The sequence below is a fragment of the Equus przewalskii genome, chromosome 9, assembly GCF_037783145.1.
Source record: "Equus przewalskii isolate Varuska chromosome 9, EquPr2, whole genome shotgun sequence".
NCBI lineage: Eukaryota > Metazoa > Chordata > Mammalia > Perissodactyla > Equidae > Equus > Equus przewalskii.
The window spans coordinates 79,525,729-79,647,624 of record NC_091839.1 but is presented as its reverse complement, the minus strand read 5'-3'; the positions used below and the strand labels follow the sequence as shown (position 1 = coordinate 79,647,624).

The window sequence follows — 121,896 nt, the reverse complement described above, 5'->3', positions numbered from 1 at the left end:
CAAAATTGATTCTCTCAGCGTGAAGACATCAGCTCTGTTTGCCAACAGTGACAGCAGGATGGATGCTCTGACCGCCACCATTCCACGGCGTGGACCCTCTAAGGATGGAGCTGGAAAAAGGCAGATATACCCCCAATCCTTCATACTGCACTTTCCCTTCTGACCACGCCTGCAGGCAAGGCCACCCCCAAGTTTTCATCTGAGCGTGAAGATCTCACCAGGGGCCTCCAGTTGGGTACGTGGCTCTCTGAGATGTCGTGAGGTGATGCTATTGTAAAGGCTGGAGGCCCGTGGGTCCTTCTGGTTGATCCTCGCTGTCTCATTGCCAGTCTACTGTCGTATGCTGCTTCTGTCTTTATTTAGAAAGAGAGAGCATGATTCGAATGGACAAACAAATAGACTAGCATGAGCTTGATTCTCTTCTACAGCTGCTGTTGCTGCTGCATTGGTGAAGAGATTCTATTTACATGGTATCTCAACAGTTTTTAAGTTGCTTTTAAATTCTTCATCTGATCTTATCTTAACTAAAATTCTTTGAGAGAGTTCATGTCAGGGAATCTTTGGACTCCAGACAGCACTGGTCAGAAAAGAATTTGTTGCTTGATTTTGGAGCGGTTTATAAAACTGAAGGAAAAAAATACGAAGAACAAAGTCTTGGGAAGAACCAGGAAGGTTCTGAAGAAATAGGTAATAGGAACTAGTGGATGGTAGTTTTTGGGTTCTGCTGCTGGGAATGACTGACTGTTCCACCCAGATGGAGTCCTTGGGTCGCCTCTCAGGACTCGCATTCTGGGGAGAGAAGATCTAATTGTCACAGCAGGCAGTTACAAGACTGTGAGGTGGGTCCTATTGTTATCCATTTTAGAGATAAGAAAGCTGGGGCATAACGAGGTTCCAGAGTTAGTAAGTGGTACAGTCAGAATTAAACCCAAGACTAGTCTAGAACCTACGTTCAAAATCATGCTGTAATGAAACAACACAAGATCAGTATGGAGTTTTATTGCTCACACCCTCTTCTCCCTCCTTTCCTCTGGTATTTCTTTTAGCAAAGATTCCATGAGCGACTCGAGGTTTCTCTAGCAGAGTGGTGGGAAACAGGGTGGTCACGACTTGCCCTCGCAGTGTTGACAGGCTCGTGGGGAGAACAGGTGAAAAAGTCATCCCAGCGCTCTGTGCTTAACCCCGTGTCAGTGCTGCAGTCTGTGTCACGGCCACCACAGGAGCAGAGAGGAGGGGCACGTGGCCCAGCCCAGGGGAACCGAGGTCAGAGGAACTGAAACACCTGGCAAAGGGGGATGGGCAGAGACTGGGGAGGATGGAAAAGATCATGTCTCCCAGTCCTTCACGTATCAAAAGACAAGTGCAAAACACAGCCAGGTCTCCCGGAAAACCAAAACCAAAGACCATTCTCATGGGCCCCTTCGAGTTCCACCTCTGACTCCCTCTGATCTTCTGTTCTTCTGCTCTCTTTGTGCCTAGCTTTCTCTTATTCTGCACATCTCCTTTGCTCCCTCTACCCTGACTCTGGCTTGCACTAACTGTGGCCTGCCATGGCCCTGACCCTTGACCTCACCCCATATGCTCTATTGACCCAAACACCATTAGGGCAGATACAGCGTGGGGGCCCTCTCAACCTCCATTTCACCCTCCTTGGTGGGGAGATTAGAAAGCCACATTTTCCAGACTTCCTTGCAATCAGGCTCTAGACATCAGTGAGATGCATCTGCATGAAGGTAGATATGATGGACTGGCTATTTTCTCTGCCTCTGTAGACAGTTTCTGCTAGCCTGTGGGGTCAGGCAGATGCGAGATTTTCCTGAGGCAGCATTCCTGCATCTACAGCTTCCTGGAGAGCACAGTCAGAGGGAAGTTATGGCCTGAGCCCTGGACTTCAGCAATGCATTCTTGAACTCATTGCTCCCTGAGGTGCCTTCGATACAGGAGCTCAGTTGATGAGTCAGCTCTGTATTATTCTGGGCATCATTTATGAATGCTTGAATTCTGGTCTTTCGGGTCTCCCGATGATTTTATAAGCACCCAATTCCCTGTGTTAATTTCCTTCCTGCTTAAGATTCCTGCTCTGAACTCTGACAGATACAAACAGTCCCTAACTTAGTTCGGAGAGAGAAGACAGGAAAGAGAGGACCTAGCCAGGCCATTGGCTCCCTGGCTTAGTTAGTCGTGCTGGGGGTGAGACTGGGACAGCCACAGTGAGGAGGGAAACAGGAGTGTCGAAGGGGATCAGGTCAAGGAGGCTCGAACTGGCTGACTGGCCCACCACAGAGCCCGAGATGGACCAGATTGTCGAGTTCAGGTCAGGAAGCGACAGGAGATGGGTCTGGAGAGGTCGGCTCAAGCCCCACCTTGCAGGGCATCTTAGGCCTCATTAAGAAATTTAGATGAATCCTAAGAATGGTAGGAAGCTAATGAAAGGTGTAAAACAACTGGAAGCCATTTAAGGGTCTAGACTTTAGAAACAATCTTCTTGGCTGCAGTACGGAAAATGGGCTTCAGGGAGCAAGAATGCAGCAGAAAGACCTGTCAGAGGCTGCTGCAGCCGTCCACGTGGGAGGCCGTGGGGTGGCCTGGACTGAGAGAGTGGCAGTGGGGGTTGGGAGAGGGGAATGGGTCTGAGAGATTTTTAGTGAGCCTGGTCATCTGGAAAGAACTCTATTTCCCAAACCTATTTACAGGGTCAGACCTAAATTTTGTGGTGCCTGAAGTTTACAAGAATTTGGGGGCTCCTAGTTTAAAAAATAAGAACACAAAGTTAGGTATGAAAGTGAATATTTAATTAGATAAATTACAAAATGTTAAAAAGTCGCCAAGTATTACAAACATTGCATAACCCAGGGATTGCTTGATACACCCCTCTAAGAATATTCCCCACCCCCTTCACTCACAATGCTTTTTTGTGACGTTACTTTCTAGAGAGAATAGAAAGAACCAGTCTGTCCTGTAGCACGGCCCTCGTCCACCACCCACGTGCTCTTGGTGCTGGGAGATATAGCACCTCTTGCCCTGTCCTTTCCATCAGCGTGTCACATGAGGGGTCACGAGGGCTATGTGCAACCTGAGCTGGCACGGTGGGACCAGAAAAATTCCTGGAGGTCCTCCTTTCCCAGGGGAGCTAACTAGAGCTTAACAACACACAGACGTGCCTGTGAGCCATCGAAAACGAAACCCACACCAAACAGGTCTCCAACTTCACTGCCCCTAAGCCAGATCCCTAATATTCCATGGCCACTCCTATGTCACCGGACACAAGGAAAACATGACAAGGAGACGTCAGTGTCAGAGTGCAAAGAATTAGTGGTCTTAACTGATTGTAGTTAAATATTTTGCTTTTGCCAATTTTACAAAAATAGACTATCATCTGAATGCATTGCTGGGCCCCTCCCAGGGCCTTGGAAGGGTCAATGTGAGTGAGGGGTCCTGAAGCTTAAACTTCGTCAGCTTTGTGATGGGTCTGCCTCTGCACACATGAAAAAGGACTCAGCTAGGTGAGTCCAGAAGCCAACTCCAACCTGGAGACTCTGCAGTCAAGAATAGTTCCCAAGGTCTTGCTCTGAGCTGGTCCAGCCGCCCCTGGGCACATACCTCCCAGTGTATGTCCAGCAACCTTGAACACTGGATGTGGCAGCCAGAACCACTGCCACCATTGTTGTGGGAACGGGGCTTGTAAATCCTGCTACTTCATGACGCCAGCTTCTGATGCAAAATGCAGGGTGTGATCTCTTGGCATAGCCTGGCCCTGAGGGCAAAGGAAGCTAGAAAAGGGGCTCTTCCAGCTTCTATGTGGAAGACAGTTGATTTTCTATGCCGTGCCCTCCACCATGTAATAAAGGAGGAGCAGAGCCCCCGAGCCAGTAAAGGCTGCTGTTGTCACAGAAGATGCAGCAACTTTTTCTGTCATCCTGGTACAAAAGGACAGACAACCCAAAGGAAAGGCTCAGTCATTGAACAACTTCTAGTGGATGCCTTCATCCAAAGAGGATAGTAAGAGTACAGAGGGAGACTAAAAAATGAGAAATAATTTATTTGGAAAAGTAACTGATCGAATGGAGAAGGTGCTCATTTTATATAGGTAAGCAGTACAAAAGCAGACATAGGCCAATCTAACAGATAAGATGGCGTTGTTTAAAGGAAGATTACAATTTGCACAGCCCCACCAGTTGCCCAAATGCTTCTTTGTGCAAATTAGAAAAAGCTGCCCTTTCTGTGTGACATTTTTACTATCGCTCTCTGGAAAATTTGTTTTATAAATAAACAAAGAAACGTCTGCTGTCTGTGAACGGGAATGGCCCACCTATCGCTGTGCAACATACGGACTGCACAACAGGACATGGCAGCCCGGAATTGGAAGAACTTTTCTTCAGATTTATACTATTAGATATACATTATAAAAACATCAGGAAAACATTTTTTCAGAAAATACTTTTTACCACTCAATGATTTACCACTCGAACGTATTAGTTATTTTCAATTTTTCCAAGTTCCCACCTAGTTCTTACCGATATGCACATGTATTTTTTAAATTATTGTAATGGTAATTAGCGTGCAATTTTCTACTCTGATTTTTCCACTTAAAATAATAGAAATAATATTTTCTCACAATGCTATATTGTCTTTCTTTTAATGACTGATTACACAATTTTGTATCAAGTGAGCATATCACAATGAATTCAACCACAGTTGGAAATTTGAGGAAATTTAATCAATATGCTATGATTGGTAATAGTCTACGCATAAGAGCAAAGTTACACTAAAACTTTTAGAGAAAGGAGCTATTTAGATAACATATACACGTAAAATAATGAACAATCTTCCAAAAAATCACACCAGGATGAGTATCTTATTGGAATATGGCTAATAAAGAGCTGAATTTGTATCTGGATATTTTTTGTCTGAGGATTGTATTTCCCCATTTGCATTTATACTGTCAGGAACCATTTCAGGATTACAAACTCCGGAGGTGCATTCCACATAAACACAGGGCAGCGGGATGCACTGCGGGGGAACAGCGGGATGCAGGGGGCGGCGTGTGGGTTTTGGAAAGAAATGGACTTGGACTGCTGTGTTTTGAAATGTTATGTTCTACAGGAATTCCTGCACAAGAATGCTCATCACAGCTTTATTTTTAACAGCCAAAGCCAAACTGCCCAGGTGCCCATCAACAGGAAAGTAGATAAATAAACTGTGGCATGTTCACCCATGGCATACTATTCAGCAATACACAGAATGAACTACTGATACACACAAAGGCATGCATGAATCTCAAAATTATGCTTGATGAAAGAAGCTTTCCACCAAAGAACATACTCCATGATTCCATCATGTGAAGAGCTGGACCAGGAAAGCTAACCCAGAATACAGCCAGAGCATTGGTTGCTTCAGAGGTTGAGATGGGAATCTACTAAGAAGAGACATGAAGGAACTTTCTGGGAGGATGGTCACGTTCTGTAAGTTGGTAGGAGTTTGGATTGTACATACGTATGTGCTTTTCTGAATTCGTATGATGGCACCCTTAGGAGTTGTGCACTTCGTTGTATGTAAAATGTCTCAAAGAAGAAAAGAACCTAAACAAATATTGAACTCTAGTTAATGATACACATACTGAAGTATTTCAACTTACTGTGAAACGCATAAAACCCAAGATGGATCAATGGCTGGGTAGAGGGTTGACATAGAGAGAGAGATAGGTGGCAGAGCGAGCACAGGAGCACGTTGACTATGGAATCTAGGTTCTCCTGGATGATTGAAGACGTTCATGATAAAACATTGCAAAGTGTGTTTTAATCTGGGACACATTTCATCAACTTCTCAGTTTCAATTTCTGCAAAATGGAGGTAATAGTATTTACTTCACAAAGTTGTTATAAAGTTTAAGAAACATTGCCCCCAAAACAGACCTGGTACATAGTAGATGTCCATGTGCCCTGTGACATTGCGTGCCTTCTCTTTCATCCTCTTACCTGTCTTGTCAATTTATAAGCCACAATATGTATTTTTGGATTTGATAGTGGTGCCTGCCTTTGGGCATGTGGTACAGAGTGGTATGTAGTGAAATTGTTGGGGTTATGGGAATGAACTGTCTGTCTGCTGTCTGCTAGTTGTATGTTCCCTGAGTGAAGGAATATCTTTCAATGATGGTAGTGGCTTAAACTCCATGGAGGAGGGGCAGTCTGTGGTGATTCTTGCCCTAAAGAGACTAACAGAATGGAAAAGGGAAGGATAAATCCTCATTAGGCAATCCTCATATGGATTTTGATATGAAAAAACTAAATCACTCTTCAGCTCATCAAAAGCTCCGTTTGTGAGCACTCATTAATTTAACAAATATTCAGGGTCTACTGCATGTCTAGGAGCTGGGGATACAGAGATGGGCGAACCTAGATGGATGGAGATACCTGTCTTCTGGGAGTGTACATTCTAGGAATGCTAAAGTCCAGTGGATTTACAGGAATCAGCCAGGTATTTAGAATTTACTCTGTGCCAGGCAGTTGGAAGACCATTATGGACCAAACAGACGTGGGCCACACTCTCATGGAGCTTACTGTCTAGCACAATAGGCAGCTTTAATCAAATCACTGCTTAGTGTGACTATTCTAAGTAGATTATAAGTGTGCAAAATATTGTGAAGGAGGGGGACCAGGTTCTTAAGGAAATTTAGGCAGGAGAATATTGCCCTGTAGCCTGAGTGAAAAGAATTTACCCCCTAAACTTTTCTCTGAGTTATGAGAGTAAGGTGAGCACAGAACAGAGATTGGCATAGCCAGTGGCCCACGTTCAACAACAGAATGAGGAACAGAATGAGGTGCACCAGGAGGCTATGTGGTCAGTCTCATTGTTTGCTTTGTCCTGCCAGTTTCCCATCGCTCTATGCCTGAGGAGTCTCTGTATGGTCAGGCTACAGAGAGCAAAGGGAGAATTATTAAATTGCTTTTAGCCATTGTAAGGAATCCTGGAGTTAGGTTTATCTTCTTCCTAGTCAAAGACTACAGCAAACTCCCCAACTGTTGCATGGTGCCAAGATGCTGCTGGAGACACAGGGCCTGGGATCAACTACACAAAGCAATTATACCACCGACCCACTGCAAGAATGTGTTCTCCAACTGAGGTATTGGCTCTGAGCAGAAAGAAATAGAATCCAAGAGAATATGGAGAGCTGATGAGAAGTATGTGTGTCACACAAAAACGGCTGGTCCTGCAATCGTCACACATCCTGGGAACAAAAAAACCCTGAAGCATTACAGCCCCGCAGATTCCTCAGTGGGGACACGCTGGTCTGCGGGGTTCTGAACGCCTCAACTCTGAGTCAGCACGCAGCTGGGCAATGCTTAGAGAATTTCCACTCCCCAGCAGTGTCTGCAGACATACAACAGGTGCATAATAAACACCTGCTGAATTATTACAGTTTTGTTCCCATTTGCTACCTGATTCCCTGGAGGATAAGAAAAACATAGAAATACCTACTGATGAGCAAAGGAAATGTACAAATGATGAGTTAGTTCAGAGCCGTGTTATGATCCAGCCAAAATGCCAAAGGTGAGTCCTGTGTGGTTCAGCTTTGCCTGTATGAGCACAGATTTGCTTCTCTGTCCAGAGGGATGTCTAGGATGAAAAGCCATATTTCAGGGCATCTTCTTAAGGCCAAGAAGGGATGAAAGTGAAGAAAGCCAAGAAAATCAGGGAAGGACAAACCTGGGAAGTCAGGACAGAGGAGATTCTGGCCTTACACCGCCTGGCTCCAGTCTGCGCTTCGCCGCTGACCAGCTGTGAGACTAGGCAACTTGCTCAGCCCCACGTCCCCTCCTGTGACGTGAGCATGTGCCTGACAAGTTTTCTCAAAAGAATCTTTGGAGTTCACACCCTTTGCACAATTTCTGGCACATAACAAATGCTCCTGAAATTTTAGTTTCCACTCCTAATGGTTTTCTAAAATGATCCCATTTCCTAAGATTTTTGAATAAATATCATTTGCTGAATACATAACTAAAGATAAAGTGTCATAACTCTGTAAGACCTTTTGTATAAATATACTCACAAATCAGAAAAAAGAACTTCCCCCACGTACCCTGAATTTAGTTCAGATTACCTGAACCCCACACCCACACAATGGGCCCGTTAGTCTGGCCTCCCCAGGCTGGAAACACCTCCTCTTACCATCAGGCTGTCACACAACCTGACAGAAGGTCCTCTCTTCAAGACAACTAGGCATAAATAAATTGGATTACTTTGCTATAATTATATAAATAAATATAAATAAACAAATAAGTATGTATACACCCACAGGGCATCCAAAGCCCCAGGAATCTCTGCATCCCGAGTTTGCAGGTGCGTGGCCTCAGGCCCGGATCCATCGGACAGGCCTCGGAGACAGAGAGCCACAAGGCATTCACCTCCAGTAAAATCTGGTGGAAACAACAGAGATGTTTTATGCTCTGTTTGAGGTGGTAAGTGTCATGACTCTTGGAATAAGAGCCTTGCTGAGCACTTGACACAGTTTTCCTTCTGGTACATCTTTGCGTAAACTGTTCCTCTGGCTGCAAGATTGCCGTCCGTGGGGACTCTGGGCCCTCCCTGTCAGTGTGTGTTTGAGTCGGTGTGTTTTCCTTCTCTGCCTCTTTTGAAAGGTGCAAGAATTCAAGAGCTGCCCCCAGCTAGTGGCCCAACCCTGTGTCAGAGCTGCCGGTCCCAAGCCCATAACCCGGAGCACGCTTCCAGCTCCGCATCTGAGGCAACAGCAGTCCTCGGAGGCACGGCCCTCCCACCGGCTGTGATAGGCTGCTTGGAATAGCAACAGCCTGTGTCACCGAAAAGGGCAAAGCCTTCGGAAATAGAAACAAAGTTGGTCACAAATCACGCTGGCTTTGCCCGAAGTTTTTTTTCACCCTTCTTTAACATGCGACCATGGGGAAAGTGACCACTCCTGCCCATGGAGGCGGCCGGGGTGGCTCGGTGCCCAGGGAACGGCTGTAACTTCTGCGTGACCATGGTACCTGTTGAAAACACGGAGGGCCCCAGTCTGCTGAACCTGAAGGGGAGAGCGGCGGAGACGGATGGCAGCGACAGAGCCAGCGGCCGGCATCCTCCCTGGGCGAGAGGTAAAACGAGTCAGCCGGGCTCTGGTGACCGGCCAGGGGAGTGAGCAGTTCTCTCTCGAGTCTCACTCGGGTGTGTGTGTGAGTGTGTGTGTGTGTGTGTGTACACATGAACCTGCTAGGTGCGTGGAGAAAAGGGGACAGGATCTGGTGGGAGGAGTGACAAGGAGCTATAATGTGAAGATTGAAGTCCCACTGCTGACAAGCTGGGTGGCACTGATCGTGTTGACAATATAATGTATAAATCTTTTTCGTTTTGGGAAGATTGACTGGCAAGATAGTCACATGTGTAAACACATACCTGCACACCCCCATATGCAGACTTTTTCTTTTATTGTCACAAATGGACAATCTGTAAAAAGTGGACATTATAGCCACTATTTTTTAAATCAGCATTTTAGGTAGGTTTCATGAAATTAACACTTATATAATCAATGACCACAACCTTCTTTTGAAGTTCCCAGTATCTGTTTGGAATGAATTTGAGCATTATTCGAAGGCTAAAACCTCAGCTTCATCGCTCCTGCCTTCTTTGAAACCGGCCTTTCAAACGGAGGTTTGTTCAATACTTTGCCTCTGGAGGTGAAATTTGGAACACTTTTAATTCATTTCTTCTCCAAACCAAACGCTGTTCTTCACCTCCACATTGACAGTTCCCACAAACACCCTACACACTGTCAGCTGCCTCTGCCTATTCATTTAGTCTGTTCTCAATAGCATAGAAATGAACCAGAGCATGAAATGAAATCGAACATAAATAATCCTCTCCTTCTTGCTGCTTTCCTCCACTCCACTCCCCGAGTCATATAACATGACCCCAGGCCATATACTGGAATGTAGGGGCCGGCCAGTTGGTGCAGTGGTTAAGTTCGCATGTTCCATATACATATACACTCCAGCACTACAGAAGGCATTTCCCTCTCCCGTTGGGATGGATCCAGTATAGACTCGTGTTGGCCTCGTGGGTTCATCTGATCTTGGGCCTGAATCCACGACCCCTCTCTTGGGGGCATGGGGGCGCCCCCTCGGGAAGTGAGGAGTGGTCACTCATCCCTGCTCAGCCTTCTCTTGCTTTCCCACTTCTGGTCAAGACTGAGCATGTGGGTCATCCTTCAGCATGGCCTCGGCCCCTCTTTCGCACAGCTGCCCCTTCTCTAAGAGAGCTCTCTGGCCTTTAAGTCCAAGAGTAGGGGAGGGAAATTTGTATTTGGGGGGCAAGGGAGAGGAGGCAAAGTTCTTCCTCTGAATTCCTGCAAGATTGAACTGTGGGGTCAGCTGAGGTGGTGATGTCAACAAAAGTGTTCACTAAATAGAGGCAGTGACAATGTCACAAAGAAGCAGGAAAGACAGTGTCCTGGAAGGGTCTCCATGGTAACAATTAAAAATTCGCTATTTAATTTCAATATGGCCTTGAAAGCACAGTGTACTCTTTGTAGGTTAAATTACATGAGTTCATAGTTATCCCGAAGGAGAGTCACATGTACTTAAGTTTGTAAAGGTTGACTGTATGCACATAATTCAATTTAAAGTGCAACTGTTTCTGTAAAGAAATGATAAATGAATAAATACCATATCTTTTAGATGAGACAAATACCAAATAAATACCATATCTTTATTATATTGAAGAGGATGCCAAAATGTTTCCATAAAATCTTAAATGAATACAGTTTTGATTTGTGCTATATAGGGTAGATCTTTAGATGAACACAAACCTTTTGTGTGTGTGTGTGTGTGAGGAAGACTGGCCCTGAGCTAACATCTGTGCCAGTCTTCCTCTACTTAACGTGGGATGCTGCCTCAGCGTGGCTGGACGAGTGGCGCTAAGTCCATATCCAGAATCTGAACCTGCAAACCCCAAGCCGCCGAAATGGAGTGCACACACTTAACCTCTACACCACTGGGCTGGCCCCAAATACAAACTTTTTAGTATAACTTTTGTAAATTTTCCTAAATTGTCTTAAGCATCTCATGGTACCTAAAGGCAGTTATATGTATCTCTATGTATATAATGAATGCATAGTGCAGACTCACTTTATAGTTTTAACAAGTTACTTAACCTCTGCTATCAGGATTCTGTTTTATGAAGATGTTGAGGTTTAATGAAATAATATTCGTCAAATACTCCTTTCAACTTCTTTACATTTTAAACTTCTATAGTTTCATCCAGGAAATTCAGGGTATTTAAAATATGCTCAATAATTACCATAGTATTCCTGCACTTGAAGGTAGCAAGTTTTTCTATATATTTCCATATAAGAATTTTCTACATTCCTAGGTGGGAATTAAAGCATAAAAAAGAAAGATTTCTACAACCCAGGGTAAGGGAATTCAATCCCGTGAGATTTACTGGGGGGTGCTGTGTTGCACCCCCCATGTTATGATGCACAATGAAAAGTCGCGACAGGTCTTCCTCCAAAAACCCCTCTTACACTGGGCAGAATGCTTTGTTCCAATGTCTAGAGGCTAACGAGCGTAAATTCATTTTCAGGAAGCCATGACTCAAAGTGAGTGCATTTTTAGTAAATTTTTCAGTGTTCATGGACATGTTATACTTGACGTTACAGGTCAGAGTTGAGCTCAGTTTGAAAGCCTAGTACCTAGAGCTGATGACAGATACAGGTGAAGTGAGAAACACGGATGCTGGAGCATCTCACACGAGGAGAACAGGAGGCCAGAGGACGTGTGGTCGGCTCCACGGCTCCACTTGGCGCAGTGGCTGGTGCAAGCGACCCTGGTGGCCCCAGGCCGAGGGGCCCACGCCTCCTCTTCACGTCAGGCGCTGGGGCTCCCCAGCTTCTCCCTTCATGATTCCAATGACTGGCTGGGGGAGGGTTTCCGTAAGCCCACCTCACCCCACCAGCACTGGGTTTTCCTCGGATCCGCCCGCCCTAAAGGTCGGAAACCAAGGACAATATTCACTGTATGAGGGCAGGTTCTCAGCACTGCAGATGCAGCTGCTGAATGCTCTGGGACCCCCAGGTCACTAGGACTGCACTCAGTGACCCAGCGGAAAGGGCCACACTTCGTCCCTAAGACCCTTCTAAATCTGAGATACCACGGTCTGAGGCTAAAGACACGCCACTTCTGCAAACCAGACAAATCCCTGCGGCAGTGGTTCTCAAATGTGTTTGAAGCTGTGAACTTCGTCCAAGTGGACGCCGAGCGGGTGGTCAGTCCAGGTCCCCACGGCCCGCCCTAGTAGAAAGAGGGGAGTTGGAGTGTAAGAGAACTGTGGCCTGGCCGCCCCCTGCTCCCTCCTGGCCCCGTAGCCCTGAGCAGGCCCCTGGATCCTGGCGTCTCACGGAGCAAGCCCGCAGGTCCGCCCCTACTCTGATGAGGCAGGCCGCGGGGTTTTTTTTTTGTTGGGGTCTATCCCCCCGAGGAGAAATCTACTTGTAAGAGAGACTGAGGAAACTTTGGGAACAAACTTACCCCTGGGACAGAGAAAGTCAGGCCGACCAGCTTGAGCTGATAACAGAGCTTTGCTTGTGAGACGAGTGATTCCAACACAGACCAGTCACTGTGGGAAGCCCCAGACCTTGGCCTTGCCCATTTTTCCAGGCTTTTCATATACTAAAAACGTCACAAAAATTTCGTGCTTTTAAAAACATGTGTATTTAACAAATTGATGACTGATAACAACCAAAACTGGTTGTGCGTGGCTTGATGCTTCCAAGGAAATGACAGGGGTTACAGACATGTGAATTTATGCGGGACTGTAGACTCCTCTGTGTAGAAATAAGACCAGATGTAAAGATAAGTACCTGCGCTCTTACTTGCATCGGCTTATCTCTGTGACGCACATTTTACCTCCCTGGGAAATGGCATCTGAAGTCTGCACTTGAGGCTTCTGGTGACTGCCAGCCTGGGCAATGGCTTCTGCCGGATCTGGGAAAGGAGAGGCTCTGAACGACACGCCGGCCCTCAGCAGAGCCGTTGTTCCCCTTTAAGGCCTTGTTCTCACCTAGCGGGGCATAGAAGTTGTCACTTGCTGCAGCAGACAGGGACAAGCCAGGCCGAGGAGCAGTGGACCCGGAGGGACTGAAATGAGCCGGCAGCCACCAGCGCGCCCGAACTGGTTCTGCAGCCGGTGTCAACTCTGATAAGTCACTGCCCCCGTCTCAGTGGTTACATATTTTAAACGTCGCCCTCCTCCCTGGTAAGATGGCCAGCTGAGATCCCAGGAGCACGCCTGGTGGCAGCTCGCAGGACCGGAGGCGAGCCCCTCAGGTGCACCCCGTGTGAATTCTCACGGGGTGCTCTGTGGTGGTCTAGGTCTTAGGACGCTGGTGAGAACAGCACTCCAAGACGGCGAGGCCACCCTGGAGTCGCTGAGGAAGCTCCCACGGACACGTGTGTATCGGAGGTGAGCCGGCCGATGCTACAATGCAATTTCAGTGGCTGCAGCTGTGTGGGATTCTGTTTCTCCTGCATGAGTACTTAGTTCTCGAATCGGGTTTGGTAGGTGGCGTTTTCTCAGGAGGACGGCCTGAAGTTCTACTTAGCCTGCGGGCTTAGAAAGTTCCCAGAGCCCGGAGCAGCCCTCCGCTTGGGCTCTGAGAGTGAAGCTGCTGTTTACTCAGCTTGTACGAGCGAGAACTGGTTTTATAAGATTCTTAAGTTGGACGCAACAGGGCTTTCCTAGTTCAGTTTTTTCTCATGAACAGCCTTCCCGAAAGGATGAGCTACTGAGCAAAATAAGGCATGGAAAACCATGTCAAAGGACCCCAAGTGGTGGTAGCGAGAAAGGGGGACAGCTGGGATGGACGTCTTCCCAAGGGGCTATTTGACCAAATACCAAATAAGGATGATTTCTCATCCCATCTTCCCTCCAAAAGTACCCAGCCTCAGTTAAAGACACAGCACCTGAAATCCCCCAAATACTTCCCAGCTGAAACTTTGAGTCAAATATATTACCTTTATAGTAAATCATAAGTTTAGATGGGTTTTTTCTGTTCGATTTTGTTTTGTTTTGGCTCATGGGTATCATTTTCCTCCCTATGTCACGGCACACTCATTTATGCATTTGCTAAATGGCTATGCCCCAGTGGTAGACTAATTTAGGCAGAAGTAATAATAAGACTAAAATAATTTATCACATTATTCTAATTTTAGCAGCTTTCATTCTTTTTGAACAATGACCCACTTTATACTGTTCTGCCAAAGTAACAGGGAGAAAAATGTAGTCTTTTGACTTATGGGGTATTTTTTTTCCTTAAGTAATACAAGTGTAATTTACCTTTAAACTATTAAATTGTGCTTCCCTTGGAAGTAATTTTTTCTCAGAAACACTCAAGACTCAGGTTGGCCTGGTCTGTCAGGCTCTGGGGCTGTTAGCTAATTCCATATTATTGAATCCCAAATGTTTTGCTCCCGTGTGCACCTGTTTCCACACTGTATGGAGGCTGGAGTCGGGAGCCACAGGCAATGCTAATTTAGCCAGCTGCCTGCAATAGCATCTCAACCTCAGATGTGCGAGGCTTTTTAAGAACAGGGAAGAAGAGCTGTAATTAGAATCAGTCTGTAGGGTGAGAGAGCATCCCTAAGCTAAGGAAATGTTTCATTTCCACCAGGAGACAAAACTGTAGCGGTCCCAAGGCAAAGTCACAGGGAGAGCTTTTCCAGATGGAAGCCCAATTATGTAGGTATTAACAAAAACAAGGGAATTCAAGAGTTTATGAAAAGGCATAATTGTATTGCTAGAAACAAGGTATCGTTTTACTTCCTTCAACATCAATGACACTGTTTCCAAGTTTTACTTCCGTGTTATGAACATTCTACCCCATTGATTTAGACTAAACCAATCCTCGTTGAGGGATTTTTGTGAGCCAAGCGCTTCTATGACCATCATCCTTTCTTATCTTTACAACGGATAAAGAAACTGAGGCTCAGAGAACACCAGCTAACATTTACCAAGTGCTTCTTGTCACGTACCAGACACTCCTCTATCAAATTTATTCTCGTAACAACTTTATGAAGTAGATAACAATTTTATCTTTATCTTAGCAATGAGGACACAGGGACAGGTTAAGGGGCATGTCAAAGTCTAGATGGTAACTAGCAGCACTCTGATTCCTGACTGTCCTTCACCATGAAGCCCAGGTACCTCCTGGAGAGAAGTGAAGTGACTTGGTCCAGGGAGCATGGCTAATAGGTGGCAGCACGGAATCTGAACCTCAGTACGTAAATCCAGTCCAGGGTTTCACCCACTTGACCAATGATACCATCCAGCGCTGACGTCTCCACTTCCTGCTCTGTTCTGTGATCTGATCTGTGATTGGGTACCTGTTACACTCATTTCAGAACTTTCTTGCATTCTATTTCAGCTAGTTCCTTAGATTTCCATGTACTATGTCTTTTTCTATAAGATTATAGGTTCCTGGATAAAATAGACGTTCCTGTACCTATCAGAGCTTTGAGCCAATGGGAGTGCTTGGAAGGTACTGTGCAATTCATAAGAGGAAGGGACAATACCTTTTCTCCCTATTTCTGTCATGGGTTCACATGCGTGTGGCACGGTTTCCACCGTCTTGTGCCATCCAGTGGAGACGTAACGTAGGAAATGTCTCAACACAGTGCTTACAATGGCCACTCTGCTGATGGCACTGTCCACCCAGATGCACCTGTCTTCTATCTGTGCCCTAAACAGTGCTGACACATACTCCATGCTTAATTGTTAAATGAGTGAGTGAGTGAAGACGTGTTTATTGAACTGAACTGAAGACTGTTTTTATTCGGCAGTACTTATTGAGCACCTGCCGTGTGAGAGGCGCAGTGCTGGATACATCAGGGTAAAAAAAGATTTCTAAGATATTTTCCACATCTATAGATTTTACCAACTCATCAGAAAGATGAGAATATAAATAACTGCAAGCCAACCATTTAGTACATTTTGAGTATCTACTTAGAATCAGACCTGATGCTAGTCCCTGTGTCCAATGGGGAACGAGATATCCATGTTGTGCAAATGCCCATTACCAGCTAGTGGAAAGAGACAGGCATCAGAAAACCTACAAAGGAGGAGGCGGCCAGAGGCACAGTACTAAGGTGGAGCACGGGGGCAGCTCAGCCAGTTGAAGGATCCTGGAAAACGGTATGACTAAGCTGAGTCAAGATAGTATAACTGAGGCCACTGTGTTTACCGAGAGCATTCTAGAGAGAACATAGCTTGTATAAGAGTTTGAACAGAGAATGGCACATTCCGGGAACTGCAAAATATTCTTGTATGAGTTCAAAGTGGGGGAAAGAGGATGACAAAGGGATCTGAAGCTATAAACAGGGACCATGTCGTGAAACCTTTGGGTGCGTGGTATCATGAGAGGAGGAATTCTTAGGAAGAGACCTTGTCAGTTTAAAGAAATTGAGAAAGCTTCCGAAAGTGATGGTAGTGGTGATAGAATTGGGAGTCTTGGAAAACCCCACGAGCACGTCTTTAAATCCTCCAGCTTCACGGGGTCACCATTCTTTTAATATTTAAATAAAAATAGCTCCAACCCCCATAAGTTTAAACCCACACTCCTCCTGGCTGCCCACCCTCTGCCCGTCTTCAAACACACAGCATGCCTGAGAGTCTTGTAGTTCTTCTCATCACTTTTTGCACCAACTTCTTGTTTCCACTGGATTCTTGTCCTTCCTGCAACTGGGCTTTTCTCTTATCCCTGCTCCAATCTATGTGTACATTACAGCCCTTTTCCTTCCTATACTCAAACCCCATTCACACCAGCTCTTTGTAGATTTTTACTGTTGATTTGAAGAGGGCTTTGGTACACTTAAGTATTAGGTGGGCTCGTTTAAAATTCTCCTGTCAAGTCTACCGTAGGGAGTTTCTTGTAAATCAACTTTTCTGAAAAAAGCCACTGGCCTCTTGTCCTGGTGTTCCCTTGTGTTCTCTCCCCGTCCCCATTCTCCAAACTTGGAAACCAGTCTTCACCTTTTCTTCCATTTCTCCTATTTCTGGGCTCTCTTAGCCATTCTTTCTTTCTTTCTTTTTTAAATTATTTATTGAAGTCATATTAGCTTATAACATTGTGTAAATTTCAGATTTACGTTATTGTACATCAATTTCTGTGTAGACTGCTTCGTGTTCACCACCAGCAGTCTAGTTTCCATCTGTCACCACACACAGGCGCCCCTTTACCCCTTTTGCCCATTCCCCTCTGGTACCCTCTAATCTGTTCTCCTTATCTATGTGTCTGTTTATCTTCCACAGATGAGTGAAATCATATGGTGTTTGTCTTTCTCTGTCTGACTTATTTCGCTTAACATAATACCCTCAAAGTCCATCCATGACGTTGCAAATGGCACGATTTTGTCTTTTTTTATGCCTGGTGGTAATCCCTTGTACAGATTTACTACATCTTCTCATTCATTGATGGGCACTGGAGTTGCTTCCACGTCTTCTACTCATTCTTTCTTGGTCTCTCTTTCTCTCTCTCACACACACACGCACATGTACACACACACATCAGCATTCTCCCTTCTTGGTCTTTTCTCCCTCTCTCCCCCTCTCTCCCAGAGTCCACCCGTATGTCGTCAACATCCCCCATGGGCTTCTCCCTTAACACCCAGGTAACCATCCAGGTATTTATTTTTAGTAAATAAAATTATTCTTCCCAAGAGATTTACATCCACAGGCTTTACAATATTATTTATTTTCTTACCATTTTACTTCCCTAATTAAAGAATTTTAAAAGCACTAAGGGTGAGTCTTGACCATTTTTGAGTACATGAACTCCTTTTTAAATAGAAAACAAGTTCAAATCTTCACATAGAAGTCTTTGCAGTTTTATGTTTATTGATTAGAAGACAGAGAATGACAGAAAGCTACTGTGCATTCACTAGCGCTTTGAAATTTTAAAGAATTTTTTTCATCACATCTGCATATGTTTGAAATCTTGAAGTACAGATATGCACGTTATTATTTTTTCCAACATTCAATAATCATTGATGGGATGAGGACCCTTTCTAAAAACTTTGTGAATTTTCAAATGTCCACAGCTCACGCAGGTCGAGAAGCCCCATCCTGGAGACATTGGGGCTGTCCAGGGAAGACGGCTGCTGGCTTGTTCTCAAGATTCCTTCCTTCTTAACTATCTATTGAAAACCCCATGAAAACATAGAAAAAGATGCAAAATTACAATAGCATTAAAGCCAGATATATTCAGTGAGTTACGACTTAACCCTAAGTAAAATGCAACATGGGCCTAATGTACAAAATAGGGCCATAAAAGTTTAACTTCCCGCAGATTCTCACTGTGCATTCCTAATTGAGAGAACTGTCACCAACCCGGGAAGGAAGACGTCTCCACAGAGCCCTGGAGCTGCTCTTGCAGAGCGTCGGAAGGTCTTCTCCACATCCTGCTTCTTCCCATCCCATCCCGTCATCAGCACGTCTCTTTCTCCATCTTTTAGAGGCTAGTTTCCAGGATTTCAGCAACTCTGGGCGAGTTAGAAAAGACAGGGGCTTGTATTCTTGAATATGAAATCAGTGTTAAGAAGGGGAAAATCCTAGAGGAGCCACTAGAATGGTGCATTCTAGAAGTTGTAGTTTTGTATGTACTGTTTTGTTGGTTTTTTGTTGGTCTTTTTGTTTGTTTGTTTGTTTTTTGCTGAGGAAGATTTGCCCTGAGCTAACATCTATGCCAATCTTCCTCTATTTTGTATGTGGGTCACTGCCACAGCACGGCTGATGAGTGGTGTAGATCTGCGCCCAGGATTCGAACCCATGAGTGAGGATCACTAAAGTAGAGCACACAGAACTTTAACCACTCAGCCACAGGGCCAGCCCCTGTATGTACTGTTTTTGACAAGCAAAGAACTACAGACTGCTTTAACTAATGCAGGAATAATATCCCTTCTTCATAGTCAGGGGACCAAAAAGAATCCTTTTCTCAGTCCAATGGAGCCTCACCAGAAAAGTCACTCCCAGCCGTCAGGAAGTTGGTTCGCAGCTACACATCAGTTGCTCCCCCAGGTCTAACCAAGAGGAGTTTCCAGCTGCAACCGGGTAACTGGAACAAGGTGCGTGAGACACCGAAAACCCGATAGCTAGTCCACCTCCCTTCTGATTTTCTGCCTTTCATATCAGGAGATCTAAAAGATTCAGACACCTTCCTCTCAGTCTCTCTTGCAGCCAGATTTGACCATGGAACCCTGGTTCTGGTCAGAGAGACATCGGGGTGCATCTTTGGAGGGGAGGAGAAATGTCCTCAGCTCAATTGGGGCCCCTGGCTGGGTCAGAAAATTCAACCAGCAAAATAGATTAACAGCAGAAAAGCACCCAAATTTATTTAAGTTTTAGATGACATGAGATGCTTCAACAGGCAATGAAGACCCAAAGAAAGGGTTAAAGCTGAGTATTTTTTTGCTGGATTTGATGGAGAGTGAAGAGGCAAGTAGAATATGACAGGTCAAGGAGGACGAGGCGAGTGTGGTAAGCCAGGACACACTTAGCAAGGCTTGTTTGTTCAGATTCCTCTTGGCGTCCCTGTCCCTTCCTATTCAGAGATAAGGTGGTTCTTTTCCTCAGGGTACAGAGCGGACGCCTCCCACATGAGGGTCTCATGACCTGCTTCAGGGCAGAAGGGCAGGGCGAGGTCAGAGGGACCTCCTGCTTCTGCCATTTTCTCGAACTCCTTCAGCTTAAATTATTCGATATGCCAAGGTGTCATATTTTGGGGTAGCATATCCTGAACCCCATCATCTTCCTAGGTGCTTCTGGAAAGTTCGCTCCTGAGAAAAGGAGAGGCTTTGCCCTTAGCCTTCTCTGAATATAGTCTCTTGCCTTTGAATCTGACTGTGAAAGAATCTTCTGCCTGGAGCTGTGGCAGCCACTTTGCACGCAGGATGACAGGTCAGGGCCAAAAGCCAGCCCTCTGAGGAGGCAGAAGCAGAAGCATGGATAGAATGTGAATCCTCAGAGACTCTCAGCTCAACCTCTTGCTAAGTAAACAATAAATGCCACGATGTTTTAAGCCTTTATTTTTTAGGTTTTTGGTTTCTTCCATTCAAAAATATTGTAACTGATTTGGGGGCTGGGTTAAGAGAATGCAGCAAATCTGGTTATTGGCAAGTACATTTTATTTTATTTTTTTATTTTACTGTTTTTTTGGTGAGGAACATTGGCCCTGACCTAACATCTGTGTCAGTCTTCCTCTATTTTGTATGTGGGATGCCGCCACAGCATGGTTTGGTGAGCGGTGTGTAGGTCTGCACCCAGGATCCAAACCCATGAACCCCGGGCTGCCGAAGTGGAGCACACAAACTTTACCACTATGCCACCAGGCTGGCCCCAGCAATTATGTTTTAAATACAAGGGCAAAGCATGCATTTTAAGATTTCTTTTTACAGGAAACATATATAAATTTTGGAAAGCGTCCAATTTCTGTCTATAATTTTTTTTAAGTGGAGTCTGCTAAAAAAGAGCTGTAGGACAACATCCAATGGCAAGAGAAAACGGAGGTGAAGATGGAGCTACCTGAGAACAAAGATGCAAAGAGATCACGTACGACTTGAAAGGAGGATGAGGAGGCTGGAACACAAGAGCAGAAGCTTATCTGACATCTGTGATGCACAGGATGAATATGAGAAGGTATTCTAGGATGCACATAAAAAGGACAAGAAGATGGGCATGAGAGAGGAAATCAATATAAATAACTGATATGTAAATAATTACTCCGAAACAAATGAGAGGGAAAACCCAAAATACTAGAAGAAATCTTCTCTGAGTAGAAGAAGAACTCAACGAGCGGCAGAAAAATGTAGAAGAAACAGACCCCTGGATTTATCCCGGTGAAAGTTGCACCTTGAAGAAGGGAAGAGAAGAAAGAAAAGACTGAAGGGCATGCATGCCACCAGCAGAAAGAAGAGCTGCCAACAGAACTGGGGGCAGGTGGCACTGACATGGGACATCAACAGTGTCCCTGCTTCACACCCCCGTGGCTGGCAGAATAGCTTCAGCCTTCAAAGCGTGTCTGTGAAAGTACTGCTGAGTCAAACCTGCGGTTGGAAAGATAAAAAGAAAGACAGCAAAATTCCTATCTTTTTGTCCCAGAAAGGTCAAGTGCTAGCAGGTATAGAGGGAGGCCAAGGTTCCTGCTTCTGGCTCCTCTGTATGTCAAAGGGAGGACCGGGGTCGGGACGGGGCTAGCGGTTAGACGAAGGATGGTGCGCCGTATTTCCCACCGCGGAGGCACCATGTGTGGTCCAGGGCCTGGAGGCAGCATCGGGGACCTCTGGCCGCCGTCGGAGACACCACACCTCAGTTCCCCATGGGACGTGCCCTCTCTGAGGTTGTGAGGGGCTTTCTGCTGAAGCCAGCGCTCTGCCTTCTGGGGCATCCAGTAACCTGCTGAGCTCTCTGCCAGGCACGGGTGGGCCCCCCTGACACGGACAGCCCTGCTCCCAACACTCCCCGTATAGGGCAGGAGGCAGGCGTAACTAAACGCAATCAAGGATGCTATAAGGCCAGGGACCAAAGGCAAGAGAGAGGAGAGAGATCAATGCGAACCAAAGAGAGGGAGGCTGGGAAGGTTTTGGAGAGGAGGGGACGTTAGAGCTGATCTTTGAAGATGAGTAGGGTCTGCCTCGGCTGTGGAGGAAGGAGGACCTGCCGTGAGGGGGACAGCATGAAGAACAGCACAAGCCTGGGAAAGCGTGCAGCATTTTCCAGAAACAGCGAGGGGTCCAGAATGGTGCCTGGAGACCACAGTGGGATCTGACTGCAGTGGGTCAGCTGAAAGGGGACTGCTAACTGCAGGGTTGAGGACTAGAGGCCAAGGCCACACACACAGCTGGCGTCTAGAGCCGTGAAACACCATGTGGCCTCCGCAACGGTGCTGTATTAACAGGCTTATAATGGTGCTGAGAGCTTTGAAGAAATGCTGAGTGTGCTAAGCATTCTGTGAATACGAAGTTCCGTATGCTAACCATTACGGTATACTGGGGGTCAACCTCAGTCTGCTGACGGAGCTGTGGGAGGGGACGACCAAGGATCAGTGTTCAAGAGTGCTGTCATCATTCATTCATTCATTCATTCACTCAAAACAAACATTCACTGAGCATTTCCCTGGTGCTCGAGATGAGAGGTGAGAGTACAGAGACGGCATAAGGAAAGCAGGTTCTCGCTTTGGAGGAGCTCCTAGTCTAAGAGGGGAAGACAAACAAGTGCATAAATGAGGCCCTTACGATGTGTCAGACGCTCTGAAAGGACACACTGTGCGCACAGTGGGGGCACAGCTGGCTGAGGGGGGGCATGAGGGCAGCACGAGGCGGAGCAGGGTGGGCTTCACAGGGGAGGCGGCACTTGAGATGACTCCTGAAGAATGGATGGGGATTTAAGGTGTCCGAGGAGAAGGGGCAGAGAAAGGGGAGACCACAAGGGCAAGGCCATTTGCAAGTTTTTCTCGTGCAAAGCATAAAGTCAGGGCCTTTTAAATTTGAGAGGCATTCCCAGTCGGTCAAGCTAGACAATCACCTGGCTGCCGGCCAAGAAAGAAGACCTGTGTGTGCCCACATTTCAGACTGGTAGGGTTTGGTCGGCCGGGGAGGGTTTTCTGCGTGTCCCTTAGGTAAACACGCTGTAACAGGCATACGGAGAAGAAAGGAGAAGGCAGGCAGAAAGGCAAATATTGTGAGAAGCGAGTGTCTCGTGTGGGGGCCTGTTCCAGCTGTGGTGTCATCTGAGTCTCCGCGAGCGCGGACAATGCAGCCATTGTTGTGGTGGCCATGCAGACTCTCGCGCTATGGGGCTGCCTGTCCTTTGTGCCCTCCCTGAGGGTCTCAGTGCTCATTTGCATAAGGCCCCTTGGTTGTGATCCCTAGGACCAGTTTTATTTTATTGCCTTATTAAAGAAGCATCTTTGCATCAAAAGGAACACTGCTGGTCTGGTAGCAAAGCAGCCAGACACAGAGGCAGCAACCCGGCAGCCTGTGGGTACCAGCTGTAAGTCTCCAGAACGCCACCACTGTGTGTTGTCCACGAAAGGCTGAGAGTTCCCTTTGATGCTTTTGGGGAAAACGGATGTAAAGGAAGGGCCCCTATGAAGCAAGGGCCTGAGTGAAATGGCTGGAGATGCTGACCCTCATCACGAATGTTAAGTGCAGACTGTTGGACCTCAGGGCTGCGTGTTTTTAGAAAAGAAACTAATTGCGATTCCTTACCTGCCCTCTCCTTCCGCACGGGCTGCTTTTCCTCAGTCCACCCAGCTGCCCCGGGCTCTCCCATCCACAAACCCCACCTTCCTGCCGTGTCTTCTCTCTTTCCTCCTGTTCCCTGCCAGATTTCTTGGCAAAGTTGTACTTCCTAGTATCTGTAGGATGACATCTTGCTTCTATCATCATCAACCAGAAAGCAGACACAGGAAAAGCCCGCTGTTTATCTCTCTCTCTGTTGTTTTATACCGTAAAATAGCGCCAGGAACATTTCCTGTGGTGGAAGTCCCAGGGTCACAGGGCTGCGACCTTGGGAGCCTTAGGGACTAGCCTTCCACACCGGATTAGAATTCAGCATCCCGGGTGGGCAGCTTGAGGATCACGTGGGCCTTCAGCCGTCATAGTCGCAGCTGTGAGATGAGCAGGGAAGTGAGTTTTGGGCAGTATCCTCAAGGCATATAATGGGGACGATATGCCCTTCAAGTAGAATTTAGATAAACAGTGAGGACCTTGGCTTAATTCTATAGCATGTAACCCACATCGCTATGCCCCCACGTGGGAATAGGGTCATGGAATATTCTAGTGAACTTTTTAAGCTTTTAAAAGCAAATTCCCTAGATAGATAGGTAGGTAGGTAGGTAGATAGATATAATATAATATATAAATTTTTTTAATTGCAATTTAAAAAAAAAATTTTACCAATTCTTATGGAAAAAAATTTATTACGTCTCTGAAGAATTATACTCAGTGCTAGATGCTGAGTCTCGAGAGGGACATTGACAAACTGGCATGGTCTGCAGACCCTTTGCACACATCCCAATTTGTCAGTGTCCTATGAACCCAGGCTAAAAGGACTAGGCACATGAGTCTCGAGAGGGACATTGACAAACTGGCATGGTCTGCAGACCCTTTGCACACATCCCAATTTGTCAGTGTCCTATGAATCCAGGCTGAAAGGACTAGGCACATGAAACTAAGTCCAGAAAGCAGGAGAAGGAGCCAGATCATTCTTCTGTCACGAGGGACTGCCCTAGACTGCGAGGAGCTGGCTTCATGGCTTCCCTCGCCCGTCTCCCCGCTCTTCCTCAACTCACCACCTCAGACTCTCTCTGAAGTAGGATGATGGAGCTGCAAAGGAAGGGACTCTTGTATCTCACGGGGTCTTTCCTTTTGTGAGGAAGCTCTGTTTCCCATCTAACGAAAAGGAAAACACGGAAGGTGAAGGAGAAGGCCGAGGTGGCGAGGACAACCTCCTGCTACGCAAGCAGTTCTGGCATCTATGCCCCACATCCTCCACTCAGTGTCCTACGCTGCCCTCTGTCACTCGAAACCCCTTTCTGGGGGCCTCACTCAATCTGCCTCCCAAGTGTTTCTTTCTCCAAAGTCACTTAGTTCTCCAGCCTGAATATCGAGACCAATTGTCAAAACGCACAATCAACACGTCAGACATAGAAAAAATGAACAATGACAAGTGCAGACAAGCAATACAATATTCTTATCCAAATGTGAGAATTTGACCTAATTCTCCTTGTGGTGGAGGAATTTGTTGTTACTGATTTTAAGATGACCTGGGAAAAAGAATATGTGGAAACTGAGGACATGAGAGAAACTGTAAGAGAACGCTTTAGAGTCATTTTGCCGTAAAAATTAAAACAGTGCATAATAAATAACAAAACATAGAGATATCACCAAAATGTTAAGTTTCCTGAGGGGCAAAGACCACACCTGTTTTGTTTCATTGCTGTATATATAGCCCTCGGTACCCAGGAAGATGCCTGTGTGGAACGGGGCTAAATATTTGTTTTCTGATCAGCTGGATAAATTGCCCACTTAATTTCAATGTAATGGTTTGTGTTTGCAGTGTTCATCAATTAGTTTGGTTTTGTTGCTGATTATTGCATTTTTATTGGCTCCTCCATCTAAATACTCAATCCTCCTTTTATTTATTTTTTGGACTTTCCTGCTTTTCATATGCCACCAGGATCCCAGAGGTTTAAATACCTTGGATATTTATGGTGGGAAGGGATTTAGATCAGCTTTGTTTGACCTGCTCATTTCACTAGAGCTGAATAGCATTTTAAAGCAGACCCCCGACCAGTTAAACAGCCTTAGCTCCGCCTGGGATAATCGCATGCGCAAGCGCATGCTTCTAGTCCATTTCACACACATCTCAGCTCTGCTGCTCTTCTTACTGCTGGGGTTCCCAGGCCCGTCCTGGTCCCGCTGCTCATTCTCCACTCTCTCTCCCTCGGTGACCTCATCCACGCCCGTGGCCTTCAAGACCGAGCATATGCTACTGAAGCCCAAATACACATCTCCAGCCCTGACCTGCCTCTTAGGCTCCAAATCTGCACACCCAGGCCCCTCCTGGACGTTGTTATCTGAATGTCTTACAGGCAAAACAAATAAGACATTTCGTAAGTCTTCAGTGGAACCTCTGATTTCCATTCCTCCTTTACCCCCACCATGGTCGGTCCTCCTCCAGTCTCCCTAGGGTCAGTATGGTGCGCTGTGTGGCACAGAGGCCTGGATCAGGGCATTGAATGCTCTAAAATCACCCAACCAATGGCTCAGACCATGGAATCACCGTGGGTTCTGACCTACCTCCTTACCCTCCGACTCCAATTCATGAGCTGGCGTAGCCGTTTTACCTCCGAATTAACTTGTGAATCCCTCTGCTTGTCTTCAGTTGCACTCGTCACGCCTGCATCTAAGGTAGCATCGTTGCTTGTCGAGACTAAGGCAGCCAACTCCTCCCGACCACCAGACGGGGCTCCACATGGCGGCAAATCTCATGGTGGCAGGACCCTCTCCCGCTCACGTGACATGACCCACGACTTGGAATACCAGAGCAAATTGTCATTGTGACCTGTCAGGCCCTGCGGGAAGCGTCCCCTCTGTCCCCACCCACACGCACTGGATGCCCTGTCTCACTCACCTCTCCAGGCTCATGCTGCCCGACACGGGGTGCGTTGGCGTCCCCTGCTGGAGCGCTCCTGTCCTCAGGCAGGCCTTGGAAACGGCTCTTCCCTCGGCTACCTCCTGTTCTGTTTTGTTTTTGTTTTGATAAATTACAAACATATAACATACACTTGTGTAGCTGTCACCAAAAATTATCTCCCCAGGTTACGTGGTGGGAGCCTGCAGCACTTCTGGAGGCCCCTGCCCTCTGGGCTTTGCCCACAGGGCACTGCAGTGGGACCAGAGGAGCTGCTATCAGGATTATTGGGATTTCTTTCTTTTTCCTTTTCTTTCTTTCTTTCTTTTGGTTTTGGTGAGGAAGATTGGCCCTGAGCTAACATCTGTGGCAATCTTCCTCTATTTTGCACATGGGATGCTGCCACAGCATGGCTTGATGAGTGGTGTGTATGTCCACACCCGGGATCTGAACATGTGAACTTGGGCTGCCAAAGTAGAGTACCCAAACTTAACCACTACACCACTGGGATCCAGTGCCAGGCAGCACCCAAACAGTACTGCTGCTTGTTCTGTCTTCAGCATCTGTCATCTGCCCATCTTCATGGCTGTCTGCTCAAAACTAAAAACAACATTAACATCAGAAATAGAAGGAAATGACTTTCTAGATTTCTCCGCCCCTCTCCTCCCAAAAATAAAAAGGACTTTTCCTTCCATATCTAATCATGTTGGGTTAGTACAGTATCTTACTATAACCATGTGTGTTTTTAGACTCCGTGCTATGAAAAACTCACTTGTACGAGGTCTGGTCTCCATTCAGACACAAGGTGTTTAAAGTCACAGCTCAGAACTGACCCCGTCTCTCCTCTCTGCTCGCAGGTTGTGGCCTGTTCACCCTCCTGTCGGCTGTCACTGCTGCCGTCAGTGGCCTCCTCATGGGCTATGAACTTGGGCTCATCTCCGGGGCTCTTCTCCAGATACGGACCTTGTTGGCGCTGACCTGCCACGAGCAGGAAATGGTGGTGAGCTCCCTGCTTATCGGAGCCTTGCTGGCCTCGCTCACTGGAGGGGTCCTGATTGACAGGTTTGGCAGAAGGGCTGCCATCATCCTGTCGTCCTGCCTCCTCGGGCTCGGAAGCCTGGTCCTGATCCTCAGTCTGTCGTACCCCGTTCTTCTCGTGGGCCGCATTGCTATAGGGGTGTCCATCTCCCTCTCTTCCATCGCCACTTGTGTGTACATCGCGGAGATTGCCCCGCAGCACAGAAGAGGCCTTCTTGTGTCACTGAACGAGCTGATGGTTGTCATTGGCATTCTGTTTGCCTACGTTTCCAATTACGCCTTCGCCAGCGTTTCCCAGGGCTGGAAGTACATGTTCGGCCTCGTCATTCCCTTGGGATTTCTACAGGCGATCGCCATGTACTTTCTTCCTCCGAGTCCCCGGTTTCTGGTGATGAGAGGACACGAGGAAGCTGCTAGCCACGTTCTCAGGAGGTTGAGAGCCATCTCAGATACAACGGAGGAACTCACGGTGATCAAGTCTTCCCTGAAAGATGAATATCAGTACAGTTTTTGGGATCTGTTTCGTTCCAAGGACAACATGAGGACCCGAATAATGATAGGCCTAACACTGGTGTTTTTTGTACAAATCACCGGCCAGCCAAATATATTATTCTATGCATCGACTGTTTTGAAGTCCGTTGGCTTCCAAAGCAACGAGGCGGCTAGCCTCGCCTCCACTGGGGTCGGGGTTGTCAAGGTCATCGGTACCATCCCGCCCACTCTTTTTGTGGACCACGTGGGGAGCAAAACCTTCCTCTGTGTCGGGTCCTCTGTGATGGCAGCTTCATTGGTGACCATGGGCATCGTGAATCTCCACATCCACATGAACGTCACCAGTATCTGCAGAAGCCATAGCCCTGTCAACCAGTCCGTGGAGGAGTCTGTGTTTTATGGACCAGGGAACCTGTCAGCCAGCAATGACATTGTTAGAGAGCCCTTTAAGGAGATCATGTCCCCCAGCAGAAGCTCACCAATGCCCACGAGAAATGACATGGACAAGAGAAGGGAGATGACCTCCGCATCCTTACCAAACGCTGGACTGAGCCAGACTGAACGCCAGCTAGTCACAGACCCAGAGGACGTCCCAGCTTTTTTGAAATGGCTGTCCTTAGCCAGCTTGCTTGTTTATGTTGCTGCTTTTTCAATTGGTCTAGGACCAAGTAAGTATTTTATTCTTTATTCCTTCCCCCTTCCCCTTATGAATGTTAATGTATTTCTTTTGATCAGTCAGAGCATCCTACTGCTATGGAGTCTCGTATACAGAACGACTAGAAGCAAGACAGAGATGACGTTGGTCACCTGACATCTCTGCTAATGTGGAAAGTATGCTTGGCTTGTATCTGCTTTGTGACACGTGCCGGGCTCGTATTCCCCCGAAGGATTAGAGTCTCTTATCTGTCGTATGAGGATACTTTAACACCAGTTGATTGGCAATGAATCAGACCTTGAAACACATTTATTGCCCAAGAGAACATATTATTTTATGAAAGCAAAGTTTACTGGGATAACATTTTTATCCATATCACTCCTGAGTTTCTTCCTAAGTGGAAGGAAAAAATTCAAATGTTTAAATTTTCTTCAAGACACAATAGTGATGGGTTCCAGCAATAATAAAGAAGAAGGGAATTATGAGTTGGGAAGAAGGAGGCATTATTTCTTTAAGTCTACGTAAATAGTGGAATAACCTCCCTGGGCACCTTATTAAGCAGGAGGAGGGGAGTCAAGTTACCCCCATGGGACACAATACGGTTTACCGGGAGAGAGCTACGACGTGGTTTGTTTGATGTAGCTCGTCTACTCCCACGACACAGTTTAAACACTTCTCTTGAGCAAAGGCTCTATAATCGGTTGTTTGTTGTGGTTCTCTAGACTTCTAGCCTCACACTGAAGGTCAAAACCTCTCTTTAGGGAAGTTGTGAGGGGTCTTTTGTACATCTCACTAGGAAATGAAGTGTTTAGAACGTAGGGTTGATCTGGGGCCGTCCCGGGGGTGTAGTGGTTAAGTTTGCACGCTCTACTTCAGTGGCTGGAGTTCACGGGTTCCCATCCTGGGTGTGGACCTATACTGCTCATCAAGCCGTGCTGTGGCAGCATCCCACACAGAAGAACTAGAAGGACTTATGATTAGGATATACAACTATGCACTGGGCCTTTGGGGAGGGGAAAAAATAAAAGAGGAAGATTGGCAACAAGTGTTAGCTCAGGGCCAATCTTCCTCAAAAGAAAAAATTTCAGGTTAATCTCTCTCTACCACCCTCAACTCCCACCGCTCTCCCCTCTCTCTCTCCCCCTCTCAGTCTCTCCCTCCCTCTGTCTTTCTTCCTTCCTCTCTCCCTCTCTCTTACAGAGTTGGTACTGAAACTTTTGTTTACAAAGATCAAGGACCAAACAAACTTGCCTAAACAAAGGGAAGTGTTGGAGGTTAAGAGCAAGAAGAAGACGTAGGTTAAGTTGATGAAGGAAACTCCTGGACAAATGTAGGTTTCTGGTGCTAGGAACTGGACAGTATTTCTGGGAAGAAAGTCACTTTGGGGCTTGCTCAAGTGATCCACCATTAACTCGTTAACTATTCATCCAGGTGGTATGTGGTGAGTGACTAATTTTTTCATGACCGAGAACTATGCTAAACACTGAGGAAACGGTCGTGAACAGGACAGACACTGTCCCTGTCTTGAAGGAGCTTATACTTCAGTCGAGAGAGCTGTATTCCTCGTGTCTGCTTCTTTCTGGTCAGCAACCAGCAGGTTTGGCCTGCTTAATTTCAGTTAACTAATGACTGGACTTACACGTGGCTGATAATGGCCTTTCCTCTGACTCTGCTTCCTCTTATTTTCATCTGCTGCCGCTTCCAAGTGAGATCATTCTCCAGATAATGATTTGTTCAAATTCCAGAGTAAGAGAGGGAATCTGACTGACTTTGCTCTTTGCTGTGCCAACTCACAGGTATTGATTCTAGTCTAATCAGCTGGGCCAAGATTTGGCCAAAACATGGATGACCAGAAGCTGGCCCTTCCTCTGGCACCATGAGTAGACAGATTTCGCCATAAGGGACTGTGCATGGGCAGACAGAGTGAACACTACAGCACCTCAACCTCTGACCTCTCTGACTTGTTTCTGGACCCTGACTCTGCTTTTTAAGACATCACAGTGATAAAGACTATCGTTAATGAACAGTTATGTGGAAGCAGGTTTCTACCAGTATTTCAGGATTCAGTTATCTTGGGTGTACACCTGTGAAATACTTGTCTCAGTCAGTCTGGGCTGCCGTAACAAATGACCTAAGACTGGGTGGCTTAGACAACCAACGTTTATTTCCCACAGTTCGGGGGGTGGGAAGTCCAAGATCAAGGCACTGGCAGATTCACTTCTGGGTGAGGGCCTGCTTCCTGGCTTGTAGATGGCCACCTTCTTGCTGTGTCCTCACATGGCAGAGGGAAAGAGAAAAGGAGAGAGAGAGAGTACTAGCTAGCTCTTTCAAGTCTCTTCTTAGAAGGGCACTAATCTCATCATGGGGGCTTCACCCCAATGACCTAATTACCTCCCAAAGGGCCCATCCCCAAGTACCATCACCTTGGGAATTAGGGTTTCAACATACAAATTTTAGGAGAGAGACAAACATGCACTCCATGCAATGCTTATGTGGTTACTCTGACAAGGCTGATGAAATCGGAGCGAGTGTCTTACATTTTATTTTCAGAAACTCTTTGAAGTCTATCAGGAGGGCGAGCTATGAGAGCCATCTTGTCCCAGGAACAACGTAACCTTGTTGGTGAACTTTTCTGTCTTAGTTTTTTTCCTGCAATAAGTTGTGCTCATCTGATAAACTGCACGTGGTGTTTATTGTCCCATTGATCTCCTTTGCCAGCACCTTTTTTCTGTGTATTCATCATAAAACTAAAAATATTTCCTTTTTACATCAATTTTCTTGAGCCAGTCTTTCAAAATATCAGGGCTCAACTAAGAATCTAAGAAAAGCTTAGCAAAAGGAAGAGGATGCCCTCTTTGTTTTAATTCAGAGAGCGTTTCAGTTTGACAGAGAGGATGACACGGCACATGTTATAAAACGAGAGACACTGGGCTTAAACTTCTGGAAACAGCCTGTTCGTGGTCAGAGCCTCCCAGGCTCATGCTGCCCTTCTCTCTTTAGTCTCTGTGTAACTTTGAAAAACACTGCAAACCCTCAGTCCTTCCACATCGTTGGAGACGTTGTTGTATTAGAGTGAGACTCCCCTTTTCAGGAAACTCCATCTGATTCTGGAAAAAATTATTGGAGGCTGTTTGTTATTTACCCGTTAGGATTCCTTAAATAGTATTCTATACTAATTCTTTCAAAATATAACTTAAGCTTTAGATTCAACTAATATTTATTGGCACCTATTATGTCAAATACTGTGCTAGGAAGTCGTTGCATATTTTGGAGTACTTCATCTTACCGTCCTGACAAGCCTGTGAAGAAAGGGTGCTCACCAAACTTCACAATGACAACACTGACTCTCAGAGAAGTCAGTGACTTGCTCAAATACGTGAAAACCTCTTTGTCTTCTGGACTTCAGCGTTCATCCCTCATCCAAAACAATAGGCAGTCCTGTGTTGGTGTTGATACTCAGTGTTGATTTTTGGTTCAGTCCTCTCCATGAGGATACATTAGAAGTCAGAATGAATGAGAATAGTGTGCCATTGTCCACTGCATGAGCCTATCAACTGGGCCATGCTGCATTCTATTCAAGACGCAGACAGTCTCTCTTTTTCTGAAGCTCTGCTGGGTACATGAACACGTACATGTATAAGGCTGAGCTACAGGAGAAAAGAGGACAATGATAATAATGTACAGGTTTTTGGTGTGCATTTACTTGAATAACTGACCTTGATTATGTTCAATGTATATATTGGCTAGAATTGAAGCCCAGCTATAACAAAGACCAAAATAACCATGGCTTCCACAAGAAAGATGTGTCTTTCTCTCTTAACACCTGGAGCTGGGCTGCTCTAGGTGTAGTCCAGAGGCTGCCAGGGGCAGGCCTAGAGGTAGCGGCCAGTGCTTTGACACTCCTTCTCAGTCTGTCATAATGGCATTTAAAAAATATTAAGATGCATTTTAAAATTTCATCACCCTTTTCCGATAGCTAATGGTCCTTTGGGAATAGGTGAAATGCACAAAGTGCAGTCAATTAAAGGAGGCTGCGCACAGAGAGGCCTGGGTTACAAGACAGTGTGAGCAATCTGTCCGGGAAGCACAGCCACTGTGAGGGATACAGGATAAAGACTTTCTTACCGGGATTAGACCTCACGCGATTGTGGGAGACGCTGAGAAAGTGAAAGTCTGTAGGGAGATGGTCAGAGGAAGAGGAGAAAGTCACTACTCACAGCCACAAAGGGAAGCTGGTGAAGAAGTCTGTGGAAGGCTGTTGCCTCTGCTCTGGTTGTGGCCTGAAATCTCTGCAGGTCAGCAGGGCAGGCTGGAGGACAGCTGGACTCAAGCAGGGGGACGCAAAGACTACAGCCCCTCTGGGACAAACTGGAATCGTGCAAAGAAACTGGAGCCCACGTCTGTCTCTCATCACACAGACTCTGATGACACAGGCCACCTGCAGAAAAACTGGTGACCTTCTCTACAGGTCCCTGACAGTGTTCCTGGCCTGCTATTGGGAGAAGTCGGAGGACCTCTGGCCGCGCCAACAAGGAGAACCAGCAGACCACAAGATGTCCAAGCTGCAGTGATGTCTAGGGCCCTGCACCAGCCCCCAAGCATAGGGCTGAGGTGCCACTTTGGGCTTCCAAGGCTCGCGCAAATGTCTCTTCCTCCTGACCCTCACCCGGAAGTAGAGGAAGGCAGTGCTGGTAAAGGTCGTTCCAGCTTCGCTAAATCGACACAGGACACAACCACCAGAGGCATAAACTCTGGGCTGAGAGAGAATAGATGTGAATACAGAGAGAGTATTTCAGAAGGTCAAGGGCCCTGTATTCTGTCAATCGCTGTGATAGACATTCCTTTCTTTTAATGACAACATTAATTGTTAAAATACGTGACTAGCTTCCATTCCATCCAATTCCAAAAAAGAGGTGAGGTCATTTCATTAATGTCTCTTGGGTTTTGTTTCTTTAGCCATAAAAGCAGAAACCACTCTCTCGCTAATGCATTATAAAAGCTTTCATATTTATCTTCTCAGGAACGTTAATTATCTCCCTTGAGCTGACGACTCCCACTTATCTCCAGTTCTACGGTCTCAAGCAATTTCTAGTTCCTTTTATCCCATCGAGTACTAGACTTTTCCACGCTGATGCTTCACTGTCAGCCAAACACAAGGAGCCCAATGTTGAATTCTTTCCCCGACCCCTTGGAACGTCCCTTTCTTTTTCCTGGGGCAGGCATGCTGCCAGTCTCTCAGCTCTGATGCTCTGTGGCCTTCTTCCAACCCAGTCAACGACCAAATGCCCTTGGATTTTCCCTCACAAATGGCTTGTGTGTCTCTCCTTTCCTCCTCATTTCCGCCCTCTTAGTCTACCCCTCATGCTCTCATTCCTGGATTACTGGAGACCCTTCCTGTACTTCTCTTCCGTTCCAGGCCCTTCTCACGCCCATCCATCCTCCATACCAATATTCCTTAAATACCGTGCTCCTCATGTCACCAATGCTCACAAATCTTCCATGGCATCCTAGCTGCCACCACATCAGAGAGGTCAGATGCCTTTCAAGATGAAAAGGAGACTAGAAATTATCTAGTCCAATACTTTCCTTTTATAGACAAGAAACAAAAAGCTCTGAGAGATTGTGTTCACACAATTCAAGCCTAGAGCCACAGACAGCAGAAGCCTCATTCCATGCTCTTCCCGCCACCATACCACCCACCTGTGAGGGAAAAACTGTGATGTTCAAGGCCCTCCATCATCTCACCCAACTCTATCAGGGCATCTGCACAACTCTGGGGGGCACCATTTACATTGTAGTCTGTGGAGTTGTGTTCCAGGGCCACCATTCATAGAGAAGTGCATAGAGACCCTGCGTGGAATACCAATGAACGATGCCCTTTGGTGCTGTGCAAGGAGGTGACACTTGACCCCTCTGGGCTTCTTTATCTCCCTCTGCTCCACCCCAAGCCAAGAGTCACAAAGCCCTAGTTGTGGTCTCTTCCTGCCCCTCTACTCACCCACATTCTTCCTGTGTTTAGAGCTCAATGGAAGTCTTACCTCCTCCGTGACTTCACTCCATGTCTTAGAGATCTCTGTGTGTACGAGCTGCTAGTGTATTTCTGGCATAGGGTAGTTCAGTTCTGGCCTATAAAGAGCTGAATTTAAAATCGGAAAACCTGGGTTCTAATCCCAGCTCTTCTACCTACTGGCTGTGTGATCTTCAAGTCACTGATCCTCTCTGAAGCTGGGTCTAATCTGTGAATTGGGCATCATCACACCTGTCCTATCTCGGTGTAGGTGAGCAGGTGAGCTCCTGCATATTTCGGATGCTACAGAGTGGGATATACGTGGAAGTCACAGTGAGATAACACAACCTAGTCCTTAAGGATTCAGCATATTGCTTCCGTACGTTCGTTTTGGCTGATTAACCAGAATACGGTTACTAGATCGTAAGCTCTTTGAGGAAAGAAACAACATCTCGTATTTTTTCCTTGACTCCCTTTGCCTGAGCACCACATCAGTCTGTTTGAAAACCATGTGGGGATACAGCTGTTTCTACAGGGGGCAGGGGAGGAGGACTTTAGAACTAAGATGCAGATCCAGGAAAGATCCCAAAGTGTGCTTCTTCACTCGTGGCAAGCTCTCCAGTGGGCAGGCTAAGTACCGAGTGAACTAGAAACGTCGGGCTGCCACAGAAACTCCTCTTCCTGCCAGACACCATCATGAGGTTTTTTGCAGAACATTCCATCACTTGGACGTGATTTCTAAAGCTCTCTTTCTGGTTTTGCCTGTAGGAAAGGGGGCAGGGAAGTTATTAATGCTCAGAAACAGGTAATGGGAGGCAGTTAGGACTTTTCTTTGTTAAGTCATAGTTATGTGGGAATTTTGGACATGAAGTGTCTGAAAATAGTCCCAGATTTTTTTTAGACACCTCTGGTTTTTGCTACAACATGGAGAAGAGAGTCCTTTCAAGGTTTCTTAGACCAAAAGCAATGCTAGTGAGACAGGGAATCTCAGGGTTGAAAGAGATTTAGGCACAGGAAAGGGAAATAACCCTTCATCTCCTGGTTTCTCCAACTTATAATTGCAGTTCCAAGGACTGAGCTGGGTTCACACCTGCGGCTGGGAGGCACGCAGTCTGAGACCCAGTCCCGAACCGCCCTCTCTAAGGAGAACAAGAAGTCATTTCACATCCATGGTCTGAGGCTATCAATTCTCCTAGGATTTTCAGAAGGGATCTGAATAATTGTCTTTTTCTTTCTTGCTGAGAGTCAATCATTTATGTCCATATTCATGTTGTAGTTTATTTTTCTTTTCTAAAGAAAACATACCATAGGAATTCCAATTTGATTACCAAGACTGCATTCTAGGGCATTGGTGTCAACTGTGTGAACCAGTCGGAATTTAAAGAAGGTTTTTAGTAGGAAAAAGGTTCTCATACCAGATCTTGAATGCATCATAAAACTTATTAATCTGATGTGATTACCGCTCAGGTCTTTCAATTAGAGAGTTTATTCCTTGTAATAGAAGCAAATCCTGTGTCAACAGAGGTATAAAGGAAAAGTACTTGCTGTTCTAAAGTAAAATTGGAAGTAGGATTAAGCCTCCTTATTAAAACTTCTTAAATACAGGTTGACTTAGAACAAAATTCCTTAATTACATTACATCCCAGCATGGTTTACTTCTGCCAGAAAAGTGTTTCTATTTTTAGGTTAAAGTGTGTGTCCTGCATTGTTTTGCCTTCTGGTCTTCTGTTTCTCTAATTGCAAAATAAGGGGGTTACTCTAGCATCTAGGATTCAGGAGAGGGCATAAATTTGGTACCAAGTAATCTTATGTATTTTATTTTATGCATTTAAAATATTATTCTAAGAAGGAATCCGCAGGCTTCACCAGCCTGCTGAAGAGGTTCCTGGTCCAAAAGAAGTTAAGAGCCTCTCCCTCTGTTTCTCTGTAACTAAGACTAGAGCTCTTCCGTCAAATAATCAGGATAAACACTCCACTGCTTCTACTGGAGACTTCGACTAAACGTTCTGTTTTCCATACCTCATCCTTCACTTTAAAATATGTTTGGAATCTCAACCTCACCCTCCAATATGTTTCTGGGGCGGTTCTGGGCATCATTTTAGCTCCCTTGAATAGCTGAACGTTTTTCTGTCATGGCTCAAGCTTCAGAGTAGAACCAAAGATTCCTGGCATTGAGGACAGAGAGCCACATGAAGATTTCTCTTTGACTCATGCTTCAAAAGTGAAGCAGAGAGGAGCCCAAACCCACGGCATAAAGTTATTCTCTCATGAGTTCATTTGAGGCGTTAGTTGTGTACAAACCCAGCTCTGCTTAAAATAGCCACTGTAACTCAGAAAAATGTGTGTGGCTATTCTTTTCACAATAATTATTTGGGCTTTGTTTTAATCCCCAAATTCCTGTGTCCATAAATTAATTAATTCACCTCCTCTTCCATCTCGTGATTAATATCTTTTCATGATGAGCAGACAGAAGGAATTTGTCCAAGGTCACTCGTTAAGTTCAGTAATGAGGCTGTGACTGTAATCCTTTAACTACCTTTGTTCTCACACATTCAAGCAGAGCCTTTCACTGAAGACTGAATGACAGGTGACACCAAATCACCGCCCCCAATCTCTTCTACCAGATAGGCAGGAGTTCCAGCAAGAAAGCATCCTGGAGTGACCAAGAAGAGAAGGGGGGAGAAAGAGGAGGTGATTCACTGACTCACTCCCATCCAGCGTGTGTGCATTGCTATTGATATTCAGGGATGGATAAGCCAGATCCACAGCCCGTCCCCATGGAGCTAGTGTTGAGGATGGGCAATAAGCCAGAAAACGAATAATGCATACTACAACCTCAGAGGAGAAGTGTTAACACCGTGGTGGAGGGAAGGGTAATAAAGAAGGATGTGAAAGAGCACGGTTGGAGGAGGGTTATTCCAGGTAGGATGGCCACAGAAGGCCTTTCTGGGGTGGTGACATTTGGCCCAGGCTTGTAGGAAGAAAGCAGTGTGAAGATCTGGGAGGGGGGAGTTTTAAGCAGCAATAACGGCGGATCACGTGGCCTTGAGGGGGACGTGAGCTTGAAGGTTTAGAAGAACAGCAAGAATGTCTGTTGAGGCCGTACAATGCAGGGTTTGAATTCGGACCAGGCTGTGGCATCAGACTGCCTGGCCTCGAATCCCTGCTCCACGGTGTAGGACTTGGGGCAAGTCAGTTAATTTCTCCAGGCGTGCGTTTCCTTATAGGGGAGATGGGACCACACTGGCGACTTCACAGAGGTTGAGTGAAGCCATCTGTATAAAGTGTGCCTATTACAGTGCCTGGCCTACAGCATGGACTCTGTACACTTGGTGATTAGTGCTCTTAAATGTCTGGTCCTGGTCTAGACGTGAGATGAATGGTTCTGATCATGCCAGCACTGACTTCAGCAGGCATTATGCCTCAGCCAGGTGAGGACACCCAGGAAGCCCTCCATAGTCCTGTGCTGAATTGGGATGCTGGGGTCCTCCTCTACTCCCTTCTATACACCATTCTAGTCGGGTCACCACTAAAGAGAGTAGATTTGTGAAGTATGGTTCAATTCTGGATTGCCTACAGTCAAGAGAGCTTCCTAGGAAACCTGACAGGCTTCACAGAAAATCCTGGGGCTTTAGTGAAAGGTGAGGGGTGTGATGTAGGCTGAGAAACACTCAAATGTCCACTCTTCTAAACTGGTGCAGCCAATTTAGACTCTATGTCCTGGGTGCACACAAACTTTGTCTTGTCTGCTGTTGTATTCTTGAGCCTAGCCTAGGGCCTGGCCCACAAAAGGGGCTCAATAAATATCTGTTATATAAGTCAAGAACTTCCCCCAAAAAAGAGATGTTTCTAGAACTCTCTCCTGTGATTAAAGGGGAGTCCTTCAGTCTGGGGTTGATATATCCTGATCTCTTCTAGTACAAATCTGAGTCAATATCTAGAGAATGAGACATAAATATGGTTTGTGTGGAACCCCATGCACATTTGACCAAAATTATATCTGAATAAAGCAACTCAATCGAGAATGCAGAGCCATCTCAAATTCATCTGATGACTAAAGAAGGTTGATGTTTTAAATTTACTAAAATTAAGGCCATTTAAAAAAATTTATGGTATCAGACAAAACATTCATTTACAAATTTCCATTGTTTTCTCCAAATATGAGACCCAGCTCTTCCCCTAAAAAAAAAAAAATTGCGATTAGTTATATCATGGGATAATTATTCCTACTTTGGTTTAATAATTGAATTTTTTTAAACTTGACTCTTTACAAAAGAGATTTGAGGTAATTCTTTTGTGGTTTTCCTAAGAGAAATAAGTGAAAATCTGAACTGGAATTTTGGGGTTGCTTTTGTTTACTTAATTAGCATTAGATCTTATAGAAATATTTCAGTGGATTATCTCAGGCTTGAGAATCCTGTTAAATCCGTCAGATGTGAATGGGCAGTCCAAAGTTAATAATAACAATACAAGATCTTTGCAGAAAAATCATATCATAGCAACAAGTAGTCAAACTCTCAAGAACTATAAACTGGCTGATATTTTAGCCCACTTGCAAGCTAACAAGTTAGCTTGTCACAGTATCATGGATGTTGGCAAAAGACACAAGACTCCTGGGTCAGAGACAAAGGACAGTTTGTTACTCACAGCAATAGCAATAGCCAGAATATTGACATTTGCGTCAGTTCTCCAAGCCCCGATATCCACAGGGAAACATGAAGGGCCAGAGGACACTTACACAGATAATGGGTTATTGTAGAAGAGAGGAACTCCAAGCCTAGAGAACCCAAATCTTTTAGAATAGACAGTAAGCCAGCCTATTTCTTCGCTGGAGAGAGACATTATCTTTAATCTACTGCATAGTAGACAAACATTTGCCTCAGAGGAGACCCCATCTCTGTCTTCCAAGGCAGTTCTTGTACATACATGCCTGGAAAGACAGTCTGGAACAAAGACAGTCAGCGCCTTTGCTCACAAGACACACAGGAAGGCGAGAGACCCGTGGAGAACTGTCTCTCAGCTCAAATATCCTAAAAAGACCGTCTTTGTGTTTTAAACAAGAAACTAAAATTTTTTAAAGTTCAAAGACTATAGAGCCTAGCCTTTTGTTTGGTTTGGTTTTATGGAGTTTAACCAGCCTTTTGGAGGATGGGTATCAGTAGGAAGCATAAGACTCATCTGCCATAACATTTAAATTTAGATTTCATACCTAAATAACTCTAGCTCTTCAAAAATAAGGTGTTCATACGATGTTTGCACAGCTAAGGATTATGACAATTCCAGGGATGTGGAACAGCAGGTTTTAATTTGGAAGTTTACTTAGCTGCTTCACTCCAAATTATCCTGGGTTTAGAAGAGACAGGCTTACAGACCAGAAGGAAATCAAATATTTCAAAGAGATTTTGATAGTCTTCATATTTCCTCCTAGACTCAGGGCCCTAATATTCAGAACCATCCCGGTCAAAGGCTTTTTTAGTGATCATCTTCCTTTCCCAACATTTTTGCAGGATAATCATATAGCTTTAGAGAATCAAGGCATATTGCATAAATTATTATTCTTTAAACAGGAGAGCTTTATTATCAAATATAGCCATTATAAATCATAGTCATACAACGGGTTTGTGTTAAGTGTGTCTACCTTTAAGATCTTTCAAATCTTTTTTTTGTCTTTTAAATCTTAAGTTTCAATTATCACCAATATTCACACCAATACTGCTCCTTTTTTCCAATTAATTAAGTTATAGGTCATTTTGATGGATTAAAGTGGTGAATTATTTGGTCTTCTGGTGTTAATCATTAAAATAATGCAAAGTAAATTGAAAATAGTATCGGAACAGCTTCATACTAAATTTGCATCCAAGCAAAAGAGGAAAAATGTTACAGAAATATGTGCCTTTAGTTAATTAAATCCCGTTTTCCTCTTTGGAGTTAGTTAGACGATGGAGAAGTGGTATCCAGCCAGAGTCTCCAAGTGCAATCTTGTAGCGTGAGCACAGCTAAACACACAGTGAAACGACACCATCGATTCCATGACGTCACAACTGTGTGTCGGTGTTTAACTCTCCTCTCAGCCCAGCACTACAGTCACAGTCCGATCCCTGGAAAACTATGAATTAAAGAAACAGACATTTGCAACATTAAAACCTCTAATACTTTTCTGACTGACACCCAAAGGATCAGTCATGAAGAAAGCACGACACAAAATAATACATCTGAAACATAACGCTCAAGCCAAGCTTAAACCAGAAAAAATGAATTTCTTGTAGCTCCTTTCTTTTTTTTGTTTTTCATTTTGAACTTCAGTTCAGTGGTCTGCAGATAGGGACATGCATACTCCCGGGCTTTGCTTTCCAGAGTACTCCTTCAATGATATGTCAAAGGAAATCAATTTCTTGATTTTTAGGAAAAATCCATTTCCCAAAATTTCTTCTTCCCTATCTCCCCAGTGGTAATTGTTTTTCCACTGAAAAGAAAGCACACCTATTACCCATCAAAAAAACTTACTATGACACATGTCCCAAAGTACAAAAACCTCCAGAACACTCAGGTAACTGAAAGAACGTCAGGAATCCTGGTGTGGGCATGGTGTGGGAAATGACTCTAATGACAAGATAATAATCCTTTCATAAGCCTAGATAGTCCCAATAATTTCCTTTCAACAAAACTAAAGGAAGATCTCATCAACTTATCAGCTGACACATTATTACAAACAACTTGTTAATTCAAAGAATTGAGTGACATTGCTATTATAAAATTTCTTCGACTCCCCATCTATTTTCATTATTCTTAAGAACAATAAATTTCATCTCTTTAAAGGGTAGAAATGTATCATGTTATTCTAGAAGGAAGAGACATTCACCCACAGGTACATAATATAGGAAAAACTCACCATCCATGAAGAGGAATATTTCCAATAAATTTCACTTTTCATATTTAATACTTATTTCTAAAAATTTGTAACATATTTCTATAATTTTGATCTATTTTGTATTAATTATTGTGTTAATAACTTCAAGGAGAAAAAATACTTTGAAGCTCTTAGCAGAAATAAAAAGAAACCTAAAATTTCAATTTAAGGTCATTTTTTTTCAGAGCAGTATGATACAGTGATCAATAAAAGACTTTCCAGCCTAAAAACGCATTACAGTAGGATAAAGTACTAAGTTCAAGGTGAAAAAGAAACTATGACATTTATGTTAAATACGTTATTCTTATATTTTTTAAATGGATGATGACGAGTATCAAATAAGAAAGGCATTAAAATTTCACTGGAAATATTTAAAAGTGATGTGTTCTATTTTAAATGTTAGAGTTTATAATACAATAGAAATTGCATTCTTTGCTATCATTTAAATTTACGGTGAAACAAATATTAGATTTTGACTTATAAATGGAACAAAGTACTTAGTTTTTCAACTTAATTTAAAGGCTACACAAGCGAGAAAGTTTGAACACCACGCCATAGTTCTCTCTTATTCCCATTGGGTACCACCTCACAAAAGGGGTCCATTTTTAACTCTGGCATTTTTTACTGAGGGTTATTCCATTTCGTCCAATTTCTCCTAAAACATTTTTAAAAAGTCATTTCAGTTGGTTTTGATTAGAAATCATTAAGATAGAAAGATTGGGGAGCGTGGAAGCTTTATTTCATTGCTCTTCTTGGTTTGTTACGTAACTAATCCAAGATAATACAGTAGTGCCCCTGTATCTATAGTTTCACTTTCCACAGTTTCAGTCACCCGAGGTCAGCTGCCATCCTGGAGGCCGGTGCTCCTCCTTCTAAGCTAGAAGCATAAGGTCCACAGTAGCCCAAGCCTGGGTCCCAATGTCTACATCGTTCCCCCTTTCCTCTCATCACATAGGCGCTGTGTCATCTCACGTCATCACAGGAAGAAGGTGAGGAGAGTACAAGAAGAGCTGTTGAGAGAGACCACATTCACATAACTTTCATCACTGTATGTTGTCATATTCTATTATTAATTATTGTTGTTAATCTCTTACTGTGCATAAATGACTTATTAAACTTTATTGACATAGGTACGCTTATATAGTAAAAACATAGACCATGGGGTTCGGTACTATCCACGGTTTCGGGCATCCACTGGGGGTCTTAGTACATATCTGCCGTGGATAAGGGGGGCATGACTGCATTCTTCAATAAAGCATTTATTTTAGAAGAGGACACGAGTGAGCAAAACTCAGAGAAACCGAGAGAAGAGAGAACACAAAAAATAAAAATATGAGAGCCACCACATCATTACTGATGTTGGAAATGGTGGCTTATGGTGGAGTGTATTTTTTAAAGAACAAAATTTTCCCATTTAGGGAAATTATGAGGTCAGGATTTAAACAACTGGTTGGAAGGAAATGGGCATATTTCCCTCTTGAATTCACACAAAGTACTCCCTTGTGGTCAGAGAGCTAGGGTGCTGGAGCTGCTTGCAAAGGCAAGAAAAGCCATAGGAATCCTACAAAGTATAGGGCATGGCTCCTCGGCAGATCAAGTGGTGAAAACTCTGTGACCCGCCTGTTGACCTCCTCCAGAGCTGCCAGGAATTCTCTGGTAAGAGTTTCAAGATCTCCATGAGTCTCTCAACCCTGGGGCTAGCATGTTAGGTGGTTCAGGAAGAGCTCGTCAAATGGAAAGTGTGCCTGGAGAGGCGCAGGGTTTAAATCCAACAGCAAAGGGAGTTAAATGACAGCTCCAGTGGGAAAACGTGTGGCAGCGGCAGAAACAGGGAGGGGGCAGGAGACAGGCATGGCAGTGTCCACGCGGTAGGGCTGAGACATTTCCATTGATTGCCTCTATTAATCCAAGTCCACTGCACCCAGATACACTTCAGCATTTGTCCTTCACGGTCTTGTCATGACTCTCTGTGCCGCCATGAACACTATCTGCAGATTTCATCTGGGTCAGGCAAGTTCTGACAGACAGCCCTGGTGATTTAATACTGTGGGAAATACAAGTTCCAGCGGGTGTGGACAGTGATCTCCCAGCAAGGCCAAAATTTCCTCAGTCCATGCAGCATAGAGAAGACCTTAAAGACATGTGCAGACTCTGACATTTACAGAAGCACATGTCGCTCTGACTTAGCCCTGGAATGATGGGGTTGGGGTGGAATAACAGAGGTCCGGGAGAATTGTCTCAGAGCCTGGAAACTGCAGCAGCTGTGCTCACTGTAGAAGCGTTCACTGCATCTCTGAACACCCTGTGGATTCCTCACAAGTAAACAGCATGAAGCATCCCCTATGGCTCTATCATCAGGGTGGGGCATAACAAGGACACCCAGAGAGAGCCACCACTTCTTCACTGTGGCTTATAGTGATAACTTGATTTTCCTTGGGAGAGAAATTAGGCCCTCTCATTAAAAAATCAGTGATTTTAAGAAAACTTCCACCTGTCATTATAAACATCAACATATTAAACCCCCATGTGATGGTTTGTATCTCTGTCCTCTTTACTTATAAACTGGAATAGAGCTTTTTCATTCCTCCTGCTTTGGGCACTCACAGCTTCTTTCCAGGGAACATGGAGGCTGGTAGATTCTGGCATCATTTTGCTCCTAAGTCAGGCAAGGGGAGAGAGAGTTTTACCCTCTCAGCAAATTCCATTTTGCTGCAAGCACCATTTTCAGATTTTTATTTCACTCTCTCTGGACCTGAAAACCTGTGATTTTATGGTTCTGAAATCCTTGTTAAAATGATATTCTCCTTATTTTTGAACTGACAGGTTCCAGATTGGGAGGTTGAACCATCCTTGTCAAAACACTTGTCAATTGCTGCAACATCCAGTTTGTCAATATTAGATAAACCAAGGCACCAATTCTTGAATTCTTTCCATTAGATCAAAAAAGAAGAGAAGCTTTTGGCAATGATACATTAGTTTTGGAAACATCAGATGTAGGGTTTCCCTGACACCAAGTTCTCATCAGAGACTGAGGGCAGTGTCTTTTTCAGTACTCTGTTCATTGCTCGCTGACTGGCTAAACCGCCTGAGGGCTCGCTCGGCTGCTGAATTGAATGCTTGCCTAGCACAGGCTTTCAGTGTGGATCCTGGGATCCTTTAGCCAAACCCTTGACAGTTCAGACCGAGCACGTATAACTGTGCTTTGTGTGACTGTCCCATCTTCTCGCTGGCAAAATCCACCACTTTCTATGACAGCCGGAGCCACTCGTTCTCATCTGAGGCCAACATGGCTCTGATGACCCCAGCGATGATACTCCCCAAATCCCACCAAATAATTCCAAGAGGCCATCATGATGAAAGGTAGCAAGGTGAGGAGGGGGGAGGGGTTTCCGAGGTAATGACTCGGGGACGGAAGTAGATCAAGACAACCTGTGCTAACCCCTCTACAAAAAGAAAATGAAAGAATGTCCCTTCCCCCACCCCCTCCTCATGGCCACCAGAGCAAAAGGCCACATGGAACCCTCTGCTCCACCCCAACCCATTTCAAATGCCCATGGCGGGAAGGGCCACGGGAGGACTGGTCTGTGGCATAGATTATTTAGCCTCAAAAAATTGGATTCACAAAATTTATCTTGTATTTGTCCAAGGGCAGGTCATTACAAAAGCTTCACCAGAATTAGACAGCCGTCGCTCTACTCAGAGCCAGATCCCAGTCTTGCAAAGCTCAAGACAAGGTTACCTGGGTATTGCACTGGCCTCATTGAGAGCAAAGGGACCCCACCAAGGATATAATCTTCAAGAAACTAGTGAAAGTCTTTTGAGGTGGGCGGGGGAGGGACATGCAATTTTATTTGTGAATTCCCTATTACTTAGAACAATAACAATCATGTTTCTTTTGTTGCATTATCTTCCATGCCCAAAAAGTAACCCTATATAGATTCACTTGGAGAAGATAGTCAAGAAAAAGAAACTTTTTTCTAGCTCTCTTCTGTAATTAAATTACTTTTTCTTACTTTAAAACAGCAAATTTACAACAAGCAGATGTTTTCTGTACAGAGTATCTTCTTGTCTTGAGAACCAAGCCGTTAAATTAGAAACATAGCTGGCTGTTTGATTCTCTTCTTTTTTTGAGGAAGATTAGCCCTGAGCTAACATCAGCTGCCAATCCTCCTCTTTTTGCTGAGGAAGACTGGCCCTGAGCTAACACCTGTGCCCATCTTCCTCTACCTTATATGTGGGATGCCTGCCACAGCATGGCTTGACAAGCAGTGCGTAGGTCCACACCCGGGACGTGAACAGCGGACCCTGGGTGGCCCAAGCGGAACATGTGCACTTAACTACTGCGCCACCAGGCTGGCCCCTGTTTGATTCTTGAATATGCGGCCCAAGTGGTTGCTGATGAGTGGGGCACCTCCCTGGCTTCTTTTTTTTTTTTTTTTTTTAAAGATTTTATTTTTTTCCTTTTTCTCCCCAAAGCCCCCCGGTACATAGTGGTGTATTCTTCGTTGTGGGTTCCTCTAGTTGTGGCATGTGGGACGCTGCCTCAGCGTGGTCCGTCAAGCAGTGCCATGTCCGCGCCCAGGATTCGAACCGACAAAACACTGGACCGCCTGCAGCGGAGCGCGCGAACTTAACCACTCGGCCACGGGGCCAGCCCCACCTCCCTGGCTTCTTGCTTCTTACCCACCATGGTCTCCTGTGCACCAGGACGACGCAGCTGGTTGGTCTATAAATGCTGGCTCTCCAATACAAGGTGACTTTGTCAGCAGGGAGCTGGGGTTGGGGCAGCTCCTAACTCCTTCTTTCCTCAGAATCAAAGGTCCTTCTACCACACATTTATTTACTCATTAACAAATATTTATTGAGCCACCACCAAGAGCACACCGTGATTAAAAAGCATGAGTTCCGGAGCCTGACTGCCAGGGCTCAGTGCCATCTCTGGCCACTTAGGAGCTCTGTGACCTTGGCAAATTATTAACTCCTTAAGCCTCAGTTTCTTCTTCTAGGAAAGACAAGAGTAACAGTTCCTGTCTTGTAGGATTTTGTGATTAAAGGAGATAAAGTTTGTAAAGGGCTCAGTCCACGTAAGAACTCGCAGCTCTTTTATTAGGCAAACTTGGTCTGAGGGCTGTGAGCACGAGGTAAGTTAACTCGCCTGTCTCCTGCCCTTTCTAGTCCCACCAGGCATGTCCTGTAATGTTCCCTGTCACTCTCAGTTAGTGAGAAGTCCTCTGATCAGTTTTCGTGCCAAGAAGAGTCTCCTTTCAGAAATTCAAATGTTTAGTCTAGTTTAATAATCAAATCTTGAAGCTCTATTTAATTTAGAGCTTCTCTCTACCCAGCTTGCCCCAGGCTGGGAAACCCAAGTGGGAGAAGTGACAGGAGCGGGCTTCCTTCCTCCCGGCCTCCCAGCTCTATTTCCTACCCACTCCTTAGTTGTGATGCTGGACTTCTCCAAGGTCAGTGGCAAAGGAGATGACAGGAAAGGGCCCGGACGTCGAGCAGGTAGAGCCGGGGTCTGGCACTGAGGCTCTGTGCTTGGCAGATGTCCAAAGCTGCCTCTCTGGCGGGTGGCCCCAGCCGCTGCCCCTCCCATTTGCATTTCTCAGGCCTGTGTCACATACCAGCGCTGTATGACCCTCCCTGTACCTCCAGGGACGATTGTCAAGGCTCTCAGTGTTTCTCCTGGACCCTTTCTCACTTGGCTGAAGGTGAGGAGAAGGGACATCCGTTCTCTCTTCTGCCAAGGAAGGACCTGCTCAGCTCTCCAACCACAGACCACGCAGGACCAGGGCAGGATCCGCGGGCTGGCCCTCGGTTCCAATGGGCTTTTGATAATTTTGCCGTCCCCCTCCCCGCCTTTGCTTTCTCCTAGTGCCCTGGCTGCTGCTGAGCGAGATTTTTCCTGGTGGAATTCGCGGACGAGCCATTGCCTTAACTTCCATCATGAACTGGGGCATCAACCTCCTCATCTCTCTGACATTTTTGACTGTGACGGGTAAGAAATCATTATTTTCCTCTAGTGCCTTTGTGCTCGCAGGGCAACTGTCAGGAAAGCACACTCACCTAAAAGATGTTGCATTGTGGACCTTTTCAAACACATTCGAAAGTAAAGAGAAGGGCAAAGAATCTGACGTGCCGACCACCCAACCTCAGCAGTTCTCCACCTTCACTCATTTGTAAGCCCACTCACTCTTTTCGAGCATATTGCTTTGAGTCACATCTCAGACATCATGCTGTTTTGTCTATAAAATTTCAGCATGGACCTCTAAAAGATCAGGCATTTAAAAGCTATAATCACAATATTAACACCTAAAAATATTAATCATAATCCCTTGGTATCACGTAGCCAGTCTGTGTTCACATTCTTCCAATTGTCTTACAATTATTTTTTATACTTTGAATCACGATCCAAATACACAATTTACAATTGATTAATACGGGCCTTATAATTGGTGGGTTTCATCTCCATTTCTCCCCCTCCTCTCCACACTATCTTTTTAATGAAGAAACTGGGTCATTTTTCCCATAATTCTCCCCTGGCAGGGTTTTCCCGAGTGTGGTCCTATCTCACGACTCCTGTCCCCTGTGTTTCCTGCAAACTGCCACTTAGATCCAGAGGCTGGAGGGTTTCAGATTTTCTGGTTGGTTTCACAGGTGCTGGCGTGTGTCCTGCCCCCAGAGGCTCGTCCCGTCACTTGTCTCCCACTTTGTCGTGTTGCTTCCTTGGGGAATCTTTGCCCAGACCCGCTGTTTCCATTCTGTCGTTCCTTCTACATTTGCATAAGCGCTACTCCTCGAAGGAGAAACTTAATTTGCCTGTCTTGAAATATGAATCATTTAAGAAAGGGGAGATAAATACTTGAAACTTTCTCTTTATTTTCTAGCTTTCAAAATAATGAGATGGCTCCCAGCAACTTCCAAAATTGACCAATGACTTGAGTTTTCATTCTTTCCTTTTTTATATATATAATATATAAATATTAAATAATATATATAACATACAAATTTTCAAAAGTTGATGTATACTCAAGAAAGCATGTATCTGGGGCCAGCTCCACGGCCGAGTGGTTAAGTTCGCGGGCTCCGCTGCGGCGGCCCAGGGTTCGGATCCCGGGCGCGGACATGGCGCCGCTTGTCAGGCCACGTTGAGGCGGCGTCCCGCATCCCACAACTAGAAGGACCTGCAACTAAGATATACAACTATGTACGGGGGGAGGGGGCGGGTTGGGGAGATAAAGCAGAACAAAAAGATTGGCAACAGTTGTTAGGCCAGGTGCCAATCTTTAAAAAAAAAAAAGTATGTATCTATATATAGTACTTCTGAATCTTGTCAGCCCCCTTTTTTCTAGTACATATACTTTTGGAAATTAACTTTTGGGGTTATTGATTAAGTATGATTTGGGTTTTTACATAAAATTTTCAAATGTTTATATCCCACACCTCTCCTACTCTGATCACATACATGGACGTGTGCCCTCCACATTCGCACACACACACACACACACACACACACACCCCTCTTACCTGCTGTTTGGTGTGGAGAAAGAGAACTATAAAAGAAAGAACGGAAATGATGAGGGATGAAAAAGACACACACCTCTGGCAAGGATGGCTAACGTGTAGGATGAGCTAACGAAGATTCAGAAGCTCTCCCGCACTGGCTCTTAAACAGATGTTGGGAAAGCATATCTGCTTAAAAAGAAAACCTGGAATGGTCTCAAACCTGTAGATGACGTTTCATTGGACTAAGTTTGAAATTCTATACTTATTTTCAAAAGTCAATTTTCCAAGTAAAGAATGCAAAGGTTCTGCTTAGCCGCAAGCCCTGGGAGCCAAGTCCTGTATTGCAACTTCAGCTGTATCAATAAAAGCGGAGTGTTCTGGAGGAAAAGCTCACTCTGCATGGTCATGACACAGCTGCAGGACTATGCTCTGCTCTGAGCAAGATATTTTAAGAGGGTTCTTTAAACATGTTAAGAGGGTTGCCGTGTGTCCACCGAGGGAGGGCCATATGGATGACACAGGCATGTGACCTGCAGCCTGTGAAGGACAGAGTGAGTTCAGGACGTTAGGCTCGGAGAGGGGAGGCTGAGGGAAGGGACAGAGGAGATGCAGACACCTGTGCGACTGTCATGGAGATGGCAGGGGAGAGCTGGTCCAGGGGACCAGGCAGAACCTCTGAGCAGCAGGTCCTGAAGGGCGGACTTGGACTTCGGAATCCGTCAGGAATCCCTTTAGAACAGGCAGAGCTGGCTCACAACGCAGCGAGAAGCTTTGCAAAGTGGTAAGCTCCCTATCATCGAAAGTGCTCAGACAGAGCAGGGGACAAGTTTGATGAGAGGCCCTGTATTGTTTTTTTCACTGTCTACATTCTGGTTTCATGCTCCAGAGAGGGAAGAAGGACCAGTTCTACAAGCACTGTATTAAACATTCATTTGGGCAAAACCGTGAGCCAGCAGCAAGAAGAGCCCTGAGGACCGGACTCTAGTCAAAACTGCCAGCGGAGGCGCAATCCTCTTCCTGCTTCTCCCAGCTCAGCACAACCGGCTGATCGTGGTTACACGTTGAGGTCCTTGGCCGCCACGTTCATGCACCAAGCTGCCTCACTAAGAACTGCTCGGCCAGTGTGCTGACCGACCCATCGTGATTGTGGATGCAGCTGGGGAGGGCCGTCTGCACTGGCACAGGCCGCAGTCGGTCTGAGCCGTGTGCAGAAAAAGCCAGCTTGCTCCTCTTGACTCTTCTCCACACTGGACTTTCTGCTGCCGAGCCAGGGGGCAGCACCTTGCAAACGGCAGGCTCCAGTGCGCTGGGGGCCATTTCTCACCAGTTAGTAGACCTTGACCTTGGCCTGTAACTACAAAGGGATGATACCTTTGGCTAGAAGTGGTCAGAGGCAAAACTAGGCTGGCAGGTGGGATCCATCAAAACCTTGAGGATCCTGCTTCTTGCTGATGCATCTTAGTAAGTTAAGCAGAACTATTCACTAGAACCATTATCACTTTTTTTTCTCTGAACCTGGGAAGAAGTATTACCGATATGCTGAAATATTGCTCATATGAAATGACTTATTCAAACTAGAGTAAAGAAGGGTGAGCTCCTTTGAAGAAAAGTCCATCTGTATAAATATGTCTTTAAAAACGTCCACCAAGTAGAAACCACGCTGCTCCAAGAGAGGAATGGCGGAGGGTGAGAAGAGATTCTTTACCTTCTGCTTTCTAGGTTTCAGTGCAGTCTCTTTCGCCATGAGCGCATGTATTGCCATTTTGAAAAGAAAAGCGTGCTTCCCAAGAAGATGCCACTGGGTTTAAATCGTGTACTTGCAAGACTGCTGTCGACTTTATCAGAGAAAGCTGGCATAGGTTGTACAAATGAAACTGTCAGCGGCTGGCTTTGTGTATTTTTAATTTGTAATTGCTATTTCCCTGGATCCTACCCGTGCATTTGAAAATACCAATGTTTTTATGTACGTTCTAAGAATTGGCCGTCCACAGGCAGGATCAAAGCAACGCATAGCGCGTTTCTAATCAATTTCTTCTGTCCTTGACAGATCACATTGGTCTGCCGTGGGTGTGCTTCTTCTATACAATCATGAGTCTGGCGTCCCTGGCCTTTGTTGTTGTGTTTATACCTCAGACAAAGGGATGCTCTTTGGAACAAATATCGACGGAGCTGGCGAAAGCGTAAGTGTTACGTGCTTTGCTCTCTGAACAACACTCTGGTCAAAAGTGCAGCTTTTGTATGCAAGTAAATAATAATATCTGCACTTATTTTCGGATATTCCCTTTGGTGTGGAACTGTATGTCAAAGCATAATTCCAGTTTCCCTGCTGTGTGTTTAATTTGGGTGACTAGCGAAGGAATCAGCATAACCAGTGCTTTCTAACAAGTGAAGCTTCAGAGCTCTCTTCAGTGATGACGGAAGCAGCCCTCCCATCTCCCAAGCGCTTCCGCACACCAGGGGTTGGTTTGGGGTTTCGGGCGGGTCCTGGAATGTCGCGCTCACCCTGCGCTAGAACCATGGGCTCCAGCTCTTCCATCTCTAGCATACGTGTAGATCTCTTTACCTGTTAAAGCTGAGACTGTTGGAAAAACTCTTGGGCTTAAATGTCTACAGTTATTCCAAATATGGCACAAAGTAAGTTTAAGAAAATAAAGACTTTCTTCTAGGAACAGGCATCTAGAAAACTGGTTAAATACATTTCACATGGAGAGACTGCTTAAGCAATCTGACCTAGAAGTGGGCCGAGAACACTCCCCTCTTCCCTCAGTTGCAGAACTCAGCTCTGCCGGGCGGACACTGTGGCCTGGAGAGGGCGTGATGCACGGGGGCAGGAAGGAGGGAAACTGCTCCCTCTTCCTAGGATTAAATCGCTACACTGGAGGGGCCGGCCCGGTGAAGCAGAGGTTAAGTACGCACATTCAGCTTCAGGGGCCCAAGGTTTGCTGGTTCAGATCCTGGGTGTGGACCTAAGCACTGCTTGACAAGCCATGCTGTGGCAGGCGTCCCATGTATAAAGTAGAGGAAGATGGGCACAGATGTTAGCTCAGGGCCAGTCTTCCTCAGCAAAAAGAGGAGGATTGGCAGCAGATGTTAACTCAGGGCTAATCTTCCTCCAAAAAAAAATTGTTACACTGGAAAATGGAAGGACACTGGTTCTTGGGTTTTAATATAATGAGAGGAAACTACAGATTTACAGTTTGTGGCTTTCTTCTAAAACTACTTTCCATACACTAGAAAGAAATGTGTGGTTGCTACAGAAGGTGTGGGCACAGTGATTCTTCTGCTTTTCTCTGAAGGAAGAGTAAACCCGATTAGGTAAACTGATGGTAGGCAGATGTGCACATATGTATTTATATAGACCAACCCGTTAATCCTGGTTCACTAAGGTGTATAGTGAATAGGACTGTGGACAATTTTCACCTTATAATTTATATACTTTTAAATGGCTTACATTTTTAAAACATTTCACTTTAGTAAGCAGAAAAACTTTTCTCTTAATTTAAGCCGTATGTTAAATATCAAATTCTAGAGCTAATTTTTGATACAGATAAGGCCCTGGGTTTTGTGTGTGTGCGAGGAAGATTGGCCCTGAGCTAACAACTGTGCCAATCTTCCTCTATCTTTTGTATGTGGGATGTCACCACAGCATGGCTTGATGAATGGTGTGTAGGTCCACACCCAGCATCCAAACCCATGAACCGCAGGCTGCCAAAGCATAACGTGCAAACTTAACCACTACACCACCGGGCCAGCCCCCTAGAGGCCCTGTTTTTAAAATTAAATGAAAATGAAAATTATTCATTTATGAAGAGAAGTATAATTGTCAGGAAGGCTAGCTCTACCCTTGTCCTGACCAGCGCACTGCCTGGCTCTTTGAAAATTGAAACCAAATGATTGGGATTCTTGGAGAGCAAGAATCTGAACAAGACTATCAAATACAAATACACGAGTCAAATAATTAACAGCCTCAGACCTTGATAACTCAGTGCAGTCGTCTGTAACTGGAAGCATCTGTGGCAGATTCGGGCCTTTTCCAGAACTGAGATGTCAGGACACTGACAACTTCCAAATCTCTTGGTCATCCTTCATTTCCCTCCTTCCCTGTAGCTTGTTCACATTGGTTGCCCGTTGAGGTATAACAAACCATTCCAAAAAGTCGTGGCTTAAAATAACAATTTGCTATTTCTCATGATTCTATGGTTTCTCGGGTGCTGCTTCTGCTCATTTCACCTGGACTTGCTCATGTGGCACCGTCGGCAGGAGGAGTGGTTGGTCTGGAAGGTCTGAGAGAGCCTCACTCACCTTGTGGCAATAGGTGCTGGCTAACCATGGGGAAGTCACGCTACACCAGTTCCACCACTTTCGCTCTTCAGCACAAGTCCCAAGGCCAGCCCAGACTCCAGCGGTGTAGAAATGGCTTCATCTCTAGAAAGGATGAAGGACAAAGAATTTAGTGCCACATTTCATCTACCACACCCATTCTTTCCTGAAATTCTCTTTTAGTTCCTATGAGACAGTCTTCTTCCCTGGATCCCTCCCACCTCACTGACTCTTACCTCCTTACTTCTCCTTCTGTTCCTACATTATAATTATCTTTGAAGCCTTACATCCTTATGCCTTCGGGGCCAACTCAAATCCTCATCTTCAAAGCTGTGAGTTACTCTAGCCCTGGCTGGCATTCCTTTCTGCTGGATTCTCAGCATTTTCAGTCTCATTTTCTTCTATGTTGTCTTAGCTAAAACGCCTGTGGTTTCACCTCCTTAACCAGGTTATAAAGTTTTGGTTCCCAGGAATGGTCTCCGTCCATTTTCTTCCTTATGTAACCTCACAGTGCCTAGCTTAACATCGATTCCTAGCACATAATTAAAAAGTATCCACTGTTCAATTTGATGACTTGTGGACAAGGCCAATGCTGAATTCATAGTGTGTGGGGGTTAGATACGAGGATGGAAATTCCACATCCTGCATCATAGATAACAGTATCAACCACACAGGTTTGGATGTATGAACCATAAGATGTGATTTAATCTGTGGTCTAACACAATCTGTGCAATGGGAGGAGGAAGAGCTGTGTGTTCGGATGAATGAGACATACTGGCTATTCCATACCACTCCCCTCTCCACCGCTTCAGATATTATTTATGCAATTCTTTGTTGACCAGCTGCTATGGACCAGACACTGAAGTAGGAAAGAATCGAAGAGATAAGAGACAAAGAATCCATAGCTTCCTTACTTTAGGAGACAGACAAGAAAACACACAGTGTTGGCCAGCAGGAAGGAAAGTCACGTATACTGGAGGATTTCATCTATAAAAGCTTCCTGAAAGAGATAATGCCAAAGCTGAATCTTGAAGGAGTTATCTGGGCAAAGAAGTATGCGTGAGAGAGGAGGGTCACAGGCAGAGAACTGTATCCTCATCGGAGTCGCATGAAGAGGACAGGTTCTGAGTTGGGGATGAAAGGTAAGCCCAGAAGAAAGGGCAGAGAGCAGTCAGGAAGGATCTTGTCCATCTTGGGGAAGAATGTGGATTTCATCCTGAAGGCAGAGCTGGCGGGCAGGCAAACAACAGAACTGGGGGTTAAAAAGTGACCAGATTTTTGAAGGAGCACTCTGGCAAAATATGGAAACTGGAAAGGGGAGATGCTGGATGAGGGAAGCTAGGAGGAGTCTGTGGGAGGGAGCAGAAGGGAAACCTTGGGGCTCAGGGGTGGAGCAGGGCTAGAGGCTGGGCAGCTAGACTGGGGAAGACAGTTGAGGGAACTGGGATCTCTCTCTAGCTGAGAGCACTAACCCAGTACACAGTGGAGACATTCATCCACATGAGAGCCGGAAGAGGAGCAGGCTGGGGAGGCAGGATTCTGGGGGGTTGGGGACAATGCTGGGTTCAGTATTGACTGCAACTGAGGCACCCTTGTGTCATGCAATGGAAGGGAAAGAAGGCAGGTGAACCCTGGGTGCTGGAGTTGAGTGGAAATGTCCGTGTTGGAGATAATTTGGTCCTCAACCCATAGGTACAAAATTATGGAAGCAGGGGCAGACCCACATTTTGTGGAGCCTAAGCTTTTGAGGGCCGTCTTTAAGAAAAATAATACAAATTATGAATGTAAAGTTAGGCCTGACTCTGTGGGTCCTGTAGGGGCTGTGCAGGTGAGGGGCCCTGGAGCTGAAGTTTCCTTTATGGAAAGTTTATGGCTTCATGGAAATCCACCTTGTGTATATGCACTTTTGAGCTACCCATCTACTAGCTGGGGGAGCAAAATTCCTTCAGAAAGGAAGGTTGCTAAAATTCTTGTGAGCGATATGAACAAAAACTGAAGCAGGGAGAAAGTCACAAGGAATTAATTGCAGGAAGCTAAGGGCCTACTTCATTATCAGTCCTTACTGCTCCCTTTCTAAAAACTCCACTTGAAAGTGGAACGTTCTGTACATGTTCAGGTTAAGAAACTCTTAGACCTATTTTTCATATGGGGCTGTCAGAATGTATCCAATTGCAAACTAAATGAAAATTTGAAGACAAAACGTAAGGAAAGCCAACCTTTCCATCCAGTGGACTCTAGAATAAGACATTCCCTAAGAACACATGATTCAGGCACCTACAACTCAACAAAATGTATTCATTCAGAATTCAGGGTGGGGAAGGAATCTGTCTAAATTCGTAAAACTGAATTATGAAATGTTTTTGAAAGAATCGCATTTCTCTTACTTTATTTCTTATTGAGTTTACAATAGTTTACATCATTGTAAAATTTCAGTTGTACGTTATTTCTTGTCTGTCACCACAGAAGTGCTCCCCTTCACCCCCTGTGCCCACTTCCCACCCCTCTTCCCTTGGTAACCCCTGAACTGTTTTCTTTGTCCATGTGTTTGTTTGTATTCTACATATGAGTGAAATCATATGGTGTTTGTCTTTCTCGGTCTGGCTTATTTCACTTAGCGTAATACCCTCCAGGTCCAACCATGTTGTTGCAAATGGGATGAATGTCTTTTTTTCTGGCTCAGTAGTATTCCATGGTATATATATACCACATCTTCTTTATCTGATCATCAGTCGATGGGCACTTGGATTGTTTCCAGGTCTTGGCTATTGTGAATAGTGCTGCAATGAACATAGGGGTGCATATGTTACTTTGGATTGTTGATTTCAAGTTGTTTGGATAAATACCCAGTAGTGGGATATCTGGGTCATATGGTATTTCTATTTTTAGTTTTTTGAGGAATCTCCATACTGTTTTCCATAGTGGCTGCACCAGTTTGCATTCCCACCAGCAGTAAACGAGGGTTCCCTTTTCTCCAGACCCTCTCCAACATTTGTTCTTTTTAGTCTTAGTGATTATAGCCATTTTAACAGGTGTAAGGTGGTATCTTAGTGTAATTTTGATTTGCATTTCCCTGATGACTAGTGATGTTAAATATCTTTTTATGTGCTTATTGGCCATCTGTATATCTTCTTTGGAAAAATGTCTGTTGATATCCTCTTCCGATTTTTTGATTGGGCTGTTTGTTTTTCTCTTGTTCAGTTGTGTGAGTTCCTTATATATTATGGAGATTAACCCCTTGTTGGATATATGATTTGCAAATATTTTCTCCCAATTGGTGGGTTGTCTTTTTGTTTCGATCCTGTTTTCCCTTTCTGCTCCATTCTCCTTCTCTTCTCCTTCTGTAATACCTATAATTCTTATGTTTCATTTCCTAACCGAGTCAGATACTTCTTGGAGACTTTCTTCATTTATTTTTAGTCTTAGGTCTCTCTCCTCCTCTATCTGGAGCATTTCAACATGTCTATCCTCGATTATGCTGCTTCGGTCCTCTATGATGTCTGCTCGAGCGTTCAGAGAATCCATATTTTGTTTTATCTCATCCATTGTGTCTTTCATCTCCAATATTTCTGATTAATTCTTCTGTAGAGTTTCAATCTCTTTTGTGAAGTAGCTCCTGAACTCATTGAATTGTTTCTCTACATTCTCTTATAATTCATTGAGTCTTTTGATGATAGTCATTTTGAATTCCCTGTCATTTAGATTATATATTTCTGCGTCCTCAGGACTGAATTCTGGGTACTTGTCATTTTCTATCTACTCTGGAGATTTAACATAATAATGTAATTTTTGATACAGCTAGAGGGCATGACTTTGTTCTTTCACATCCTAGTATTATTTGGTTGCAGTTCCCACCTATCACCACTGGGTGGGGGTCAAGAGCCCCATATTCCGAGGCCTCTGCCTTCTGCCAGGATCCCAGGCACTGGGGCTGGTATAGAGCAGGGTGGGTTGGGAGAGAGGCACTTTCTCCTGCGTGCTCTTGGGGTTTTCTTGCTCTGCCCTTGCTATCTGCTCTCCTGAGGTGTGGGCTTGATGAGGTCACCCTGAGTTAGCTTTCACCTCTGTAGGAGTTTTCCCCTAAGCTGTGAGGGACCTTGGGGATCTTGGATGTTTCTGCAAACGGGCATCCCCTCCCCCCTTCTTTCACTCTCAGAAGCTGAGCGGTCCCAGATTGCAGTCTTTGGGGAGGGAGTGAAGTCTTCTCTTACCATGTTCTACCTCCTCTGAGGGGGTCTCCAGCCTCTCTGCCCTCCAAGCTGTGGCTGTGTGGGTCTCTTGGACATCTTTTGTGTTATGTGGATGTCCTCTGTTGGAGTATGAAGGTCTTTTTCATTCTATGGTGGAGGGGAGAGATCGCTGGGAGAACTCACTCCACCATGATGCTGACATCACTCTCTGTTATCTTTGAGTTTTGCAATTACTCAAACTTAAATCCAGACTCTCTCCAAGAAAGTTATAAATGGTAAATTAGGAGATCCAGAGGCCAGAGTGCTGCGGGGCCCCAGCAGATGACAGACGCCAGGAGGTTGGTGTGAAGAGCACAGCTAGATAAGGATGCTGATGCAGAGGATGATGAAAGACGAGTTGGCAACATCCTTCTACATTTTAAACTCATGTGTAGCAGCAGCTACAGTATCTACTAGGGGGTATGTTGTGGGGAAGCCCAGTTCTGAGGGCAGAAAGGAAACAAAGTGTGCTTTCTGAGATCTTCACTCCTATTGATGCAACTCTGGAGAGCCTGGGCTTGTCTTAGCAGGAAGCAGCAGGCTGGAGAAGCTTTTAACATGGAAATGTAAGCAGCCTGGATTGTGTAAATTAACCAAAGTATGTATGAAGTATGTATGTTAAACAAGGTTCCCTGGAAGGAAATGTCAGAGATAAAAATAAAAACAAAGTAAAATACATAATGGTATTGAAAAGTTCTCAAACTAGTTAAGTAAATGCGGGGTGATGGAAAGCTCTGGGACTTGCGAGGACACAGAAGCTGAAGTGACCTTGAAGAATGAGGAAGGACACTGCTGGGTTAAGGGTGTCTTTAAGAATTTAGCAGTTAATGAAACAATGAAGCAACTGTTGTCACCAGGGGAACAGACGGTCCTGAGGTGTATTCCCCAATGATTTTCCAAAGAGTAAGAAAGGAAACTATTTATAATATCAAGTTCACTGCCAAGTTGATACTTCACATTGCTTACCATTTTCCTTTCTCATATTTGGAGCTGAGGTCTTTTATTTCTATTTCTACAAGGCTGAGACAACAAACATTCTTCCAAGGTGGTTAAGCTTCTTATAAACTAAACAGTGACTGAGCGGAGAGGTCAGAAAAGACTTCAGCAATCATGTAATTTGAAAGGATCTTATTTTGAACTTCTGCCCTGCCAGCTACAAACTCAAAATGGGACATCTGCCATATTTGCTATTTCAGCTGTGACTGATTCTTTTCCCCAGTTGAAGTGGAAACAAATAGAGAAACGCAACAAGGTCATGTTTTGTAAACATTTTTGTTCTGAGGCTTAGATTATTTTTCACTTGCTGCAGTTAATTTTAGGTGGCCATGTCTTCATTCATTCATCCAGATTCATTTCTTCAACACATTTCCCCAGCATCTGCTCTGCACCAGATGCTACAAGAGCATGTCAGGCAACAAATGCCCTGAGAATGACACTGCGCTGATAAGATAGTAAATGATGGGGTGGGGCTGCTTTCGATTGGCTGACCTGAGGTCATTCTGAGAGGTAACATTTAAGATAAAATCTGGGTGATGATAAAGTCCAACCCCACAAAGATAGGGGGGAAAAGAATTCAGGCCAAGAGAACAGCTAGTGCAAAGGTTGAATCAGAAACGCGCCTGACCCGTTCTGGGAACGGGAAGTGACCAGGGGACTTGGATCTGAGATTCCGTTAGAAAGTAGGTAGACGGTTGTGCAGGGCTTTGCAAGCTGAGGGAGTTGGGATTTCATTCCAAGTGTGATGGGAAGTTACTCAAGTATTTGAAGCAGGGGAGTGACACAATCTGATTTACTTTTTAAGGCATGTCAAGTGAGCGTCTGCAGTCACCCAGCTGAACGTGCTGAGGAGGCACACCAGCACAGGGTTGGGTCTCATTTTAAACCATGATCACTGACCTCCAGCGGCCCTCCATGCAGCCTGGCTGTCACACGTGTCCCTGGCCATTAACCGCCTCTCTCCTGGACAGCGCTCAACACCACCTTCTCTCTCTGGAAACCTCCTCACCTCCTTAGCCCTCCTCGCTCCCACTGATGGTCTTGCTTCTGACTTCACAGAGAAAATGGACACAGTCAGAGGGGAGCTTCCATAATCTCTGACATCAACCTACACATCAGTACTTGATCCAAATACACCCCCATCCCTTCCCTTCTCTGGGACGCTCTCCAACAATTTTCCCTGTGCACGCCTGCATCATCCATATTTTACCTCCTTCCTGGATCTCTACTCAGCAGCATTCAAACCTTGAGTGATTTTTTTCTCCCTCTTAAAAAAATAAAGGTCTTTGATTCCATTTTCCTTTCTAGCTTTTGTTGTTTGTCTGCTACCATTTATAGCAAAGTTCTCCTAAACTTGTCTAGATTCACTGTCCTCAATTTCTCTCTTCCCATTCTCTCAGGAACCTGCTCCAATGAGACTTTTATGGCCACTCCTCTACTGAAATTGCTCTTTTTAACATCCCAGTCTCCTCCAGGTTGCTAAGCCCAGTGATAAATCCTCATTCCCCTTCATGGCTGGCTCAGTGATGACCCCAGCATTTGACTGACTAAGCATGCCCTCCTTCCTGAAATACTTGCTTCTCTGCCCTCAGGGACTACATTGGTTGTCTCCTCCCAGTCACTCCTCCTCAGCATCTTCTGCTGGTTCCATCCTATCTTCCTACTTCCTAACTTAAAGTTTTCATGCCCTAGGGCTTAGTCCTCCAGCCACTTCTCTATGCCCCTTTACTGGCTCGTTGCTCTCAGACAAAGTTACAGCGTTTACGTAGCAGAACTCAAGGGGTTTGCCTCTTGGGGAGTGCAGAGCAGAAAAGCACAACCAAGGCAGAAGTAAGAGAAGAAAAGGTTTATTGCTTGCACAGGCAATGGAGAACCCTGGGGATAGCTCCCAAAGCAGTCTCTCCCCAAGCCTAGTGCCAGTGTAGACCTTATACATAAGAGTGCAGAGGATATGTTACCAACTTTGTAACAACTGAGCTCAATCAGGGTGCATGTGCAGGTCATTACACCACAAAATCAAGGTACCATTACATGACAGGTTCAATGCAACATACCATTACATAATGAGTTCAATGTAACATGTCACTACATAACAGGTCCATGGTAACATTTGGACATTTGGAGCTGGAGCAGTTTGCAGGGGTCTTGCTGCAACCGTGTAAATTTCACTGTAAGATGGCAACATTTGCAAGAAGGGGACATCAATTTCTGAAAAACAGAACATTTAGTTTCTCCTTATCTGGAAAACATTTGACAGTCCACATTAGTTATCGATCACATTCTCAGTAACCCTTTCCTTGCCTGGCTCCTGGTCACATTTATTCCATCTTTATGCCCTGACTCCGAAATTTACATCTCCGGGTTCAATCTCTTCTGAATTCAAGGCTTGTCTGTCAACTGTTTGCTGGACCTCTCTTTTCACATGTCTAACAGATATCTCAAACTTGCATGTTCTAAACCGAACCCTGATGCTGCCCAGACCTACTCCACTTGCTTTTCCATGCCAGCTGATGTCCACTTTATCATGGCTGCTCTGGCCACAAGCCTTGGAGTCTGCCCTCACTCTCTCTCTTACGCTCTACAGTTCCATCTATCAGAAAAGTGTGTTTGCTTATTTCAACATATGCTGAGCTGACTACCTTCCCTGCTACCCTCTGATCCTAGCCATCACGATCTCTCTCCTTTTTATTGTCACAGCCACCTGCCTGGTCCTTATTTCACCTTCTGTCCCCTCCAGTCTTCTCTCAACACAGCAGCCAGGGATCGCTTTAAATGAGATCAAGCCACTCCTTTGCTCAAATCCTCTGGCGGCTCTCATCTCAGAATAAAAGCCTTTTGACTCCCGTAGGGCCCTGCATACCCTTCTGCTCTTCCCTCTTCCTCTCCTCGGCCACACTGGCCTCGTGGCTGCATCCCGGATGCACCAGGCACGTGCAAGACCCAAGCTCTTTGCACTTACCCCCTTCCATCTTGAATTCTCTTTCCCTAGACATCTGCCTGTTCTCCTGCTTTACCTCCTTCAGACTTTCCTGTCTCCCTGTTTAAAATCACAACCGTGTCCCCAACTCTGCATCCACTGTCCTGTTTCACCTTTTTCCACATCTGATACTGTCTGCATTTTACTTGGTTTATGGTCTGTCTCCTCTCACTCCATTTAACTTCCTTGATGGCAGGGAATTTTGTATATTTTGTTCACTGTTGTTTCCCAGAACTTGGAATAATTCCTTAACATATAATTGAAGCTCATAATTGAATGAAGGAATGGATGGATGAGTGAATGAACTGAATATAGGAATAAGACAAGGAAGCAGTCTGGATGCTGACATTTCTAGCTTAAGAGACTGCACAGATGGTGAGGTTAGGAAGCCTGGAAGAGGACGAGGTTCCAGGGCTGGGGAGACTAGAGAGTTCTGTTTTAGATGTATTAATTTTGAGATGTCCATTAGACACCAGATAGATAATTACTAGTCGGCAGCTGAATACGTATGTCTGAAATTCTGGAGACAGAGGCTTAGGGTCAGGTCTGGGAGGCCATCAGCTTGTGAGTGGTCTTTAGTTTATGGGACTGGATGAGATCACCTAGTCAGAGAGCAGAGAGACGGTCCTGAGGTCCAGGACTGAGCCCAAGATGACGCCGACATTTAGAGAGGAGGCAGAGGAAAGGGAGTGTCAGAAAGGACTGAGAGGAGGCAGCAGTAAGGCGGGGGAGCCAGGCAGTAGCACTGAAACTGAAAGAAGTGTCTAAGGAGGCGGGACTGGATGAAGGTGCGTGCTGCCACGGGGCCACACAAAGAGGGAGGTGACCCCAGGCTTGTCAGGCGGTCCCAGTGGAGTGAGAGGACCAGCGGGGACTGGAGAGGTTTGAGGGGAGAGTGGAAGTTCGTGAGGAATCAGCGACAGTCCACTCATTCCAGTTTGGCTCTGAGGGGGCGCAAACGGGATGGTCCCACCCTAGACTGCCACCACCAATCGCTGCTGATTCGCAGCGCCCCCCTCACCCTGGGCGCACTCTGTGTCCCGGCTCGCATGCCTGCACCTCAACAATCTCCAGCCACAGCAGGACCTGGAGTCCATCGAGTAGCCATCCCACGTCCTCACTCATCTGCTCAGATTCCATGGACCACCAGCCCTCCCTTCAGGCAAGGCTTCACTCTGACTGAACCACTTGACTTAGCTTATTTCATCCCTGCATCCGAGGAGCTAAACATGGCTCAAGAAAACACACGACGATGCTGACAGGACTAGTTTCAAGGGATGAACATGAATCTCAAGCAGGCCTACCGGAACATCTTGCATCTGCCCAGCGGGTGGCTCTCCTGCTCTCCAAGATGAGTACCGCACACCGTGCACCACCCTCGAGCTTCCAGCGCTCCTTCCCACTTCCCTACGCTCTGTTGATCTTGCTTTTTCAGGTCACTGAGACAGCAGAAGTAGAGACCACCTCATCCTCCACGTCATCTACTCACCTACCCATGTCCATGCCCACAGCCTCTGCCTGGTCGCAAAGGCCAGTGCTTCCATTTGAGCACCGAGTATGGCATCAATATCCCCCTTCTACGGGATTATCATTGTGCCCCCAGGCACGTGGGCACACACACACACGAGCTGCACTGTTGCCCATCATAAACAAAATGCCTCCCTAGACCTCAAATGCCCTCCAGGTACGCCCCGTTTCCTGCCAGGACTTTCACGTTCTAGAGCGCTCCATGTCTGTGGTCTCCATGTCCTCACCTTCCAGTCTTTCTGAACTCACTCCACTCAAGCGTTCTTTCCCGTTGTCTTACTCCGAAGGCGGTTTATGACTTTCAAGTTATCAAACCTCAGGCGCAGGCCTCCGTCCCGTATCACTTGACTTCCCAGCAGCACTTGCCAGTTCCTCATGCTTCCTATCTTCAAACACGTTTCTTTCACTTGTGTCCTGGAATACCATGCTTCCCTGCTCTTCCTCCTCCCTCAGTCACTCCGTGGTCTCCTTGGCCTCCTCTTGCTCCTCCTCCACCCCTTGGAATACAGTAGTGCCCAGGACTCGGTCCTTAGATCTCTCCTCTGCCTACACTCACTTCCGAGATCTATGCCCGCGGCTCTGTACGCCACCCGTAAGTTGACGATTCCCAAAAGTGGATCTCCAGGCTGGGACCTTTACCTGGCTTTCCAATTCCAGATCTGCCTGCCTACCTAACACTGTCTGTTGGAACGTCTCACAGGCATCTCTAGCTTGACATGACCTACACACACCTCCGGACTCCCAGTCTCATTCACATACACACACACACACACACACTCCTCCGGACTCCCAGTCTCATTCACATACACACACACACACACACACACACTCCTCCACAAGCCTCCTGCTGGGGGCTGAGAAGGGGGTTCCTCAGGCCAGCAGCTCAGGAGTCACCCATGCTATCCCCTGCACCCCGCATCTACACTACCAGTACGTCATCAGCTCTGTTAATGAAACGTGTCATGCCTCTGACACTTCCCACAGTACCATTCTCCATCCAAGCCGCCATCTTTCACCTGCACGATGCTAACCTCCAAACTGGCCTTCCAGCTCTGCACTCTAGTCTGTCCTGTAGAGTGATCTAAAGACCGTCATTCCTCAGCTCAAAATCCTATGGCTCAAACTACATTTTGAACAGAATGCAAACTTCTTACTATGGCTGCTACTCACCCCTCCAACCTCATCTCTGTCACCCACGTCCTGGCTACACTCTGGCCACACTGGTCTCTCTGTAAACACACTTTACTTGCAATTCTTCACACTTCATTCCAGTGTCTGATCAAACGTCGCTTTTTTTTTTTTTCTTTTCTGAGGAAGATTAGCCCTGAGCTAACATCGGCCAACCCGCCTCTTTTTTTTCTGAGGAAGGCGGACCCTGAGCTAACATCCGTGCCCATCTTCCTCTATTTTATATGTGGGACGCCTACCACAGCATGGGTTGCCACGCAGTGCCTTGTCTGCACCCGGGATCCCAACCAGCGGACCCCAGGCCACCGAAGCAGAACGTGTACACTTAACCGCTGCGCCACTGAGCAGGCCCCCCAAACGTCACTTGAGAGATGCCCGCAATATGACAGAGTCCCCCTCAACTTTGTCCTCTTCCTTTCCTGTTACTTTCCTCATTAGCACGTTCACGACTTGCAATTATACTCTTCGTTCAGTGCTGGTCTCCTCTAGGACAAGGTAACGTCCTTGAAAGCAGGAGTCTTTATCCACAGTAGCAGGCATGCTGCAGCCACTGACTAACTGGTTAAATTATAGGAAAAGATATTTGAAAGGGAGGGAGGTTCAAAGACGGCCTCCTCTTGTTTTTAAGTAAACGTAAGATACTAGAACATATTTTTATGTTGACAAGAAGAATCCTGTAGAAAAGAATTTGCTAATGCAGGAGCAAGGGAATAATGCAGAAGGCAGACAACGTAGACATAAATATAGCATATTGGCAGAGTTCAAGAAATGAAAAAAGTGAAGTAGGATCTGGGATGTTATCGCCATTAGGTTCACATCCTACTGTCCTTGGACCTGTTCCCTGCAGACAGGAATGCCGCGGCCGTGTTCTGGGGAGACCCCCAGCTGACCCTCATGACACTGACAAAGTGCTGGCGTATCCTGAATTTCACGAGGAACCAAGGCTTGGCAGTAAATGTCTTTTTTGCGTAGCTAAAACATTACCCCACAGGGTAATTTAAAAAATAATAGTCTGCACATTTCTTTCAAGTTCTGTAAACTAAGAATGATATTTTCTAGCGCTTCTTTCTCTTTCAGGAACTATGTGAAAAACAACATTTGTTTTATGAGTCATCACCAAGAGGAATTAGTGCCCAAACAGCTTCAGGAGAGAAAACCCCAGGAGCAGCTCTCGGAGTGTAAAAGGCTGTGTGAGAGGGGACAAGCCGGGCAGCTTTCTCCAGAGACCTAACGCCCTGAGGACCTCACGGAGTTGATGGAGGCTGAGAGCAGAGCGGAAGGGTGTCTCAGACCGCGCCTGTGCTCTCTCTTCAGTGGAATGGAGCCAGTTTTAAAGAAACACCCTGAAATTACAAAGACGATCTTTAATCTCCACCCACCCCTAAAAGGAACCACAAAAGGTAGACGAGGTACAGGGTCCCAAGTAACCTCTTTCTTACTCTGAGCAGGATAGCAGGCCAAAAAAATACCGGCTGGTGCAGTATTTCCAGCCTTTTTCACAGAGCAGCTTGTGAAAGACTATGAACTAGCGATGCGATCAACTTTTACTTGAGGTCTGTGTGGACAGAGGCCAGCTGCAGCTTCATGACTCAGACACAGGAGTGTTCCAAACACGAGCGTCCCGGCTTTCGCCCACTAAGACGCTCCTTGCACGAGGTCTTGTGTAGAAAAGCATCAGGAGGCAGTGTGGACAATCGCACACCTTCTAGGTTAGGATAGGCTCCTGGTGAGGATCCTAGGTGAACTCCTCATTACAGTTCAACGAGTATGAAGATGACACAGCTTATTTTATGAATTATGAACTACAATGTAATGCAAAATATCCTTTTATGAATTTCATATTAGTATTATAAAATATTAAAAGAAACAATTCTGCAAACAGCAGAGAGAAATAAGTATTTCCCCATCCATTTTTAAAAATATGAATAGAAAAGGCAATTTCAAAATCCTGGGACCATATTTATTTAGAAATAGCTGTTAGTAAACCATTAAAAGAGGAGCAGGCCATTAAGTTATTTACAGATCTCTAAGCAATTAGGTTTAAGCTGTTAAATGAAGCTTCTAAAATTCTCTTTGCAAGGCTTTCACAATAACTCAACAGCGACCCAGTCTCCTGCAGCCCTTGCCTCCTCAGGACTGTCTCCACCTCAGGTGTGGCACATAGGCCATCATGGTGCTGACTTTAGGTAGCTGCAGACGTGACAGATGACATTCAGTCACCAGGACAGCTCCCTCCCGGGGTTGTTCTCTATGACGGAACAGAGGTGGCCGCTGTACCCGACACGGGTTTTCAAGGCATTGCTCTCTTCCGTCTTTCTCCAGCTGAATTTTCAGACTTGTTGAGGCATTTTACCAATAGAATTTGGGTATGACCGAAAAATCTACAATAAAGAATCTCAAACCACTTAAGTAGTAACCCATCGGATCACTAACATTATAAGCTATGGAAGACACACAAACTTAAAACTATGAACAATTTAACTTGAAAAAGGATACAAAAATATGATTAACCTGAAGAAAAGAGAATCCTAAGAGTCAAAAATCCTTTCTTTTTTAGCTTGGAATTTTCCTATTAGCCAGTAACAAACTGCCCCAGTTTGATATAAGGCTGCCTGCCCCACTACATTTCCTTATGACAGAGTAATGAGACTACAGTCTATGCAGGCAACAGTGAAACTATCATCAGAGACTCAGGAGAATGACTACCAGTCTTGCCTCTGAAATGTGCCGTCTAGACTGAAATCGGTGGGGCAGTTACGAGGAGAGGAGATCTGAGATCGTAGTTCTGCCGCAGTGCATTTCCTCAGCAAGTCTGAGCACGAATTGTTTTCTGTTCATTTGTTGGTTTTAGAAGGAGAAAAGAAAGTGTGTTCTGTAGAGGATTAGAAGTTTATTACAAATCGTCGGTAGAATTATATGCTGAGATTCAAAAACAAAAATCAAGACAGATAATCAATATGCATTTTTTTCTTTCCCAAGCATCACAGATTGTAAGGTATTTAAGAAGATTGTTACATTTCCTTCGAAGTTCAAACACTATATACACTTTAGCTAGTTTTTGGCTTAGTCATTCATTGTAAATGGGCAGGAAATTGATTATAAACCTAGTAGGTTTATCAGTAATGATTTCAGTGTCTTCAACACTCATATTTCTTTTATCCTCAGTCTAAAACTAAACAATTGTCTTCACACTAATTTTAACCCAAAACACTCCCAATCAGAGCTTTTTGAGTTCAAAAACAAAAAATGGAAATACTTATAATTTGTATGTATATATTCACAGTTTTATTTATAAAAAATTTACAGCACTTGTGAAAAGCCAGCAGAAAACACCCGACATGCTCCTCTCTCCTCAGGTTTAAGTTTTGGGGTCACCAACGACCCTTTGCACGCAATGCTCACACTGCAGCCCTGAACCCAGACCAGATTGTCTTTCTTCCTCGGTTCTGAGGAAGCATTTTGCTGAGCTCCTGATCTACCTGGTACGAGATCTGGATCTGCACCTCGGCCATATCATCATGTTTCTGCCCCCTTTCTATATTTCTTCTTTGTGAACATTGCAAGACAGGAGGTCACTTATTACTGTTAATTAAAACTAAGTGGAAAATCTCAAATTTTTAAAACAGTCTGCCTAGTACCTATAACTACTTCACTGAATTTTATTCTCTATATCTAATGTGGCTACCTATCCTACTGGATCTTGAAATGAAGCTAATAAACACAAATGTAAAAAAAGAACAGAAGTCTGAAAATCACAATTAAGTCTTTCACAAGAAAGAAAATATAAGTTCGCCTTTGCCCCTCACTTAGGAGGGAGTGAGAGGCGGGGGAGGGGAAGGCATCGAGAAGAAGATAAAAACAAACATAAAATATTAGGTACTGTTCAGTGCAGTGCTTAGGCTAGGTTTCAAGATTTTATAATACGGTAAGGAAAACAGAAATAGTGCTGGAACACGGAGGTTAAGATGTTGCAATTTTCCAACAGGTTTCCAAACTTTTTGGGAATTCAGGTATTAGTGGAAGATTGTGTTGGAACACTGTCTCCATTAAGTCCTAACTGAGAGCTAACTCGACTCTACACTCAGCTTTATTCCTCGGTGAAACCACTGCCGCTGACACTAACCTCCTACATGCGCATCGGAGCACAGCTGCGGCTGATCCTGCGTTCCCACTCCGGGGCTCGGGGGTGGGCCAGAGGCGCTGTTTCACAAATGCACGTTTCTTATGACCTTAGGAGTAGCAATCCCATATACCGAATAGTCACTCTACAGCTCCATCAAATAAGACACAGCAAGGGGAAAGACATATCTTGCAAAATGGCTTTCAAGTTCAAGTTGAACTCTATTATAATTATCCTGTGGCACAGAGGCAGCTTGTGGGCACTTCTTGTAAAACAGCACAATGCATCAGCTTCTGACAAGGCGCATATTAGAGCCTTGAGCACCAGCCTGACATCACGACCTTCCTACAACCAGAGCTGAGTCCTTCCAGAGCAACACAGGCGCATCCGAGGCACAACCCGGCACAGCTTCTTCCTCACATCCATCTCGTAGGTAAGAGGTTTCTCCTTTTAAAACTACAATTTTGTAACTTTTAAAAGATATTTAACATTTTCCATCATATTAAATTAGCAACGTAAAACATTATGCTTAATCTATAAAGTTCTACTCCAGTTCCCTAGAATTTCTATACACATTTTCATGTCTAATCTGCGAGAAAAAAACTTCTATTTGATATTTGGTAACAGAGCATTAAAAGATACTATACACATGTGGCATATATCTATGTACAAAATACACTTCAAAAAGAAGCCAACGCACTTTAGCAAAAGTCTAAGCTTGCATAGATTAAAAAAAAAGAATTATGAATACAATTCTTGTTAAAATAGAAAATGAGGAATGAAAGTTACAGAATGGATATGAGGAGAGATCTTTTCCAAACTTTTATTTGTGCACATTCAATTGAAAAGATAACTTTTACAGGTTCTTTGGTGCCCATATTCAGCATACAAAAATGTAAAAGGCTATTCACAAATAAAACACATGAGCTCAAACTGGGAAAAAATAACGACAACAACGAAACAACGAAGGTAGTGCACACTGTGACAGCTCTGCTATGGGGACATGAGAATTCCTGCGAAAATAAATAGAACGTCCTCGTGTAAAAGCAGCAACATCACGTCTTGTAAACTTCCTTTTACATTACAGCAAGGTCTGAGCTAAGATCCACCGGGCGGAGCTTACACTGTAGCTGTGAACGATGGCGGTCTTCAGAGTCTTTCCTCAGTTACTCTTGGTCCAGTTCTCCTTCTGTTTTGAGTCCAATGTGCAGCAGGTTTTAAAAGGTGCTCAGTTAGGGATTCTAACCAATTAAGTGACGAGTTACAAAATTTCTTTCCTGCTTTCAAACACGAACGGGTAAATCTGTTCCACAGCAGTAGCCACAGCCTTGACGTTTGGGCCTGTAACACACGGGGCGGGGGGGGGGGGGGCAGTGAGAGGAGGCCAAGGAAAGCAGAGGAATGCTGATTTCCCAGAATTAAAGATATCCAAGCAGTTCAGGACATCACGTTAATTGTTTTAAAAAAACCTTCACTTATGTAATTATATACCCACAGTCACCATAAAAACCAGGACAATAAACATTTCTTCCGGACAATTCAAGAGAATCTGAAACAGAAGCTGAGGTTACTCGTTCTGTTTCAGGGACCAGAGTGAAAGAGTGAACATACAAACCACACACACATCACCACGGAGGAGGAAAGTGTGGGGACGTGCTTCTCGAGGGAAGCGTGACAGGTGGGACCAGAGACCACTGTCCTGTGGTCACCTGGTCTGGCTTTTGGTTAGCCTTCGAGTGAGGCTCACAGGAGTGTCGAGGAAGCCAGGAGAGGACACAAAGCTGCCCCCGAGTGCTGGGCAAGCAGAGGGCTGTCCACACCACGTGGTCTGCAGTCCACAGCCCCACAGCGGGCTACTACTGGGTGTCCCCGCGTTCGTTACAGACCTGCCCTCTCACCCTCACTGCTTCCCAGTCAACAGAAGAGAAGGCACAAGGTGATGCTACTTATTCGCTAGTCCAGATAACACTAGGAATAACTTTAACACTGTGATCTTTTAAATAGCCAAAAAGAAACATTAAAAAGGACAATGAAAAATATTTCCATAAAATTTACTTTGAATAAAAATGGTTTCACTAACATTGAAACATCCTGAAAAGGAACATATGCACCTGCCATGAACTCCGACGGCGCTGACACACCCCCGTCCACTCCTGACTCACCTCACCCCTCCACACAGGACAGCGCTCTGCCCATGGGAACCACTCATGTGTGTGTTCACCGAAGTGTTAACATGCCATAGTATATTCCAGACGTAAATATGTAATGCATACTTATTAACCAGGTCAACTGTCTTGTTTGCTATTGTGTTGCTTAATGATTAACACAATAAATAAAGATTTTACATATGCATTGTTTTACTCTAAACTTAACAGAGCAGAAACTTATCAATAGAATTTGGGGCCTCTCAGAAGTCTGGACTCGAAAATGTAGAAACAGATAGCGGAAACAGACGTGTACCCACCACTCCATTTTAAGATTCAGGCACAGCCCCGGCAATATACTTCACAAGACTCCAAGGCAGATGCAAAAACCCACAGACGAGCCAAAACTCAAGCTTATCTGTCAAGCATCTAAAGGGGTCAATTAATACTTTATCCTCCTCTAAGGATTGAAGAAATAAAAAGAAAACTTCAAGGACACTGAAGAAATTTCTCTTATCTCAGTTTTGCTGAAGGTTGGGCCTGACTCCCAAGTACTGTCTCTGAATAATTATAACCACAGTACCTTTAAAAATCATTCGGCATGCTAATGCTACCCTGTGACTTCCATGTCACTATTTTGAAACCACCCCTTCCAAATACTTAAAGACTCAAAAGATGTAACAAAATACACATAAAATGTAACAAACAGCTATCAATTACCTTTGAGTATTTTGCCTACGTAAAACCTCTACGAAGTTCATAAAATGGGTTTCTCGGGTATTTTAAATACAAGATATCATAAATTTAAAAAATCATACTATGAAAACATAGACTAGAACATTCTTAACAGCTCCACACTGAAAACTCCCCCACTGCCTGTGGAGAGTAAGTTCACACACTGGATACTAGAGAGCAATGAGCAATGACCTACAGCTCCACGGAACCACACGGGGACTCTCACTAAGATGATGAGGAGGGAGAGAAGAGAGACACCAAATAGTATATGCAAGATTTAAAAACAGGATGAAGAAGCAGGTGAAACTAATCCACAGCGTTAAAAGCCAGGAGACTGCTTCTCCTGAAGGGGACAATCAGACAATATTTCTGTTCTGGTAGGGGCAGCTCTTATCTCATTCCATCCATGATTGACAAGCGTGGTTTCAATATCATAGAATACCTGTGACTGTGATACTTCCTGTTGAAAAAATCTGTAACGTAGCTCTTAGAGATTTTATCCGATAGCACACAGCAGGATGAAGTTCAGGTTCGTAACTACACAAAAAAAGACAATTAATATATGTATTTGTAGCCTGATGAGTAATTTCAAATTTGGTTAGTTATCTTGATTCTTCAAAGACCTACCTGGCATGAGGTCTATTGTTCTTTGTGAATTCTGGCAAACGGATTTCAAACGGCATGTTACATACCGCCAGAACGTTAACAACCTTAAAATCTGTAAATATTACCTTTAGGAGAGAAGTAAAACTCAATGAATTATTTTGAAACAAAAAATCTGCTCATCAGGGCAATCTTAATAATTAAGTTCCAATCCTTAAATGAGAGCAAATAAGATAAAGCAAACATCAGAAGCATGGATTTAGTACTTTAAATTATCTGTAAATCTGTAATGTTATAATTAAAGGGGAAAAAAACCTCAAAAACTTCACTAAAAAAATAAATAAAGCCTGAGATAATCACAGGATTAAAACAGTACCTCTGGGGTCTTTTGAACCTTAGATTTAGTTGAATTTTTTAATACTTTAAATGGAATATTCAATCTACTAGGATAAAAGAGAAAATAGTGAGGACAAAAATTTAAAGCAGAGTCCTCCTTAAAAAGTCAAAATGGAAAAGCTGTCACTTAACACTCAGTAACTAGTGAGTGTGCCCTGAACTCTGAGGGTTAGACCTGCCTCCAGGACGGGTCGGTGAGCTTAGATGTTGGATGTTGTGTTCCCTTGGGGGAGAGAGTGATAAAAATGTTTATAACCAACTAGGATTTCTCTCGACATTTCTAATATTACACTAAGAAAAGAAGCTCCAAGGCTGAAAATAATGTCCTCTCAATATTAGTAACTTCAGCCACTCCTAGCAACATCTCGAATGGTCTTATCCCGCTATCTTTTCACATGTTCCTGTAAAACCGCAATTCTGGATGAACCAACCATCCTCCAACTCAGGGCCGGCACAGAGCTGGTGCAGAAAGTCATACAGCCGTGCAGAGTGGCCCACCAGCACCCAGGGCTCTCCACACGGCCGCTCTCCTCCAGCACTGACAGCCCCTCCCCGCACCTCAGTGCCTCTGTCACCTCTGCCTCAGAGGAGACGGGGTCACGAGAGAGCAGCTCAGCCCCCATCATTTCCCATCCAAATCCGAAAGGGCCCAGGCCCACCTCTGCAGAGCGCACAGCCCACCTTCTCTTTCTGTCATTTACTCACCACTCGCAAGTGACCCAGCAAGTCTACAACACGTACTCATTTTACTCAAATTTCTGCTTCTACGAAGTTGTATTTGGTAAGACTGACCTGCCAGCGATGGTGACCTTTCTACGAGTGTGAGAGCCTGCCAGCCAGTGTGTGCATGTCCATGGGGCTGCAGCTCTACTCAGCCTGACATACCACTCTCGACATGATCACAAGGACGATTTTTTTGGTGAGAAGTGACAAAGCTGAAGAGTCGACTAGACAGTTACCTTGTGAGGAAACAAGTCTGTCTCCGGGGAAAGGGATCTGGGAAAAGCCAGGACCCTCTACAAACACCCACGGGGGCAAGTTTTACTACTACATTTTTGTACTGAAAGATAGTATAAAAAGCCTAGAAAAAGGTCAATCATAAGAGGAGCTTCTGTGGGGCTTTCTTTAGTCTATTAAACGACAAGTTTTAACTTTACAAAAAGAAACGCTTGAACGTCTGCAGCTTGGACGCTCTTCAGAAAGTTACCTGGAAGCCCAGTTTCTGCAGGCTGCGCGCCAGCCGCCGGGCGCCGAACTTCGCTTCTTCCTCACTGCGGTTTAAGGAGAGAAGACCGCCGGTCACACGGGTCAGTCTACACCGAGGGCCATAACTAACTGTACACGCGGCTAAATCTACGACACTCTCCTTCCCGTGAGGAGAGAATTAAAAAACAAAGGTTACAAACCCAAGCAACATCTACCTTGTTGCTCCAGTGCAAATAATTTTTCCTGAGGACCAAATTGTAGCTGTAATTCTAGGTTTTCTAAGCTTCATTAATACTTTCTGCAAAACAAAACAAAACAATCCTCGTTACATGGTAAGTGTTAATTTCCACACGTGGTTCTGCTCTGTGGCCATCTGCATGTTGAAATGCCACTCCAGGCTTACCCAGGATTGAGGGAACTCCTCTCCAAATTACCATTCTGAAATCAAGGACCAGCTGAACACAAAGAGCATTTAACCCAAAAGGACACTTAATCAATTAAAAGTACAAGGTCTGTATAAATCTCTCACCACACACTTGAAAGCAAGATATTACAAGTACGTCAACACTTCAAATTTCACTCCCTTCGGGTCACATCACTGGAATGTGCCACCTGCACGGATCCTCACGCACGCCAACCTTGTTCCATGCCTCAGGAGCTCTGCAGTCGCTGCTGCTTTCATCTGGAATACTCTTCCTTCCATATTCTCACTTCATCCAGGTCTCCCACCAGATGCCACCTCCACAGAGAGGCCTTCCCTGACCATTCCACCAAAAGACCCCTCTCGCTGGCTCTCTAACTTCTCACCTGCTTTATTCTGCATCATGGTGCCCATCCCTACTTGATACTGTGTCTCACAGTCGAGATGCCTCTTACATATTCAAGTTCGATAAGCAAATCTTGACTGTAGGAGAAATGTTGGAGCTGGAGATGTAATTTTAGACTTCTTAGATATGAAAGACATTTAAAGCTACGGGTTTGAAGGAAATTGCCTACAGACTGAGGATAAATAGGTCAAGGATTAAGGTCCAAGATAACATGTGAGTTTAAATTTTCATTCCAACTTTTCTTTCATGAAATATGAAATATTTGCTGAATAATGTAACAAATAAATGAATCAGATGTTGCTCCTTAAGAAGCATGTTACATTTTGAGCTCCTCCCTTCCTGTCACATGCCACATTATCAAACTAGAAAGCTATTAAATCTGAGGAGACAAAATTTACCAAAGATCCAAAATAAAATGTGAGCTAAAATACATTATAAAAGTTCATACACAAGTGGCTGAGGAACCCTGGACTGAGCGTATTGTACATTTAACTGTCTTCCACCACTAGCTTGTCCATCAACTCAGATTTTTCAGTTAACCTTCCTAAGAAAAACGACTTCACCGCCGTAGGGCATGCTGAAGTTTCAAAGCAGCATCAGGCACTTTCCTCTTTTTGGACACATTCATTCCTTTTTTAGAGTGACAATGGCATTACTGATGACAATGGCATCCTGAAATCTTTAATTGTGAGTCTCTGAAATTTTTAATTGAACTTAATTCATCTTCACTTAGTTTCTAGTACTAAGAACTAATGATAATTTCCCACAGTATACTGGCAACTATTGTTAGAGCTTAAACAGAGTCTTCATACACAGTCCTAATTTTCACAATAAACTTATAGTAAGATATATATCTTAGTACTCTTTGGTTTATAAAATCCAAATGAACATCCGTTGTCATTTATATTGTTAATCTCAAAACACTAAGGTTAAAAGTAACTTACTAGCTTTTATTTTAAATATTAAGAGTTTAACAAAAACTAGAATTCAAAATGTCCAGGTTAGGATATGAACCATAATATTTTCAGCAATTTGTTACTAAAGAATACCAACTAGCTTGGCCAATTAAAGAGGGGTATGACATCGTACTACAAAAATTACTGTGTGTGTGTATATGTATGGGCATCACTCTAATGTAATGATATTCGAATGAGTACACATGAAAGTCTAGCTGTTCCCTCCTGCGTTAACAGAACCTGAGGGCTCAGCGGCTGTCTGGGGGCCGGTGTGTCCTGCGGCAGGGCGTGGAGACAGGTGTCTCCAGAGCGACTGTCCTGAGGCAGGGCCTTCAGCAGGACCCCACCGACTCCAGGACACTGAGCGCCCCACCAGGGGCTCATAAACTACCTGCAGGATGAACACAGTTTATGTGATCATTTGGAGCACTATAAAATGAGCTCTGTAGCACACATACCAGAATTCAGATACTTACTCCAACATCACGCTTATAAATTACATTTGCCCCCTCCAAAGCGATCTTCCTTAAGTTCAAATGGCATCTTGTTCTAAAGACACACACTACGTTTGTAATTAGAATGTCCAATGCAACATCACTGTCTGCATCCATTGGGGTAGCTGGAAAACTCGGTTTCCCACCACGAAGATCACATCCTGAGAAATAAAACAAAACAAAGTCAGGTCATGAAACTCAAATGTTTTGTTAATTTATTTTCAACAAATAATCCTGAAAACTAAAATGCAAGAAATGAATCTATTTTATTTTTCTAATGTTACTCAAATCAAATCATGTCCCTTCTTTTTCCCACTAAAAACATCATTTTTTAAAAGGTAACATGTCATACAAAATCCTTCAAAATCTGGACCTAACTTTCATTCCTTAAAATTAATCAGTAGCTTTTCCAGGCCAGGAGCTCACCAGACTTGTCTCCTGCTTCTGGCCTTTCACAGCCACGGCCGTTCCAGACACCACCTGCAAAGGCGGGCTCTGCGGTCCCAACGTCCAACCAGCAATGGTACCCTACCCCCTCACACAACTTGCCAGGGCTATAAAAAGCATAACCCATTTTTCCTCTATTTTGGGTACAGTAATTGACTTAAGCGTAAAGAAGCAGAAATATTAATTATAACATTTGCTAACTGACTTTCTCATTTACTAGTCATTCAGCCACTATTCCCTCACTGAACACCTTCTATACACTGAGAACACTGGAGAAAAAATGAATGAGGCCAAGCCTCTTGTCCTCAAGGGGCTCACAGCCTATGTGTGGAGGGAGGAGCTTGAATAAACGGCATGACACCATTTTTATCAAGACCACACTCTTCCAAAATACGTGTTTTCAAAACTATGATAGGAGCATCTCTATGAATCAACCAACAAACAAAATTGAGCCCTTCACTAAGCATGTGACCCATGTCCAGCTAAAAAATCCTCTCTTTGACTGGGTTTCCGCACCTTAAAAAATAAGTAATGGCAACGCAGCTTACCTAAGGCAAAAAGAGAAAATCAGAAAATCGTAATACTACTACTATAACTGTCTTCAAGATCCCTGACGGCCACAACATGAAGGGCTAGTACTCTCCACGGGGACTCGAATTATTACATGACTAACACAACGACCATGCCAAGAGTCCAAGCAGAGGACACCCGATCCTGTTTTTCTGCCTTCTGGCGTCTGACTGAACAAGACAACAAGTGAGACCGAGGCTCCAGCTCCTCTCCAGGATCAGAGCATTCCGTCCTGTGTGCCGAGCGCACCTCAGCGGCATCCTATGTTCTCCCTCTTATATTCCCTAAATCTGTGCATCTTTCCGCTTCTCTGCTCCCTGTGTCTGTCTGAGTAACCTCCAATGATCTCTGTGTATGGGTGGGATGGGGTGGCCATGACAGAAACAGAGGTGGACAGAAGCAGGCCCCAGTGCTGATCTCAAGCAGCAGGCTAGCCCAGTGTGTGTTGTGTGATCCACCTGTGCCTCGGTTTCCCCATCTGTGACATGGAATAGATGGTGCTTACTAGAGAAGTGTTGAAGGGATTATACAAGTGTATGAAAAATACTGTGCACATGTACCTGGGAAATAACACAAAAATGACAGTGATTATGAATGAAGTCAGTTCAAACCAACAGGCAGAGCAGAGATTGCTTAGCATCACCTCCCATGATTAGATTCTAACCCAGATACTGAGCCATCTGGACACCACCAGGTTTTCTATGTTCCCACAAAAATTGTGAAATAAGTTTGAGGAGGAGGCTGCTAGCTGCTTACCCCAGCAGTCATTCCACCCTCCTTCACAATGACTAGAACCAGGCGTCTAGCTGGGTATGCCGTGGCAGAAATAAAACACATACTTCTTAGGCTCCCTGGTGACAGGTACAGCCAAGAGGCCATGTGACTCTGCACTGGTCAATGAAACATAAAAGGGAACGGTTTTGTGTCGTTGGGAAGTGTGGCTAGCGGCAACTAAGCCAGCAGAGACCCCCTTTGCCTTTCTGCCCTTCTTCATTCTTGGTGCCTGGAGTTTGGACTTGAGAGCTGGCATTCAAGTAGCCATCTGGGATCACGAGACTATGAGGTAAGGATGGTTAGAACAGTAAGGCAGAAGCAGCCTGAGTCCCGATACCGTGTAGCTCCTTATTTCCCCGCATGTCCTAATTCCAGACTTCAGGAATTAGAGAGAAAAGTCAATTTCTATCTTAAATCTCTCATATGTTGGAGTTTTGTAATATGCAGCCAAACCTAATCCTGATAGACATCCCATGAGAACAGGCTACAAGAAAGCATTCCTTAAGGAGAAACTACATATGAGGAAACCATGTCAAATTCACTGCTGCACGCAGATTTTTTACATCAAACAGGCTAAAACAAATGGACTCAGATCTCCTACTCTGAGTACTAAACTACTCACTTAGGACAATGTAGGAGGTGAGAGTAAGTCAAGAAAGAAAGAGTAAAGCAAATCTTTGTGAATGCAAAAAAGCCTTGAAATTAATTCAAAATTGCTGACTGTTTCTATACTGCAGCAACTTGAATTCTAAAAATGAGGTCGTGGGCAGAGTTCATCATAAATTAGGAAGTCTTCGTATTTTAGACAAGCAACCTGGCAAGCATCTCAGAAAACATTATTACTGTAGGAAGTTTCAAATCAAGGATATAATATGAAGAAGTCGGTACTTAAAAAAAACAGGCATTCGACTCGAAAGCCTGCACGTTTCTGAAGCGGTATCAAAAAAGGAAAGACCCATTTGCAGTTTATCCACCTTGAAAAACAAGAGAGTAGTACCAAATACTAATAAAGATTCACTCTGAGAGCCGAGCACGTCACATCCCTCTGAAATACGACAGCGGCAGCCCAGTGGGAGAGACCACCTCAATTTCTACAGAGCGTCTGACAGCCTATCACATCCCTTCTAATTGCTTTTTTTCTTAAAGATTGGCCCCGTGCTAACATCTGTTGCCAATCTTCTTGTTTTTTCCTCTTCTCCCCAAAGCCCGCCAGCACATAGCTGTATATGTTAGTTGTGGGTCCTTCTAGCTCTGCCAGGTGGGACGCCACCTCAGTACAGCCTGATGAGTGGTGCCATGTCCGAACCCACGAACCCGGGCCACCGAAGTGGAGCACACAAACTTAACCACTCGGCCACGGGGCTGGTCCCAATCCCCTTCTAATTTTAAGTGTAGCTAAATAATTTACCAATGGGTAGAAAAGGTCCACCTGAGTAAACTTTATTCTCAGCATTAAAAAGGAATTGATTACCCCTAAAAGTAGTTCAAAAAGCTTAGGTTATTCCTGAAAATACACACACACACAAAACTTCCTTAAAATAAAAAATAACCAAACTGCCATAGGAAAGATGGGGGAAAGTAATTCCCACTAGGGAAGAAATATTCCAAACTGCGACTATTACGGTACCTACAGTTAAACATCCGGATGGTCCACTTCACCTCCTACATCCCGACCCTCCTGAGGTCAAAGAGCACGTCTGAAAGGCTGAGCATCCCCTCGGCCCAGCACCTTAGCTGGCACATAGTAAATGTTCAGTAGTTGTTTGGTGAGCGAAGGCTAGAAAGTCCAACCTCTCAATCTCCAGTCTGCATCAAATTTCTCATCTATCTAGAATTCCAACTATTTATCTTAATACCAGGCATGGAAAAAACTTAAGTTAGTCTGCCTGAAACTTTGCTTCCGAAGCCACTTATTTTCATACAAATGCAAAAGAGCTCAGAGTCATCTTCTTCCCTATGAGCCCCTTAACACAATATCCATGAAAATGCATATGTGGTATGCTTTATTATATTTCATGTCGGCTTATAGATAAGTTTTTAAAAACTGGTTTGTATAGTGCCAAGGGGATGTGTTTAAGTAACTCCATAAAAAAAAACAGTATTTGAAAGTGACAATTAAACTCACAAAGCTGTTGAGCCTGCTTACACTAGGGTATGAAATATTTAAGACATATAGAAGGGCAAAAAGAATAATACAATGCACCTTTATGTACCGCCACCCAGCTTAAAAAAATCACAGTTACACTACAACTGATGCCCTCTGGCTTCTCCCAGCTCACAGCCTCGTCGCCTCCCTCTGCAGGAAACTGCCCTCCGAATCAGTGTGTTACCATTCTCCTAAACTTGTTACATATACATCATATCCCTGAACCCAATTACATCATGATTTTAAAAGAAAACACTGATGGATTTGGTGTGGTAACACTTCCTTTAGGACTGACCTGTCTATATTCATAAGTAGAATTAGCCTACGATCCTCGCTTCTTGGACTGTCCTTATCTGGTTGAGTATCAAACTTACATACGAGAATACGAGATAAGTTACACCAGTTTCTTTTTTCCTTTTTTTTTTTTTAAATTCTCTGGAAGACACTTTAGAAGATCTTATCTGAAAATTGTTTGCTTGTTTGCTTGGATTTTAAAAGACTAATTCAATTTAAGAGTTTTTAGACAATAGACATCTTCTATTTCAGTTTTCCTAAATTAAATTTTCCTGGGAAATTTTCCATTTCTTCTAAATTTTAAAATTCACTGGCATACAATTTTTCACGGCTTTCTTACAAATTTTTAAAATCTCTACTGTGGTATATTTCTTTTTCCTTACAGTATCCTTTATCTCTGCTTTTTTTCCCTTCATCAATCTGGCTGAAAGGTTTTCTATTTTATTACGTTTCTCCAAAGAACAAACTATCAGCAGTTAGTTGATCCTCTCTATTAAATTTTTTGCCTTGCGTTTAGCCCTCTTTCCTTCTGCAGACCTACTCTTTTTCTAATTTCTTACACTGGTAAGTAAGCTGGATGTTTCATGCCTCAGTTTTGAAGTTTTCCTCTTTTCTTGTATGAACATTTAGGGCGACTATAATCCAGTGTTTTAAGTGTGTCTGAAGTTGGATATACAATGTTTTCATTATCCCTTGATTCTAACAATATTTAAATTTCCATTATTATTTTTCTTGGAATTACTTATGTAGAAGTTCTTTGCCTTTAGAAATATACAGATTTTAAGTTTACTAGTAATGAGGAAATGCTAACTTAGAAAAATGAGATACCACTACCTGTATGGGCAAGTATCAAACAGTGCTGGGAAGGTGTGAGTTAACCAGCACTCTCTTAAATTTGGTACAAGAACTTCCCACAGGAGATAATCTGGCAGTACGTATTCAAATAACTAAAAATATGCATAGATGTCAAATTGCAGGCAACAGTTAAAACTGCATCTTGAGAAATAATTCAACTGAGCAAAGTAGAAGTGAGACTATATACTGCAATTCTCTTAATAACAGAAACCTGCATGTCCACCCAAAAGGGAGTGGGTAAACACAGCAGCACAGCACAGTTCTATACAACAGACAACATAGACTCAGAAACTACAAAACCACATGCACGTGCACGAAGATCCACAAGGGAACAAAATTATGTTTGATAAGAGTTCATTGTGGTTTACACATCTGCATATGTACTTATATACTTAGACCTGCCAAAATGTTAACAATTATTCTATACAGAGAGCTGGTATCAGAGTGACTTTTTAAAAAAATTCTTTCTTCTATTGTTTTGTAGAGTCTAGATTTTAAAAAAAATAACAAATATATATTACATTTACTAGAAGAAAAACAAAGTTAATTCCATTTTGATTTAAATATAATCATCAGTAGTCTTCCCACTGCCCAGGGCCTAACATTAAGACATGGCGAATCAGGTGTTTTGTCCTGTTTCTCAAGCGAATGCCTAGTGTTAGTTCAACAAACAGCTCCTTCTAATAAAAGAAAGCTGACAGCTGCAGCTGTCCTCGCTCCAGGAAGCCCCGTGCTTTAGTGTCTGTGAAAGGGCATCACAGACGCCCGAGCGTCCTCCTGGCTCAGTGATTTCCATGCACGGAACACACCAGGTTCGGCCCTCTTCCTGGCAGGGAAACCGCAACCGGCCAGCAGCACCTGGGAAACACTGCCACCTCCTGGCTTCTCAGACAAACTGCACCCAAGACGACCACACTGTGAATCTCCACCAGGCAAGATGCTGCAACTGAGGGGCACGGCAAACCCTGTCACAGAGACAGAGCAAAAACAACTCTAACATAACTAAAAGCCAAAAGAGTACAACTAAGTAAACTGAGAACACAGAAGGACAGACGCTAGCTCCTCTAAGTACACTCACATTGCACCTGAGGACGCCGAGGGAAGGTCCACGCTCTGAGAGCCTGCAGGAGTTGGGGAGACTGGCACAGACCCATCGGCTAACCACGTGAACCCACCTGGTCTCTTGGGCGCGTTCATCTCTAAAAGTAAGACGCCACCTGAACTAACCTCCCATGCTTTACAGCAGACGAGGAAACACACACTTTGTGTTCCTGATTCCAAAGGATGACTTGACAGTCTCTCAACACGTGCCCAAGAGCAGGTAACATTCCACCTTTTAGAAGAGGGTGTCCTCTCACGTCTGTTTAGCAGTACACACCCACTTACAAAAGGGGTGCCGACCCAACACTCACATCCGGGCATGTGGCACTGGGAGGCCACCTGAGCCCTCTCTAAGTCTTCATTTTCTCTTCTGGAAATCGGTGATAGTATCGCCTCATCTCTCAGGGCGCTGCTAAGGACCACACAGGGCTATGTCAAGCACACAACACGTGTTCATTAAATGGTAGCTGGTACCGTCTGATGGAGTCACAGGTAGTTGAGTACCATAACCAAATAGTATTATTGAATGAATCGATGCAAAACTTGAGAATGGTCAAATAAGAGATGGAAAAAATCGAGATTATAATAGGTTAGGCAGAGGTCAGCAGGCTACAGCCAATGGGCCGGCACCTGATTTGTAAAAACAGCCTTACTGGAACATAGCCATGCTTGCGTGTTCACCTAGGCGGCACAGCAGAGCAGGTGTGACAAAGACCAAATGACCCACAGCCTCAAATAGTTACTATCTGGTCCTTTGAGAAAAAGTTTGCTGATTTCTGGGCTAGCCTAATGAGGCAACATCAATAAAATAAAATTTAATGCTGATAAATGTAAAGCTCACATTTTTATCAAAATGAACAACAAACTTGCGTGTTACTGTCCTTGATTAGATCCTGGTATGAAAAAAACAGCTGCAAGAGGCATTTGAGGGAAATCTGAGTATGGATCTCAGTGACAGATGAGATTAGGCAATTAGTGTTACTTTGTCAGGTGAAATAAGAGAGTGGTTAAGTACACAAACATGCTTTTTAGACATGCATATGGAAATATTCAGGGAGAAATGTCATGTCTCTGATTTACTTTAAAACACAGGTATCTGGAGCCAGCCCTGACGGCCTAGTGGGTCAAGTTCCACGCCCTCTGCTTCACTGGCCTGGGTTCGCTTCCCAGTTGTGGAACACACCCCCGCGCCCCCCCCCCCCCCCCCCCGGGCCCGGCTGCGTCATCAGCTGCCATGCTGTGGTGGCAGCTCACACAGAAGGACTTACAACTAGGATATACAACCATGTCCTGGAGCTCTGGGGAGGAAATAAATAAATTAAATTAAATACAGGTATCTTTCACTATCTGAACTCAGTAACAACCAGGTTTGGAGGAAGTTTCAGATGACTCCCTCAATATCTGGAATCTTGCCACAGGAACAAACAAATGTGGACAATCTATTCTGAGGTACAGAATAGATTTGGATAGTAGGATTAACTGTATTTTAAGACAAAAAGTGCCATATTATTGCTTTATCTCTTAACAATTGTTAAATGTGGGTGATAGATATATGGGTGCTCATTATACTACCCTCGCTATGTTTCTGTCTGAAAATTTCCATCCTAGTTTTTAAAAGCTGTGAAGAAAAACACTTTTCTTCACAACAGGTCACACTGAGGCAACAGAGCGTTTTAATTATATTACTTAAAAGAAAAAAACACAGAAACCCAGGTTAGATAGGAGTGTCCAGAGCAAAGGAAGTAGTAACAGCCTCTTTGCTATTGAAACATGTAGAATATCCTGACCTTATCATTTAGAGAGGGCACTGATATCCAGCTATCCAGAGGAAAGTCGGATGGTATGAGATATAAAAATAGCTGTGTGAGAAAAGTCTCAGGATATTTAGCAGAAGAAAGGAATGACAGTTGTTCTCAAATATATAAATACAAAGGAAACTGAAAGATCCCAGTAAAGTCACATGGAAGTGGATCCCATGAAACCACACCCAAACCCGAAGACGTGCAAAGCAGTGGGCTGCAGAGAAGATGAGTGTCAACAAGGGGGGGGAGGACTGGCCACTCAGCCAACAGTCAGGGCCCTGCAGAAGGAGCCATCCATTCGGGCGGAGAAGAGACTAGATGGTTTCTAATACCCCATCCAATTCTCCAATCCCAGGACTCTAACATCCTAGGTGAAGACATACAGTAGACACACTTCGGAATTTTTCTATTTTAATTGCAGAACTATTATGTTAGTGCAGTTAAAGCAACATCCCAATTCTGAACTGCCCACCTTCCCTTCAACGTGCATTTGGGTTCGAAGGAGCAGCAGTGGGAGTTAGATGCACTCAAGGACAACAGCACAGGCAGATCCAACCCGCGAAACGGGTCCCCTGGGGGGCGGGCTGACATCAGATCGTGAGGACGTTCCGTGCATGGCCCAAGAGCTTAGACTTCAGGAGCCAGTCCTCGGTGTCAGCATTTTTGTATTCTAGCCACATGAAGAAAATTTTATCAACAGTATGCCGGGCAACAAAAGCCTTTGTATTTTTCAAAGAAAAGGATTATATATTGTACCACCCAAATTATATAAAATATTAGCAAATGCTTAAGTAAAAGCGAAAGTATCTGATGTACAAAACCATCATTACATTAAGTCAAACACACAGTTAAATAATATTGATTACATATGTCTCCACCTATCTCTGACTCAAATATCAGTTCTGAAGACTTGTAAGCACGTTGTTCATGTGAATAACTTGCGTCAAAAGTAATTGAAGAATCTATATTATGAGAACTACAAAAATACTGTGTTTTTATGGAAATTAATTAACAACTCTGAGGGTGGCCAGCAACTATCTATTAAAAAAAAAACGGTAAGAAGGAGTATATTTTATGCTTCAGTCGATAAAAATATTTATAATGGTGCCCAAAAGGTGGAAGGAAGATTTAAATGATGCTGATTTTCTGAATGAGTGCTTAAGGAAAGATAAGTCAATGGTTTACATGCTCATGAAAAAGTTCCAGTTGAAAAAATGTTTTGCAATTTAAAAAGACATAATCTAATACCTATCCCCTATTAATAATGTTTAAACAGTAGCCTACTTAATAATTTCACTACTTCAACACGTACTAAAATGTACTTAGAAAGTAAGGAACTTGGATGTTCAGACCCGATCCTCACGGGAGCTGTGTGACGGTGGGCTGGCTCCCCTTACTTGTGAAATGCAGACACCACCACTCACTCCCCACATGACTGTTTGGAAAGACTAACGAGCACGTCACAATTATAACATGCTCTATTCAAGTAATGCCATGTTAGTCAATGCTCACAGACTCCTATTAATCTTAACCACTGCACTATCACAGACAACAAGAGAAAAAAGTGTATTTTACCGAACACAGCTTGAAATTTGGGGATTCAAAGTTGAGAAATTTGGAGTATCGATTCCATATCATGAAAAAGCAATATTTATTTTAAATAGATTTCTTTTTATTTCAAATAAACGATCTTAATGTATGATTTTTAAAGAAGACAGCACATCATTTTCTGACTACATGAGAAATACTCAAGGAAAAAAAATTCACCCACACTCCTACCACAGCGATAATTACTAAGTTTTTTCTGTGCTTTGATAGGCACACGTTTTGAGGCTGCTAAAACGTGCATATTAATCCAGATTGGGATCATATGCTGTTGTATCTAGTCAACAAAGGACTTTGCTAAAAATCTTGACAACCTGAGATATGAAAAAGAACAAAATTGAATGAACTGATTTTCCTTGAATACTAATGAAAATGAACTTTTCAAATATTACTAACTACCTGCATTTATTCTATGTTAACTGTCATATTCTTTGTTCATTTTCCTTCTGAGATATCTTACCGATTTATAAAAGCTTTTCTCTATAAAGAATATTGGCCTTTTGCCTCTTCTGCTGTTCCTCCTGCTAAAACGATCTATCCCGCTCCTACACCTGGCTCACTCCGCCTTGTTCTACAGCTCAGCGCCACCCTCAGTCAGTCAATTCTGTGACAATGAATTGGAAATCTAAGTGTTAGGCCCCGCCCTAGGGATGGGGGTCCAACAGTGAACAAGAGCTGGCGGGGGACAGCAGGTGCTCTCAGCTCCGATGTGAGGTCAGAGCACGAACTGTTCAGGCCTGAATAAGGGCCCGCATGGTCAGAGTGGAGAGAGTGAACGGAAAAGGGCACGAGACGAGGCTGCAGATGCACGGGGGGCTCAAAGCACGTGGTCCAGGGCACGTTAGGGAGTTTCATATTCATCCCAAGAGCAAGAGAAGCAAGAGATGACACGATGTACTTGCTTTTTAAATCTATCACTGCCACTTCTGTAACAGGAGAATGGACTGGAAGAACGGGCAGGACACTCAGGGCCGAGTGTGGCAGGGCTGGTGAGAGACGACAGCAGTGCGGGCCAGGGCGGATGAACATGGAAAGATGGAGACAGAGGGAGACACTTCAGGAGACAGAGTGGACAGAGCTTTGTGACCGACATGGGGAAGAGCAGAGGGGAGACGGAGGAAGACTCCAGGTCTGTGGCCTAAGGTACGATTTACTGGGGCAGGACACGGGAGGGAGGGCAGGTTTGCAGCAGAGACCAGAGAGGAGGAGGGTAAGGATTCTGCTGTGGATGTGCTGAGCTGAAGGAACCTGTGAGGCCCTGGGAGGAAGCCCAGAGCAGAGGCTCAGACAAGAGTCACCGCCCAGGACAGGGCCAGGTCTAGACTGGAGGTAAAAACTCGGAAACCTCAGTACAGAAGGTACTCACAGCCATGACAGTAAAACATGAAATCAAAGGCACTAAGACATCCGAACCCCAACCCCAAGACTGAGCAAGAGCGCCCCTACTCTGAGCCCCGCTGCCGCCCCGCTACACACAGCACGCTACAGGAAACTTCCTGGTTATATACGCCTCCTGGGTAGACAATAAGCTCCTCAGATGCATGATCAAATCTTACTTATTTCTGTACCCAAGCCTTGGCATAGTTCCCAAGGCACTAAACATTCAATAAAATGTCTGCAAGAGCTTAACTGTTAGCCTGAGATTATTAAAAAGCAGTATCTACACGCACACTCAGCCTCTGGAGCAGACGACTTGGGTTAATCTAGACGCCCCCGCCCATCGGCCATGTGACCTTGGGTGAGTTACTGAACGCCTCTGTGCCTCACTGTCCTCATCTGCAGATAAGGCAGGTAGCAGCAGGCTCTGTCTGCGTGCTGTGGAGACTGAAACGCCACGCAAAGCCCTGGCACAGCACTTCACAGGCAGCATCCGGCCTGAGCTGCTCTCCCTGCTCCTACTGTCATCTCCTTTCTCCCTCTTCCACGGAGAGAGAAAAGCCCAAAAACTGAGAGGATTTCCAGTTATTCCTTGTGGTCCTCAACTTTGGAACACAAAAACAGATCATGTTCCTTCGAGTCTAAAAGCAAGAGGTAAAAATAAAGAATACAATTCTGATGTATCTGGTAAATGAAAGTAGTATTAAAAAAGAATAACTAAATTTAACAGTGAATTAGAAAAAAATCCCCAATAATAACAAAACCATTTCAAACCAAAACATAAAACATCTAGCAGGAGTCGATTGTGGAAGGTTTTCTGAGGGGAGCAGTTCAGGGGAAGAAGAGGACTAGGAAGAGACAGGGAAGAAGAGTCTGACCTCGTCTATTACCCGTTACAAAATAGATATTTCGCTAACTTTTACTTAGCCAGGTACCTGCAACAACAGGAAAATGAGAAGAAGTACAACAGATCTGGATATTCAACTGCAACAAAACTGTTATCATGTTCCTTTCATAGAAGTGTACATTGAGCATGTTCATTTCAAGTGTAAGGCATCAGTTTTCTCCAGCAAGTCTTACATGTGTTCCTGTTTTCCCATGTTATGGCTATCATTTAAAAACCAAGAGGGTTATTATCTCTTTATATAGACTCTCTTTATAAAGAATCTTTATAGAGAATCATGGTATTTGTCCTAAATTACTCATAAAATAAGCAACTACAATTTGTGAGACTAATTTAGCCATTTAGCTGATGCTAATAAAACAGCATAATTTTTAAAAGATCATTATTTTCTTTGCAAGTATAAATGTTAATTCACTAGGCAGTTAACAAACCGAATAAACGCTCTTTCAGCTTCTGGCTGGTGTCAGGGTTGGCACGCATCAAGTTCAAATTCTCTGTACTGCAGTTTCTCTTTCAAGGGTGTGAATGCAGGGTTCAGCTGTGAACCACGGGCAGCTCATCGAGAAGTCAAGAGAAAGGGCCACGAGGGGAGGACACACGGCTGAGGGTTCCCATTCCGACAGCCCCTTCCACTGCCCTTCCAGGTTACCCTCACAGAGAACGTCCGCTCCACTGGAGGCATCTGTTCAAGGTCGATGACGCCACGCACGACTGACTGCCATTTAAGAAAAGGAAGGTAGAATTATGAAATTAGCTACCTGAAAAACTGTGTACAGAGTTCCAACTTTTCTAGTTAAAAAATAGTTTTTATTACTTAGTAAAAAAAATGGAACATACTTAAATAAAAGCAAACAAGATTACGGAATGAATACTCCCCCACATGAAAGCATCATTAAGAAGTTCTTGTTTACCCAGAACTAGTCAGAGTTTTAATTGATTAGGGCTGTGTCACTCAAAAAAGATAATTATGGAGAACGTGGATAAAGGTCAGAAGAAGGCCATACAATTGTTTAAATTGGAAACTCAGGTCTGTGAGAAAGACTAAAGGCCACTGATTTAAGACTGGGACAACAGTCAACCGAGTAATTAGATAATAATACACAAGTAAAAGAAAGGGTTCTTATGTAGAACACACAAGAGTGATAAGGATGTTTTCTGATTGGAACACTGGTTCTTAATTATTAAGAAAAAGAGAAAACAAAACAAAATAAAAACTATGAAGAGGCTCAACCCCCGAGATATTGATTAACTAACCTTCGTGGGGACCTAATTTTTAAAACATTTCCAAGCAATAGCTAACGAGCAGCCAGTTAAGAACCACTGGGCTGAAGCGCCACAATAGCTTATCAAAATAATGGAACTTCCCTTTCAGGAGGTCCTTCAAATGGGCTATATTCTCCTCTCAGGGCTGTTTATCACAGAGAACATCAAGACTTCTGCACTCTGTTTACGATGCATTGTTTCCTTAACTTGGACTCATGCACAAAACCCTCACCACCTGCCTTCTGCCTCTGCATGGGAGGAAATGTCACAAACGAACGGCTTCTTGCTGAATCCACTGTCACAGAGGAAAGCCCTCCTCGAGAACCTCTCCAGAGTATAACGCACTGGGAACCCTGATTCTCAAACCTCACTCACCACCCCAGCCTTGGCTTCGGAGGCACCTTTCCTGGGTTCTCCTCCCATCTCGACCCTTCTCTGCTCCTGAAATGAGAAACTCTTCACTGAAGTCCATGACAGTGCCTGCAAAGCTTGGCAAGAGGCCCCAGAGTGAGGAAGCCCTGAAACTTAGACACAGTTCGGGATGCGCACCTGAAGAATCAGTGCTTTCTTCCTATTCTCAAAGGAGCTTAAGACCCTTGAAGGTCATGACCCACTGCCTTAAACCCTGTTTTCCTCAAAGCCTCCCAGGTTTCAACTGCCATCTGCGATTTCTGGCTCCTCCATCAATCCTGACCTCCCCGAGCCCTGAATCCACAGTCCAAGCTAGGTCTGTTAGGCCCATTCATTAAATCAGACCAACACAGATAAAATTAATGAATCCCCTCAGAAATACTTGCCGTCCCTTGAGTCTTAATTTTAGAGCAGAGCCAGCATCCAACACTCACACACCTGATGAGAAATTTCAGAACCACCCCTCATCTCTTCTTCTTCTGCTGTACCCAGTTAACTTCTCATCCAGTTTCTCTTCTGCATCCAAAGCATCCGTGTTTTTTGTCTTTCTCTTGTCATTACAGCTACCGCCTTCTAATGGAACTCCACTTGCAGTCTCCACAATCTAGTCCATTTAGCAAATAAGCTTCCAGAATTATCTCCCTAATTGTGCCACACCCCCGCTTAAAGAAAACCCTCTTGGCTCTCTCACACAGATTAAACAGCATCTGACTTTCTTGGCTTGGAATGCAGTGCTCTTCATGCCTCCAATTCACCTTGTGTAACTGAATCTTCCCCTTCCAACACACCTGTAACAGTCTCCACTTTGTCCCATTCCTCTTGCGAGCGCAGCCCCTTTCCTGATTCGTATCTGCCTAGGATGCCCTTCCCCCTTCAGCTAACACTCACAAGTGCACTCATTTAGCGTGCAACCGACGCGAGCCACACACTGTGGCCAGACGCTGGGGACGCAGCTCCAAACAGAACGGCCGGTAAGGACCGTTCCCGCAGTTGGTTTCAGCGAAAGAAACAGACAGAGACACAAGCAACCAAAACAATGAGAATGTGACCTACGTTACAAAGGAAATAAGATGACACAGGACAAACTTTGGGAGGAACAGTCCAGGAAGGCCTCTTCCTCAGAGATGAGAAACTATTCCTAAAATGAGATCTTGAAGGACAAGGAGGAGCCAGTCATATGAAACCCTGAGAGAAGAGACCCCAAGCAGAGGGCACAGCAAACACAAAGGCACTGACTGCATCACCACCACCCACGGCCCGCAGCACCGAGCTCCTTCAGAGAACCGTCTAACGTGCAGCTGTGTCCGCAGAACTCGGCTTAGTAGCTGGCACTTGGTCATCTACTCAATAAATAGTTGCTGAATTAAATGAATATTTTAAGAACAACTGAAAAGAAAGAATTGTGGAGTTGGGGAACAAGTTGGAAGAGTAGACATTTTTCACTACAATAATAAGAATCTTAGTAGCCCCAAACCACTCAAGTTCTTGGACAGCATCCTACGATTTCCTTACTTGACACTCTGGTATATCCGGCTTAGTGCTCCTGCATCCAGCAAGTTCTTCCTGGCTCTGGTTCAGACCCCAAATCCTGAAGGGCAACTGTGTTCCAGGAACTTTCACAAATACAGAAATAGAATCATTTCTGAGGTAAAGAAAGAATGATTTTAATTAAAACATACTACAGTCCCTCAAGACCTTTGACACATATCCCCTGGCCCGTCCTCTAATGGTTCTGCTCCTCATTTCACGCCCAAGGGCCCTAACACATCCATCTCCTAAGTAACTCCAGGAGAGCTGGCTATAGACTGGCTACCCTGCTGATTACTTTCAGCCTATCAGCCACCCAATTAAACAGAGCTGGAGAGTGAGGACACAATACAAGACAGATTAAGTTAATATACTTTCAGACATTTGAAACTCTTCCAATTTAACAAGCCCAAAACAAAAAGCCTACAAAGAGTAAATTAAATGACATGCCTTTGTCCTCTTCTGTGTGAGCTACCACAGCAGCATGACCACTGACAGATGAGTGGTGTAGGTCTGCTCCTGGGAACCGAACCCCGGCTGCTGAAGCAGAGCGAGCCTAACTTAACCACTAGGCCACTGGGGCTGGCCCAAAAGGCACACTTTTTTTTTTTTTTTTTGAGGAAGATTAGCCCTGAGCTAACTGCTGCCAATCCTCTTCTTTTTGCTGAGGAAGACTGGCCCTGAGCTAACAACTGTGCCCATCTTCCTCTACTTTATATGTGGGATGCCTACCACAGCATGCCTTGTCAAGTGGTGCCATGTCCACACCTGGGATTCGAACTGGCGAACCCCTGGCTGCCAAAGCAGAACATGCAAACTTAACCACTGTGCCACCAAGCTGGCCCCAAAAGGCACACATTTTTAATGTACAAATAAAACAATTATCCAGGTAGCTTTGCACTATGTTTTGCATCAGAATTTTCAAGATTACTAGCCAGAGATTTCCTCTGCTATACTGACCTAAAGATTTGCATTAGCAACACGCTGCTGAGAAGATGATCAAAGTATTGTTCATGTAGCTTTTTATCAGTTGTGAACTGTTGAGGCACGTGACATCCCTTACCTCAGGTCACCGCCCCCACCAAAAAAGAGTAGATAACTGGGTTAAGAAATCTAGTGTCCTTAGAGATGAGCACACCAAGATCGTGTTGAGGAAGGTCTAATGAGTTGGTGACTGTGCCTTCCACACGGCTGTGCCTCCTGCAGCCACCCTACCCGGCCACCAGCAGAGCTCCTGGGACATGGCCAACCCACGGGCAGTGAGGGATGCTCACTGCTCCTCGCTGGGTGCACAGGCGCACAAATAACTGGAGCCCCAGAGCTCACTGTGGCCGCAGCAGGTGAGAGCAGAAAGGCTTTGAGGCTCAGAAAAAGTATCTGGCGAATTCAAAAGAATATCTTGCTCCACAAAAGCTTCAGGTCCACCATGAATCTTAGCTGAGGTTCAAACAGTGATGGGTTCTATAAACGCTGACCATGGTCATAAAGCAAACACCCTTCCTCATATTTGTACCTTTGGGTTACACATTGGCTTTATCATCTTCACGTCTGAAAGACAGCAACATGTGTCCCTGCGAAAGGGGTGGAAAGGATACCCAGGAAACATTAACAGTGTGGTGGCCAGACCTTCACCTCGAATCAGGCAGGTTCTACTCCGGACAATAGTACTGACTGCTTGGAGACCTGTTTTCCTAAAAATCTCCCAGTACAGCCCTCGGATTATCTCAAACTAAAGGAGCTATGGATATGAAATAGCCATGATCACTTCCTCACTTATTTCAATGATCCTTAGATCCAGAATCCACGATGGCTATGAAAATAACATTAACAATGTTCTGTCAATACTAAATCTATTCTGGCCAACATAATCATTACTCAACTCGATCAACAGTATCAACTAGACTTCACTCTTTAAACAGGAACCCAAAAGCCACACCTCTAAAGACAAGCATACTTGCCAGTCTCTTCAGGTGTGTGTGTGTGTATGTGCGAGTGTGAGGGGGCAGTTATAAAAACCAACCAAAACAAATAAGCAAAACCAGTACAATATGGAAGAAGGAATTATAAAACTTTACCCTTGCACATTTAAAGCAAAATATACTTTTAATAACACATTTTAGGGCCAGCCCCGGAGGTCTAGCAGTTAAGCTCAGCGTGCTCTGCTTCAGTAGCCTGGGTTTGGTTCCCGGGCGTGGACCTACACCACTCTGTTAGTGGCCATGCTGTGCTGGTGGCCCACATACTAAAAAACAGAGGAAGACTGGCACAGATGTTAGCTCAGGGTGAACCCTCCTCAGCAAAAAAAAAATTAATGAGGATAAAAAATAATACATTTTATGTAAACCTATATATTTTACGAAAATATATTTCAACTAAAAACCAAAACCTAGATATTGGCCAAAATATGAAAGAACAGGTTGCAACTGTGTTTAAGCAGAAATATTTGTTTTCCAGTCAGCAGTTTCAAATATCCATACAACTAAATGGAAACATTTGGACCTAACTTCACAAAGCAAGCCATCTCCCCAGCAGCCCACACAGAGCTGTAATCATGGTGCGCCTGCCCTGATGAGGAAGCCCCAGGATTCAGCGCTGGCTTCACCATCAACAAAGAACTCTGCCATCTCCTGTCCCCACTCCTGAGCTCCTGAGTCACTGGAGCAGAGCAGCAGTTTCAGCTACTTCTAAAATTACAAGAAAGCTGCTATGTAGAACATTTATAGTGACACAGAAAACTCAAGTTAAATGGCTTAACAATGACACCGAGTTTCAAGTTTACCACCTTTAAGGTCATACAAGTAAAAAATAGTGTCTTCTAAAGAAAGACCAATTCTGCGAAGTGAAACCAGTCTACTCTTCTTGTTCAGAAGCCCCCCACAGCTAAACAAGCAGTCAGGGCCACAGGGAAACAGCTTTCTAACAGCGGCCACACCGTGCCAGACCACGCTTTGTTGGCCTTCCTTTTCCAAGAATCAGAGATGGCTCCTTTTACTTAGTCCATCTGTCATAAGTGATAACCATGCCTGTGTGACAATTCAAAATTAAGACAAGAGTGCTTCCCCTCCCAAAACCTAACGGAAGAGATTAGTCCAATCTTCAGCGATCAGAAAGAATGTCAGTGCTTTAAGAGAAGTCCCTAAACACAAGAAACAAAGTATTCAAGTGGTTTAAGGGTGGCCTTCAACGCACGCCCTAGGCCCACTGCTGCCAGCACCAGCTACTACTTTTTTAGCTCTTAACTACACGGAGCGTTGTTCTAAGTGCCTTACACTTAATTCTCACAGCAACTCCATGGTACACTACGTGCCAATGTACCATAATAATACCAGGCTCAGGGCAACGAAGTCACTTGTTTGAGGCCATACTGCTAATAAGCCCCAGAGGCACCACGCTGAACACAGGCAGCCTGGAGCCAGTCCACACCCACCAGCCCTAGACTAACCCCAATTCCAAGAAAGTGCAGCTGATTTTGATCAAAACCGTTCTGTCTCACAAAGAAAATACTTGCAATTTATCAGGAGGAAGAAGGTTAATGCCTGATTCTTTGGAACCACTTGACTAACGAAAACAAATTTTTACTTCTTTTAAGATGTACGTTCTCACCTAGTGAGTTAAGAAACAAAAACAGACCACAGACCAGGGTCTCTAGACAGATGTCCACGGTGCGAAACACAACTGAAGCACTAAGTCTCTCACACGTGTCGTGAGAAAACTCTCCCTTAACACACAATCCGATTTTCACTATTCTTTCCGGATGGATGCACACGGCCCGGTCAGAGGCGCCAGCCAAACTTCTATGCCGCATTTTTGGGTGAAATTTTAAAGTTTCATTATGGACTCCCACAGGAAGGCAGGTTTGCACTGTCCCAGAATTCACCTTAGTGTGTTTTAAACATTTAATGGGATCCCCAGCAGCATGCTTCCCAGCACAAAACCAGCCATTTAAACCAAACTCTGAATTTTATCACCCTTTAGTCACAAGATAAGACCAGATGAGTACAGTTTCTGATAAGACCTGATTCCTTTCCACTAATAACACACTTCTGGAATCCTGCTTTTTCACATCTATACAAACACACTCCATCTCTCTTCTAAATAAAAGGTTGGTTGCGTCACAATACAAAAATTTAATTAGCCTACATGGCCTGGAAAGACCTCAGCTATGCATACATCCTCTGCCCTTCTGAAATTTCCTAAAGTGGCAGTCGTGGGACAAGAGTCCAGACTGAACCTACTCAAGGCGGCAAACCACTACTTTTATTGTTTGAATTGGTTAAAAAAAGCCCTCATCATGTCTGAGAAATTTGTGCTGCTTATAACTTGCAGCCAATATAAAAAGTTGACATTTTAGGCATCAAGAATTAGATTCCTCATTAGACTAGATACCTAAGGTTCCCTTCATCCACTAGGTAAGTCCCTAAAGTGAAAGAAAATAAAACATACATCCTCCTATTAACATGCTAATCTTCAAAATGCACACACATGTGCACATAACACAAACATACAATATGATGGCGACTCACGGTCCCCATCCTCAAGAAACTTCTAATTAGCAGGCATGACGAAATCCGTACACGACACCTATAGCACCAGGCAGTATGTAATAAAGAGTTTAAGATTCACATGTGTGTCTGTCCTGTTTTGGTATCAATGCATGTCATTTCTCCGCCACGTACAAGTGCACAGAAAAGACAAACATTTTTCCTACAGCTTTGCACACTTGACGTGGCACCAGGCATATAAAAGGTGCAACAAATATGGGTGTAAATTTCAGGAAATCTCGATTAGTTCAAATGCCACAATAAGCCAAATTTTCAAAGCACTACAAGTTTTGATTCAGAGACATTATGGAAACATTCTACTACAAATTCTTCTAAAATAAATTTAAACTTTATTTTTCATAGCAATAATAATTTCATCACATGGTCTATGACGCAACAGAAGGAAATCAATCACTAGGTATTCTGGGCCTTCTTCACCTAAAAACAGCACGGACATCCACTCAACTAAGTTATACAAGATATGCTGATTTTCAGTGTGCCACATCCATGGTTAGAAATAACATTCTCCAAAAATATTCAGTTGTCTATTTCATATCTATTCGTTCTACTCTCGAGCAAATTCTACACATTCTATATGTGTATACATCCACAAAAATTTTGATATGACAATTTTCCAAATGCATAAAACTTTGTGGGAATCACTTAAATTGTTCCCTCAAATATGGCAAAAGGTAATTTCAGTCAAATATTCAGATGCAAAATGATCAGAAACGACTGATGTTAAGAAAAGTTTTTCTGAATAAGAATTACGAAAATCTAATGTTCAATTAAAAACACAATAAGCAGGCTCTACAATACTCTTATCTTTAAAAATGTGACTATGTCTACAATTACATTATTACCACTTGGACCTCAAATACCTTTTATTCTGAAAAGTCCAAATATTTTTACATGCCTTATTGCTACACAGTCTTTTGAGAAAGGCTCTTACACATTGCCCTGCACAACCAACAGTCACTCAGAATGAGCACAGAACATCCGAGAGGACCACTCCAGTTCTCCAATAAAGGAGAGGGACACAGAAGGAAAATGCAACAGACAACATAGCACTAATGCAAAGAACACACAGGCCAAAGACATAGGGACTGGAAAACTCCGTAAGAAACAGAAATAACACTCAGAGCATATAAAATCATTTTTGACTGGGACCTGATTAAGTGAGGGGAGGAACTAAGACAACACCAAATGGTGCGAGGGTTGGAGCAGAGAGCAGGGACAGCAGAAACTGGATTGTTAATAAAGGCGGAAGCTACGTCCCGACCCCCACTCCAACACAGAAGGGATAGTGGCAACAACAAAGAAGGTCAAGGCCAAGTGAGTCTGTCGGCAGCGCTGAGATGGAGGGAATTCACTCAGTCTCAGAACCCTGGCACTCAACATCCAGCAGCCTCAAGCGCGGTCAGCCGTCAATGTATCCTTCACACAAGAACAACTATATGAAAAGATTAAGCAACAGGCCTTGATACATTAACCCAAAGAGGACAATACTGGGTTTTTCTTCCGAGAGTCTTAAATTGCACTTTTAAGTATCCCAATGCTTACATTTTCCATCTTTGTTAAAGGAATCTGCCCACCTCTTTGCACATACGTGAAACTCCCTTAACAAGAGAGACTGAACCTCAATTCCATGAAAATGTCTGAATTAAGCACTGTATTCTAGCACCAATCAACCAACCAGGAGCACACAGTAGCAGATCATGACAGTCCCTGAGACTGATTCTGAGGGCAGAGAATATGAGAAGAGGGGGCTGGAGATAAGGACGACACCTTTTTGTTTAGCACAAGCCAGGCTTAGAGAAAAAGGTGGGGGACAGACAGAAGCTGTGGTTGACATAATTGCTTCTGTGATTTATTAGTTTTATTTTCATCTTTAATCTCCAATTATATAGAGAGAGCTTTGTTCCCACTGGACACAAAAATGGTATTACTGTGGTATCTGTATGTGGCCTTTTCAGAATGCCACAGGAAAACCTCATTTACTGACCTAGAATGGTTTTGGACAGTATAAAGCCATTAAGTAGTTAGTGATGTAAGGCTTAAAGAGAGAGCTTAAACTGAAGAGTATTTAACTGGCCATCTCAAACTGTGAACAATCCTTTAAAGCAGATAGGGAAAAAAACGCCCCTTCTCGAAGGAACTGCCATTTTCTCAAACTTTCAAAGAGACTGCAGATGATGCTGAGAGAGCCGAACCTTCTTCTATTTCTCTTCTTCTATTTCTCTTTTTCAATTTCTCCAAGGAACCTGTCATTGTTTCTTCACCAAAAAACAAAAAACACACCAAGCTTGGTTCCTTTCCTTTTCTTGAGCCAGTTTTAAAGCACCGTCCCTAACCCTAAAGACATAAGCCCACGCTGGTTCGCCGCCAGTGTCGCTTTGGAACTGCAGGTGACAGATGCAGTCAGAGGGCTCCCAGCTGTGGATTGGCTGCAGCCTGAGCCCGGGCGCAGCGAGCACCCTGGCAGCGCCCGCGGACGCACGTCTCGGCGGAAGAGGAGAGTTCTCAACGCCGTCGTTCCCCCTTAAATGCACTTTCGGGGCTCTTGCTGGCTATGATTAAGCGCTCGTCCAGCCTCGCATCCCTGCTTAGCCCGACCCACACAATCCATTTCATCCTCCTCGGTTCCAGATCCTTCCTCCTACAAGCCCAACCGTGGGTGATGACAATAATAGGAAAACGAAGCGGGGCTGCCGGCGGGCGGGCTGGCCGGGACCGGGCGAGGCGCTACTCGGGGCCCTCCCGCCGCAGCAGGCGCCGCGGGAAGTTCCCGGGGCGCGGGGACCCCCAGCATCCTTGCACGCCTCCTCCCTGGGGGTGGGCTCCCGGGACAGAGGCGGCTCTGCGTCCTCCCGCCGTCCCCAGACGCCCCCTCTCCTGCCCCCGCACCCCGCAGGCCCCGCGCCGGGGGGCGCCAGCCACCGCCGTTATCCCCAGCGAGCGCCCCCACATCCCCGGCCTGCCGCCCCGCGCCCCGCCCGCGGCCCCCGGGGGTTACCGTGGGAAGAGGGGGCGGCGGCAGAGGACGCGGCGGCAGCGCTGCTGCCGGTTGCGGCGGACGCGAAGGAGAAGCTGGAGGACGAGGATGATGATGAGGCGGGCGCGCTCCCCAGTCTCCATGGAACTCCCGCCCGGCCCGTTGCTAGGAGCCCCCGCGGCTCGAGCTGCGGGCTCCGCGCTTTGTTGTTCCGGGTCCCCGGCGGCCGCCGCTTCCCCGCGACAATAAATAGACGAGACGCGGCGGGGCATAGAGACGGCGCGCGGGGGCTAGAGCGCCGCCAGGCCGGCCGTCCCGGGCTCCGCGCTGGCCGCCCACTTCCGGCTCTCGCTGCTCCCTTGGCCCGCCCCTTCCCCCGTTTGCCCGGCCTCCTTCCGGTCCCGGGTGGGGACGTCCTGCCCGCGCGCTCGGCGGGGTGGGGGCGGGGCGGACTCTTGGGCCAGACTTTTTGGCTGGAGAATCGCTGAAAAAGATTTCAAAAAAACCCGTGTGTCCCTTGTACGTTTCTAGCCGATATCTCAACATGAGTAGTAGTTTCTGGAGCACATATAAATGGACTTTAATTTTTTTTTCTGTCAAAACCTTAGGACTTTCTCCATAGCTCCTTCAACTTCTAGAAAAGGTCCACCGCTGAAAATCATCAGCAAAGCTAGTCCTGAAGAACTAAATGTACTTTCTAAGTCTAACTTAGACGTTTTCTGTCTGAAAAAGCCCTACTTCGCCTTTTCAGTTAAAATAAACGCGTTCATTTACTTGGTCGCGCTAAAGCTCTCATTCAGGAATTCTAGTCCTAGTCCTAAAATAGAGAGAGAGATGATGGAGGATGGATGATGGACAGATAGATGGTGGATAGATGATAGGTAGATAGATAATGGATAGATGGGTAAATGGATAGATACAGAAGATGGATAGATACAGATAGATGGTGAATAGATAGATGATAGGTAGGTAGGTAGATAGATAATAGGTAGATGGACAGATATAGATAGATGACGGATAGATACAGGTACTGGATAGATAGCTAGATGATAGGTAGGTAGATAGACGATGGGTAGATGAACAGATAGAGATAGAAGGATGATGGATAGGTATGGGTGGTGGATAGATAGCTAGATGACAGGTAGGTAGGTAGATAGATGATGGGTAGATGAATAGATGGAGGTAGAAGGATGATGGATAGGTATGGGTAGTGGATAGATTGCTAGATGATAGATAGGTAGGTAGATGATGGGTAGATGGACAGATAGAGATGGATGATGGCTAGATATAGTTGGTGGATAGATAGCCAGATGATAGGTAGGTAGGTAGGTAGATAATGGGTAGATGGACAGATATAGATAGATGATGGATAGATATAGGTGGTGGATAGATAACTAGATGATAGGTAGGTAGATGATGGGTAGATGGACAGAGATAGATGGATAGATGATAGATATAGATAGCTAGATGGTAGGTAGGTAGATAGATGATAGGTAGATAGATAATGGATAGACAGGTGATGAGTGGATGGATATAGATGATGGATAGATATAGACGGTGAATAGACATGATAGGTACGTAGGTAGATAGATACATGATAGGTAGATATAGATGGTGGATAGCTAGCTAGATGACGGGTAGGTAGATAAATGGAGAGAGAGATGATGGATAGATAGAGATAGGTGGATCACGCAGGGAGCCTGCGTCAGTCTGTCGCCTGCCCCTCCACCATCCTTACTCCTCGGGGGTGTGGGTCAGGCCCCTGCACGGGCTGGGGCTCCGAGGCTGTTACCGCGCGGCCGGGTGCAGGAGGCGGCGGCCGCAGGCCGGGCAGGGGCGCGGGCGGAGAGCCGAGCCGGCTGGGCGACGGCGGCGGAGGGCGCTCGCAGGGCGCCGAGCGCCTGGGGACGGAGGCTCCGCGGCTCTGCGCCAGGCAGCCCTGGAACGGCCCGGCCGAGGGGCGCACGCTCGCGAGTTTGAACGGCCGGGGCCCGGGGCGCCCTCGGGGGTGGTCGGGGAGGGGGGCGCTGGCGGCGGAGCGAGACCTCAGTAACGGCCGGGACCCCGCAGCCCCGCTCCCAGGCCGGCGCGGGCCTCTGCCCCGGGGAGAGGTGGGGGCGGCAGTCGCATGCCCCCGGCCCTGGATGGGGCCAATGGGTGCCTCCGATTTAATAAAAGGCCACGAGGCGGGCTCATGGGTACCGGGCCTCTGATTGATGCGAATCGTGGATGAAAAAGGATAAAGCCACTGTCCTTTTGACAGAGAAGATGCGGACTGACTTTTGGGGGATATGGAAGTATGCAGATATCTGGGATTTTCGTTATTTATGGGGGCTCCCAGGATGCCTTTTGGTCTTTTGCTTCCCGCTCTTGAGTGTTCAGAAAAATATCTGAGCGTTTAGAAGTTCTGTGAAATTATAGAATTTCCAGTTTGTTTCAATTTCTGTACTAACTTATTTTTCAAATAATATTAAATAATTATAGCTTGTGTTAGGTGTTATGAGGAAAATGAGCAAGAGGCTGGGTTAGAAAGTACCGTCTGTGTGGTAGTGGGGAAACGACTTTTAGGAGGTAACATTTCAGCTGTGAGCTACAAAGGGTGGGAGGGGAGGGGATGCGCATAGAGTGTTCCAGGCAGAGGGAACAGGATATGCTAAGAGTTTGCTGTACTGAGTATTAGCCTGGGAGGGGCATGGTGGTTGGAGCAAGCAGAAGAGCGATGAGATGAAATTGGAGAGAAACTAAGGCCTTGAACCTGCAGTGCCTCCTAGACTATAGAAGGGAGTTTGGATTTTCTCCCACGTGCTAGGGGAAGTGAGGGTTTTAAGCTGTAGAGTGACATGGTCTGATTTACCAAGGAAATGACAGGGGAAAGGCTCTATTCCAGTGACCACTGCCACTGCTGAAAAGTCAATTTTACAGCAACAGCGACCAGTTCTAAGGTCATTATGAGGCACCCTCCCTCCAGGGGACCAGCAAGATACATCAGTTACTTTGGACTCCCTTTTGTCATGGATGGTCAACAATTTGTCTCACTACAATAGTTCCTCGTTCTGGAATTGGATTCGGTGTTGCTGCGAGCACCATTCTCCGTAGACTTACTGAATGCTCATACACCATTCCTCTGACCAAGGAATTCACTGCATTATGAAAGAAGTAGGACAATGAGATAAAGCCCACAGGCTTCACTGGTCTTATAACGTGCTCCATTATTCGGGTGCCAGGTAAGGTTAGAATATACAGTATGTGTTCTGAACCAGGACTCTTGATTAATAAAGAAATTGAGACCTGGGCTGGGAAAACAGTGGGCTTCATCAGTTAGATCAGTGCTTCTTAAAATGTGGTATAGAGACTGAAGCCAGTCTGTAAACTGTACTGAATGAAACAGGTATGGACACTGAGAGGAGCATTTTGAAACTTTTAATAATTGGCATTACTGTGACATCTGAGCATGCAATTTCGTATTTATGAAAGCATTTGTCTGTGTTGGGTTGGTAACTAAAAATAAAAAAAAAAAACATTGATCCTTCAACACCGAGAGTTATGTCCACTAAGGCTTTAGCTTTATGAACTTGGTTTAAAAAAATCAGGCTGTTAGATTAGGTTGGCTACTGCTTGCCTCTCACAGTGCAGTGAGAGACGGACTGTGGTTCCCCATGGCCCTTCTGAAAGAGATGGGCACTAGCGGGGGTGATACTTACACAGCACTGATAACAAGAGTCTTTTCTGCCAGTGGTTTAGTTTTCCTCTACTGACAGGGATCACATAATCGCTACTCTGCCAATTGAAACAATGAAATGTTCTGCCCCACATAAAGTTACTACGCTCACTAGAAATGTGGAGACCCAGCAGAGCAGTGGTGTCACGGGGGCCTCAGTCCTCAGGACCCTTCTCAAATATCTTCTGTGCCCCTTACCAACGGGAAAAGTTAGTTCCTCCTGTTATGGCATTCGAGTGGTGTACGACTCAGGGGATAGAGTCTGATGCTGTAACCTGGCTTTATGATCCCAGCTTGTTCCCTCCCCCACCTGGCCCCTGCTCTCAGATAGCATCTGTGGCAAACATGGTGAACGAAGATCTAGGGAGGTGGACAGAGTAGCCAGGCCAGTTTCCAAGAGAGAAACAGCAAGGGCAGAGTCCATACTCAATGAAATTTCTGATAACAAGCTAATGGATTTCCCCCAAATGACATTGACTGGCAGCCAAGTCAGTTTTAAGGTATTGCCAGAAAGTCTTCAGCCTGGCAAATGGCATCTACTGGTGTATAGTCTCAAAGACAACATCTCAGTTTCCGTATGTGCAGAAAGGTGAATTTGGTTGTCAGGGCAGTCCCAGGAGATTTCTTCTCACTACTCTAATGCAGGGTCTTTGAGGAGAACAGACAAAGGACATCTTGGCACTCTGATCAGCTGACCAAAGATCTCAGTTCTCTGCTGAAGAAGAGAGGTCTTCTTACACCATTACCCCTGTCCAACAGGATCTGGTACATGCTCACCACCATGGCATATTGTGACTCCTTTTTGCCCTTTCTCATCAGTTTTTGTTATCCCATTCCGCCCTGCCCCCTTGTATATTTGTGCATTGGGGAAAAATTCATTGTTCATCATTTAGCTATATCTGGACCTGATCAAGACTGACTACACTCAAAGATCCTGAATTTGGGCTGGAGGTGACTTTGACTTTTTCCCTCCCACTGGGTAGGGATTGAGTACATTTTCAATTGCATGTGGGATAGTTGCTTTATGTTAAGAGAAACTACAGATATGGAGAAAACTCTGTGTGTGCCTATGTGTGTGTGTGTGTGTGTGTGTGTGCACTGAGCAGCCAGAGGGTGCCATGGAGGGAACATTTATTGTTTGTCAACCCAGACCTCCTCTCTTCTTTTGGGGGTACTCTTCCTTCTTATTTGGGGGAACTACTCCTACTCTTTGCCCACCTCCAACCTCATGTGGGTCCGAATGGGAGGTGCCATAGCCACAGTGAAGGCTAGGGAGGGGGTTTTCTAAGCGAAGCTGGGGCAACTATATAGGACTTGTCCTGTAATGGAGTTCCAAATTCACTCTTGATGCCTGCTCTGCAAAGATAGATCTTGACCCTTTGAATAGTCTTCTTTGTTAGGTACTGCAGGGTTAAGCTTTGTCAGTAGCAAGCGCTGGAGAGACACTGAAGTAGGAATGGGTTTTGCTTCTGGGTTCCAGTTTGCTCCCTTGACAGGCTCCTGAAGTGTGGAAGGCTTCTCTAGAATCCTAGACAGGGACTGGGAGGGAATAGGTTTGGAAGATGGGTGACAAGAAGTGTGGGGAAGAGGTAGAAAGATGGATTTCTCTGAATGGGCACATGCTGTCTGTGTCCTATTTGAATGCACGCTAAAGGTATACACTACAGAGGAGACTGTTAGCAATCAAGTGGACAAAATGCCACACTCTGTGTCTGTCAGCCAGCCCCTTTGCCCAGCCGCCCCAGTGCTGCTCAGCTGGCCCATGAACAAAATGGCCATGGTGGTAGGAAAGCAGGCTATGCATGTGCTCAACAACCTGGATTTCCCCTTACCGAGGCTCATCTTACGGACACTACTGCCAAGTCCCTAATGTGTCAAGAGCAGAGAACAACACTGACTCCTGATATGGCCCTGCTCCCCAGGCGATGAACCAGCCATCTGGCGGCAAGTTGATTACATTGGACCTCTTCCAACACTGAGGGAACAAAGATTCATTCTCATTGGAATAATCACATATTCTGGAAATGGTTTGGCTTTTACCGCTCATAATGTTTCTGCCAGCGCCACTATCTGTGAACTCACAAAATGGTTTATCCACCATCAGTGCATTCCAAGCAACACTGCATCTGACCAGGGAACTCGGTTCACAGCAAAGGAAGGCAGGAATGGGTCCATGTCTATGGAATTAACTGATCTTACCAGATACATCATAACTTAGAAGCAGGTGGCTTAGCTAAACAGTGAAATGACTTGCTGAAGACTCAGGTATGACACAGTTGGGAGGCAGCACCCTAGAAAAATGGAATTCTGCCTTACAGGATATATTTTGAGTCAGAGACTGTTATGCAGTACTCTCTCTTCCATCGCCAGAATACATCTGAGTTCAGGTATGTCAGTGGGCGTGGCTCGTCTCAAATTTCACCTAATAATCCACTCAGAAATTTTCCTCCCTTAACCAGAGACTGACTACTGCTGGGGACCTTAGTCCCCAAGGGGAGAATGCTTCTCTCGAGAGATGCAACACTGGTTCCACTGAACTGGAAGGCGAGACTACCACCTGGCTACTTTGGGATCCTTTTACCCCTGAAACGGAAAGCAAAAATAGGGAGGGTCTGCTTGCTGGAGTAATCTTTTAATTTTTTTTTACTCCTACAAGTATTTGCTGCATAAATAACTCATACAAATGTATAAAAAGATCATTAAATATTTACTTTTATAATTGAAGAAATTATATGCGAAAATCACACCCAAGCAAATTAGAGCAATTTTAAACTCTTCCTTATACCTAATTATCGACAACAAATAAAACCCTCACCAGAGCTGTAAACTTTGAGTGAACTGACACCCGCAGATGGTGACACTGAGGGACATTGGCTTACTTGTACACAATGGGGGCGAGGAGGACAGTCTGGAACCCAGGAGATTGTCTGGGGATCCCCCTCGTACTTCCATGTCTAATATTAAGGTTAATGAAAAATTACGGCAACTGAAAATAAGAGATGAGGTGCTTTGGAGAGAAGGTTTGGGTCCCTCCACCAAACAAAGAATCCCAACCAGCAGACGTTCCGGCTGAGGGCAGGGGAAATACAGAATGGATAGAGGAAAACAGAAGCCACAGATGTTCATCACAGCCTGGTGAACAATTACAGAAACGAGGACTGCATTATCTTCGCAGAGTTTCTATTGTTTTGTTCCGTCTATGTGTTTATCTGCGTTTTGCTGACCTTTTTTTTTTTTTTGCTTTCTCTCCTTCCCATTGTAATTTTATATTCAAGTTGTCAGAAGTTGTATTAGTTTCCCGGGGATGCTGTAACAAAGTACCACAAACTCGTGGCTTAAAACAACAGGACTTTCTTCTCTCACAGTTCAGGAGCCCAGAATTCTTAAATCAAAGAGTCGGCAGCTTTGGTTTCTTTCCGAGACTCTGAGGGAGAACGTGAGCCCTGTTGTCTCCTAGTTTCTGATGGGCACCTGGTGATCCTCGACATTCCTTGGCCTGTCACCCATCACTCCAACCTCTGCCTCCATCTTAAGATCGTCTTTTCCACCGTGTCTCTATGTCTCAAATCCTCCTCTTCCTTCCCTTATAAGGACACCGGTCACTGGATTTAGGGCCCACTCTAAATCCAGGATGATCTCATCTCAGGATCTTTAATTTAATTATATCTGCAAGGACCCTATTTCCAAATAGGGTCACATTCATAGGTCCTGGGGGTTAGGACTTAGACATTCTCTCTCGAGGCCACAATGCAACTCACACAGAAGCTGACTTTACGACTGCTCTTTAGGTAACAGAATGCTCAGAGGAACTGTGGCTGAATTTGAGGATTAATTAATATAGCCAGCGATCGATACAATGGCTCTGAGGCTCCTTATTTTGGGGAAAAGGAGAGAACTTCACTTGTAAGAAGGACAGTGGTCTCTTATTGCACAGAAATGCAGGGTTGTTCTGTTGTAGAAAGGTGCCACGGAAGCTGAGTGCTCCGGCACGGTCCTGTAGGGCACATGACACCCACACAGTGAGCAGCGTCTCTGGCGTCTGCCTCCTGCAGCACACGAGGCTCCTAGAGCCCACCCGGCAGGGCACCCCAAACCTCCTCCCCATCACGCGGTTTTGTAGGTGAGCCCCTTCAGTGGGACAGCTCCCTGTGGACCGCTTTCCCCACCACCTACCCGGCGGGTTTCCAGTGGATTCCATCTGTGAAACATCACCGCAAATCCTAAGTCGTTCAGCGAGCCGTGGCCCTGCCCTCGCCCACAAGGTCTGGAGCTCAGCCACGTCGGGGACGGGGCGGGGTGGGGTGGGCTCCTCCCGGGCGCTCAGTCTCAGCCCAGGAGTTAGTTCTAGCTCTTTATATGTGCTAGTCCTACATTCTTTAGAGTGTTCCTTATTGCCTACTAGCCAAGCCCTCGGTACTCCAACCCCCTGTTACAGTTCATTCTTTACATTGTACTGTGTCTGCTCAAATTACTGTGCGGCTTTCCCTTTCCTGATGGCACTCATTCACCCCACTTTCCTGGTCCTGTGATTGGCTGGGAAGAGGTTGTATGACCACGCCAGGTCAAACAGAGTCCTCCCTCAGGGTTTATTGAGGAACAGCTGGGAAAAAGAACAGCTTCCTTGTCTGGCGGTGAAAGTGGCAAGGTGTGAATTGAGGGCGACAGGCTGATCTATCCTCTTCTGTAAGGCGGAGGACGCTCCTCACTAGAGATAACAAAGCTGACGCTGCGAGAGAAGCAGAGACAGGAGGTGGAGAGAAAAGAGAAGCAAGCGCACGACTGCTTGGATGGAGGGGCTGAGGGTGTGAAGAAGTCCGTTCTCCTCAAATGTGTCTGTAAATGCAACGTTATCCCCATCTAGCTAATGATAACTTTAATGAAATTAATCAGATTCTAAATTTCACCTGAAAAGGAAAACGCAAGAGCATGACACGGACAATTTTGGACAAGAAGAATATTAAACTGCCAGATAGAAAAACACTCTAAAAAGCAACAATAATTCATGTAGTATAGAATTGGGGCAGGGATGGACAAAAATATGAGTGAGGAAGAATGGAAAATACAGATGCATGTATTTAAATCTAGTAAATGATAAATGTGGCATTTAAAGTCTGTTGGAAAAGGGTAAACAGTCAATAAATAGTATTGAGACAGCTGGATATTCATTTAAAAAATATATATATAGTCAGATCTGTATTTCCTAACAAAAATAAATTCCACATGGATTAAGGATCCCCACTGTCTCTAATTTTAGCTTCTTTTTGGAGTTCTTATGACATTTGTCAACTGTATGCGTTTCATAGACCCTCAGCTCTGTTAGGTTTTATCATCAAATCTCTATCCATCTAGTTTACTTATAAATGAAGATGTAACCTTTTTTTCTACACAAATAATACATGAATGCATTTTCTCTGTAGAAATTCAGACAGCACAGACATACACACAAATGAAATCCTTTATAGTTTCCCTCCTCTTGCCCGTCCACTCCCTCCTCAGAATTAACACCATAGTGTGACGTCTACTTTACGTGTTCAGGAATTCTCCACTCTCCTGGTAGGCTGGTGGCACCCAGACTCATGTTTAGTGCTGCCGTGATATTTCTTCTGCTAATTTCATTGCACTTTGAACTGCGAATGAGATAAATGTGTGCTTCTAGGCCATCTTCTTGAAACAAAAGTTCTGCCGGTCATTTGGTAAGTGATTCGATTCACAACTAAGATAAATAACATTATTTTGAAATATATAAAATACAAAATTATTTTGAAACTGCATCTTGCCCTCTAGTGGTGGGAAATTTATCTACTACTTTATTTCTACCCTGGAAATTTTATCCTGCACACGTGGCAACACCGTTAAGTTGGGGAAGAAGGGTGGAGGCTGATGCAAGAAGTGTGTCCTTAGACTTGTACTGCTTGAAAGAGGAGTTAAGATTTGATCAATTTTAGACTTGTCGAATTGTTAAATGCTGTTACTAAAAGACTACTACTATTATAAAGAGAATAAAAAATAGAGTATAAATTTCCATCTAGTAGAAGACAAAAATTAAGTAATAAAACAAAGAGACAATTAAACAAATATTAAAAAGGAAGAGAGGAAAAAATAAGCATAAAAAAGTCAAAAATAAAGCCTAAGATAAGATAGCGGAAACAAGTTCTAAACTTCCAGTAAACATAATACATGTAGATGGATTAAACTCACATGCAAAACAAAGGAGAAAATATAATAATGGATTAAAAATCATTCCATTACATTCTGTGTATAGATATATTGAGTTTACCAGTTTAAAAACAGAGATTGTTCTGCTAGATTTAAAAAATATACAAATAAAAAAAATATATGTCTCCAAAAAATTCTTTATATTTGAAAAAAAAGTATGAAAACTAAATAAAAGAAAAGATTCCAGAAAAATAATAACCATAAAAACTAGTAACCATATAAATATCAACAAAATAAAAGCAAAAATTAATAGATATATGGTGAGAAACTGAAAAATTTCTATCAGGGTAGATATACCAATAAATTTCTCTGAATTTATTGATACACAAAAATTAATAGAGATACATAAGATTTTACTAACACAGTTAATATGCCTTTTATTTGCTTTTAAAAAAAGGCCTGAAAATTTATGAGTTAAGGGTCCAACATAAGATTAGAGAAAGAAAAGCAGAAGCTCCAAGAAAGTAGAAAAAAATATATTATGAACATAAAGACAGAAATTAATGAAATAGAAAACAGAGAAAATAGAGAGGATTCTATTTATTTTTTTAAAGTGTAATAAAATAGACAACACTTGCATGAGTCTGACCAAGAAAAACAAGAGATAAAGCCAAAATAAAAACAATTGGGATTGAAAAAGGAAGTCAACTTCAGATACAGCAAAAACTAAAAAGATAAAAAGAGAACACTGTAAACAACTTTATGCCAATAAATTTGAACATTTCAAAGAGATGCACAACTTCCTAAAAAATAGGTTAGCAAAAATAACTCAGAAAGACCTCTGGATTCTGGAAATTGACCAATTCTCTTGCTGAAAACTAGTAAAAATGCTGGGAGAAAAATCTAGAAACCTTTCTTGAAAGCAAATACTGAAAAGAGAATAAGAAACTATGAGACCAAAATTAAGAACAAAGAAGAACCAAGAAAGGTAAATGAACATTAGAAGGTATTTTTGCTCTGTGAGCATTGGCCATTCATGAGAACTGGAAGTTTCTTTCTGATGTCCTCACTAAATGAAGGGCAGGGCAATAACCCAGGGATTGCACAAGGTGGAAAGGTGAATAGGAAGTCCTCCTGGCACTAAGATGGGACATAAAAGGCTATATCCTGAGGGTAAGGATGTACCTGAAGTAAACAAGTCCTCTTGTGGCTTTTTCCATCATGCCAGTGGTCCAGGGAATTTCAAGCTTTGAATTTATAGTAAGATGATCTCAGACTAATAGTGTCCCTAGATGCCTAGCATAAACATAGACCTCTCTGTAAGAAGGTAGGTTTCAAATTATTCCTAAGAATAAGTTTTCAGATACTATTACCCCAGCACATATGTAGTTAGACTTAAACAGGCACATAATGAAGGAAGACAACATGAGCAAGAAACAACAGAAACAACAGAAATAGAACCACAAATACTTAATATTTGGATTTAGAAGGTTATCAAACAGTAGTAAAACAACTATGCTTACTATTTAATAAAATAGAAGATACATTTGAAATATCTGTAGGAAAAAAATTACATAGCAGATTTGAAAAGGGATGAGATGGAATTTCTAGAACCAAAAAATGTAATTCCTGAAATTAAGAATGTGGTTGGTAGCTATAACAGCAGAGTAAACACAGCTGAAAAGAGAATTGGTGAACTAGAAGATCGGTCTGAAAAAATATTTTAAAAATGAAATAGACGAAAAGAAAATACAGAAGAGAAGGCAAGAGACGTAAGTGGTAGAGGAGAAAGGAGTGACATACACTTAATCAGAACCCAGGAAGTAGAAGACGGAAAATTGGGCAGAGATAATATCTGAAGAAGTAATGGGTGAGATATATATATATATATATGATTAATAAGAATTACAAATGTCCATTTAATTGAGATTCATTGAGAAAAAGAGAAAGTACAAACAATTATTATCAGGCATACAAAAGAAGACGTTACAGATGTTGTAGAAATTAAAACCAATTAGAGGACATTACAAACATTTGCTCATACCAATGAGTTTGAAAATGTAGATGATAAAGACAAATTCCTAGAAAAACTTATTTTGCCACACCTAAAATCTTAAATTAAGAGCCAAAATTTTCCCACAAAGAAAATTCCAGGTCCAGATGGCTTTTTGTGGATAACAAACATTCAGGTAGCAAACATTCAAACAGGAAAAATAATTCCAATCTTACATGAAGTGTTCCAAATACTAGAAAAATAGCAAATACTCCTAGATTCATTTGATGAAACTAGAGTGACTTGTTACCAAAACAGGGCAGAGAGAGTGTGAGATATGAAAATTACTGGGCAGCTTGAATCATTAGGCAAAATTCTTGAACAAGATGGTGGAGAAATGATAATCTTCTCAACAAATAGTGCTGGACTAATTTGGTGGTCAAATCTATACCTTGAAGCACATATAAAAATTAATTCAAAGGGCTGGCCCAGTGGTGGAGCAGTTAAGTGCGCAAGTTCTGCTTCGGAGGCCCGGGGTTCGCTGGAGTTCGGATCCCAGGTGCAGATATGGCATCGCTTGGCAAGCTGTGCTGTGGTAGGTGTCCCACCTATAAAGTAGAGGAAGATGGGCACGGATGTTAGCTCAGGGCCAGTCTTCCTCTGCAAAAAGAGGAATGTTAGCTCAGGGCTAATCTTCCTCAAAAAAAAAAAATTAATTCAAAATAGATCCTATGCCTAAGACTTGAAACTATGAAACTACTTGAAGAAAACGTAGGGGAAAATTTTGTGACCTCGGATTAGGCAAATATTTCTTACATATGACATCAAAAGAATATTCATTAAAGAACAAACTAATACATTGGACTTCATCAAAGTTAAAAACTTCTGCTCTTCGAAAGATATTGTGAAGAGAATGAAAAGGTAAGCTACAGACTTGGAGAAAATACTTGCAAGTCATATATCTTATGAAAACTTTAAAAGAACACAGTGATAAGAAAACAACTCTCAATGAAACAAGGAGCAAAGGATTTTAACAGACTCTTCACCAGAGAAGATATACAGGTGACAAATAAGCACATGAAAAGATGTTCAACATAATTAGTCGTTAGAGAAATGGAAATAAAACCACAATGAGATAACACTACACAGCTATTAAAACAGCTAAAACTTAAAAAAACTGGTCAAACCAAGTATTAACAAGGATGTGAAGGAAATGGATCTCTTATACACTGCTGGTGGGAACGTAAAATGTAAAACCACTTTAGAAAACCATTTGCAGCGTGCTAAAAAGTTAAATCTATACCTACCACATGATCGAGCCATTTTACTCCTAGGAATGAAAGTATGTGTTTATGCAAAGACTTGCATGCAAATATTTGTGGCAGCTTTATTTTTAACAGCCAAAAACAAGAAGTAATCCAAATGTACATCAACAGGTGGATGGACAAACTAATGGTGAAATCACCACAAAATGGCACACTACTCAGAAATAAAAAGGAATGAACTATTGATATGGGCACAAGAACATGATGAATCAAAAATTATTATGCTGAGTAAAAAAGTGTCAGCAAAACTAAGTACTCACTGTATGATTCCATTTAAGTAAAATTCCAGGAAATGCAAACTCATATGTAGAGACAGAAAGCAGGTCAGTGGTTCCCTAGGGATGAAGGAGAGGGGTGAGAGGAAGACGTTAGAGAGGGGCATAGGGAAACATCTTGGAGAGATGGATAGGGTCATTCCTGATTGTGGTGATGGTTTCTTCAGTGCATATATATGTCAAAATTATAAAATTGTACACTAAAATATGTGCAGTTTATTATGTGTCAATTATACCTTGATAAAGCGCTTAACCTACTAGCCAAGACATAGAAAGGGAAATATACCATGACCACGTGAGTTTATCCCAGGAATGCAAGGTTGCTTTCACATAAGAAAGTACATAAATGTAATCCACTAAATGAATAGATCAAAGAAGAAAATCAGACGAATATCTCAATAGATGCAAAAAAGACATTTGATGAATTTCAAAATGCATTTGTGATTTAAAACATTACTTACAAAGTCAGGAATAAAACCAAACTTCCTTAAACTGATAAAGAGTACTACTACCACTCATAATAATAACTTTACTGCAAATATCACACCTAACGGTGAAACGCCAAACACTTTCCCTTCAAGAATGGGACTGAGACAAGGACATTTGCTAGTAAACTTTCGTTTTGTTCCAACCAGCTCTCTACTGGAGTACTAGCCAGGTGAGTAGGGCAAGAAAAATGGATCAAAGATACAAGAATTTTAAAAACAGAATAGCCATTACTAGCAGATGAGATGGTCATGTACATTGAAAATTCAAAAGAATTTATAGATAAGTCATCAGAATAAAAAAGGAGTTTATCAAGGTTGCTGAATAAAACATAAATATATAAAAACACAAAAGTTAATTGCATTTCTATATATTAGCTAACAACCAGGAACTAGAAATCGCTCTACTTTAAACAGAAAGAGATGTGATAGAGGACATCAGATGCATATGAAACCATTGGGAGATTTGGGCTTCCAAGTGTGAATCTCAGAACCACAGAGAATGAGCCTCCGAACATCACAGTGGACAGGGTAGAGACACAGGCGACTGCGTCCAGTAACACGCCACCAAGGCTGCAACTCAGAAATGTGGAATCAGAAGCCATTTCTCAACTGCCTCTCAACTCAACACCCGTGGAGTGCGACTGGATTCCAGAACTCTGCTGCAGACAGGTTCCATATTTCAGCGACCTTGCTTACTAGCCCCAAGCCACTAAAGTGACAGAAAGATGACTTCTGCCTTACTTCTGTCTTCCAAATCTCCTGTAAATTTATATACTTGGTATAAACTAATTCACAGAGATAAAGCTACCTTCAGGAGAATCTGCAGGATACAGATTTTAGCTTCCCAGACTCTGTTAGAAGTGAAAGGGATAATACCTCTGTGACACTAGAAAGGAGTAGAAATGAGAACTGAAGGTCAATCAACCACATCCACTTGAATTAGCAACAAAAAGTTGAAAGAATGTAACATAAAAATATGATGTGTACAGAATCCACAAAACAAAGTACTCAAGAATACATATAATAAAATATGCAAGAGATTTGTATAAAAATAATTATGGAATTAAATTGAAAAAGACTTATAGAAATGCAGGTATATATCATTTTTATAGATAGAAAAACTCAATATCTAAAAGAAGTAATTTCTTCCCAAACTGTTCTATTGATTCAATAGAATTTCAATCCAGATCGCCACAAGTTTTTTTTTTTTTTCCCGAGGAAGATTGACCCTGTCGCCAATCTTCCTCTTTTTGCTTGAGGAAGATTCCCCCTGAGCTTACATCTCTGACAACCTTCCTCTATTTTGTATGTGGGATGCTGCCACAGCATGGCTTGATGAGTGCTGTGTAGGTCCCCACCTGGGATCCAAATCCATGAATCCTGGGCTGCCAAAGCGGAGCATGAGAACTAAACCACTATGCCACCAGGCTGGCCGTGGGAAGTATTTCTTAAACAAGATACAAAAGGCAATAACCATAAAGTAGTCAAATCTTACAACATTAAAATTCGTATCCTCATTCCAAGAAAAAACACCTTAGAGAAAGAGGAAAGACAAGCTACAACCTGAAGAATATATTTGTAAGTTACATAAAGGATTAGTGTAGTGTACATTTTGTATGGAGAACGTCTATAAATGAATAAGAAAAGATCAGGCAATCCAGTTTAAAAATAGACAAAAGGCATGAAGAGCATTTCACAGTAGAAGCATGACCATATGAATAAACAGTGAGTGAAGTAGGGAAAGATGCTCCATCTCATTTCATTAGTGATCACCAGGGTAACTCCTGCACCTGGATGGGCTACCTACATGAAAACACGCATAGCTGCGTTACTAATAGCCCAAGTTATACACAATCCCAGAATCTCTTGAGGATAGAATGGGTAAATTGTGGTGTGTTTACAGAGAGGGATATTCTATAGCAGTAAAACTGAATAAACTAAAGCTAGAGGCAATCATACAGATTCATCTTAGCCATTTAATACTGAGTGTCATGAGCATGTTGCAAAGACTACAGAGTATGATGCCAGCTAAAAGACAAGCAAAGTGAAGCACACTTGGAAAGCTCTTTTGAAACAAAGGTTAAAAAAAACCCTAATAATAATGATTTTTTTAAAAGTAAGGGTATTACAAACAAAAAATCCAGGGCAGTGTTTACCCCCTTCACTGGATTGGGGTGATTTTGTATCTCTCCTCCAAGCAGCTGTTAGAGTTACTTCCATTAGGAACTGATTCTTTCTAGTTTTCCTCCGAGATGGTAGCTTTATACATAAAGTTTGATTTTAGCACCTTGTCTAGGGTATACAAATTAAACACTGATCACCAGTGTTTTCATTTGTAACTTCCATCACAATCTTCCTTAGTTCATTTTTCCCTGGAGGTCCCCAAACTTTCAGAGGTTTGCTGAGCTTGCTGTTTTCCTACCTTCCATCTGCTGGGAACGCCCTCACCTCTCGCCCCCCTCCCTTCCCTGTTCTTGGGCACGTGCTTGTTCAGCCTGCTCCTGAAGACTTTGTCTCATCACTCTCTTCTCACAATCTTAGTAGATTCAGGCTCAGTGCCAAGTCAGCTTTGGAATCATAAATTAGAGCTAGAAGGGACTTTGGAGATCAGTCTTATAAGTAAGGAAACGAAGGTCCACACGAGAACGTGGTTCTGCCTCACTTGTCTTCCTCCCGAACTCCATACTCATTCAGTAACTCGGGATCCCTGCTGTGAAAACACAGAAGAGGAAACGAGGAACAAGGCTGCCACCGTGTGGTGCGATGCTTGAAGGGAAAGGAGGGTTTATACAGGGTAGTGTGTGCACAACGCAGCCATCAAATTTCATGAGAAAAAAAATGTAACTTCGATTGCATTTTGTAGGCGTTCACAGAAAAGATATGCCACCCAAAAGGTAACAGATGCTTCCCAGCAGCATCTCTCAAAGAAAGGACCTTAGTTGAGGCACCACATTTTCAGCCTAGAATCTCTTAGCACATCACAGAAAAATTAGTCTCTTGGCGAGAAATTCAGGCTGACTGAAGACAGCACCAATTTTCTAATCAGATGGTCCCAGGTTCAGATTTTTAGATCGATAACTTACTGTGTGTCCTTGAGCTTCAGTTTCCTCATTTGTTAAAATGAAAAGAACAGTAGCATGTACTTACATAGTATAGCGCTTGTTTCGTTATCCTGCATCAGGGAGATAAAGTATGCAAGCATCTATTCAAGAGCAAGACTCAATAAATGTTCTTTGTTCCCTTGGGATTCTTAGATGATGATGATGGTGGTATCTAGAGAAACCCTGGGATGGAGGTACCCGGGAAGTTGATTTGTAAACCATTTTGTGTGATGAACTGAAAAATAAAAACACAAGACGAGAGTGGTTTGGGTAGTGCTCCAGTTATCCACGAACTGCCTCTCAGCTCCAAATGCCCGATTCTGGAGCTGGATTTTATAAGCATCTCTTCTTGCAGCGGCACGATGCTAAAATTTGTCAGTAGAGGGCGCTGGAGGGATGCTGCAGGAGGAAGGGGCTTCCCTTTCTGGTTGGCACATTGTCCTCCTTCTAGCAGGCTCCTTGGTGGGGCAGCTTCTGCAGGCCAGGCTCCTGTGGCACGTTTGGCAGCCAACAGCCACTGGTGGCAAACAGAACACAGCACCTGCGTGTGGGGACCTCCAGCCAGCATCTCCTCCAGTGGCTTTACAATTACTTCCATGGTGTGGCACCTCTTGTGGATGGCTTTTCCTTGCAGAATTCCCAGATGGCAAATGCCCAGTTTGCCAGCCTCTGCTTTCCTCCACCCCAGAAAGATATTCCCTGCATACTAGTCTCAGGTGAAATTCCTCGCTTGCCAGCCTCTGCTCCAACCAGCCGTGGACCAGCTCTGGCCCAGAACAGTCCAGGATCTTCATCCAGTGGACTTCTCCAATCAGGAAGGCCTGAATCCTAGCCGTGGAAGGGGGCTGCTCTTCCAAGTTTGTTCCCTCCATGGGTACACACCCTCAGCCCCGGTGTTCTCCCTTTCGAGTTAATCCTCTGCTGTAATTAATAACTTTTAAAATTAAACTTTCCTTGTTCAGATTGCTATGTGGTTTCTGCCTTTTGATGGGACTCTGACTATAAAGGTGGATTCTTCATCCAGCTTCTGTGAAAACCCAATGAACTCTATTCTACCATAAAAGTACCATTCTTGTGACAAAGTCTCCCTTCACAAAAATCTTCTTTCCACACTGTCCTGTCCCTTCTAGATTCTTCATTTGGTTGACAGATTCAAGGATCTAAAACCAATTTTTTTGGACCATCTTCTTTCTTTCTTCTTCTTCTTTGCTTTTTGCTTGAGGAAGATTGGCCCTGAGCTAACATCTGTGCCAATCTTCCTCTATTTTTTGTATGTGGCATGCTGCCACAGCACGGCTTAATGATCAGTGCATAGGTCTGCACCTGGGATTCAAACATGTAAACCTTGGGCTGTCGAAGCAGAGCACATGAACTTAACCACTAAGCCACCAGGCTGGCCCTGGACCATTTTCTTTATAAATTCTTCATAAGGGGCTCTGTCGTGAATCTGAACCTCCGTTATATTGTACTGTCTCAGTAAAACCGTCAATTTTAATATTCTCTCATACAATACTGGTCCTGATTATTTTTTTCGGAATTTCTTTTATAAGGAATAAATTGTCAATGCTATAATTTTTGTATCAAAATTTATATAAATAAATTTATATATATTTTATAAGCTAAATACATGTTTATATATATAAACTATATATATTTATAACCTCAATTATATGTATATTTTTCACTCTCTTATTCTAGGAAAATTTTAAGACAGCTTTCATAGATTTGGCATATTAGTTTCCAATTGCTGCTGTAACACATTACCACAAATTTAATGGCTGAAGACAACGCAAGTTTATTATCTTAAGTGTGGGAGGCCAGCAGTTTGCAATGGGTTTCACGGGGCCACAAACAAGGTGCCAGCAGGGCTGCATTCCTTCTGGCAGCCCTGGGGAACAATCCATTTCCGTCTTTGCCAGCTTCCGAAGGCTGCCAGCATCTGGGCTTGTGGCCCCTCTCTATCTTCAAAGTCAGCGATGGCAGTTGAGTCTTTCTCATGCTGCCTCACTCTGATACTGACCCTTCCAACTCCCTCTTCCACATTTAACTCCTCTTATAATTGCATTGGGCTCACCCGAACAATCCAGAATAATCCCCCTATTTTAAAGTCAGTTGCAGCTCATTGGCGAGCTTAATTCTATCTGCAGCCTTAATTCTCTTTTGGCGAGTATAGCAATCCAGGCTCAACCAGAGAAGCAGAACCAGTAGGAGATATATATTAAGAGATTTATTGCAAGGAATTGGCTTATGCGATCGTGGGGGCTGGCTAGGCAAGTCTGAAACACATAGGGCAGACCGTCAGGAAGGGCAGCTGGAACCCTGGGCATGGGCTGACATTGCTGTTCCAGGTGTAATTTCTTTTTCTTGAAGGAAGCCTGGGCTCTGCTTTTATGATTGAAGGAAGTTCATTGAAGTGACCCAGGACAATCTCCCTGACTTAAATTCAACGGCCGTTGATTATGGACTTTTGATTTAATAACCAGGGACTATAGTCTAGCCAAGTTGACATGTCTAAAAGGCCATTACAGTCCACCCTTCGTCATCCTGGCACCCATCCACACTTCCATAAACTGCACTTCACCTCCAAACAAAGACAACAACAAAATCTTACTTTGCCCTGCCGTCGCACATTCTGCATACAACCAAAACACACTGGCCCTTTCTCCAGGAGAGGATGCAAGGACCCTGGGTGGTGCTCACTCTTCTCCTTGCTATACTGTAACTTAAATAATGTGATACAATGTTAACTGTCCTTAATATGTCATATGTTAGATGACTAGGGGATAAGAGAGGGAACAAAAAAAACATGATTGCTTAAGATATGTACAAGCATATTTGTGACAAAACAAAGAAGAAATACTCATTACTATTATAGCCTGAATTTCTGCAGCTGGGTACGTGGTCGGAGCTGGTGTTTATAGCCATCTTATTCCACCGTCCATTCCATATCCCCTTTGCCCTCAGGAAGCACCTCAGTTGGTCGTGGTTCTTTACCTGGTGGGGAGACCCAAACCTTCATTCCTGAAGGGTCTGGGCCATTAGGAGTCCTGGCTGAATTGGATTGTTATAGTTTTCTGTCTACTTAATTATAGAGTGTGATGGTTTATTTTATGTGTCACCTTGACTGGGCCACAGGGTGCCCAGATAATTGGTTAAACATCGTTTCCTGATGTGTCTATGGGGTGGTTCCAAACGAGATCATCACCTGAATTGGGAGACTGAGTGAAACAGATGGCCCTCCCCACTGGTGGCAGCACCATCCCATCCACTGAGGGCCTGAATGGAACAAAAAGGCAGAGGACAGGAGAATTCACTCTCTCTGCCTGACTGCATGAGCTGGGACAGCTCTTCTTCTGCCCTTGGATTGGGATGCACACCATCAGCTCCCCTGATTCTCAGGCCTTTGAACTCAGATTGGAACTCCAACTGGCTTTCCTGGGTCTCCATCTTTCAGATGGCAGACTGAAAATTCTTAGCTTCCTAATTATGTGAGCCAATTCCTTACAATAAATCATATATATGTATATATATATACATACACACACAGTCAATTGATTGTGTGTATATACATATATATATATGTACACTCCTATTGGTTCTCTGGAGAACTCTGACTAATACACAGGGTGTGATAGTACCATCAACCCTCATTCTTCAAGGGTTTTCTATTTGCAAATTTGCCTATGCTAAAATTTATTTATAATCCCAAAAGCAATGCTCTCAGGCTTTTGTGGTCATTCTCAGACGTGCATAGAGCAGAGAAAAACGTGAATTCTCTCCTGGGCTTGATTCTAGGTGAGGTTACAAACAAGGCGACACTGCCTTCTGCTTCAGCTCTCACAGAGAGGACCAGAAGATGGAGCCAGTAGGGGGCAGTGCAGTGCAGCGCGAGAAGTTCCACCTGGGGGCCAGGGGATACGGTTTGAATCCCAAATCCGGCACCTGCTAGTGGTGGCTCAGGCAAGTCACTCAACACTTCTGAGGATCATTTCAACTTTTTAAAAAAATTAACCTTTTTATTTTGAGATGGTTGTAGCATTTTTACTTCTGTAAAATAAAGAAAGTAGAGTCTACCAGGACGAGTCGTTTAAGAATTTAAGATTGCAATTTATGTGAGAGGTGGACGTGTGTATACATTACACACATTTCCCCTAGGAGCAATGGTTCAACACGTATTTGCCCATTCAGCGTTTACAGCAGCGTTATAGAACGTAACTACCGCAAATCTGGAGAACTGACTGTACTAACAGATGCCCCAGGGTATCTCCTGCACATTCTTCTTTACTTCCATTGTGGAGTAGCAGCCCAGTTTCCTTGTTAATCAGGACAAGTCACTGCAGCCAATACTGTAACCACTTCTTTGCCTGCTGGTTCAGAGGCATGGGGATCCCAAAGGGGCTGGACGGCTGTCTCAACCTCCAGTTCAGTGGAATCGTTGTGTCTCCTGGTGGAACCCATCTTTCCTTTAGAACTAAGACCCTTAGACAAGCAGAGCGTAAGGTCATGCAAACAGGTGGCAAAAATTTTGCTAGTGAATCACTAGGGGTGATAGTGAATGGAGCCATTCCCAATTCCGCCCTTTGATTCCTGGACCCGCTAATCCTGGCGCCGGGAGGCACGCACGTGTTGGATGCTGATTTAGAGCATATGTAGCGTTTGCAGGATGTTGCCTCAGCTCGAAAGGTGTAGCCACTAAGCTAGTGCTGTCACTTGAGTCTTCAAAAGGCCATTCCACCATTGTACCAAGCTAACTGCTTCAGTGTGGAATGGTAAGACCAGAGATTTCCCTGCATACGGGCCCATTGCTGCACCTCGTTTGCTGTGAAGTGAGTTCTTTGATCAAAAGCAATGCTGCATGGAATCCCAACAGTGGATAATGCATCCATTCGCTAAATCCACCCTTGGGCACAGTTTGAGTCTGCTGTCCACAGGTAGAGTTTCTTCTCCATCCAGAGGACCGCAGCTCTGCTTTTAAGGCCTTTCAACCGATTGAATTGGGCCCACCCAGATTATCCAGACAATCTCTCTTACTTAAAGTTAACTGATTGTGGTTTAATTACATCCACAAAATACCTTCCCAGCAACACCTAGATTAGCGACTGATTAAATAACTGGGGACTTCAGGCTACTCAAGCTGACATATCAGGAAGAGCATCACACCATGTAACGTAGTATATTTATGGGTCCCAGAGATTATTAGCCGGCCATCTTTGGGAGGCCATTATTCTGCCTACTACATATGGATAATGCAAGGCAGGATAAAAGCTAAAAATAAGTGAAAGAAGAGAATATGACAAAGGGATGCTGGGAGTGAGAAAACTAAAATGAATCCTGTGGTGGAGTCAGTGCATCAAATTGACTACATGACCCAGAATAGGTGCTGTGATTTTTCTGTCTGTGATTTGACTACGATCTTTCAAGCATCTGTGCAAAGGGAGACACATTACATCATTCGCAATATTAAGAGAAACAAAGCAGTTGGCAGGAGAAGCCCAACCACGCCCGGGATTCTGGATCATTGGTGCAGTCGGTGAGCATACGCTGCGAAGTTCACAACACCACCCTTACAATAAACGCAGGAGCAAACGAAGGAACTCTTGCTTTACATAATATTTTGTGTGTAACCAGCACAGCTGAGTCAACAGAGTCCCACCCACAGAGGATTTGATGTGGTCCGCAGCTAGCTCTCTGCTGCTCCACTGTACAACCAAGGGCAGGTTTTAGAGTATTTGGCCGTGGGACGGATCGTGTATGCATTTGGCTATTCTCCATACTTGCAGATTATCTCAACTGAAATCTACATAGAGGACACTACTTTGTGTTATTAAGTGAAAAAAATTTGCTTTAACAGTCAGCTGTGCTTGGGCAAAAAGAACACATCGTTATAAATAAGAAGTTGGACATGAATACATTACTAGATAGAAACCACCTCACTTTCTTGCACAAGTAACAGAGCAGACAGCTCAGAAAAAGGTCCAACTGTATGTGGGAAATGTGTATGCAATAAAGTTGACATCTCAAATTAATTGACAAGGAATGAGTTATTTAATAACTTATTTTGAAACAAATCACTATCCACTTGGAAAAAATGTTAAATCTCTTCTTTACATGCAGAAATAAATTGCAAGTGGAAGCAAGATTTTAATATAAAAAGCTATAAAGATAAGAGACCAATTTTAGAAAATAATTTTAATAACAATCTTGGAGAAAGGAAAGTCTTCCCAGCATGTTGCATTTCTTCTATATCCTTACTTATTTTCTGTCTAGTGTTCTATCAAATGTTGAATTCTCCAACTATAATTGCGGATTTTTTTCTTTCTCTTTTCAGTTATATCAATTTTTGCTTCATATATTTTTCAGCTCTGTTGATTTGTTTATACACACATAAGATTGTTGTATTTTCTTGTTGGATTGACCCTTTTATCATTATATTGATGTCCCTCTCTGTCTCTGGTAATTTTCTTTGCTCTAAAGTCTCTTTTTTATATTAATATACTCACTCCTGCTTTTTTTTGGTTGTTTGTATGATGTATCTTTTTCCATCCTTTTACTTTCCACCTATCTGTGTTGTCATATTTGAAGTGAGTTCCATGTAGACAGCATATAGTTGGGCCATGTATTTAAATCCACTCTGGCAACCTCTGTCTTTTAATTTGTATATTTAGATCGTAAATACTAATTTAACTAATTATTGATATGTTGGGCTTATGTCTGCC

The 121,896-nt window shown here is 44.1% G+C and overlaps 2 protein-coding genes and 1 long non-coding RNA gene across 15 annotated transcripts; 1 reads left to right on the top strand and 2 right to left on the bottom strand.

Annotated features, from left to right (window-relative positions):
* Positions 1 to 8,732: 8,732 nt before the first annotated feature.
* Positions 8,733 to 70,503, top strand: SLC2A12 (solute carrier family 2 member 12). 2 transcript variants are annotated; one of them, XR_011522157.1, is made up of 6 exons: positions 8,819 to 9,106; positions 27,050 to 28,390; positions 42,247 to 42,339; positions 47,167 to 47,289; positions 50,845 to 50,977; positions 65,109 to 68,892. XR_011522157.1 is itself a non-coding variant. In XM_008535967.2 (5 exons), exons 1-5 carry the CDS (start codon positions 8,938 to 8,940, stop codon positions 65,260 to 65,262), a joined length of 1,920 nt encoding a protein of 639 aa, XP_008534189.1. In that variant the 5' UTR covers positions 8,733 to 8,937; the 3' UTR covers positions 65,263 to 70,503. The 2 variants fall into 2 exon arrangements, 1 of the variants encoding a protein (XP_008534189.1); XM_008535967.2 differs by lacking the exon at positions 42,247 to 42,339 and having other exon boundaries at positions 8,733 to 9,106; positions 65,109 to 70,503.
* On the bottom strand, positions 40,655 to 60,547 carry LOC139073432 (uncharacterized). 2 transcript variants are annotated; one of them, XR_011522158.1, is made up of 4 exons: positions 60,394 to 60,547; positions 59,240 to 59,390; positions 53,100 to 53,222; positions 40,655 to 42,301 (listed from the first exon to the last, which is right to left on the bottom strand). It is a non-coding gene; the product is annotated as an uncharacterized lncRNA (long non-coding RNA). The 2 variants fall into 2 exon arrangements; XR_011522159.1 differs by lacking the exon at positions 59,240 to 59,390.
* Positions 68,961 to 100,243, bottom strand: TBPL1 (TATA-box binding protein like 1). 11 transcript variants are annotated; one of them, XM_070557247.1, is made up of 8 exons: positions 99,917 to 100,209; positions 87,819 to 88,102; positions 75,495 to 75,673; positions 73,451 to 73,533; positions 73,237 to 73,300; positions 71,658 to 71,761; positions 71,473 to 71,567; positions 68,961 to 69,492 (listed from the first exon to the last, which is right to left on the bottom strand). In XM_070557247.1, the coding sequence occupies exons 2-8, from the start codon at positions 87,865 to 87,867 to the stop codon at positions 69,413 to 69,415; spliced, it is 654 nt and encodes a 217-aa protein (XP_070413348.1). In that variant the 5' UTR covers positions 87,868 to 88,102; positions 99,917 to 100,209; the 3' UTR covers positions 68,961 to 69,412. The 11 variants fall into 11 exon arrangements, with proteins under 11 accessions (XP_070413348.1, XP_070413347.1, XP_070413346.1 ...); XM_070557246.1 differs by lacking the exon at positions 99,917 to 100,209 and adding an exon at positions 98,146 to 98,608; XM_070557245.1 differs by lacking the exon at positions 99,917 to 100,209 and adding an exon at positions 90,574 to 90,704.
* Positions 100,244 to 121,896: the final 21,653 nt, after the last annotated feature.

Excerpts from the sequence above, each read along its gene's own strand:
- SLC2A12 (XM_008535967.2), top strand. The coding sequence starts at position 8,938 with ATGGAGGCGGCCGGGGTGGCTCGGTGCCCAGGGAACGGCTGTAACTTC. Across the intron at positions 28,391-47,166 it reads TTCAATTGGTCTAGGACCAA|TGCCCTGGCTGCTGCTGAGC; the intron begins GTAAGTATTTTA and ends GCTTTCTCCTAG. Across the intron at positions 47,290-50,844 it reads GACATTTTTGACTGTGACGG|ATCACATTGGTCTGCCGTGG; the intron begins GTAAGAAATCAT and ends TGTCCTTGACAG.
- TBPL1 (XM_070557243.1), bottom strand. The coding sequence starts at position 87,867 with ATGCGTGCCAACCCTGACACCAGCCAGAAGCTGAAAGAGCGTTTATTC. Across the intron at positions 73,396-75,494 it reads TTTATAAGCGTGATGTTGGA|GAGAGTGTCGTAGATTTAGC; the intron begins GTAAGTATCTGA and ends CCTCACGGGAAG. Across the intron at positions 71,762-73,236 it reads TGCAGAAACTGGGCTTCCAG|GTAATATTTACAGATTTTAA; the intron begins GTAACTTTCTGA and ends TCTCTCCTAAAG.